The 123,499-nt window shown below is 52.0% G+C and overlaps 5 protein-coding genes across 7 annotated transcripts; 3 read left to right on the forward strand and 2 right to left on the reverse strand.

Annotated features, from left to right (window-relative positions):
- The first annotated feature begins 6,141 nt into the window (after positions 1-6,141).
- Positions 6,142-20,030, forward strand: St6galnac6 (ST6 N-acetylgalactosaminide alpha-2,6-sialyltransferase 6). Of its 2 annotated transcripts, none has more exons than XM_059260070.1 (7): positions 6,142-6,268; positions 7,175-7,229; positions 8,418-8,508; positions 11,281-11,460; positions 13,596-14,002; positions 17,866-17,973; positions 18,601-20,030. In XM_059260070.1, exons 2-7 carry the CDS (start codon positions 7,204-7,206, stop codon positions 18,917-18,919), a joined length of 1,131 nt encoding a protein of 376 aa, XP_059116053.1. In that variant the 5' UTR covers positions 6,142-6,268; positions 7,175-7,203; the 3' UTR covers positions 18,920-20,030. The 2 variants fall into 2 exon arrangements, with proteins under 2 accessions (XP_059116053.1, XP_059116054.1); XM_059260071.1 differs by having other exon boundaries at positions 18,597-18,904.
- A 784-nt stretch (positions 20,031-20,814) lies between these two features.
- Ak1 (adenylate kinase 1) lies at positions 20,815-33,523 on the forward strand. 2 transcript variants are annotated; one of them, XM_059260074.1, is made up of 7 exons: positions 20,815-20,971; positions 27,439-27,476; positions 28,992-29,027; positions 29,336-29,499; positions 30,309-30,425; positions 32,956-33,147; positions 33,293-33,523. In XM_059260074.1, exons 2-7 carry the CDS (start codon positions 27,470-27,472, stop codon positions 33,359-33,361), a joined length of 585 nt encoding a protein of 194 aa, XP_059116057.1. In that variant the 5' UTR covers positions 20,815-20,971; positions 27,439-27,469; the 3' UTR covers positions 33,362-33,523. The 2 variants fall into 2 exon arrangements, with proteins under 2 accessions (XP_059116057.1, XP_059116056.1); XM_059260073.1 differs by lacking the exons at positions 20,815-20,971; positions 27,439-27,476 and adding an exon at positions 28,418-28,581.
- An 18,141-nt stretch (positions 33,524-51,664) lies between these two features.
- On the forward strand, positions 51,665-89,235 carry Eng (endoglin). The gene is made up of 15 exons (XM_059260075.1): positions 51,665-52,091; positions 63,016-63,167; positions 75,084-75,221; positions 76,632-76,797; positions 77,667-77,835; positions 78,280-78,406; positions 78,891-79,065; positions 79,263-79,405; positions 83,997-84,134; positions 84,354-84,392; positions 84,863-84,979; positions 85,276-85,527; positions 86,624-86,678; positions 87,596-87,697; positions 87,844-89,235. The coding sequence occupies exons 1-15, from the start codon at positions 52,025-52,027 to the stop codon at positions 87,963-87,965; spliced, it is 1,962 nt and encodes a 653-aa protein (XP_059116058.1). The 5' UTR covers positions 51,665-52,024; the 3' UTR covers positions 87,966-89,235.
- A 315-nt stretch (positions 89,236-89,550) lies between these two features.
- On the reverse strand, positions 89,551-101,452 carry Fpgs (folylpolyglutamate synthase). The gene is made up of 15 exons (XM_059260076.1): positions 101,284-101,452; positions 99,835-99,963; positions 99,695-99,748; positions 98,728-98,792; positions 95,192-95,306; positions 94,966-95,043; positions 94,785-94,846; positions 94,592-94,694; positions 94,255-94,332; positions 93,809-93,956; positions 93,635-93,724; positions 92,776-92,926; positions 92,274-92,349; positions 91,570-91,636; positions 89,551-90,065 (listed from the first exon to the last, which is right to left on the reverse strand). The coding sequence occupies exons 1-15, from the start codon at positions 101,419-101,421 to the stop codon at positions 89,656-89,658; spliced, it is 1,764 nt and encodes a 587-aa protein (XP_059116059.1). The 5' UTR covers positions 101,422-101,452; the 3' UTR covers positions 89,551-89,655.
- A 9,332-nt stretch (positions 101,453-110,784) lies between these two features.
- Positions 110,785-116,482, reverse strand: Cdk9 (cyclin dependent kinase 9). The gene is made up of 7 exons (XM_059260077.1): positions 115,946-116,482; positions 115,396-115,477; positions 113,631-113,721; positions 113,207-113,373; positions 112,933-113,104; positions 112,632-112,780; positions 110,785-111,661 (listed from the first exon to the last, which is right to left on the reverse strand). The coding sequence occupies exons 1-7, from the start codon at positions 116,392-116,394 to the stop codon at positions 111,296-111,298; spliced, it is 1,476 nt and encodes a 491-aa protein (XP_059116060.1). The 5' UTR covers positions 116,395-116,482; the 3' UTR covers positions 110,785-111,295.
- Between the last annotated feature and the right edge of the window lie 7,017 nt (positions 116,483-123,499).

Genomic DNA, 123,499 nt, shown 5'->3' on the forward strand with positions numbered 1-123,499 from the left:
TTGGTGGAATAGGGTCTAGTGAAGGCTCTCCCGTGATGACAGTGAGGAGCCCCCTCCTTTGCCGCTGTGGGCCTGGCACCTGCTGGAAGGTGAGTAGGGGACAGGAGCCGGGCAAAGCCTTGAGGCGTTGTGGGGGGTCACTCAGGTTTACAGACTCTCTGAGCTTGTGTGTTCTTATCCCTCCTCTGGTTCCTTTGTCTCTCAGTGAACTCACTGGGGACCCACCAACTTCCATTTAAGCCCAGAAAGAAGTGAGGTGGGTCCCACAGCACCAGGGGTCTTAGAACTCCTTTCTCAGGGACCTCTGGCTGGGGTATGCATTTCTCTACGGTGTCTATTCAGGGGAAGAAAGGAACTCCATGCTTACTGGGAACAGCTGGGCACCTCTGTCCAGCCCCTGTCCACAGGGACCTGGGGACCCCAGCACCACGCTCAGAGCTCTGACTCAGTCTCCAGCCTCCTCCTTAGAGATCGAAAGTTGGAGTCCCCAGGCCTGACTTCAGTGAAGCTGAGCACCAATCTGTCTGTGGGTCTGAGATGGTGAGGAAAAGACTCCAGAAAAAGCATAAGAGCACAAAGAAGTTTGCTAAAGGAAGGATTAAGTGTTGCTTAGTGATAGGGTGTTTGCTAGGTACACCTGGGTTCCAGCCCCAACCGTGTGTCGGGGGACCAATTGGTAAACTGCAGGAAGTAGGGGTACCCGTTTGTCACATATATGCCTTCCCTGGGGAGAAAGGACTGAAACTGAGTGAACTCTCTAGGAATGAGGCAGGACTGGTCCCATCCATGAGCCTCTGTTGTGGCTGGGCCAGTTCAGTTCCCCCAGGCTTGGAGTCTGTGTGTCTAACAGCTCAGCGGGCATTAAATAGGCAGGCCTAGATGATCGTCAGCCTCCATGTTCCCCAAGCTGGAACCTGTCACTCCCATGTTCCGGTCTTCTGGAAAGTGGACTTCCAGCCGCTCCCCTGTAACAGGTTCCTTTAGGATTTGGTGAGGGGTGCTTGGAAAGGGCTTAATGCAGAGACTAGCACCCCAACAGGATCTATGTCTTTCTTACAACCCCCCTTTTGTTTCTTTCCTTCCTTTTTCCGAGACGGTTTCCCTGGTAGCCCTCGCTGTCCTGGAACTAGCTCTGTAGACAAGGTTAGCCTCAAATTCAGATCTGTCTGCCTCCTGCCTCCCGAGTGCTGGCATTAAAGGTGTACACCAACTCTTAACCGCATTATTAGTACCACAAAGGGGGCTGTTACTGTTCTTGGGGTCCAGGAAGGGAAGCCAGCCCTCCTAGAACGAGTCCAGAAATCTGACGGGCCTGAGTCCACTCTGCTTTGGTCTGGATCTGGGCTTAAGCATCTCTTCATTTTCAGGGTCCCTAGCAGGGCCTGGGGTAGAGAAGGGCTGTAGTGGGGACAGGAGACTCCCATGACTGGCACAGCCTCCACCCCACTGGCTGTCCTTGCTGGAGAGCCCTCTGGTCTCTGAGTGCCTAGCAGTCAAGTTCATCAGACTGTTCACCCGCCCTTCCTTTCTTTCTCCTCAACCACGCCCACCGTGGTTTCCATTCTGTCCTGCAGGGTGGGGTCAGGAGGCCTGCTGTGCAGGAAGCACTGAAGGTGGGTCCTGGAGAACAGGACTCTGTCCTGCGTCCACTCTGGTTGGGCCGTCTGCTTCCCCACCATGGCTGGAGTCTGGAGTTTATCACACACACGTTTGTTTTTCCTCAATGTTTAATCTATTTTGTGTGTTTTGCCTGCATACACATCTGTGTACCATGTACATGCCTGGTGCCATCAGATGCTGGAAGAGGGCACCCGATCTCCTGAACTGGAGTTACAAACGATTGTGAACCACCATGTGGGGGCTGGGAATCTAACCCAGGTTCTCTGGAAGATCAGCCAGTGCCCTTAACTACTGAGCCGTCTCTCCAACCCCATCACACCTGTTTTAATAATAATAATAAAAATAAAACTGTTATTAACTTCCCAAAGTAGATTTGGCATAGCAGCACATGCTTGCAATCCCAATACTTTGAAAGGGGGCAAGAAGATCAGAAATTCAAGGTCATCTTTGGTCACAAAGCACCCCCCCTCCACCGTAGTAAGACTTTCAAACCAATCAACAAATCACAACTTACTAAATTAATGAAATGCAAACAACTTAGAAGTTTATAAAGTTAAAAGTTATGGCAGCACTCCTACGAACCTCTAGAGCAGAGGTTCTGAACCTGTGGGTCCAGACCCCTTTGGGAGTCTTTCATAGGGGTCACCTAAATCCACCGGAAAACAGATATTTACCTTATGATTCATAAAGGTAGCAAGTTACAGTTATGAAGTAGCAGTGAAAATAATTTTATGGTTGGGTGTTCACCACATGAGAAACTGTACTAAAGGGTTGCAGCCTTAGGAAGGTTGAGAACCACTGAGCTAGGGAGTTACCGCTTCAGTTCCATGTGGACTCTATTCCACACCTTTTATGTGCATTTACTAACATGGTGATTGTATTAAAGGGGGGGTAACAGAAAGAGTAGGAGAAAAGAAAGGGGGGGTTGGGGAGAGCCCACTTGGTAAAGTACTGTGTAGAGCAAGCCTGGGACTTGAGCTTAGCCCTCCGAAATCCCCCCCCCCAAAATCCTGTTCACAACAAGAAAGGGCAAGAGATGGCTGGATCCCTGAGGCTCTCTGGCCAGCCTGAACCCCTGCCTCACCAAGAACAAGGCGGAGTTTCTCTCCGTGTCTTTCCTAGGCACCTAACAAGAAGGCCGAGCAGTGAGGTCAGCCACTGGCTCCACACCGACACCAACGTGAGCACTCCTGAGCACACGCTCACACAAAGCCACAGGTGCAACTCAGTTTTTAAAATTTTAAAGTCCTGGGGCTGGAGAGAGAGAGAGCTCATCAGTTAGGAACACTGGCTGCCCTTGCAGAGGGCTGGCTTCCTTTCCCAACCACCCGATGGCTCACAACCATCTCTAACTCAGGGTCCAGGGGATCCAGTGTCCTCTTCTGACCTCCATGGCACCAAAACACAAGAGATGCACAGACATACATGCAGGCAAAACACCCCTATATATAAAATAAAAATTAAAAACAAAATTTTTAATTATAAATTTTAATTTATTGTATGTGTGTGTACCTGCTTGTCTGCATGTAAATCAAGTGTGTGCTGGTGCCCTCATAGGCCAGGAGAGGGCACCAGCACCCTTGGGGTTTCCTGCCTTAGCCTCCCCAGTAGCGGAGCCGACCAGCCTGTGCCACCACAATCATCCTGAAATAAACCCGAGGTCAGACTCCCGACGTTTGAACCAACATTGGTTCCAGAGTCATGCTGAAACTTCTACCCTGAGAAGGACCATGGTGGTCTCAGAGACCAGGCATTCCAGACATGTTATCATAATGATCAAAGAGTATCTCGTTTCTATCTTTTTATCTTCTTTTGCACCTTCTTTCTTTTTCTTACATTTTATTATTTATTTATTTATTTGGGGGGGGGGAGGTGTGAGAACCCTACAGTGCGCATGTGGAGGTCAGAACAACTTGTGAGAGTGGATTCTCTCCTACCACGTGGGTCCCAGGGACTAAACTCAGGTCATCAGGCTTGGTGGCAATCGCTATTACCTGCTGAGCCATCTCACCAGCCCTGAACCTTTTCTTTTAAAATTGTGATATTCTGATTTTGTGATAGGCTGAGCTGTCTACGTTATATTAGTAAATTAGAACGCACATGGACTCTATGAGCCTCTTGAACTCAATACCCATGCTTACTGTAATGTGCACACCTCCTCAGGGCTCTTAAAACTTTAATCAGCGGTTCGGGCACAGGCTATCTCCTGCCCTTGGCAATGCTGTTTAGGTTTCTTTTGTTTGTGTCCTGGTCACTGTTCTACTGCTGTGCAGAGACACCGTGACCACGGCAACTCTTTTAAAAGAAAGCATTGAATTGGGGGTCTGCTTACAGTTGCAGAGCTTTAGTCCATTTTCATCACGGCTGGGAGCACGGCGTGGTGCTGGAGCAGTAGCTGGGAGCTACAGCCCGATTCACAGATGGGGGCAGGGGTGGAAACGGGGATGAAGAAAACCGATCTTTCCCTTCATCCGGTTTTGTTTTCTGAAACAGCCTCAGCCGCCCAGCCTGCTCTTGACCTTGATATTTAGCTGAGGACAGTCTCGGCCTACTCCATCTCCTCTGTGAGCCACGTGTGTAGCTTTACTTACCTCCCCACATTTCTTCTTTGTACTCCTTAGGTCTCCAAGACTCACCAGCATGGCTGTAGCTTATTAATTGCCCCTGCTGTGTAATATTCCAGTGTGAATATTCCATAATATTTAAAAAAAAACCCTTGCCAGGCAGTGTGGTGTTGCACATTTTTAATTCCAGCACTTGGGAGACAGAGTAGGTAGATCTGAGTTCAAGGCCAGCCTGGTCGACAGAGTGAGTGAGTTCCAGGACGGCCAGGGCTACATAGAGAAATCCTGTCTCAAAAAACCAAACCAGACCAAACAAAACCTTCTGCTCTCCTGCTGCCAGACATCTGGACTATTGCCACTTCTGTCTTTAAACCATGCTGCTGTGAACATCACGTGGCTGAGTAGGTACGTCTGCAGGGACTTCAGGGTACCCAGGGTGTTAAACGGAAATTTTTACTAAGTTGTTTTCCAAAGGGATTGCATAACATGAAGCTCTTCAAACTTGCTTTCTATACTTAAGTGTCCTGTAAATGTCCCAGGCCCCCTCTCCCAGCACGCACACTGACCCCCGTGTCCCAGACCCTCTCCCGGCACGCACACTGACCCCCGTGTCCCAGACCCTCTCCCGGCACGCACACTGACCCCCCGTGTCCCAGCCCCCTCTCCCGGCACGCACACTGACCCCCGTGTCCCAGCCCCCTCTCCCGGCACGCACACTGACCCCCGTGTCCCAGCCCCCTCTCCCGGCACGCACACTGACCCCCTTGCTTCATCTTACCAGCCTCTTAGAACACTATGAGCAGGCTGTGTCTGTGTTTATTTACCCAGTCTCCTAACAGGCTACTTAGGTTGCTTTGGCGCGTGGGTGTGTACATATGTGCATGTCCGTGTGTGTGTGTGTGTGTGTGTGTGTGTGTGTGTGTGTGTGTGTGTAGGTCAAAGGTGAACTTCCAATGCTGTGCTCTCGCTGACCTGGAAGGGTTAGACAGGGTAAGCTAGTCAGAGGGATCTCCCTGTCTTCCTTCACACGCCCAGAGTAATCCCAGCTGGGGTTACAAACACATGGCCTTGGCAGGCAGTGGTGGCGCACACCTTTTATCCCAGCACTCGGGAGGCAGAAGCAGGCGGATCTCTGTGAGTTCGAGGCCAGCCTGGTCTACAGAGCGAGATCCAGGACAGCCAGGGCTACACAGTGAGATCCTGTCTTGAAAAACCAAAACCAAACCAAACCAACAACAAAAACACATGGCATCATGTCTGGCTTACTTGACTATCTCCTCAGCCCTCAAATTGCCTTTTTTAAAATTTATGTGTATGGGTGCTTTGCCTGCATGTCTGTTTACCGCAAATATGTGCAGTGTCCATGGAGGCCAGAAGAGGGCGTCAGACTTCCGAGGTCCTTCAGAAGGGTACCCAGTATTTTTAACTGCTGAGCCATCTCTCCAGTCCCATGTTGCTTCCTTTTAATCGCATAAAATACAATGACTACATGGGGTAGGAGGAAGAGAGTTGAGCCAAGGTCTCCCTATGTCGCCCTGGAACTCACTATGTCTACCAGGCTGGCCTCAAATTTCCAACAATCTTCTCTCCTACTTTCTTAAGTGTTGGGCTCAGAGGCCTGCACCACTAGGCCCAGCAGAAGCTACATTTTGAGACCTCTCCATTTTCCGTCAGTAAGGAAATAAAGCAATGTATCAGGTTGCCCAGGGGTTACTCCTGGGTCTCAAGGTAGAGGAACCAGAGTTCGAGCCCAGTGATCCCCACCTCCTAATCGGAGGTCTTGGTGTCCATACGGGGCGGGGCGTGGGTGTGAGAAATGGAGAAACGGGCCAGACTCGGGATGGCATGGGAGGCTGATGGAGAGCATCCCTCCTCTCTGGCACCTCCCTGGGGCGGGGCCACCCACAGCCGGAGGCTCCGCCCTCCTGCCTGGCCCGGGCCCGTGAGCGTCGGCGCTAGGACCCCGCGGGCGGGAGCTGCGGCGGGGCCTGGGTGGCCCGGGCAGCGCGGACCCCGGTTCTCGGCTCCCGGCGCCATGTGAGGGGGTTCGGGAGCCGCGGGGGGCCTGGCGCTCCCCGGCGGAGGTGAGCGGGCGCTGCGCGGGGGCGGGCGGCGGGGCGGGGGCTTGTGCCGGCGCCGCGGGGATGGAGAGCCGCCGGGGCAGGGGACCGCGGGGCTCCCCGAGACCCGCTTCCCTTGCTAACCGCACCCCGAGATGTAAAAGCCCGCGGGGTTCGCTGGGCCTGCCGCTTTGGAGACGAGGGGACCCTGCCGCGGCCCCGCACCCCTCTCCTACGGAGCTGGGGTCAGGGTGCCCGAGCCCGGGTTGCAGCAGCCGAAGTGGGGGCGCGGGGCCGAGCCTCCCACGCGGCGCTTGGGGGTACCCTGATGCCGGCCCCCGGAGAAGCCGAGCCCCAGGGCGAGCTCAGGGTGCGGCCCTCACCCGCAGCTCGGCCTCCGCACGTCCAGCCCCGCGGCCGGCGGGGTGCAGGCTCCGGGGCTGCCGCCTCCCCGGCGGCGTGAGCCGCTCCCCACCGGGCCTGTCCACGCCGGGCGCACGCAGGGACTGGGGGGGACCCTCCTGGGAGACCCTGCCAGGCTCCGCCCTGTAAACAAACGTGTCCACAAGGTTCCCTCCGCTTGCTCCGGCGGCCTGCAAGGCGCCTCGGCTCTCCGATCCCTCAGTCTCCTCATCTGTGGAATGGGGAGCAAGAGCACCTACCAGGCCGCGTTGCCAGGAGGATTCTGTAGGCGGGCGATGCTTAGCGTGGCCCCGGGGCTCGTTCCGTAATATAGGGGTAGTCCCTGGCTTGGGGTCAAGGGGAGGAGGATTGTTTGTGGGACAGGCTTGTGCAGGGGCGGGCTCTGAACCCTAAAGGCTAAGGACATCTGATAGAGCACTTTCAAGCCCTGGGCGCCCTTTGTCACATCTGCATGCATCCTTCCAGTCACCCCAGGAGTTACTAGTTCTTATCATTCCCGTTTCACAGATGAGGAAACTGAGGCTCAGAGAGGTCACATGGCTTGCTCGAGGCCCCCCAGCCAGTAAGTGTGGACCCGACATTCGCACTGGCACCTGACATGCTGTCCTGACCATGGCCTTCTCAGAGCAGGACCGTGACGGGGCTGACAAGGGGGACCGTGGTCCTGGCTGAGGGCACTGCTCAGGCAAAGGTGGGAAAGTGGGGCGTGGGCCTGGGACCTGGAGTGCTCCGGGTGTCTGGAGCACGGGGCATGCGCAGGACAGGGTAGTAAGCCCGAGGTCTGCCTGGGAGCTGCGGCCAGACCCGGGAGCGCCTTGAGTGCTGGAGGTGGCGGGGCTGATGGGGACGCTAGGATTCTGCATTCCGGACGCCAGTGCTTGTTCCTAACGGTTTGAGTCCAAGGACAAGCCGCGCCTCCCTTCCGACGAGCCTCAGTTTCCCGGACTGCCCGGTGGGGACAGATGGGAGTCTGGGGTCTCCACGCCTGCAGGTGCAGGGACAGCCCAAGAGAACCCTGGCCTGGGGAGGGCGGAGGGGGCCGCCACGGGGCGGGGCCGGCCCGGCGGTGGGCGGGGCCAGGCCTGGCCAATCGGGAGCGGGGTGAGTGTGTGGCGCTCTAGCCTGAGGTTTTTAGCTATTCCTGGTGTAGGGAGTAAACAGCAGCTAGGTCAGGGGGCGGGGATAGTGACAGGAATCGGGAGGCTCCCGGGAGAGCTCCCCGCCGGGGATCCCCTGCGAGGATCCAGGCCCACCCTTCCTTCTACACCATCCCTTTCTGCCTGTCGGAGGAGGTGGACTGATCCGAAAGCAGACGGCCTGCTTACAGGTGGGGAAATGGAAGTGTAGCCGGGCTCGGCCCAGCGGTGGGGGAGAGGGTTAGGGGTGAGGCACACAGCGGTTCGGGGCAGGCAGGCCTGTGTACGGCCGTGATTGCAGCCGTCCGTCCCTCAGCTGAGACAACACTATACCTCCGAGAATCATGGCTGTGCCCTTGACCCCAAGATCACACTGGCCAATGACTGAACTCTCGTTCAGAGGTCAGTGAGGTGGCCCCTGGGGAGAGTCAAGGACGTCGGAAACTTTTGAACCGTCCCTGCTAAGTATGAGTGGGAACCAGGGCAAAATGGATGCAGCCCTGAGCCTTAAAGTTTGGGGGCATGTAGGAGAGCTGTTGGGTAGAGGTGAGACCTGTGATCCAGCCGCATCCAGGGGAGGGCCTCCGGCCATAACCCTTTCTGGTGGCTTACAGGTGTGACCCCACAGCCTTGCCCCCCGGGCCACCTGCAGGACGCTGGCCCCTACCCCTCAGCAGACGCCGGAGAGAGATGAGTGGCAACAAAGTAAGTCCCCCTCATTTCCTGCCCGCATCTGAGCTGCTGGCAACCTGCTGTGGAGTGGACTCTGTGAAACCCGCCCTGGCCACGGCACGGCCACTCTAACCCACACAGGACGCCTGGGTGCAGGCCCTGGCTTCAGCCACTGAGCCGTTGATCTGGGGGGCTCTTGCCTCTTTCTGGGCCCAATGTCCTATGTCCTAAGCTTGACTTACCTATGGGAAAGCACTGTGTGAAGGTGGATGCTGTGCATGCGGGGAAACCAGGTAGGGAGGTAAGCAGGGGCCTTGGGGGAAGGGCCATGTTCAAAGTCACGGTACCTGAGTTCCCCATCATGTATTTGTTCATATTTCCTGAGGTCCTACTATGTGTTTGACACGCCCCCCCCCCAACACCTTTCCCTGAGCTCCATGGCAGAATGTGAGATTTGAAAGTGGGCCGTGTGGTTGTAGCATTCTGAGTCCAGGGGAAAGATAACAGTCCTCTGACAGGGATGATTTAATATAGAGAATTATCAGTGGCAATGGGGCATGGAGCAACAGGGAATGGGACTCAATCCCAGCACCCAGGAAGCCAAGGCAGGTGGATCTCTGGAGTGATCCCAGGCCAGCCTGGTCTACATAATGAATTCCAGTACAGCCTGGTCTAAATAGAGAGACCTGTCTCAAAAATAAACAAAAAGAAATGTGGGAATCTCTGACTTGTCCTGTTAGACTTAGAAAAAAAAATTTGTTTGTGACAGGGTCTTGTATATCCCAGGCTGGCCTCACTGTGTAGTCTAAGGGACTCCTGATCCTCCTGCCTCCACTTCCGAGCACTGGGACTTCAGGCCTGTACCACCATGCCCAGTTTATGTAGTGCTGGGAATCAGAACCAGGGCTTCAGGCATACTAGCCTAGCACTCTGTCAACTGACCCGCACCCCCAGCTGCCAGACGTGGGCTTTCTGAATTTTGGTGATGCAAGAATGCGAAGTATCCAGTGGGACCTACACTTTGAAACTTGAGGTTTTGTTCCTTTGCTACCTGGTGATACTGGGTGGGGCTGAGACCCGCAGCTTCCAAGGAGCCCCTCTTGCTGAGAGGAGCCGGTGACACACTGCTGAGTGGGCTGATGCCTTTTCTACCTTCTGATATTTCCTACTTGCAGTGGGGTTGATCAGGATGCAACCTGATTGTTAAATCCAGGGCCGGGTGTAAGCCCCAAGGGTTGAGGTGCAGGCCCAGCTGGAGACAGCCCAGCCACAGCCCACTCACCGTCTACTACATGGCCCTGCGAAGGGGAAGCTGCTGGCTTCTGGGTGCTGCTGGTGGTTGAGTGTCCCGGAGGAGCTGAACTTTAAATAAATACTTGTGGTCCCAGTAAGAACCAAAGCGATTTAGGGGTACTGCCTTTATTCTTAACAGTGTCTCTCCAGCGCCCTCTACTGAGAAATCTTAAGATGCTTTGGCAAGGAAAAATACCTCAAAGAGCCCAGCCCGGTTTTCACCAAGCAGGCAAGGAATGAGAAGTGACATGTTCCTTCATATATGTACAGGATTGCTCCCGGGATCCCGAGGAGACAGAAATCCAAGGGTGTGAGCTCAGGCTCTTCATATAGGATGGCTTAGTAATTGCATATAACCCACAAAACACAGTTTATCATCTCTAGATAAGTTATAATGCCTAACCCAATGTGTACAACCAAAACTGCTGGTGTGATGCCACCTGATTGTCATCCCAGCACTTAGGAGGCGGACACAGGAGGGTCAGTAGATCAAAGCCAGCCTTGATTACATAGTGAGGTGGAGGTGGCATGGGCTATGTGAGCCAATTTCTTTTCTTTCTTGTTTTTTTGTTTGTTTGTTTGTTTTTTGTTTATTTGTTTGTTTTTTCCAAGACAGGGTTTCTCTGTGTAGTTTTGGAGCCTGTCCTGGAACTTGCTCTGTAGACCAGGCTGGCCTCGAACTCACAGAGATCCGCCTGCCTATGCCTTCCGAGTGCTGGGATTAAAGGCGTGCACCACCACCACCACCACCACCACCACCACCACCACCACCACCCAGCATGAGCCTATTTCTATACAAACAAACAAAAACCTCACAAAATTAGGGACTGATAACAAGATAGGAAGCCTACATGTGTTCAGTACTGGTACAGTCATTATAGGCTCGACTGTTGATTGTGGTCTGTTGAATCTACAAACCTCAAAGTGTGTGGGGCCAGCTGTATAGACAGCGTATGGAGAGTTACTATCATTGGACCATCTGGATCCCTCTCCCCACCTGTGTCTAGGCTGGGGACCTTGTCACCCACATCCAGTTCAGTCCAGAAACACTTTTTTCCTGTTCTCTGTAGCCCAGGCTAGCATCAAGCGTGCAGCAATCCTCAGGCCTCAGCCTCCAAAGCACTGGGAGTGTGCAACACCGTGTTGGGCTCTCTTCTTGAGCACCTACTGCAGGCCTCACCCAGGGGCCTGGGGAACAAGGCTGACCCAGCCTTAGGGCTCAGAGCTCTAGGTCTAGTTTGGAGGGTTAGCAGTTTGCAAGCGACGTGACTGGACTGGATAGTTCAGAGGCAGAGTAATTGTCTCACATACATGAGGCCCTAGGTTCAATCCCTAGGGCTGGGGCAGGGGCGGGGGAGAGTCTAAGAAGGAACGAGATAGGCAGAATGCCAGGAGAAGGAGGTGGTACCTGAACTCATCTGGTCTGGTATGAGGGGCATGGCGGGCTGCAGGCAGGGGGGTAGCGAGCCTGTTGTGTGTGCCTGAACCCTCCATGGCCTCTTACCTCTCCAGGAGCAGCGGTCAGCAGTGTTTGTGGTCCTCTTGGCTCTCATCACCATCCTCATCCTCTACAGCTCCAACAGTGCCAACGAGGTCTTCCACTACGGCTCCCTGAGGGGCCGCATGCGTCGGCCTGTCAACCTCAAGAAGTGGAGTTTCTCCAACGCCTACTTCCCTATCCTCGGAAACAAAGTAAGAGCAGCTTCTGTGGGGAGTTCCCTGGCTGCCGATATGCCTACCTTCCAACTCTTCTCTCTTCTGTGCCTCCGAGAGGAGATGAGGGTCATCAGTCAAGATCACGGCCCTTTGCTTAGGGCGGGATCTTGGACAGGTGTTTGACATTGGGCCTTAGTTCTCATTAAGGTCCTGCCCTTAGTGTTAAAAAGTCTGTCTTGGGCCAGGCGGTGGTGGCACACGCCTTTAATCCCAGCACTCGGGAGGCAGAGCCAGGCAGATCTCTGAGTTCGAGGCCAGCTTGGTCTATAGAGTGAGATCCAGGAAAGGCGCAAAGCTACACAGAGAAACCCTGTCTTGAAGAACCAAAAAAAAAAAAAGTATGTTTTGGCCCAGTGAAATGGCTCAGCAGGTAAAGATGTTTGCTGCCAAGCCTGATGACCTGAGTTAGATTGATCTCTGGAATCTACATAGTGGAAGAAAAAAAACAAAACAAAACTCCAGCAAGCTGTCCTCTGACCTCCACACACCTGGGAGTGTGTTGTGGGATGCCACCCCCCATACACACACACAACACACATGTGCACACACAAATGTATTTTAATAATTAAAAACATACCTTCTGTTGCTCCTGAGTCAGACTTCTGGTTTTCATGGCTCTCTGGGGACACACCCCGATAAGCTTGGGCGGAGACCCCTGAGGTTCTGGAGAACACAAGAGCAGAAACAGTAAAGGCCGGCTGCCCTTTCTCCGGTACTAGCTGCTCAGTGCTGTTATCTCCCTAGAAGACCTGAGGCGATCACGTAGCCACGCAGCATGGGAGGGCCAGAGATTTGCCCAGCCCCTGCTAAATTGCAGCTAGACAGAAAAGTCAAGTGACGGGGCCTGGTGTTTAGGATTCAGCACTCTCGCCTCTACAGACTTGGTTTGTCAGCCAGTCATGTCATCCTGGGTACCTCTCTCTGCCTTAGGGTGTCTATGCAATTCGTATATTTAGACCGTCTTCCCTTGTTGAATTTTCTTCAGAGCCTTTGTGTGTGGAGGCCCCTTGGCTGTGGACACAGCCTCCCTGGAAAGGACCCATAGTAGGGGTTAAGAGGAATGGGAGAGTAGATGGGGAGAAAGAGGGACCTCGTGAGCGTGGGTGGTTTGAAGGGAAAGGCGTCTGAGCGTGGCTTGTTGATTCTCCCAGCCTGATGGCGAGAGAACTAGCTCGGGGAGTGTGTGTCTGGGTGTTGGCGCTTGTTGGAGGCTATGGCAAATGACCTGGTGCATTGGGAGAAAGCGCTCTTTTTGGGGAGCTGGGCCACACTGTGGCAGCTGAGTTCCAGCCAGTCTCCATCTTCTGTTTCTCAGTGTGCTGCCTGTATTTCTGTCTCAAGTCTCTGTACTTGCTTTTCCTCTGGCCTTGAACATTTTTGCTAAGTGGTGTGACTCTAAAGACTGTTTTTTGTTTGTTTGTTTGTTTGTTTGTTTGTTTTGTTTTCAAGATAGGGTTTCTCTGTTAACAACCTGGCTGTCCTAGAACTTGCTCTGTAGACCAGGCTGGCCTCGAACTCACAGAGATCTGCCTGCCTCTGCCTCCCAAGTGCTGGGATCAGAGGCGTGTGCCACCACCACCTGACTCTAAAGACTGTTCTAAAGAAGCTTCCATTTCTCTGTTTCTGATCACCTCTTTCCGTGTTTTTTCCTCATGTGTATTACGCTGTCTGTCTCCCCAACTCTAAGCATCTTTTTTTTTGGTTTTGGTTTTTTATTAGCATATATTAATTATATAATGGGTTTCTTATGACATCTTCATGCATGTGTATAATGTATTTTGATCATCTTTATTCTCCTGTATTTTCTCTTCTCCCTCTCTCCAACCCCTACCCCAACCCCTACCCCAGCGTTCATAAACCGCGTATAGAGACTCTGGGAGGGGTGGGGCCTCTGGAGTCTGTGCTGCTCCCTAGGATGGCAAACATCTTGAGGGACAGGAACTGGCTCCCCTTTGTTGCTGTGTCCCCAAATGGTTAGGAATATCCACAGAACGCAGAATGAATGTGCTTTGAAAAGTCGAGATGGTCCCCGGCTCCCGCAGGCCTGGCTGCCTAGCGCTGGGGACCCTGCACAGAGCAGCCCTGATTGTGTCCCCCTTCTTGCCCCACAGACGCTGCCCTCCCGGTGCAACCAGTGTGTGATCATCACCAGCTCCAGCCACCTGCTGGGCACCAAACTGGGCCCCGAGATTGAGCGGGCTGAGTGCACCATCCGCATGAACGATGCTCCCACCACGGGCTACTCGGCGGATGTCGGCAACAAAACCACCTTCCGCGTAGTGGCCCATTCCAGTGTGTTCCGTGTGCTGCGGAGGCCCCAGGAATTTGTCAACCGGACCCCTGAAACGGTGTTTATCTTCTGGGGCCCCCCAAACAAGATGCAGAAGCCGCAGGGCAGCCTCCTGCGTGTCATCCAGCGGGCGGGCCTGGCCTTCCCGAACATGGAGGCCTACGCCGTCTCTCCCACCCGCATGCAGCAGTTTGACGACCTCTTCCGGGGTGAGACGGGCAAGGACAGGTATCAGCCAACCTCCCTCCTGCCCGCTGCGGTCATCCCTGGCCTGATACTCCCAGCATGTTGAGGGTGTAGTCACCTCTTGCCACCCTCCTCTGGTCAGGTCCCCCCAGCTCTCCTCCGCTGTTAACGTGGGTCATCTTCAAAATGTTCACCTTGGCCTCACCCACCTGCCCACTCCCACCCCCCACCCCAGCTTCTCCCCAGCATCCTCCACTCCAAGGGAACAGGGGCTCCCAGAATGCTCTGCACTGTTACGTAGGTGTTCCTGGCATCTTTCTAGGTGGTACTCTCCACAGTGTGGCACCTAGAGTCTAGACTGTTCCCGGCATACCTCAGTGTAAGCACACAGGTGCGCCTAGCATGCTCTGTTCTAAGGAAATAGCTTTCCCATCATGCTCTTCTCCGACTAATCTCCCTAGAAACCTAGTCAGTCCCCTCCTGTATAAATACAGTGTGGGCCACATTTAAAATATTATGGTAGCTATGTCAAAAAAGCTAATGATAATGGCTGTGGATGCATTTAACTTCAATGTTATTTAAACCAATGGGTTCAACATACAGCTTCTATGCGTATGTTGGTAGATTTATACCCAATTATTGTTTTTCAAAGATTCATGTGTCTGAGCCTTTGGCCTGCATGTGTCTGAGCACTACTTCATACCTAGTGCCCTCCTAAAAGGGTGTTCTGTCTCCTGGAACTGAAGTTACAGACCGCTGTGAGATACCGTGTGGGTGCTGGGAATTGATCCCAGGTCTTCTGGAAGAGCAGTAAGTGCTCTTAACCACTGAACCATCTTTCCAGCCCCCTTTATACCTAGTTATTTTTAAAGATTTGTGGCTATTGAAAGAGACTCCCACACAGCGGGGGGGGGGGGGAGGGGGGGGCGGCTTCCAGACCACGGATTAGGCACAAACCACACCCAAACACCTGTTTTCACAGAGAGATCCTTTATTAAGCTGGGAAGAAAAGTTAAAGTGGCTGCTTTCTGACTCTGGCCGAACAACAGCAGCAAATGATGTTGCAGGTGTCACTCTTAAAGGGAGAAGAAGGGGAGGTCTCTGTTAGGATGGGCTAGGATGCAGTGGTAGAGGAGATGGGGATGAGGGAGAAGGGGAGGGGGATGAGGGAGAAGGGGAGGGGGGAAGGGAAAGGGGGAGGGAGATTTGCTCCAGAGGGACAGAGGACGCCTCTGGATGGAGAGGAGACAGACATGGCACATGGGCAAATGGCGGTTTATAAAGGTAAAGAAGGAACCCCCGTGTTAGGATGAGGTGTTTAATTTTGATTGGGCAGGTTAATTAGGTGACCAAAGGGGGCTTCTGATTGCTGGACTTCAATACTTTGATAGCTGGACCTTGTTAGTCTCAGGAGGAGGAAGGGGCCCAATAAGGGAACAGGCCTTGGTGGCAGCGTGAGGACTGTAATCTGATGGATTTTACAAGGCAGAGGGAAGGGGGAGAAGCGCAAGGCCTGCCAGGGCCACATGCTCGAGTGGGCCAGTGTCCCTTCAGCTGTTATAAGTGATAGTTTTCAATTTTTATTTTAGGCTCCCAGTTTTCATTGTTAGTGTGTTTTTCCTGTGTGTACGTATGTGTGTTCATGTGTGTGTGTGAGTGTGCATACGTATGTGTGCATATGCATATAGAGGCCAGAGGTTGAGGTCAGATGTTTTCCTGGCTCGCTCTCTACCTTATATACCGAGGCAGAGTCTTTCACTTGAACCCAGTACTCACTGATCTGGCCAGGGCATCCATTGTGTCTCCTTGCTGGGCACTTGAATTACAAGTGGGCCACCACGCCTACCTGGAATTTTGTGGGTGCGTGGACATCATGCCCTGATGTTTGCACAGCGCGTGCTTTACCCTGCGAGCCGCCCCCCAGCCCTGTTGCTAGTGTGTGTGTTTTTAAAAATGGTTAATTTTTAATGTGTTGACTCTTAAACTCACCAGTTGAAGGAGATGTTTGTAGGTTCTTTGGGTCTTTCACCCATTAATAATCATGTTATATGGAGATACTGGTTAGTTTTTTTTCTTCCTTCCCAATCTGTGCCTTTTTTTCTCACCATGTCGCACTAGGATTTTCAACCCAGGCTGGTTTTGCTGTAGTTTTCTTTCTAGGTTGAGTTTGGGGTCACACATTGAAGTGCCCCCTTCTCTTTTGTGGGTGAGGTTGTACAGAACAGATATCATTTGGTAGAGTTTGCCGTGAAACTGTCTGGGTCTGTAGAGCCCCTTTGTAGAAGATGTTTAGTCTTTTTAGTTTTTATTTCTGGGGTGGAACTCGGGGCCCAAAGCATGATAAGCACACATTCTATTATGAAAGCTGCACCCCCGGCCCCGGAATTACTGGGTTCATTTTCTTTAATATAGAGTGTTCAGGCAACCTCCTTTATCGTGGGGAGTTCGTGGGTTTTAAGGAGTTGGCCATTTCATGTCAGGTATCGGATTTATATCTGTAGTATCTCTGGGTTCCCTTAGCATCCGTAAGGAAGTGTGGTCATTTCTTTTATTCCTGTCCTGGGCAGCTTTGTGTCAGCCTTCTTTGTCACACTTGTTACAGGCGTGCTTTTCTTTTAAATGTGCCAAAGAACCACTTCCCACCAAATACGTGGAAAATAGTCTCAACTTCAGGTGTACTTAGGGCTGGAGGGATGGTTCAGGGTTAAGAGTACCTGCACTCTTCCAGGGGACTTGAGTTCGGTTCCCAGCACCCACACCAGGACAGATTGCTCACAGCCACCTGTAACTCCAGTTCCAGGTGATCCGATGCCTTCTGCTGGCCCCCATGAACACTGCCTTCATATGGTATATGCACACAGACATCTTTGAGGCCAGCCTGGTTTACATAGCAAGTTCAGGACAGCCAGGGCTACATAGAGAGAACTCTGTCTCGGGGAAAAAAAACAGACAAACAAACACAAAACTATATATATAATATATATATAATATATTTTAAATCAATATCAAAACACTATGAATGACATAGTCTACATTCTGCTTTTCATGCTACCCAAGGGCTCCAGTGCACATTTGACATACACCTCTCAGACACATATCAAGTGCTTACTAAGCCACACGTAGCTGGTGACATAGTACCTCTCAGGTACATATCAAGTGCTTACTAAGCCACACGTAGCTGGTGACATAGTACCTCTCAGGTACATATCAAGTGCTTACTAAGCCACATGTAGCTGGTGACATAGTACCTCTCAGGTACATATCAAGTGCTTACTAAGCCACACGTAGCTGGTGACATAGTACCTCTCAGGTACATATCAAGTGCTTACTAAGCCACAAGTAGCTGGTGACATAGTACCTCTCAGACACATATCCAGTGCTTACAAAGCCACACGTAGCTGGTGACATAGTACCTCTCAAGTACATATCAAGTGCTTACTAAGCCACACGTACCTGGTGACATAGTACCTCTCAGACACATATCCAGTGCTTACAAAGCCACACGTAGCTGGTGCTGCTGTAGCCCCAGGGAGTGGGCTCTCCTTTATGCCTTGCTCTGTGGTCACCTCGCCATCATCTCAGCATCATCTAGTATCCCCATAGGAGTTTGGTCCCAGAGGACACACAGCTGCTGCTAGCATGCTTTATGGTCGTCATGGTGAATTGCAGTGTGCACTGTTGAATTATTAGCCTCTTGAGTTCATGACCTGTTTTCATTGTGCCCTTTCCCTTCACCAGCCTGAGTGCTCCCACAGTGGGTGGTATACAAGTCTGATGTAGAGGCAGAGCCTGGAGAGACAGTGGGTAGAGCTTCTGGGAGCCTCCGTGGGGGTTGACCATTTCTCCCTGCCTGCTCCCCATCCCTGCCTGCATGACCCTTCACTGAGACTCCTCTCTGCCCCCAGGGAAAAGTCCCACTCCTGGTTGAGCACGGGCTGGTTTACCATGGTGATTGCGGTGGAGTTGTGTGATCATGTGCACGTGTATGGCATGGTCCCTCCTGACTACTGCAGGTGAGCTCCTCTGTCCGGTACACCCCGAGAACCGTACCCGGTAACTGATTACAGGGTGGAGCTGGGAGGTCTGGGGACGCTGCTGAGGGTTCATATGAGGGCCTCTGTGGGATAAATTCATGCTGTTCTGCAGAGGTGGGTTTCTTGGAGCTGCCCCAGGGGCTTCCACTCCAAGCTGGGTTTTGAGTTTGTTTGTTGGTACTGACTATGAGAATTCCATGGAGTGCTAGTCATACGTTACTGAGTGCTGACCATGCACCAAGCGTCATTTCCTCACACAATGCCAGGATACTGTCCCCCCCATTTTATGAGTGCAAATTGAGGCGGGTGTTTAGTGAGGGGACCCAAGGAAGTTCTCAGAAACTATAAGGGGTACCAGACCTCCAAGCCCACAGTTCTTGATCACTGCTGCTCTGTTGGGGAAAGAAAAAAGTTCCATTTTTTTTAAAAAAAGAAGCTTGATGGTTCCATATGCCCACTTTATAGATGGGAAAACTGAGGCTTGAGGAAGGGATTGAGGATTCATTCCACTGAGACTCTAGGAGAGGGGTGGAAGTAGAAAAGACCCCTTACAGGTGCCCATCTTCCCCCACGCCCCTGACTCCCCTGTCTGCTGTGCCCAGCCAGCGGCCCCGCCTGCAGCGCATGCCATACCACTACTATGAGCCCAAGGGGCCCGATGAGTGTGTCACGTACATCCAGAATGAGCACAGCCGTAAGGGCAATCACCACCGTTTCATCACCGAGAAGAGGGTCTTCTCATCCTGGGCCCAGCTCTACGGCATCACCTTCTCCCATCCCTCCTGGACCTAGTCATCCTGTCCTTACAACCTCGGAGAGATACAGGCAGAGTGGCTCTGGGCTCAACCATTTGACCATGGCCATCTTCCAGCCAGTTTGGGCTGGCTGGAGTATTTCCCACTCAATCAAATCAGGGCCTTTATGAGGGTTTTTCCTCCAGCCAATCAGGGCTGGAGTTATCTCTTGGCCAATCAGGGATTTGGAATTCTGTATGGTTTAATCGGGTGTCAGGGGGTCTTTCTTGTCTAGTCAGGGTCTGAGCATCGTCAATCAGGGTATAGGGGTCTTTCTGAGTCAGTCTGAGGCTTAGGTCATGTCCTTTCCTGTAAGGCCTTGCATCAGAGCCCCGGGAATGGGCCCCAAATCCTTCCCTCCTTAGCTGGGACAAAGGTCTGTCCCAAGGATTTGGCCCACAGTTCCAGAATCAGAGATACCATATGGGGTAGGAGCTGCCAGGAAGCCAGGCCAGAGAGTTTGTGGAGTTCTGGAAATGGTAGGAGGCCTGTGTCCAGGTCCTGGCTTCTTCCCGGGTGACCTTGGACAAGCCCTCCTCTCTTTCTGGCATACTGTGATGAGATCACATTCCTGTGTGCAGACAGACTCTCACTCTCCATTGTACTTAAGTGTAAATTCCCCCAGCTGTCATCCCTCACTGGGGACTCAGCTCCCTGGGGATGGGGAGCTTGGGGTACTCTTCCCCACCTCCTGGAAACTTTAGGGTATTTTTGTGTAAATACCCCTGTGGTTGAGGAACTCGGGCAGATGTGGGACAAACACACAGCTGTTTTCTCAGCGGCTGTCAGTCCAGCTGCCATTAGCCTGGCTCCTGTCGGCCAGGCGTCTCTTCCTACCCTGCAGCAGGAGAGCAGTCCCTGCTGCCCGGTCCGAGGAGCCTTTGGGATTGAGAAAGGGTACCCCGCCACACCAGGACAGCCTTTGTTTAGAGATGCTGAGGGTTTGGGGGAGAAGTGTCTCCCTCCGAGTTTGGGATGGGAATAGAGACACAGGAGCTGGGTTACCTAGATTCTGTCCCCTGCTCAAGCACTTTATTAAAGTTGGGGCTGGGTGGGGTGTGTTTAATTCCCCCTCTTCCACAGCCTTCGAGGGAAGGGCTTCCAAAAGGAGGCTGTGGCTTGCGGGGTGGGGGCTGGCCAGCTGTGAGTCCTTGCACACTGAGGTAATGGGGGGCAGCGACAGTCCCAGATCTGGTTTTGTAATGATTTATACAGAAATAAACACACGTAAGCCCCAGCTCAGTGTTCTGTGTCTCGAGTCTGCATTTTTGCATGTGCCCTCCTCTCTCCCAGCTGGGAATATCCTCAGCACCGGCCTGCAGCCTTTAGGTTAGGAGCTTGCATGAAGTTGAAGCCTCAGAGAACAGCTGGAGGAGAAGGACTATAAGGAGAGCAATGGTCTGGGACCAGAAGTCAGCACTGGGACCTGGGGCCTGAGGGCAGGAAAAGGACCTTCCAGGTAGAGTGAGCTTGGCAGGTTGTAAACATGGCTGCCAGCCTCTTAGTGCCAGTGTTGTTTACTCCAGACGGGCAGGAGGTGAAGGGTCCCTGACTCCAGAGGAAATTACAGCCTGTTGGAGCAGATAAGATTCCCTTGGGAGCCAGGCCTGACAAAGGGTGACTGTGTGTGAGACAAGTACAGGGCTGCAGAGGGGCTGAGAAAGAACTGTCCTGGGCTCCGGGCCAGGCAAGACGGTGGGCCGCCAGGGCGGGGAGGCAAGGGAGACACCTAGCATTTGTTCCTTGTCCCGTGTGGTCCATTAATCATCAGATGCCCGAAACCATATTAGGTGGCCTCCGTGAAACAGTGTCAGCCGGGACCTGTAACTCCAGCAACAGTAAAGAGTGGTAAGGCAGGAGGGTCAGGCCAGATGGCCAGCAGCCAGGACCACCCACCTGACGGCGGTGGCAGCAAAGGCTTGGTGTTTGTCTGCCACCCTCAGTGGGGCAGCAGCAGGCCAGGCTAGGTGGCAGGGCCAGTAGCTAAGCAACCACTGTGATGCAACAAGGGGACCAGAGAGGCAGAGACTTCTGACACTGTCATAATAGGGTGTCTTGAGCCCTGTGTGGGCCTGAAACACAGCACACTCCAGCTCCATGTAAAGGCTTCTGCTGAAACGATCCTGTGAAGTGTGCCTGGGTAGAATTTCTCCCATAGAAGTGGCACCTCTGCTCGCCCACAGGTGGGTATGAAGAAAACATCAGATGCTGAATGTGGATCTGGTACTGGGAGGTCAGTTGAGCTGAGGGCTGGAGGTCGCAGGGCCTAGTCCCCCAGCCCCAATTCTCACCTCAGGTGGAACCCGTTGGAAACTTGCTGGTTTCTGAAGCCCACGTCTCCACGGCTCTGAAATCTTCCATGGATCCCCATTCACTCCCTGGCCGGGAGCAAACCTCCCTCATTTGGCGTTTGGGGGGGGGGGGCGCACGGCGGTCTGTGAAGCCATGCTGCCTGTCTCTCCTCTGCCAGAGGCCGTAGCCTCCCTGCCTCGTGATTGCGGCTCACCTAAAGCATCTGCAGAGCCTTTCCCTTCTGTTCTCGGCTTCCTATCCAGATGTTTCCTGCGGATGTTGGTGGTTGTGCTCCACCAGTCCACCTGGGGCGTGCCCACTCCCACCCCCTCTCAGTACTAACCCACACCGATCCAGCTGTGAGCCTCAGTATGGCTGGGCCAGGGTCATCCACCCTCTCCCACTCTCACCCCTATGGGGTTTGTTTTCAAGCCCTGGAATTCTTCCTGTAGTCAAAATATTTCATTTTATTTTTAATTATGTGTCTGTGTGTGGACATGTACATATTGAGTGCAGGTGGTCCAGGAAGGCTGAGTGACGAGCTGCAGTGACAGGCTGTTGTGAGCCATGCACTTGAGTGATTGGAACTTAACGTGGGTCCCCTGGAACAGCGCTGGGCACTCTTAATTGCTGAGCCATCTCCCCAGCCCTCAAAATATGTTTTAGTGTTTTCAACTGCCTTCACTTTTATTGTTTTGTTTAAGACAGGGTTTCTCTGTGCAGCCCTGGCTGTCCTGGGACTCACTCTGTAGACCAGGATGGCCTCGAACTCACAGAGATCCGCCTGCCTCTCGAGTGCTGGGATTGAAAGTGTGCACCACCACTGCCTGACATAGAATTTTCTAGGTATAAAATAACTTAAGTTGGGGGCAAGAAAGATGGCTCAGTGGTTATGAGTGCTTGTTGCTCTTCTAGAAGACCCAGGTTCAATTCCCAGCACCCGTATCAAGTGGCTACAACCTCTTATAACTCTAGCTTCAGGGGATCTGATGTCCTCCTCTGGCCTTTACAGGCACCTGCAAATGTATGATATACACTCATACATACACATAAAAATAAAATCCTAAAGCCAGCATAGTGGCACATGCCTTTAACCCCAGCATTCAGGAGGGAGAGACAAGCCAATGTCTGAATTTGAGGTCAGCCTGGTCTACATAGTGAGTTCCAGGATAGCCAGGGATCTATAGGCACACCTTGTCTCAGAAACAAAACAAACTAAAAACAAAAAATAAAAGGAAAGAGCGGGCGTATGTAGGTGGTGATGAGGCTGCAGGAGAGATGGGTGGGTGGGTGGTTATGAGCACTTGTTTTTACCGAGGACCCAAGTTTGATTCCCAGAACCCACACTGTAGCTCACAGCTGGGGCCGGGGTACAGTAGGTCCTCTTGGAAGGGGACTGGGGTGTGAGTCCCAGCACCCACACGGCGCTTCGTAGCCATCTGTAATTCCAGTTTCAGAGGTTCCAGTTCCTCCTCCTGACCTCTGGGCACCAAGCTACATATATGTGTGCAGGCAAAGTGCTCACATATAAAACGAATCTAATTATACAAAAAAGGTTTGTAATTAAAGCACAGAGCCAGAGAGATGACCCAGCTGGCAATGGTGCATGCTGCCGCCAAGCCTGAATTCAGTCCCTGAAATTCACATGGTGAGAGGAGAGGACCAAATCCTGCAAGTTGTCCTCTGATCTCCACAAGTGTGCCTAGCACATGTGCGTCCGTCCACACGTTCATGTGGCCCCACATACACTGAACGTAAGAGAAAAACAATTATAAAAAGGCTGTGGATATAGCCCAGTTGGGATAGAGCTTACTTCGTGTGCAGGGCCTCCGGCTCCATCCTTGGCACCACAGAAACTGGGCATGGCGCCTTTGTAACCCCGCCACCCAGGAGGCAGCGGAATCAGAAGAGCTATGTGAGATTAGGTTTTAAAGGAAAGGGGGGAGAGGGAGAGAGAGGAAAGGGGAGAGGAAGTGGGGGGATGTATGGAGGAAAAATCTGGGGTCGAGCTCCACTGTAGGTACACAGCAGGAGAGGCACCCTGGGCCAAGGTATGTCCACAGTAGGATCACTCTTAGATTTTTGTGTGCGTGAATGTCGTGCCTGCATGGATATCTGTGCACCATGTGTGTGCTTGGTGCTGTGGGAAGTCAGAATGTGGGAAGTCAGAAGAGGGAGTCAGATCCCCTGGAAATGGAGTACAGTTGTGAGCCACCATGTGGGTGCTGGGAATTGAACTCAGGACCTCTGGAAGAGCAGCCAGTGCTCTTAGCCTCTGAGCCATCCCCCCAGCCCCCACCTAAGTCTTTTAAGAGGGCCTTTCAGACCAGCACAGGACCTCCGGCTTACTGCATCTGCTCCTCAGCCTCCAACTGCAAAAGTAAAGTGTTGCTTGATGCCACAGGTGGCAGAGTTGGGATTAGATCAGGCATCTTGGTACCCAGGCTGCTGCTGTTGCTAAGGCAACACCAAGCCTTCTGTGGCTCCCTAGTACTTACAAGACAATTTCTGATTTCATCCCATCTTGCCATTTGGAGCCAGTGCCCGGTTTACCGGGCCAGTGGTCAAATACATTAGTTCTGAACCTTGACGGTCCTGGGCTTTCTCTCAGCTTTGCCCTGATGGGCTTTGAGTACCTATTACCCTATGCCAGTTGTCCTGAAGGGTGCTCCATAGGCACATGGCTTCCCAGCCCGGAGCCTCAGGTAGCCTCTGGGTACTGCTCTGTGCTTAGGGGTTGCTGGGCACAGCTGAGGTCTGCTGCTGGCATGGTGCTCCACCCAGGTGCTCACAAATGAGAGCTCGCGTGGTTTACAACCCCTCGATCTGGATACACAGAGGTTTCTGAAAGTCCCTGTCTCCAGTGTTCCAGCTTCATGGGGTCAGGGCTGGCTTCTCTACCTAACCACCAGATCTTTGGGACTTAGAGGAGCCCAAAGAGTCTTTTCCAACAAAGATGTCTCAGGGTAGGGGTCTGTGGACTGTGGCCTTTGAACCCCCGAGGTCTATACCCTGGTCCCCCTCCCTCCTTACTTCCCTGGTCCGGCCTCTTTACCACCAACACAGTGAGAGCTTACACACACAACTCATCTGTCTGAGCATCAGTTTCTCCAGCTGTAGACCCTTGTCCATGGGGAGTCATGTGGACAGAGTGGGGGTGGCAGAACGGTGTGCAGGTTCAGTCCCCGGGGGTGCCTGTTGGGGACGCTCACTCTTTGCCAGGCTTCCCATCAGAGTCCCTGCTTCCTCCTCCCCCCTCCTCCTTCCCCCCTCTCCCTCCTCCCCTCTCTCTCCCTGCCATCTCGCCAGAGAGCTGGCTCCCGGCATGCCATGCGTGCGCGCACTGACAGCCTTATAAATAGTCGCCTTTGCAGGCGGCTGAGAAGACGGGCAGGGTACGCACTGGCCCTAGTGCCCACCACACCTCCCCCAGGTCAGTGTGTGACGGCTGCATTGTCCGCCCGTGTGGAAACCCGCCAAGGGGAATGGGGAGGCATCACCTGTGGGACGTGGGGGGAGGTGCTCCGGTCAGGCTACCCTTGGGTTCTGTGTGTCTTGTGTGTTTGTTATTTGTATCCATGGTTATGAACTGTGTATTTGCATGTGTATTCTATCAGCTCTGGGTGCATGTGCCTGTGGCTGTGTGTGTGTGTGTGTGTCTCCTCCCAGACCCCTTTGTCCCAGGCTGGTGTTACTGGGGCTTCAGGTCTGTGCCCTTGGCACATCCCTGCTGAGGCCCTAAGGGAAGGGGGACGGACAGTGGCCTGTTTCCCTGCCCCAGAAGACCTGGGTAAGGGCAGCCTGTGTGCTCCAAGAGCTGTAACGTTGAGTGTTGGGAGGACCTGGGGCCTCTGGACGCTGGAGCCCTGCCAGTACCTCCTGCTCGATCAGGGGCTCTGAAGGAGCCTTGGAGCCTGACTCACAATCTGGTCAGCTGCTTAGCCGCGACACACAGCAGCGGGAAGACTGACCCGAGAGGGGACAGCGGCTGCCCAAGGTCACACAGCTCAGTGATGGAGCTGTGATTAGAGCCCTGATGGATTGCAGTCTGTGAGGCTTCTGTTAGCGTGCATCGCAGACAACCAGGCCTTGAGATGGGAGATGCTTATCCCTTGGAGCCTCTGTCCCCTGAACCACCTGGAAGACCACTCAGTCATATTAGGAGTCACTGGGGCCCTGGCCCAGGGAGCCTTATAAGGCCTGACTGCTTACTCTGTAACCTTACTCTCTCTGGGACCCCTGGCCTCCTGGAAGCCTCCTCACGACCTAAGTTATTTTAGACCAAGGAAGTAGCAGGTGTCTGTGAGGCAGGGGGACTTAGGTTACCAGGAGGGGGTGGGGCAGGTGGAGTGCAGTGGCTTCCTAGGACATCCTGGTGGCTGTCCAGAGCCTGGGACACCCCTCCTCCCCTGGGCAGCTGCCGAGGGGCCAGGCGGCTGCACGCCGCCTCCTGAACACTCGGCAGGCCTGGAGGCTGCAGCTCAGGCCGGGTATCCATGCAGAGTCGCTCAAGGTCCTTGTCTGGTTTGGGGCACCAGGCCTGAGCTTGACCCCAGCCAGAAGCTGGGGCTAGTCTGTCTTTCTCTCCAAGCCTCTCCCCTCCCCAAGTGGCGGGCATGATGGAATGAGGGTCCCAGTCCAGGGCTCATCTCCCGCCAGGCCCAATCAGGGCCAGGAACAAGGCCCATGGTGCAAGAGAATGGTCTGGCACTTTATGCTGGGTGCCTTGCAACCGGAAGTTCAGAGAGAACACCTGTGGGATTGTTGGGGGGAGTCTAGGAAAGGCATCCTGAAGGAGGCGAGGCTTGAGCTGAGGTCTCCAGTAGCATTGGAGGAAGACATCCCAAGGATTGGGTGTAGCACTTCGAAGGCCTGTGGGCAGGTGGGTGGGTGGTGGGGGCAACATTGCAGCAGATGAGAAGGTCAGATTGCCTAGGCCCTGCCAGCGAGGTTGAGAGGTTCAAGTCTGGTTTAGGGAGCCAAGAGGACAATACATGGAAGGCTATAGCAGAAGGGTCACATAGTTGTTGCTTGCTAAGGAAATACATCTGCCCATTGCTTGGTGTGTGTGTGTGTGTGTGTGTGTGTGTGTGTGTGTGTGTGTGTGTGGCTCCGGGGGAGGGCAGGCTATGGTCTAGGTTGGAGAAAGGCTGCAGAAAAGAATGTAGGGATAGGATGTGCAGGGCAGAGATGGGATGGGTTGTGGGGAGCATGCATGCTGACGGAGGACTGACTATAGAGGTGGGATGGGTTGTGGGGAGCATGCATGCTGACGGAGGACTGACTATAGAGGTGGGATGGGTTGTGGGGAGCATGCATGCTGACGTAGGACTGACTATAGAGGTGGGAGGGGGGGGGCTGAAGCCAGGGTGAGAGGAGAGAAGTGTGTACCAGGGACCCAGGGCAGAAGGCTGACAAGAATGGTGTTGGTGGTCTTGAGATGGTGGGACAGGTAGGGAGTGAAGAAATAGTTTCAAAGAGGCTGGAGAGTTTGGGAACTGTGGAGAAAGGGTGGGCGAGCTGGGGACAGTGACACCAGTCCTCCGTGGGGTGAGTGGGAGGGCTTTGGGCGAGGTGGACTTGGCCCGCCTTCAGTTTAAAAACTGGAAAAGGGCTGGAGAGACGGCTCAGCAGCTAAGAGCACTTGCTGCTCTTCCGAAGGACCTGGGTTCTGTTTCTAACACCTACGTGGTAGCTCGCAACCACCTGTAACTCTGGTTCCGAAGAATCCAACACACCTTTGTGGCCTCTTCATGGACTGCGTGCACATGGTCCACTTAGATACATGCAGGCAAACACTCATACACATGAAATTAAAAACAGCAAAACAAACCACAAAGAGCCAGGTGTGGTAAACATTGCTGCAGCTCCAGCGCCGGAGAGGCTGAGGCGAGAGGGCTGCTGTTAGTTTGATGCCAGCCTGCGCTACAGCGAATGACCCCTGTCTTAAACAGAACAAGACAAACTGTAAAGGGATGTGCTCCAGGAGTGTCTCTGGGTCTTGTCCCCAGGCAAGAAAGCAGGACACCCCTGCCAGCATTCCCGTGCCCCGGGGAGCGTTGTCAAGGCACCTGGCCCATGCACTAGGGACTCTAGGTAGACTCCATATTGCTGTTCATACCCCTGTGACCTCTACCCAGGGGCCTCCAACAGACCAAGGCACACACTCACTGGAGGGTGACAGGCAGTAGAAGCCAGCAGGAAGGTGACTTTTCCAAGGTCATTCTGCCTCCTGGACGTTCATCTCCCCTCTTGGCCTCTCTTGCGTGTTGGAGCCTGGCACTTACCTGCCGCCGCTCCTGTGGGTGGGGCTTAGTGGAAGGAGACTCCCTCACCCTGCCTGTGCTGTGTCTTGCAGAGTGCGGATCTAGCTCCCAGACCTCAGCAGGATGGAAGGTATGAGCTCCCCTCCTGGCTTCAGAATGCCTATGTATTAAGGGGTGGGCTCTCACAGGGATTGTCTGGAAGGGTTGGAGGAAGCCCCAGGGTTCCTCCTCTGGCCTGTCACGGTATTCCTGGCTTCTAAACCAAATATGCGAGGCCTCTCAGGCTTCTGGGGCCCCAGAGCTCACCTCTACTAGTATTTATAGCCAAGCCTGCCCTTTTTGGGGGAGGAGGATGCTAGGAGCTATGCAGTGCAGCCATCCCAACGTATCAGCTGCCAAGCTGGAGTGTGGGGGTGGGGCAGGCATATGTGGGACTCAGTGTCCCTGTCTCCTAGTGGGGTGGACTCTCAAGTGTTGAGTCTTCCTGGCTCCTGTGCTCTGGGATGTGGGCAGAGTGCCTGGAGTGGGTGGGCTCTGGCTTCTGGCAGCACCGTTCCCTGGCACTGGGCCTCTGCCTGGGTGGTTCTAGAGAGCGCAGCTACCTCTAAAGCCCCTGGTCACCAGTCTGCCCCTTAGCTGCCTCTCTGAGCCTTAGCCACTCCCCCGACAGTTCCTCAAGCCCCTTGCCCCCAGCAGCCATCAATGCCACCTCCTCCTGGGTCAAGGACAGAGTGAAGCGGCTGCTTCATGCTCAGGCCCCTGCCCAGCTCCATTTCCCTAAGGGGAGGAAACCCAGGAGAAAGACCCGGGTTCTAGTTTGGGTTCAGATGTCCCTTGGGTAAGCCCCTCCCTCTGTAGGCCTCAGTTTCCCTCTCCCCATGGGTGGTGAAGTCCTCTTGCAAAGCATCAGGTATGGGACCCAGAGTGTCACTCCTGCTACTCTGCAGCCCAGCTGCACCCCAGGCCACCAGGGCTGTGGCTTCTGCGGAGGCAGTCTGGGAATTCTGCTTACCTCCTTGTCTGAGTAAGAGTTCCATTTACCCACAGGCCTCCTCCCTGGCAACCATCTCTATGGCAACATATGTTGTGGTTGTCAGCTCCACGTTAGTACTGCTGGGGCGGGCCAGCAACGGGAGGGCCAAGCCAGAGAGCCTAGGGAGGCGACAATATGAACAGGATCTCAGGCTGCTGTTCGTCTGGTGAACCCCGAGAACAGGAAGACAGGAAGGCCAGAGGTGACCAACACCTGGGGTCCAGCCCCCCCAGGAGGTGCCACGGGGTTGCCATCCCAGTCTCTTAACCTCCTGAGTTCTTAGCTGAGTTTTTTTTTTTTTTTTTTTTTTTTTTGGTTTTTCGAGACAGGGTTTCTCTGTGTAGCTTTGCGCCTTTCCTGGAACTCGCTTTGGAGACCAGGCTGGCCTCGAACTCACAGAGATCCGCCTGGCTCTGCCTCCCGAGTGCTGGGATTAAAGGCGTGCGCCACCACCGCCCGGCTTAGCTGAGTTTTTAGCCTTCAGGCTTTGTCTGGGTGGGTCCAGAACACCCTGTGCCCATCCCTGCTCACTCTATGCAAGCCTGGGTTACAGAGGTGTCTGTGTGCTTGTCTAGCCAGTGACTGAGCCCTGCTTCCCTGTTCTCTCCACAGAGAAGCTGAAGAAAGCCAAGATCATCTTTGTAGTGGGTGAGTTGTAGGCAAGCACGTGGTGGGCAGGCAGGGAGGGTCTGAACAGGCGCCTGCAGAAGTCTGGGCCTGGGGCTCTTTTTTTTTGGGGGGGGGAGACAGTCTTTCTACATAATCCTGGCTGTCCTGGAACTCACTCTGTAGACCAGGCTTCCCTCAAATGCAGATTTGCCTGCCTCTGCCCCTCAAGTGCTGGGATTAAAGGCCTGTGGGGCTCTTCTTTGAACTCTGATTTTCTCTCATTGAGGGACCCCTGTCCTTCCCGGGGCTTCATTTTTTGGGGTTTCTGAATGCATGGGTCCTTGCAGGCGGGCCTGGCTCAGGAAAGGGCACCCAGTGTGAGAAGATTGTGGAGAAATACGGCTTCACCCATCTCTCCACCGGGGACCTGCTGCGAGCAGAAGTCAGCTCGGGATCCGAGAGGGGCAAGATGCTGTCATCCATTATGGAGAAGGGGCAGCTGGTGCCACTGGTGAGGGGCTCTGGTGGGGACTGGGGTGGGGGATGGTGGAGGCTGAGCCTGAGGCCCTGGGGGTCAGCCGGCAAAGCCTGTGACACACTGCCAAGGGTGACCAGGGCCCTCTCAATCTCAGAAACCTGTTGTGGTTCCCCTTGGCCCTCGGCCAAAAGTTGCTTCCAGAAATTACTAAGACCCTGCCTCCCACTCTCCATCCCCTAGTGCCTTGGCTCTCTAGCTCAGCCACACTTTTATGGCTGGAATGATCTTCCCTGTCAGCACTCAGGTCTCCCTGACTCCCCAGCCTTGAGCTCAGACCCCTTACTTTATATTGCAGTGGCCCCCTTCTATTATTTTATTAGTTTATTGGGAGGAGTGTGCATGTTCCATAGCACCCATATGGCAGTCAGAGGACAACTTGAAGGAATTGGTTCTCTCCTTCCACCATGTGGGTTCTGGGGATCAGACTCTGGCCATCAGGCTTGGTGGCAAATGTCCTTACCCACTGAGCCATCTTGCTGACCCACTGGTCCCCTTCTTTACCCCTCATGCTTTACCCCTCCATTCTATGTCATGCTTAGAATCATAAGCCAAATGTGTCCCCGCCTGTCCCCTCCCGAAGACCCTGGGCTTGGTGAGGGTGGGAACAGGAAGACCTGCAGGAGCTGTATCCTCAGGCTCAGGACCTTTCCTGCCACCCTGGAGAGAGTGGCTTTCTGGGACTCACATGCTCCAGGGAAGAGGACAGCTTGGGTGGGCCCCGCCTAAGCCAAGGCCCCAGGGGGCGGGAGAGAAGGCTCAGGATCCCCTGTGCTGCACAACAGGAGACGGTACTGGACATGCTCAAGGATGCCATGATGGCCAAAGTGGATTCTTCCAACGGCTTCTTGATTGACGGCTACCCAAGGGAAGTGAAGCAGGGGGAGGAGTTCGAACAGCGGGTAAGAGACCCTTGATTGGTTGCTGCCCAGGGCCTGGGCTGCAGCAGAGAAGGAGGAAGGGGGGTGGAGGCCGAGGCTACAGGGTGAGGGTGGGGAAGGCATGAGGATTTGAGAGGCTTCGTCCTTGTGGGGCTTGCCATCCCATAAACGCACAGTCCAAGGGTCGGTCAGCAGCACTGGCCATGTTGGAAAGGTAAAGCCGCTGTTGGGGGAACAGAAGATGGGGTCAGAGTGACCAGGCATGACATGGAAGAAGGGTGTTCAACACTGGCTGGAACCTTGCTGCCAGGGAGAGGATCCATGTTCTTTTCCCAGCACAGAGAACTGGGAAGTTCTGCTGGGGCAGGCCAGCAACGGGAGGGCCAAGCCGGGGAGCCGAGGGAGGCGACAATATGAGCAGGATCACAGGCTGCTGTTCGTCTGGTGAACCCCAAGAACAGGAAGACAGGAAGGCCAGAGGTGACCAACACCTGGGGTCCAGCACCCCCAGGAGGTGCCATGGGGTTGCCATTCCAGTCTCTTAACCTCCTGAGTTCTGGCTGGGAAGAGTTGGCATCAAGAATGACTGTCCTAAGTTTCCGCAAGCCTCTGTCCATCAGGAAAACAGATCTATAGAGTGACACCTCCCCAAACACACATGTGCACAGACAGACGTTTGTGCACGTGATCCACACCCACACACACGATAGGTAACGTAGGATGCATACACATGCATAAGGCTGGGTGCACTGCACACACATGCACATGTGTGCTCTGGATGTAGCACGCACTACAGGGGTACATGCATGTTAATTCACATGCTGACACATATTTGCATACGTTTATACCACATAAAGCCACACAGGGGACTGTGGGGCTGTAGGTGCTGAGTGCCGGGGGGCGGGGTGCCAAGGGTGCGGTGGAGAGATAACTGGGCATCCTGGTGGGCTGGGGACAGAGCATCTCCAGCCTCACTCCTGCCCACCTCTGTGAGTCCCAGCCAGAGCAGGGGACTGTATGTCACAACCCCTAAGATTCTGAAAGACCTCAAGACAGTGCTTGCCTTGTCCTGAGCCTTAGCTTGCCAATCTGTGAAATGGGAGTTGAGGCCACAGAGCCTGCAGCTACCCTGAGGCATGCTTTGTCTTTCCCCATTTCCCCAGCTGTGTGAGGTCACCTGCAACCCTCAGGGCCACCTCCAGCAAATGAAAGTGCCTGTCAGTCCTATCATAATAGCCCATCAGTGCTCTTTGGAGCTGCCAAGGCTTCACCCAGGGCTTGGTGGCATCCTCTGGGAATCCAAGTAACCGAAGTTCTCAGATCTTGACACTAGGGGGTGCCAGAACTGTATTAAAGGAGGAGGGGTGGGCCTGAAGTGGCTGGTCGTGAGGGCTAAAACGCCCAGAGCTGCTTTGGGGTGGGCAGGGTCCAGGACTCACTCCTCAGCCTAGATGCCCATTTCCAGACTGGGAAACTGAGGCTCCAGCCAGGGATGCACTGCCCAGAGATTTAGGTGTTACCATAGCCCCACTACCTCCATCCACAGTATGGATACAGTCTGCTGTGTTTGGTCCTGTGGACTCAGCAGATGTCGGCACCTGATGGCTGATGGTCGGGGGGTGGCAGCCTTGGTCTGACCTTTGCTATTCACAGTCTTCTGTAAGAGAAGAACCTGGTAAACTGTCCATGGTCAGCAGGTGGCCTATCACTCCTACCTGAAGGTAGCTGATGCTTATCACCCTAAATCCTCAACTACCCAGGAGGCAGACACCAAACTCAGAAGGGCCAGTAGCCGGCCCCAAGGTTACTTGGCTGGACGGAGGCAGGGGAGGAGCTGTGAGTGTCAGTGTGACAGCTGCTTAGGGACCTCTGGGGAGCTGACTCAGCTGGGCTCTGAAGGACAGAGCTCTGAGGCTGTAGAGCAGTCCCCACCCAGGCCGAGGCTACACGAAGAAGGGTGACTTTCCCTCCCTCTGTTCCAGGAAGACCCAGAGTCCTCCTTCCTGCACGAGCCCAGCCTCGCCTGTGCCAGGCTCCCCGCTCCGAGGAATGGTGTGGTCTAGAAAGGGAAGGGTAGCCGTTGTCAGCTCGAGTGCAGGGCCCAGCCTGGGCAGGGGACACTGCAGAGAGGCACTGGTAGCTGAACTGAGGTCTGGGTCTGCCAGGCTTTATTCCTTACACCTCTCCAAGCCATCTTTGTGATGAGTGGCTTATACCAGTGACATCATTCAGATTTCCTTAACAGTCTCCACCCTGTTCCTCTCTGGTTCCTTTGTCAGTCAAGTCTTATCCAGTCCTCAGCTCCCATCTTGGCTGAGGGAAGGGGCCGGGGGCATGACACACAGTTGCTCTCAAGCTGGTAAGGATTTGGGGCTTTCTCTTGGAGGTGCTAGGAAGCTGTGGAAGAGGTTTGAACAGAGGAGTGACGGGGGTCACTGTTTGAAGGCCCTCTGGCTGCCTTGGGGAAGGGCCTGACGTCCTGAATGGGTCTCGTGTAGGGCTGCAGAGGCGGAACCAGGAATGGTCCACTGACGCCATGTCCACCCTACAGATTGGACAGCCCACACTGCTGCTGTATGTGGATGCGGGCGCCGATACCATGACCCGACGACTCCTGAAGCGAGGGGAGACCAGCGGCCGTGTGGATGACAATGAGGAGACCATCAAGAAGAGGCTGGAGACCTATTACCAGGCCACAGAGCCCGTCATCTCCTTCTATGAGAAGCGCGGCATTGTGCGCAAGGTGGGGACCTTATGGTAGGACCTTAGGCCGGCCCTCTCCCTCTGCCTCAGTTTCTCCTTTTCCCCCTGTTCAGCGAGTAGCTATTGCAGTGGGGTTGTGCGGATCCGGCCATGGCATCCTGCTCTCATCGTCCATATCCCCACAGGTCAATGCCGAAGGTGAGGTGGACTCCGTCTTCTCCCAGGTCTGCACCTACCTGGACTCCCTGAAGTAACTGGAGCCCTTGGCCAGCTCCCAGCTTGCCCCACCCTTGACCCCTGACCCCAGGCAGCCTGGCTCAAGCCCAGCGCCTCCACCCTGCCGGGCTGTGCACAGACACAGGAAGCCACTTTATCCTGTTCCATGGACATGCGAGCACTAAAGGGATTGCCAAGGACGTTTGGGCTCACTCCCTCTTCTTTCTTCCTATTGAGGTGATTCATGCCGCCACAGCCAGGCTCCACACTGCCTGCCCGTCCTTGCCTGTGCCTCAGCCCAGCTGTCTGCTGGGATCCTAGGCCCTTCCTGAGCCAAGCCGCGTCAGGCCTAGGGGCTCCTGGGCTCTGAAACTCGGCCCCTTCCTCATAGCCTTGCTGAATGGCTTTGCCTCTAAGCCACCATCTCTCTGGAGTGAGTTTTATATTTTCTTGATTTTTTTTTCCCCTTTAGACAGCATCTCGTGTGTCTCAAGCTGGCCTCACACTACTGTGTAACTGAGGGCAACCTTGATCCTCCTGCCTCCACTTGTCCCGCCCGAGTGCTGAGATTTCAGCTGTGTTCTGCTACCACTCCTGGGTTATGGGGTGCTGGGGGGCAGTCTCGTGGCCTTGTGTACACCATGCCAGCACTACAGATGGAGCTACGTCCCCAGTTGAGCAGGTTTTCTGTGCCTGACTGGGGCTTCGGCTGCAGTGGGCAAAGGGCATGGGCACACCAGCTGGGGCCGTGTGGCTGCCAGGTGGCAGCTGTGTGGCAGCCATACAGCTAGGTGGGAAGTTGAGATGCACAGGGGTGGCCTTCCTGAGGAGGAGACTCAGAGCCCGCCCTGGTATGGCCCTGCCAGGTCTCACCACCCTTTGAGCTGTTTCCATTTCTAAAACTGGTTCTGTTATGTGTCCCAACCCTTAGCCTCAGTGTTAGGACAAGAACATACTGATCTAGGGTTGTGAGCTCGAGCGCCAGGCCTGGAACCTGGAGAGGACACCCAGGGATCCCCAGAACAGCTGGCACCTCTCGTCACATAGGAAGGCTCTGTTGGTGCTCACTTGTCCTTGACCCCTGACCCCATCACTAGTGACTTCCCCTCTAGGCCCAGATAGCCTGTAGCAGAGCCACAAGTGACCCAGGGACACCTGCCCCTGGGGGTGACGGTGCTCGGTCCCTGTTTCCTGCCAGTGGGGCCACCTTCCCTTTGCATGTCTATTTAAAATAAAGGTATTTCCGTTATAAAAGTGAGTGCATTGACGAACTTCAAACAGATGCACGTTAGGAGGAAGAGGGCAGCCATCACCAGGCACAGGCTTCTGCCAGGCCAGGGTTTGGGGGTGAGGTCTCTACACCTGTCCCCCATGTTGACTTTAGGAAAGTGGAAGGGTCACATCACTCTGTAACAACTCGCCCTAGTGCCATGCACACACACACACACACACACACACACACACACACACACACACTCTATGCCATACATATAATTGTACAGACACTCTTACCACACACACACACACACTCTATGCCATACATATAATTGTGCAGACACTCTTACAGGGACTCCCACTCACAACCCTGCTGAATGAACATGGTTGTCGTAAGGTCAGCATAGGAGGGAACAGAAAATGCATGGGAGAGGAGAAAGCTGGAGGAAAAGGTCTGAAAAACCCCCACTGTCTTTATGTGTTAATTATAGCTCGATTAAGTCAGATGGGTCCCAGTTTATGAAAACCTGGCTGATCAAACCAGAAAGCTCTACACCACAATGGTCACTTTGTCCGTTAGAACCTGAGGGGACCTAGTTCCAGGACCCTTGAACATTCCCAGAACTCAGCATATCTAAGTCCCTCATGTAAAATGCTGCAGGAGCTAGACATGGGGCACCAGCCTGTGCTCCTACTTATATTGCGGAGAATATTGCGGAGATAAACAAAATAAAGGATAGCCTTGAGAGGGCCTGGAACCTTTTCCAACGGGCCCCGACTGTCTCTGCCCCAGGGTATTTATAGAGACACCAAGGAGTAGAGCAAAAGACCTCCCCCCCCAGCACAGCCAAGTGCAGACCATCTCAGACACCTGCACTCAGGCCCATTGTCCTAATCATCCTCTATGTGGACCTGCTGGGTAAAGCCACGAGGAACCCGAAAACGGGCTCCCACAGGTCCCCCTTTCTTAATATATAAAAAAAACTATTAATGGCTTACAGCAATCTCCAAAGCTGATACACCTCCCAGTATGGGAGTAGAGGATGATATAGATGGCATTTCTCTTTTGAATTAGGTCCAAGGTGACTACAGCAGTCTTAGCTGCCTCAAGCCCTTTCTAAACCAAAACCTCTTACGGCGACTACAAACTTAAAGAATCCCTTAGCTTCATCATTACCATTAACAGGTTAACATAAATATTGCTATACATAGTCACAATTCTCCCAATCTTACAACTCAAAGCAAACTTAAGGGAACCATTTGAATTAGCATATATGGTGCTATATATAGTTAACAATTTTCTCAGTCTTACAATTTTAACTCTTAATCATTTGAATTTTCTTGCTAACAGAACATAGGAAAAACTTCGATGTATTCACATCAAACTTAAATATTTCCTTAACTCCACGAAACCAGGGTGCATTAATACCAATAGGTTAAACATAATTTCTGCAAACATAATTCAACCTTAATTCACTCATAACTCCTCCTTTTCTTTATAATTTAAACAAAATCTCAAACCTAGTTAGAAAAAACCCAAACTTATACAATTCCTACAAATCCATATTGAAAAGCAATATTCTCAATCTAACCATTAATACTTTGAAAACTTTTAGCAAAACATCCAAAAGCAGTTTTTTTTTTTTTTTGTTTTGTTTTGGTTTTTCGAGACAGGGTTTCTCTGTGTAGCTTTGTGCCTTTCCTGGAACTCGCTCTGTAGACCAGGCTGGCCTCGAAATCACAGAGATCCGCCTGGCTCTGCCTCCTGAGTGCTGGGATTAAAGGTGTGCGCCACCACCGCCCGGCCCAAAAGCAATTTATTTATTTATTTATTTATTTATTTATTTATTTATTTATTTTCAAAAGCAATTTCTTAATAAAACTCTTTACACCTTAAAAGTAGTCTCTTAGTATACCCTATTTGCATTTCTTACTAACAAAACATGACATTAATCCACTCAAACAATTTTTGAAATTAGACTAAGGAATATTAACTCTCCCTTTTCTTTATAATTTTTTAAGCAAAATCTCAAGCCTAGTTAAAAAACCAAAACTTTTCCATTTAAACAGTTCCATTTGTAACACAAAACCAATTCTGTACGTAATTCCATTTTTACATAAACAGTTGCACAAAACAATTTATGAATCACCAGCATACATGCATACACAAAACTGCATCTTGAGTCAAGGTAGAAACAATAAATTTCTTCATTTAAACAGTTCCATTTTTAACCCAATTCCAGAAAACAGTTCCTACGTCATTACTATAAGTAAACTCAAAATTGTCCAATTGCAATGAAATCTCTATTGTTCATTTCATTTCTTAAGTCCCAAAATTCAAATGATAAATTCTGGTACTAGCCTTCCAAATATGAAGAAATCTATAACCAAAATCTTTTTGTAGTTTTATCTCATTTTAAGTTCAAAAAGTTCAAACAAGAAATAAATTCTGGTATCAGGCTTTCACTTCCAAATATGAAGAGTCGTTTTACAACCAAAACTTCTTGCAGTTAACAACTTTTGTTCTCACAGAGACCTTTTTAGGTACAGTAGTTTTCTAAACCGCACCATTTTTGATGTTATCTCAGGTTTTTCTGTTGTGTTGATTTTCCACAAATCTCAGCTGCGGATGCCTTGTGCTGGTTCTGGTGTCCGCCATTCTTAGCTTCTTAGCGGCCTCTGGAGCTTTTGAAACCATTCAGACTGCCTGTTTTGCAGTCTACTAGGACACTACCTTCTGTGTCTCGGGTTCTTTCACCATATACATTAAGCATAGACTCACACTCAATATTTACACTTTCACAAACTCACATATAACATGTGCTTAAGCATAAACTCACACTCAACATGTACACATTTTTACAAACTCACATATAACATTAACATCTACTTATTTATTCTCTTTAAGGAAACTATAGAACTACTTTAGCAAATATATTTCTTATTACTTCTTATATACTTATATTCATTCCATCTTATTTCTTATTTAAACTTACATTTACAACTAGCATCTTACAAGCTTATCACTACATGTCTTAAGACTACCTTAGATACTTCTTGCAAGCTTATATTCTTAAAGGAACTCTATAGATCTATTTTACAAACTTATATAGGGCTACCATTAGCATATATATAATTTAGCAAACACCCAAAGATTTCTTAGCACAGAGCTAACGAGAATAATTTATACAAACTCATCTTATTTTAATCTTTTTCTACTTCTTACTCTTAGTCATCATCTCCATCTCTATTAGATTCTCTTAACTAGACAAGAAGTATGTACATCATTTCTAAAGTTTAGAGTTTATAGTCAGCTTTGCTATAAAACACAGGGATTTAGTGAGTGTTGTCTTTATAGAATTGTGTTACTTGTTGCTAGGGGGCTGTAACATTCTGGGACAAAGCCACACCCCAAAGTTATTAGGGTAAATAAGGCATTTTACCAACGGAGCCCCAACCACGAAGCACCTACTTCCGTGTCCTTTCAATTTTTCATTGGAACTGACACTTAAACTCTTAGACGATTTTCCTCCTTATTTTTTTAAAAGCTGTATTTTAAAGTTTACCATGAACATGACAAAAGTGTTTCAGGGCAATGTCGCCATCTTTAGCGGAGAAACTACCTTTCCCAGAATGCATTTCCCTTATATCAGTCCTTTGTTGCAAGCTAGCTTATGGACTTCATTTCCCATAGTCTTTTTGGGTCTGAAAGTCAACTGGTTCTCTTTTACCAGACTTGCTTACAAATTCTTGCCCGGGAGGTTTGAACAAAGTTTTTTTGCTTTTGCAACGGGAGATTTGAACAAAGTTTTTTGCTTTTGCAACGGGAGATTTGAACAAGCATTTTACATTTTCAGCTATGGCACATTGGGAGATTTCTATTCTCTCCTCAGCTGGCTTTAACAGGTGTCTCTCCTTCATTTGACACTGGCCCCCGAATCAGAACTGCACCTGCTTCCTTAGTGTGCATTGAGGTGGGCAATTTCTGATAGCAACTTTCCTCGGGGCTTGTGTTTGTCTCAGCCAGTCAGTGAAAAACAAAAGCATTTACAACAGAGCTTTTCCATAGCTCCTTCAGAGATTTTCTCCCACTGATTTTATTCTCATTTTGCTTGTTCCTTTCCCCCCAGATGCAGAGCTTCAGATATCTCAGGCTGCTCTGTTCCTCTGCTAGCTGCCTTTGGAGGTAGGGGCTTTCCCCCCCCCAATCTGCCTCAAACTCTTAGCAGCTTTCTCAGATCATGCATTTTCTGGGGAGGAATCTGTCCCCTCTGTTTCTTCAGAGTCTTTCTCCCTGACAGTATCCAGTTTGGTCTCAGTTTATCCCCTCTACCCTAGAAAGTTTCCGACACTACAGTGGCAGCTTTTTTGTTTCTGAAGGTAGGGGCTTTAGTCTGTTTCTGTTTTTCAGAGTCTGAGGTTTGTGTTCATAAATCAAGCTTAGCAAGGGAGGTTTTTGCCATATCTAAGCTCCCATTAGGACAGGTGTTTTGCCTTATCAGGCCTTTCACCTGATGAGTCCCCCAGTCCCCCAGTGGGTTACATTTGCTTGTCTGGGTGCTCAAGGACAGAGCTTATGCCAGAGGCAATCACCCCTTAGGGCTACACTCCCTCATCTCACCGGGAGTCAGTTGAAACAAAGCTTTTCTCAAAGAGGTGCTTTCTCTGACAGAAAAGAAAGCTTTACCCTGGATAGTTCTGTTCTGCCCTGGCTGGGCTCTTTGATTCAGCAGCACAACTGCTTCAGACACAGTTCAGCTTTACTCTTTTCCCAGAAAGGTCCTTCCTCTGATAGGAAAGCTTTTCTCAGATTTCTTTTTGCAGCTGTGGACCTATCAATCTGGGACTTGTAGGAAAGTGGGCAACTGTGCCGTTCCCACCGGCTTCAGTTTTGTTTGTTCATTGGCAATCTTCCCCTGGGTCCTGCACCTTCCTGCCTCAGCTGTGTGCTCCAGGAAGTTTACAACTGCAGGAACCCTAGTATGCCCGAAATGCACTCCAACTCAGAGACACTGGCCAGTTGCTTCTTAGTTTTTGGTTAGAAGTGAGGGTACAATGCTAACAGAGTTTGCATGCTTCAGGGGATCTTTGCATTAGGACGATTAGTACCACCTTTTCATTCTGAAAGGCTCACTCAGAAACAAAACCCTTGATGCCTCAGCTCAGCTGTAACTGAAAAGCTTGGCTTTTTTCCTTTTCTCAGGTAAGGTTTTCCTGCCCTTTGGGGCTCTCTGTAGCTCTTCACCCACACTCTCCCAAGCGTTTCCCTCAGGGTTCTCTAACCCACTGTCTTTTAGTAACTTGAAGAGACAGACCTTAGAAGAGGTTTTTGGGACTCCATCCCTGTCTCCTGCATTGCAGGGAGGATTTTTAAAGCTTGAAAGACAGAACTTAGAGAGGCTTTGCTGTCTTCAGAGGTTTGTTGTTTTCCCTTAGAGCTAATCACAGGTGATCCCCATACTAATATCTTCAGGTGATTCTAATTTGTCCTTCTGAGAGAGTTCTGAAAGGCTTTAGTTTCTAAGTTTTTTAAGAGCTGTTGAGAAAGATTAAAGCTTTTTAGAGAGATTTTTCCCCCCAAATTTTCCAAGAAAAGCTTTTTAGTTTAAGAGAAAGATTTTTCCCCCCAAGAAAGACCAACTTTCCCCAAAACTTCTGAACTTTAAACTTTTTGGCTTTTTACACCCCCATTTTTGCCTTGGAGAAAACAGTTTCTCCTGCTGCTTGTACTTAGCATTTCAGCTGTCCCCAGGTCAAAAGCTTCTATAGGAAACCTTTTCTTCCCCATAAGCTCAAAGAAGAGCTTTTTTACTACCCATAAAGCTCAAAGATTTTTTTCCCCAGTTTGCGTTCATAGCCCCCAAAGTTAGAAAATTGAAGTTTTTCTGTCTAGTTGCCTTATTTTCTACACGATCTTACATTTCTAAGTTTTTCCTGCACTATATTACTACCCTATACTTTATACTTATTTTTCAGATAGAAATTGAGAAAGGGATAGAAGATAGAAAATTTTGACAGAAGAGAATTTTGTGCTGCAGCATAGGACATCCTTCCAGTCCATTTTCCTTTTCTCTCGAGGATAAAACCCTGCCCCTCAATAATATATATATATATTTTTTCCCATAACACTGGCATGCCACTTTTGCCAAAAACTCTGTAATAAAACAATTATTTTCCTTTTTCTATAGTCCCTATTTGTCTTTAGTCCCTTTTTTTCTTTTAGTCCCCCTTTTCTTTAGTCCCTGTTCATGGCGCCTTTCTGTGGGGCGTTTACCCACCAACCCCAAAACTCCCCAGAGTTTTCTTGAGTGCGAGCAGCAGGAAATATTAGATAGAAGGATTTAGATTGTGGAGATAAACAGATAGAAAATAAAGGATAACCTCAAGAGAGCCTGGAACCTTTTCCAACGGCCCAACTGTCTCTGCCTCAGGGTATTTATAGAGACGCCAAGGGGTGGAGCAAAAGACCTCCTTCCAGTACAGCCGAGTGCAGACCATGTCAGACACCTGCACTCAGGCCAGCGGTCCTAATCATCCTCTGTCAGTGGACCTGCTGGGTAAAGCCACGAGGAACCTGAAAACAGGCTCCCACAGAGGGGGTGGGGTTAATTGCTGGCCTGGTAGCTTATATCACAAAGCAGGAGGATTGCCACAAGTTGATGGAGTCCAGCTTGGATTATGATGTAAGAATTGATATACATTTTTTAAAAAAAAAAGCTGGGTATGGCAGCTCACACCTGTAATCCCAGCATTCAGGATGCAGAAACGGGATCATTGAGAACTCAAGCCCGGCAGGTGTACCTAAGCATCTCCAAGTAGCCTAGGCAACAGAGTGAGACTCCTTCTCAAGCTCTACTCCCTGCTATCATAATAAATAAATAAACAAACTAGAAATAGAACCTACATATACTTTCCAGTATACTCTGTGTGGTCTCTAGATCACTCATAATTCATTAGACAGTAAGTATGTGTCATTACACTGTAAGGACAAGAAAGTCATTTCTATATAGATACAGGGGGAAAGTCATTTCTTATTTGTTTTGAGACAAGGTCTGGTTATAGAGCCCTGGCTGGCCTGGAACTCACAATGCAGAACAGGCTGGCCTCGAACTCATAGAAATCTGCCTGCCTCTGCCTCTGGAATGATGGTATTAAAGGCCTGTGCCACCACACCCTGCCCAAAAGTCACTCTTTTAAGGTGAGGCTTGCTGTGTTGTTAGGCTGATCTTGAACTCCCAGGCTCAACCCTCCTTCCTCCACCTCCCAAGCTCTGAGGTCACAGGCAGGTGTCACCGCACACAACTGCCGACATGTTTTACAGGAACTGAGCCACTGAAGAAACTTCTTCCTAAAATCTAACTTGAAGATGACTTGGAGGAACCAGGACGTTTTCTTGAACACCCATAGCCTGTTGTGGCGGCAGCAGGGTCCCCGCTGTCATCCAGCCAGTTCCTCGTGTGGCTTCCCATTTCTCCCTAAACTTCCTCGGAGCTGGCTTGCTGAAGCCAGGGTGTGATGCAGGACCACACATTGCATTTAGCCATCAGTTTTCCGAGGACTGGTGCCAGGGATGGAGGCCCTGCAGGACCTCATGATCACACTAGGCAGGTGCTCTGCCACTGAGCTCCAGCTGGGACAGACCCTCTCCTTTGGGGACAGCTCTGCCCCTGGTTTCGCTCTGGTCTGCTAGGACAGCTGTCCTGCTGGAATTCCTCCTTCCGGGTCCTCCTCTGACTTCTTCCCTCTGCACTACTCTTCCTGCACACCTTCAGCTAGCTGGAAAGATGGAAGTGTTCCAGCTGAGCTGTACGGACAGGGGTCCTTGTAGGTGGGGCTTGTGGAGGTTTACGTCCAGGCAAGAAGGTCTGTAAACCCAGTCCTTGGGAGGCTGAGGCAGGAGGATCGTCATGAGCTCAAGATCAGCCAGGGCTACAACGGTGGCACCCTGTCTAAAAGAAAAGCCTAAACTGGGGCCTGGAGAGATGGCTCAGTGGCTAAGAGCCCATGCTGCTCTTCCAGAGGACCCGGGTTCTGTTCCAGGGACCCACGTGGGAATGGGGATGAGGGCTTGCAACTGCTTTAAACTCTAGTTCCATGGGACACTAAGCCCTCTTCTGGATTCCAGAAGGGTGCACACATTCATACACACACACACACACACACACACACACACACACACACACACACATATAAAAAGTCTTTTTTAAAAAAAAATCAGGTCTAGGGCTGGGGATGTAGCCGGTGGGTAGAATGCTTGAGTGCTTGTCTAGCACGCAGAAAGCTCCGGGTTTGACTTGAGCGCTGTGTAAACTAGACATGGTGCCCACCTGTTACTGTAGCAGAAGGATCAGAAATTTAAGGACATCCTCAGCTACATAGCAAGTTTGAGGCCAGCCTGGGTTACATGAGACCTTGTCTCAAAATAAATAAGTAAAATAAAACACAGCAGGTCCAGTGCAGGGGTGGCCTCCAGGCAGCTGCCCTCAGGTCACGCTGCAATCAGCTCAGGGAAACCAGCAGGAGAAGCAGAGGTCTGAGGAAGGCACTAGCCTGCTGGCGGGGCTCAGGGTCCTCTCTGGAGTCACTGCTAGAATAGCGCGGGTGTGGCAGGTGTGGCAGGCATCCGAAAGTCACCGATGCTGTCATTGTCTTCTGGTCTCTAGGGACGTTCCTGGCAGCTGCTCACTGCGACCTGGGGGACTGTAGGATTAATTGTAAGATTAATGCCCCCATAGAGTCTCAGAGAGGGCATACTCCACGGAAGGCATTGGTGGGGTGGTGGCCTCAGATGCCTCCCCTGGGCTGCACCCCCATGTCTTGGCCTCAGGGCCTCCTGAGTGCCTGGGCCGGAGGCACTGAAGTAGGAGAGGAAGGAAGCGGGAGCAGAGGAGGCCAAGGCTGTCGCCTCCCAGCCCTGAGAGGGGCCTCGAGTAAACAGGAAGGCCTGGCGGCTCCGTGGTGGGGGTGTTCAGAGGGCTGGGGGCCAGGAACCCTTCTGCATATTCGCAGACTGTTCCTTGCTGGGGAAGTAGGCCCAGAGAGGTTGCTGAGCTTCCCCCAGGTCACACAGCAGCAAAACTTAACCTGCCTTTCCAGCATTTGTTACTCTCCCTTGGAGTCAAGTCCCTCTCTCTGGCCTCAGTTTCCCCTCTACAAACTCAGAACACATAGTTCAGAGATTCTGGAGCCCTGCTCAGGGGAGCCCTCAGCCTCCTGAATGGTTCTAGTGAGTTTTTCATATATATGAAAAAATGTCTTCATAAACATATATCTAAGCTGCTTAAATTGTCAGAAGAGTTAAGAAAATTAAAGATTCGGGAAGAATCTACTCTTGATTTTTTTTCTGAAACAGGTTCTTTCTATGTAGCCCATGCTGGCCTGGAACTCAAAATTCTCCTGAGTGCTGGGGTTACAGGCCCACTGAGACTTCAGATCTTGGATCACAGGTTGCCACAGGAAGGTCTATGTGGCTCCAGCTGGACAGAAAGTGACTTTGAAGGAGTTTGTTCTTCTAATGCAGATACTCTGACCCTGGGAGCAGCTGCGTTTGGGGAGAGTTGTGCTCTCTCTGGGAGAGACTGTCCCCAGGCCTCCACACCCACACCCTGGGGTCTCGGTCTGTCACTTAGGAGATCTGGCACTGTGCGAGCAAGGTGACAAGGTCCTTCCTCTGGTGTATCTGGAATGTCTGCTGTTCCCAGCACCCACATCAGGCAGCTCACAACCATCCGGATCCCCAGCTCCAGGAGATCCGATGCCCCTGGCCTCCTTGGGCACTACATGCGTGAGCACACATGAGTACATACCAACATGCAGACACTCACACACACACACCCCTACACATAATTAAAAATAATACAGATTGATCTAGGCGATGGTGGCGCATGTCTTTAATCCCAGCACTCAGGAGGCAGAGGCAGGCGGATCTCTGAGTTTGAGGCCAGCCTGGTCTACAGAATGAGTTCCAGGAAATCTGGATACACAGAGAGAAACCCAGTCTCAAAAAACAGACAAGAAAACTGGTCTTAAAAAAAAGAAAGAGAGAGAGAGAGAAAGAAGAAAGAAAAGAAAGAAACAGCATAGCTCTTGACGTCAGGACACTTCTGCTCTTGATGGGGAAGGACAACACATCAGTGGCCTGAAAACCCATTCATTGTTCGTTGGAGAGAGGCATTTTATTTTATATGTACAGATGTTTCACCTGTGAATATATCTTGTGCACCATGAACATGCCTGGTGCCCAAGGGGGCCAGAAAAGGACATTGGATTCCCAGGAACTTAAGTCACAGATGGTTGTGAGCTGCCATGAAGGGCTGGACTTAGGTCCTCTGGATGAGCAGCCAGTGTTCTTGTAGGCTGAGCCATCAGGAGAGGCCATTTTAAAAGGGATGGTCAGGGCTGGAGAGAGGGCTCAGTGGCTAAGAGCACTGGCTGCTCTTGCAGAGGACCTGAGTTCAATTGGTGGCTCACAACCATTTGTAACTCCAGTTCCAGGAGATCCAATGCCTCTTCACCTTGGACACTGCACATATGTGGTACATAATAGGTGCACCCAGGCACACGCACATATACATAAATTAATGTTAAAAGGAATGGTCGGGGAAGCCTTGCTGACCATGTGCTGTTTGAGAGGAGGCGGGGGAGGGGAGAAAAGCTTGTGGTCCCCAGTGACAAAGGAACATTTTGCTTGGCACATTCGAGAAACAGAGCCAGTGTCGCTGGGGTGGTGTGAACAAGGAGCAGGGAGAAGAACGGGAGGCCAAAGGAAAGGTAAGGGGTGCTCATTGTGTCCTTTGAGAAGTCTCGGCTTTTCAATTCGGAGTGCGAAGGTTGCCAGGTGAAGCAAGGATGAAGCGGCCTCTGAGGTCACAGGAGAAAGGGCTGGGAAGGAAGAAGGAAGCAGAACTCAGTATGGAGATGACCTCGTTGTTCCCGGAGGGAATAGTTGCAGAGGGCTGGGTGACAGCCTGTTTCTGACAGCCCCCGGGTCATGAGGGAGGCCTGCTGGGAGTGACAAGAGAGACTGAGGTGGGGCAGTTTATGAGACCGATAAGAACCCTGCTGGGGTACAGGGACTCAGAGCTGGGGATGGGGGCTCATGTCCACCAGGCATGGAAAGCTCTTTGTCTGCATAGCTCCACTGGGAACAGAATTTTTCCAGTTCTGAACTGGGGAAGTATGCGAAACAGTCCCCAGAGATGCTGAGGAAGTGTAGGTCTGTCAGATTAATGTGGTTTGGGTTTGTTTATTTAAATAAAGCCTCATAGAACCCAGGCTAACCTGGTTGTGTAGTTGAGGATGAACTTGAACTGATCCTCCTGCCTCAGCCTGCTGAGTCCTGGGATTACGAACATATGCTTCCTCAATTAGCACACTGTCCACTGAGTTACACCTCAGATCCAGTTTGGCTTTTTAAAACACTTTGTGAGTATGTGTGTTTGTGAGTGTATGGTGTGTGTTTGTGAGTGTATGTGTGTGTGTGTTTGTGAGTGTATATGTGAGTGTGTGTGTGTTTGTGAGTGTATGTGTGTGTGAGTGTGTGTGTGTGTGTGTTTGGAGTGTATGTGTGTGTGAGTGTGTGTTTGTGAGTGTATGTGTATGTGAGTGTGTGTGTGTGTGTTTGGAGTGTATGTGTGTGTGAGTGTGTGTTTGTGAGTGTATGTGTGTGTGTGTGAGTGTATGGTATGTGTGTGTGAGTGTATGTGTGTGTGTTTGGAGTGTATGTGTGTGTGAGTGTGTGTTTGTGAGTGTATGTGTGTGCGTGTGTTTGTGAGTGTATGGTATGTGTGTGTTTGTGAGTATATGGTATGTGTGAGTGTGTGTGTGTATTTGTGAGTGTACGTTTGTGAGTATGTGAGTGTATTTGTGTGTGAGTGTATGTGTGTGTGAGTGTGCATGTGTGTGTGTGTGTTGTGTAAATGCCGTGTCATTCTTATTTAGATCAGAACAATTTAAAGGAGTTATTCCCTCCATTATGTAGGTTCTGAGGACCAGACTCAAGTCACCAGGCTTGGCTCCAAGTGACTCTACCTGTCCCCTGTGCCTCCTAGTTTGGCTTTCTTTTTTTAAAAAATGCTTTTTCTTTATGTGTATGATGTTTTTGCCTGTGTGTGTATATGTACACCATGTGTATGCCTTTTCCGGAGGCCAGAAAAAGGTGTTAGATCCCTTGATTTGGAGTTAGAGGAATGTGTTAGCCATTGAGAACCAAACCAGCAAGAGCAGCAAGTTCTCTTAACCTCGGAGTCATCTCTGCACTCCCTGGCTTGGCTTTTTGAGACAATATGCAGACTAGGCTGACCTTGAACTCATGGAGGATCACCTGTGTCTTGAGCACTAGCTATGACTGTAGGCCTGTCCCACCATGCCCACCTGAGTGTCTCTACTTGGAACTAGTCCCTAGAAGAGACTTCTACCTCAGCCCTCAGACTAGGAAGAGCCCAGCACGTTGTTTATGGTCAGGACCCGTTGATGGGCACAGAAGTCCAGCAGCTTGTGGAAACAGCACAGGACACATGCTATTCCAGGGCACTGTAGTCACAGGCACAGACAAGCTCACAGAGGTCCGCCCCCTCCTTACCTGAGCCCAAGTCCCCCAGGCGGCTTGTTACTGGGCTAGAACATGATGTCATTGGTCACCAAGGTCTGAGAAATCCTGATTTGGAAGTAAGAGTGAACAGAAAAGGGAAGGGGTGCAAGGGCCAAGCCTGAGAGGCTGAAGAGGAGCCAGTAGGAGACAGATAAGGTGATCTGGAATGTAGGAAGGAAACCAGGACAGAAGGTTCTAGAAACAAGGGAACACCAACAGGCTGAAATTTGCATATTCTCTGCCTCTCTAAGAGAGTCCAGCCCTACACACCCTCTGTCTCTCCGGCCCTGTGTCCTTGTGCATCTGGGCCTTTTGTGTCTTCCATCATAAAGTGAGAATGAGCTGCGGAGCGGCATTTGGCGCTGGGCCTGGTAAGCTGGTGAGTGGAGGAGCTTCTCAACCTTGTCTTGCTCTTTGAATCCCCACGGGCTAGCTGGCTGCCTTCCCACTGGGCAGCTGAAGACACTGGGGCCCTGAAAGTAGAAAAGCCTTGCCGAGGCTCCCTGGCCAGCATGGGGTAGAGTCAGGAACCCAGACTCCTGGCCTAGCACTCCCCTCCCCATGCTGAGCAGATCTGGCCTGCTGTTTGAGATCAACAGCTCCTGGATGCTGGCCGGTGCTGGAGACTCGCAGCCGCCTTGGGGTCCTTAGGGGCCGCCTGACATTCCTTTGGTGGCCAGGGGCCAAGGTAGACGTGCTTCATCCCTTCCTGCTTGCTGCTCAGGCCTTCTGGCCCCGCCAGGAGGAAGATGGAGCCTGCTGTGGGGGCCATGCACAGGGCCTGGGCGGGGGCCATGTGTCTCCTGGAGTATGCACAGGAGGGACCTAAGAACATCTGCATTGGGATCAGGGCAGGAAACAGATGGCTGGCTCCCGAGGGACAGCTTTGAGAGACTGCAGTGAGGGGTAATGGATACAGGTGGGGGCAGGAAATTCTCACCCTGTGCAGATGACTGCTTGGCCTGATGGGTGAGGAGAGGGACCCAGTGCCTGGGCATTGTAGGATGGACCTTGCCAAGGTCATGATCTTCAGGGGAGAGAGACCTCTGATGTGGGGGTCAGCCTTTGGGGGACAAAGCCAAAGGATGTACCCTTCTCTCTTGCCCTTGTCTGTCCTTCGGGAGCCAGGGAGTAGGAAGGTGGATATGTCCCCAGAGGGAGAGAGCGTGCTGGAAGCAAACCAGTTTGCTCAATCTGTGCACGGTGCTGGGATCACTGAGCTGCTGGAGACAGAAGAGCCAGCTCACGACTGGTCTATGTACTAGAGATCAGAAGCAAGTCTTTTGCCTCTGTGCCTCAGTTTCCCCATTCTACACTCCTCAGTCCCACCTTGGCTTCCAGGGCACCTCAGGGTTTCAATAAATTTATCTTGCTGTGCACAGTGCTGAACACTCAGGAGTCTAAGGCAGGGGGATTGCAAATTGAAAGCCAGCTTGCTCCATCCTTACAGAAAAAGAAAAGTATCTTAAGGAACAAAGTCCCACTGGGCAGTGGTGGTGCACGCCTTTAATCCCAACACTCTGGAGGCAGAGGCGGGTGGACCTCTGAGTTCGAGGCCAGCCTGGGCTACAGAGTGAGTTAGTCCCAGGACAGCCAGAGCTACACAGAGAAACCCTGTCTTGGGGGAAAAAAAAGAAAAAAGAAAAGGAAAGAAAGAAACCAAGTCCCTTGGCTCTGTGAAGGGACAAAGCAGCTGAGGCCATCAAAGTCCCTGCCCTCCTGGGACTTTGAGTGATGTGCACTGGGCATTGAGGTACCACCCAGACTTTGAGTTGGCAGGGACCCCTCTGTGCTCAAAGCTTCCAGACATGGTAGCTCCACACCCTTCATTCCCCAAGGTCTCTGGTCAGGCCCCCTAAAGCCTATGGGTAGGCTTCCTTTCCCTGGTTCTTGTCTTTTTGCATTTTTAAATTACATTTCATTTCTTTACTTATTGTGTTTTTATATGTGTGTGTATGTGGACATACATGTGGAGGTCAGAGGACAGTTTTGGGGAGTCAGTTCCTTCCTTTCTTCATGTAGGCCCCAGGAATCAAACTCGGGTTGTCAGGCTTAGTGGCAAGCACTTCGAGTCCCTGAGCCATCTTGCAGGCCCCTCTGCCTTTTTCTTTCCTTTCCGGTGTCTTGAGACAGGGTCTTGCTAGAGCAGCCTAGACCTTGTTGTGTAGATTAGGCTGCCCTCAAACTTGTGGTCATCCTCCTGCCTGTGGAGAGCTGGGATTATAGGTGACCCCCATTAGCTGCCGCTCCACGGATCCCCCTCTGTGCCAGCCTGGAGCCTCCCTGTTTTCTGGAGAAGACCCTGGGTCTTTTTTATGATCTAAACGGAGATGGCTGTGCAGTACAGATGGCTGGGGAAGGGCCTTTAAAAGGGTCCTTGAGAGCCAGGCATGGTGGTGGCCACATCTTTAATCCCTGCACTCGGGAGGTAGAGGCAGGTAGATCTTTATGAGTTGAGGCCAGCCCGGTCTCCAAAGCTAGTTCTAGGACAGCCAGGCTACACAGTGAGACCCTGTTTCAAAACTGAAAAACAAAACAAGACTACGGAACCGAGCCCAGGCTAAGGTAGGGAAGTAGGAAGTGACTGGAGCACCCTGAGACTGCAGGGCGTGTGGAGAGGTTAAGAAGCCTGGAGGGGCAGGCCAGCTGTCTCTGAAGGGCCTGGGACACAAAGCCTTGATCTGGGGGTCCAGAGGGTCCCCTGGCTGTCATCTCACCCTGTGAGTCTTTGTACCGGCTGCCCCCTCAGGCTACCCAGCTCAGATGTTGCAGCCGGCATGGAGCCGGGTAGAGGGCAGGAAGTCTCAAGGTGCCCACTTTGCGCTCCTTAGCAAGCTGGTCTCCACCTGTGTAAAACAAAGCCCAAAGGAGACGACTTCTTGTCAATGGTGACAATTTGGTACTGATAAGGTGAACGCCCAGGGTGGGCCCTGGTGTGGAGTTTAGTCCCGGGGCTGGGCTGACTGTCTCCAAAACAGATTCTGTGAGGGCATGTAGAGAACAGCTCACAGCCACCCTGCCACCACCCCACCTGCCACCACCCCCATTCTGCCTTCCGGAGTCCCGGTGGTGTCTATCTGCTATCTCCACGGCTGAAGGGAAGGGCAGAGTCTGTCACCCCCAAGACGCCTGGTGAGCTAGGTCTCGCATGCTTGCCTGGTGAGAGAAGACTGACCTTCCTCCAGCCTGCCTCCAGGACCCACTCCCACTCTCCCTGCTTCACATCAGCCCCTGCAGAGACCAACTGCCTGCCTGGCCTGGTCACTGAGGCATGGAACACTGGAGGGCACCTGGGGGCCAGACCTGAGACCCCAGGCTACATTCCAGAGGTCGCATCTCCAGCTTCTCCCTCCTCGAGACAAGTGACTCCCACTGGCCACAGGGAGAAAGTCCCTGTGTTCGGCCCCCGGAGATGGGCTTCTTAACCTCTCTATACCTTTGCTATTGGCCCAGGATGACCCAGGTTCTCCCTACGTCGTCGGTGCCTTAGGCACCTGGTCCTTCTTGGCCTCCGCTGGCTGCCAGAGTCTGTACTCCCTAGGTCCCCGACACCTCTCCAGGTAGTTCAGGCTTTTGTCTCTCAGTTTTCCTGGGCTTGACTCTAAATACCACCTAGGAACATGGTAGCAACACATTTTTGTGTTTACTATTTGCAAAATGAGCACGGGGCATTCTGGGATTGTCACCTTAGCTGAGGGAGCATGGATTGGCAAGCAGCTTCTGTGGGACCTGGCCCAGGGCTCAGAGTACAGCTCTGGTCCTCAGAAAGTCTCCCAAGAGCCTGGGGCAGAGGACACAGCTGTATCACAAACAGGGAACTGAGATTAAGGACTCAGCCCCAGGTCTTAGCTGGATATAAGCAAACCAGATCCAAACCCAAGGCCATCTGACTTCAGAAATGCCGTGAAAGTCTCTGCCTGTCTCTCCTTCAAGACAGGCCTCACTATGTATAGCCCAGGCTTCCCCCCAACTCACAGCCCTCCTGTCTTGGCCTCCATGGGGCAGAGACTAGAGGTGTGTGCCACCGAAGTCAACTGTATGTCCTGTGCCTTTGGAACTGTGTGGGCCCTGAGGGTCTCTGTGACCCTCTCCGGGCCCAGCGAGTACAGTCTCAGCTGCCCTATGCTAACCTGGGAATATGTCTTCCTCATGTTGGGCCTTAATTTCCCTGTCTGTAACACAGAGGCACAGTCAAGAGTAATTAATGCTTCTGGACTGATGCTGGCACGGGCCAGCTAGAATCCCAGGCACCGTCTATCTTGGTCCATCACGACTTTCCTCATCTGTAGAAGGAACCTGAGTTACTGGGGTTTCATCCAGAACTTGACCCCTGTCAGGTTCCCACATGTACGCTCACCAGCTAGCCTTGGCAAGTGTAGATGGAGGGTGAGGTGCATGGAGGGAGGTCTGCCGACTGGGCCCTCCCATCACCCTGCCTCCCCCATCCCAGGGCCCCCCACCCAGCGACAAAGCCAGTGGCACTTCCTCTACCCGCCTGGCAGGCAGCCTGGCCCGGCCCCTTCTCTAAGGAAGCGCATTTCCTGCCTCTCTGGGCCGGGCTGGATGAGCTGAGCTCCCTGCCGAGGACGGTCAGACCCCTACCTCCATCTGCGTTCTGTCCCCAGGCCAGGACCGCTGCCGGCTGCTGTTCAAAAGAGCCCAGTGTCTCTTTCCCACCATCCAGTCAGCTAGAGACCCCTGCCCTGCTGTGAGTCTCGAGCTCACTTCTCCTGACTTCTCAGCCGCCACCTCAGAAGGCTGGAGCAGGGACGTGGTCGCTCCGGCCGCCTGCTCCCTTCGGGTCCCCGTGCGAACCCACGCCGGCCCCGGCGCCCACCCGCAGCCCTGCCTCTGGACACCGGATAAGGCCCAGCGCAGAGACTCCCAGGTGGACAGCATGGACCGTGGCATGCTCCCTCTGGCCATTACCCTGCTGCTGGCCATCTACAGCTTCGTGCCCACAAGTAAGTGTCCAGCGACCATGGTTGGGGTCACAGCCCAGACCAGGCCCTGGGTGTTCCAGGTCTTAATCCTGTGTCCTGAGCTCGTAGCTAGTAAAGCCACCTCCAGGGTGGTGGAAGGCAGGAAAGGGATCACCGGCTATTTCAACTCAGTGGGACTGAAAGATTTCACGGGACACCAGACTTAAGCGTTAAAAGTCTGGCGGGATAAGCTGTTCACTTTAGCCCTGGCACCTGCTGGTTCAGCGATCAAGAAGGCCAGGAGCCAGGATGCTGTACATCGCTGGGAGTACTCCTTCCCTTCTCTGAGCTTCCCATTTGAGGAAGTTCAGGAGGGTCACAGGAGAAAGTCAGCCTCTGGATCCAGCTTTGACCTTTTTAATTCCTGGTGTCATCTTGGGGGATGACTTCGAGACCTCTGAGCCGGGGGTGGGGGGTGGGGTGGGTGCTGTAGTAAAGGCTTATGGTGACATCATTTGTCCAAAGAGTTACCAACTACAAGTCTTCCCACTTTTCCCGGGCTTTGCCCAACTCTCAGAACCCCACTGAACCCACAAGGGCCACATGCTCTGCCCTGCCTCTGTTCCCCATCTCAAGAAGGACACAGGCTCATTTAGGGGTTCTGTGGGTCTTCTCAGTCAGGCTGACAATTAAAAGTGACCTCAGGAGGGGTGGTGAGGACCCCAGACCCCAGTCTCACTCACGGTCGGTCTCAGTGGGGCCTGCTCCTCGGTCACCCCTATCTGTAGACAGCTACCTGCCCACCTGCAGATTCAGGGGCTTGTCCAAGGATTGGAGTGGGCTGCCAGGAGGCCGGAGTATGGGGAGGAGATGGGGCCACCCCTGAATCTTAAAGTCTGTAAGTGATGAGAAATCTGTCACCACCTCGTTGGTCAACCGGAAATTGAGTCTAGAGACACTGAGTGACTTTGCAGGGATTTGACTCTATGCCTGTGGCCCCCGGAATCCTTACTCTGACCACATGTGACCCTGCAAGATGGCTGCCACGATCACCCCATTTCCCAGAAGAGAAAATGGAGGCTCTGACCCTCCAAGTCCACCTACTATAACAGAGCCTGACCCCAGCCTGGGTCAGGACTCCAGGTGCTCTTCCTCTGGCTTTGGGAGACATGCAAGACTTTTAGGGTCTGACTTGTAGTGTGGAAGGTGAGGTGTCAGAGTCTAGGTAACCTTCCAGACTTTAGGTAGGCCGATGACAGTGGTACGAATATTCCCTCAGGGCTGATTTCAATCCACTAACCCTCAGTTCTTCTTTGGAAACTAGAATTCAGTGGCACACAGCAATCGCCTCTCTCTCCTACAGACCCGAGGCATAGATACTCTCAAGGATCCAAGAGCAGCAGTTCTCAACCTGTGGGTCTCGAGCCCATAGGGGTCGCATATCAGATACCCTGTCTGTCTGATATTTACATTATGATTCATAACAGTAGTAAAAGTACAGTTATGAAGTAGCAATGAAATAACTTTATGGTTGGAGGTCACCACAGCATGAAGAGTTGTATTAAAGTGTCAGCATTAGGGAGGTTGGGAACTACTGGACTGTGGATGGTGTAAAGTGAGTAAAATAATTAGGAAGTAGTGAGTTCTGATAGTTATTTCCTGGGTGTGTAGCTCAGAGGTAGAGCTCTTGCCTGCCATATGGAAGGTCCTGAGTTTAAAAAAAAATTACACACATTTACGTTCATACACACACACACACACACACACACACACACACCTTATTTTTATTTTGTTTCTTGAGAAAAGGTCTCACTACGTAGCCCTGGCTGTCTAGCACACAGAACTCAGTGGATGGGGGTGGCAGCCATTTGTATACATCCCCTCAGGATGGAGGGGCAAAATTGGACCCAGTCTTCTGGGGCACAACTCAGTAGAATTTTCTAAAGTTATAACTTGTGTATAACTTTTTACTCTCACACCTCAATTTCCAAAGTCAGCCTAAGCTGGGTGTGGTGACACACAGTTGTAATCTCAGCACTTGGAAGGCTGAGGCTGTAGTATCCACATGAGTTCCTGGCCAGCTTAGATACATAGTGAGTTCAAGGCCAGCCCGGACTACATAGTAATATTCGGTCTTAAAAGAAAAAGTTGGGGCTGGAGAGATGGCTCGGTGGTTAAAAGCACTGGCTGCTCTTCCAGAGGACCTGGGTTCAATTCCCAGCACCCACATGGAAGCCCACAACTATCTGTCACTCCAATTCCAGGGCATCTGACACCTTCACACCAATGCACACAAAATAAAGTTAAATAAATAATTTTTTTAAAAAGTCAACCCTAGAGAGTTACTTGTCGCCTCTGTAAGGACGTGTGGCCCATGAGTACCTGTAATAAACCCCAACAACCAGATTCCACCCAAATGTCCCTCAATAGGGGTCTCATTGAAGAAGTCAGGATGTCACAGAATGCTGTCCAGCAGCAACCACAAAACCAGTGGATCCATTTGCTATGACACAGATGTATAGAACATACAGTTAGGACCCTAAACAGCAATCCATTTCTACTAATAAAACAGTGACGCTGAGGTTTGCACAGAGAAAATTCTGGAAGGATGTGCACTCAGTGTGACTGTTTTCCAGTGTGGGATTTTCTCGAGAGGGCTAAGATGAATTCTTCTTCCTGGATTTACTTGTTTCGTTATTTTTTGTGTATAATTGTTTTACCTGCGTGTACAGCTGTGTGCCCAGGGAGGTACAGACAGTTGTAAGCCTCCAGGTCGGTGCCAGGAATGCTTCCTCTAGAAGAGCAACAAGTGCTCTTAACCACTGAGCCACCTCTCCAGCCCTGGAATCCCTTTAAAGAACATGCATGTGGATGGAGATTCTTAAAGAGCAGCTTGAAAAAACAAAACGAAACAAAACAAAACAAAAAAGGGGCCGCTTAACCATGTGTTTGCTCCTCAAAGAAAACAGATGAGTGAGGGGTGCTGGGATATAGCTCTGCGGCAGAGCCGTGCTTACCAGGCAGCCTAAGGCTCTGCAAAGAAGAGAAGAAAGGAGAAGGGGAGAGAGGGGAGGGGGAGAGAGGGGAGGGGGAGAGAGGGGAGAGGGACTCACGGTGGGCACACCTGTATTACCAGCACTCGGGAGGCAGAGGCAGGATCAGAAATCTGAGCTCACATCAAGCTGAAGGCTGGACTAAATGAGGACCTGTCTCAAGAGAACAAAGAGAGAGAGAGAGAGAGGAAGGGAATGGAGTGGGGAAGAGAGAGAGAGTGGGGAAATAATCTTTAAAAATCTTAGGTCAATGGGCTGACAAAACTACTCAGCGGATAAAGGCTTGCTGCCAAGGCTGACAACCTGAGTTTGATCCCCAGAGTCCACATGGTGGAGAGAGCTATGTGCTGTCCTCTGACCTTTACATGCTATGGTGGACGGACAACACACACACACACACACTCACACACACTCACACACACTCACACACACACACACACTCACACACTCACACACACACACACTCACACACACTGATTAAGGCTGGAATGTCACTCAGTGGCAGAGCATTTTTCTAGAATATTTCAGGTTCAATCCTCAGTACTGAAAACAAAAACAAAAACAAAAACAAAAACAAAAACCACTCCCAGGCCTATTAGCAGCTATAAAGCCTTCTGGGCTTTGCAAGGTAATTTTGATCCTTCAGATGAACATGTGAGAGTCTTGTGGACCCTTCTTATGTGCCATATTATTTTCATGTCATTTGCAGTTCTGGAATATTCTGTCCCACGCCTGCGCCATCGTTTGAACAGTGAGCCCCTTGTTGAATATTCAAGTGGTGTCTCGTTTTGTTCCAGTCTGGGGCAGCTACCTTTCTCTGTATTTTGGTTAATTTCACTTGGAAGCTTCTGGCACTTGTGGCCTGAGCCTCGTCTAAGGTTGAGTGGGTGTCTCTAGACTGTAGGTGGTCGTTCGCCTGAGGCTGGAGCAGAGTGTGACCTGGAGCCTGCTGCTGACCACCTGGGTGGGGATCTGGGACGCTGCAGTAGGGGCTGGTGACACAGGGCAGAGACACAACTACCCATGACTTTGAAGCCACATTCCAGAACCTCTCAGAAGGAAAGGGGGATGGGCAAGAACTGCATTAGCCAGGACAGTGGCTCCCTGGGACCTATGGAGACATGGCCACTAAGATTCTCCCTCCACACCCAGTTTACTCACATCACAACCACCTGAAACTCCAGTTCCAGGGAATCCTGTGCTGGCATCCATAGCCACATGAACACATGCATGTAGTGTACATAAACTCATGTAAGCACACACACATACACATAAATAATAAATCTTAAATGTTAAAAGAAAAAAAAGAAGATTCTCTCTCACCTCAGTCAGAGAGACAGAGGGACAGAGGACTTGCTCCGTGTCACATGTGGGCCAGAGCTGGGGCCTTGGAGGACAGGCCTGCTCCATGCGCTCCAGGGCCTCAGGCAGATCTGGGTGAGAGGGAGGGGATCTCCTATCTTGTGTCCTTGGTGTGTCAGGCCCGTGTACAGATGAGGATGTCCAAGTTCTCAGTAAGTGACAGGTCCTAATTTCTACCCCAGGCTGTCCTCCTGACTCAGCCTCCTCTCTGCACTCTGGTGACTAGATGTGGGAGACTTGGAAAGATGGGTGCCTAGTTTGGGGCTCCACCTCTGCCTCCAGATCAGGCTTTGGGGCAGCAGTCCTGCAGGTTGAGGGGTCCTCATCCCGGAGTAAATGCACTTCACTCCACCGGTGCATAAATGGGGTGCTGAGTGTGTCAGTTGACATTTATTGGGAGCGTGCTGTGTACCAGCACTGCACTGCTCGAGGCATGTTGCTCATACCCTCAGATTTAGCTCCGGTCACCCCTTTGTTAGCGATGAGAAGACTGGGGTCTAGGAGATAAGAGCAAGGAACACAGGCTAGAGCGCATAGCCTGGACCCCAAACCTTGGAACAGTTCTTTCTATGAGCTACCTCAAGGGAGCGACAAGCATCTTCCTGTAGCTTGATCCCCTCATTTCAGGGACTTGGCCCTTTGTCCTGGCCCTGCGATGGCCTTCCCTCTTAGATATGACCCTGGGACCCTGCCTCTGCTGACAGTGTCCCGCCTTCTTGCATTTATCCCAGAGAGAACCTCAGGGCGTCTCTCAAACCCCAGAGGGAAACTGAGTCCCAGAACAGTAGAAGGGAAGCAGCAAGTTAGGGATAAACCTTAAAACTTCTGCACAAATGTGTGTTCTGGCCCACCCGAGCCCAGAGGAATGCAGGGACATGGTGAACCAGGCTGTCCGTGTTCTGTCCTCTGGGAGTGCAGACGGTTAGAAGTTAACAGTTGAAGCAAGAGAAGCAGGAATCCAGCATAAGCTCCAGACACACAGTGAGTCCTAGGCCAGCCTGAGCTGTAGGAAACCCCCGTCTCAAAAAACTACCACCCCAGTACCAGAGAGATGGCTCCGGGGCTAAGAGATCTCAGGACATGGCTTGGGTTCCCAGAACCGATGTCACAGAGCTCACAAGTGCCTTTTTCTCCAGCTCTAGGGGACCCAGTGGCCTCTTCTGGCTTCTGCAGGCACCTGTACACACACACACACACACACACACACACACACACACACACACACACACAATTAAACGAATCCTAAAAAGAGAAAACCAGAGGTTGGAGAGATGTCTCAGCAGTTAAGAACACTTGTTTTTCAGGGGACCCAGGTTCTATTCCCAGCACCCACGTGGTGCCTCACAACCGTCTGTAAATCCAGTTCTAGGGCATCTAACTCCTTCTGACCTCTGAGAGCAGCAGGCACAGACCTGGTACACACACATACACATAAAACATTCATACAGATAAAAATAAATACATCTCAGGGCTGGAGAGATGGCTCAGGGATTGAGAGCTCTGGCTGTTCTTCTGGAGGACCTGGGTTTAATTCCCAGCACCCACACGGCAGTTCACAATTGCCTGTAACTCTATCTCCAGGGGATCCAACACTCTCACACAGATATACATGCAGGCAAAATACCAACGCACATAAATTAAAAATAAATAAATCATTTTTTAAAAAAGAAAGAATATAAAAAATACATCTTAAAAAAACATCAACAACCCAGGCCAGCCATGGTGACACACACCTTAATCCCATCACTCAGGAGGCAGAGACCGCAGGGGACATCTCTGTGAGACTGAGGCCAGCCTGAGTTACAGAATGAGACCCTGTCTTAAAATTTAAAAAACAAGGCTCAGAGATTGCTCAGCTAGTGAAATATTTGCTATGCAAGCATTGAGGGCCTGAGTTCAATGCCCAGAACTCATACCATAGTAATAATAAACAACAACCAGGTGTGGTTCTGGGCGCGTGCAGTCCCAGTACTAATGAGGAGTCAGGAGGAGCCCGGGGCCTCACCGGCTAGTCAGCTGAGTCGGCTCAGAGAGCTCCCGTCTAGTGAAAGACCGTGTCTCAGAAAAGGAGAGTGTGGTGCTGAGGAACAACCGCGGTTTAACTGGCTTCACACACATACACACACAAGCACACTTGCAAACCTCACATGTACACCTCACACACTTACATACATAAATTAGAAACAAAACAGCCCAAACTTGTCAAAACAGACAGACAACCGCAACAAAGTCCACACCTGAGCACTTGTGACTCTGGGACATCAGGTCCCGATGAACCTAAGAAAGGAGGTCCTTCCTTCTCTCTCTCCTCCCTTTCTCTCTTTCTCTCTTTCTTTCTCTCTCTCTCTCTTTCTTTCTTTCTTTCTTTCTTTCTTTCTTTCTGTTTGTTTTTCAAGACGGGGTTTCTCTGTGTAGCCCTGGCTGTCCTGGTTCTCGCTCTGTAGACCAGGCTGGCCTCGAACTCACAGAGATCCACCTGGCTCTGCCTCCCGAGTGCTGGGATTAAAGGTGTGCGCCACCACTGCCTGACTAGGAGGCACCTGTTTCAGGAAGAGGCTAACAATAGTTTTGAAAGCTGAATACAAATTGGTCAGGTAGTCAATAAAAGATGGCCACTGGGGGCTAGACAGATGGCTTAGCAGTTACCAGCACTTGCTATTCTTGTAGAGGACCCAGATTTGGTTCCCTGTAGCCACATGGTAGCATACCATAACTCCAGTTCCAGGGGATCTGATGCCCTTTTCTGGCATCTCTGGGCACCGCATGCATACGGTGCACACTTATGTACATAAAACTAAAACAAATAAATCTTAAAGATGGGCACTGGTCTGAGGAAGGGCAAAGACAAGAGGCAAGGTGCTTTTTGGAGAGAACATTTACCTCAGTGACTGGGAAGACAGGGCCACCAAAGCACTTCCTGGGCAACCTCCATTCATCAGCAGGTGGCTTAGCACAGTGAGTGTGACAGCCTGGGAATGTGCACCAACTCTGAGGGTGGCATAGGGTTCACACCGCCCCATTGTACAGATCATAATGCCGAGGCATGAAACGGAGCCTGGAAGGTGGTGTGATTAGGGTGGGAACCTTTACCATTTGTCAACCTCTTTGTTGACCCCACTTTGGGCTGCAGTGTGTGAATTTGACCCTGTGGCTGTTGGGAAATGATGGGAAAGACATACAAGGGGAGTTGTGTCTTGCCGATGGCTTGGCTGGATGGGGACAGCTGGATGGGGACATCTATGAGGCTGTCATTGGACTCCGAAAGGAGTAGAGGGTGGCCGGGTGGGTGATGAGGTGACTGAAGAAGACTTTTGTTAGAAAGCACCTTCCTCGGTGTCACAGATATTCATAGCACCTGTGGGTACCCAGTACTTGACGCATCAGAACTGACCGTCTCCCATAGACACACAAAGAACACGCTGGGTGCTAGAACTTTAAAGCTGGGCCCCGCCGCCGCCGCCGCCGCTGAGTCTCCTAGAGAAATTCTTCAGCCTCCCTAACTACCTGTGAAATGGGCATTAGAACCACCTGGCTACCTCTAAGGTCTGCTGTAAGGACCCAAGGAATTTAATCACACAAAGCCCCCGACAAAGGCATGAAGAAGCTTCTGTGATGGGTATTGCAGTTGCAAATGAGGAAACAGAGGAAATGTAGGTCTCTGCAAGCTCAGGATGAGGCAGAGAGGTGACCAGGCCCTCTGGCTCCAGAGCGACTTATTTGATGGCCTCGGAGAGCTATTAGGGGTGAATGGGGGCTGCTGTGTGAGGCTCTGTGCTTGGAGGTGAGGAAGGGAAGTGTGAGGATGCTCCAGACTCTCACTCAGGAGGTCAGGGTCACCCAGTTCACCAAGGGTGACTCCTGGGCCCCCAGCGGCGCCTCCTCCAACAGTTCCCGGGAGGCCCCGGCATTTCCCTTGGTACCAGGGGATTGTTTTCAGCTGGCCTGGGCCCGCCTTGGGCTGCTGGAGACAGGCTCGGGCGTCACAGTCCCTCCTGTCTCCCCATTCTCGTCTGTGGGGTGGGGGCAACCAGTATTCGAAAAGGCCCCAAAATAAATGGGCCTCTTATCTGATCTCCCAGGCTGGCCTGTTATCTGATCATTACATAATGGCCAGGCCTGTGGCCTCTCCTGCTGGCGCTGGCTGACGGCATGGAGGAGGCGGCCCCAGGCAGCCCGGCAGTGCCAGAGGAACTGGGGTTCCTGGAAGTCTGGGGAGGGGGGCGGGAAAGTCCAGAGATCTGTAGGCCAGATCCTGGGTCATGTGGGGAGAGGAGTCAGAGACCCAGAGGCCAGGCATCTGTATGTATGACCTTGACCTAAGTATCCTGTCCTTCAGGGTGCCGTCTCCCATCTAGGTAGGGGCCGCCAAGCAGCCTATGCTTAAGAATGGGCTGGAGTGGGGGTGGATCAGAAGGGAAGTTGACGATGGGAGAGGGTACCAACCCTTGAGTCTAGTGGGGTGAGGGAAACCTCCGTGACTGCCCTGCCCTCCTACTTCACCCCAGCCCTTAAAGAGTCAACATCCACAGCAAATGCAGGCAAGAAAACCACAGAGAGACCCACCGTATGCCCTGCCTACAACGTGTTCCAGCAACCTTCAGGGCTGTGTGGCCTCCTCTCTCATTGCCGCTGGACAGACCAGGACACTAAAGCCCCAAGGGCTGAAATCATTCCCCAAAGCCATAGCTAGTCAGAGGTGGATGTTGGGCCGGGCTCCCAGGAACTTGCTTTGAACAAAAACAACATCTTCCAAGCACACTGGTGTCCCTAGTGTATTGCAGATAGGACTAGAGCAATAGCTGATAAGGTCTGGGCTCCTCCAGCAGACACCTGTACCTGTCCCAATTCTCTCCCCAAGATGGAGATGAGGGACAGTGTTGACAGGATGTGGGGCAGCCATCTAATCACCTTCTCCGACCCCGGTGGCTTTGGGCCCAACAAGCTAGCCACAAAGGTGGAAAAGGCCGGTCGGGCCACCGGCGCCTGGGGTTCGGGAAGAGCCAGCCTGCCCCCATCCCCAGCACTGGCGTCAGCTGGACGTGAAGCCTGGCTCTCCGCGCCCATCTTTGATCTCCAAGAAAACAGGAAGTGAGCACGACAAGATGGAGACACAAACTTCCAAACAGTCTCCCCTCCTCTGCCCCTCCTCCGCAGCCCCCCTTCCCCTCAGCACATTCCTTAGGACGAGGTGTAGGGGCCTCATTTCCTCTTCCTCCTCTGCTGGGTCAGGGCGAAATTCCATGGCTCTCCCTTGGGACCCGTGTTTCCGGGCCGCCCTGCTGCAGGCTGTGAGGCCTGCGCCATCACGGCCTTCCAACCTGGGCTGCTCCCGGTGAGGCAGGAAATTCCCTCCACAGAAGCAGTCTCTCAGGGACCGACACCTTGAGGTCAGAAGAGGGGAAGCAGGCTCCCTACCTTCTCCCCCATCTTCCTTTGCATTGAACTGACCTTAAGGTGTCCACCCTGGGTCCTGCCGCCGGGGGCCACCTAACAGCAAATAAAAATAGCGGAGAGCTGGGCATTGAGGAGGCAGAGACAGTTGACCTCTGTGAGTGTGAAGCCAGCCTAGTCTGCATAGTGAGTTCTAGGCCAGCCAGAACTAAACAGTGAGACCTCATCTCAAAAAAAAAAAAAAAAAAAAAAAAGATTATAAAATAAACATATGTCACTTCCCCTGTAAAAAGTTACATTTGATTTTAAATTTAAATTTCAGATAAACAATGAATGTTTTTGTAGTATAAGTATATAATTATATATTAAAAATTATACCTTGAAAAATAATTCATGTTTATCTGAAATTCAGACTTAATTAGTATCCTGATTTTTATCTTCCAACTTTATACCTAGTAACACTATGACCCTGGTAGAGACTTTCTCTGGCTGAGCCTCAGTTTCTCCGTCTGTGGTATGTATGGAATGATATCTACCGTGTGGGGTAGCTATGAAGATGCCGTGGCAGCTTGATTCCTGACCTCATACCAAGTATGTAGGAAATGTTCAAAAAGTGAATGTGATGCCAGGCAGTGGTGGCGCGCACCTTTAATCCCAGCATTTGAGAGGCAGAGACAAGCGGGTCTCTGTGAGTTGGAGGCTAGCCTGGTCTACAAAGCGAGTTCCAGGACAGCCAGAACTATTACACAGAGAAACTTGTCTTGAAAAACAAAAACAACAACAAAAGAAACCCAAACAAACAAAAAGCGAATGTAATAGTATCCAGGCGTGATTGTGCACACCTGTAATCCAGCATTTGGGAAGTGGAGGCAGGACAATCAGGAGGTCAAGACCATCCCTGGCTAAATTTTATGTAAATTTAAAGCCAGACTGGGCTACATCAAACTCTGTCTCCAAATAATAATAATAATAATAATAATAATAATAATAATAACAATAATTTTTTTAAAAGAATAAGAATGTACTTGGCATTTTTCCTCCTAGTGCTGGGAACTGAACCCAGGGCCTTGCCAATGCTCGGCAAACATCCTACCACCGATCTACATTCCCACCCCATCACCTTCTTCTCCGACCCACTTTCCCGCTGTGTTTTCCCGCAGGTCTTGCAGAAAGGGTCTATTGTAATCTACAGCCTGTGGACCCCGCAAGGGGTGAGGTGACATACATCACCAGCCAGGTCTCTGAGGGCTGCACAGCTCGGGTTGCCAATGCCACACATGAAGTCCACGTTCTCTTCCTGACTTTTCCCAGGGTGAGTACCCCAGCACGTCAGTGGGAACCCACAGGAAGCAGAGGCATCGGTGTGAAGGATACCTTCCCTCCGCTGGTGCTGGGGCGGTGGTTGGGACTTCACTGGGGCCTCAGCATGAGGCTGATGGGACATCTCCTGGGAGGGCCCGTAGGGAGTGGCCTTCTGGGAGCAGGGATGAAAGCGTGGCAAGGTCCTGCTGGAGGGCCAGTGAAGTGGCTCACCAGGTGAGGGTGCTTGCCACCAAGTGTGATGACCTGAGTTCAATTCTCTGAACCTACACAATAGAAGTAAAGAACAGACTCCCTCGAGTTTTTCTCTGACTTCTCCTGCGCATGCGTGCACACACACACACACACACACACACACACACACACACACCATAAATAAATGTTAAAAAACCAAGTTTTAAGAAAGGACCCAGGTAGAAAAGAGCTAGGTAAGCGAGTCAGTGTGAACCAGGGGGCTTGTGCCCAAACACCTCTAGGGACATGGCTCTTGTAGCTTTTCAGAGGACATGACTCCACTCTAACCTGGACTTTGGAGAAAGAGTTGAATTCCAGACTCCCTCACATCAAACATCTGTGACCCCACCAAGCATCCTCTGAGATCCCAAACCAGCAAAGCCAGCTCCAGCTGTGCAGATGTGTAACCCATTTGTCAAATGCTTACTACGTGCTTGGTGCCGGGCTCTCGCCTACAGTCTGCTAGGAGCTAGCATTTTTGTTTGGTTGGTTGGTTGTTGGGTTTTTGCATTAGGGTTCATGTAGCCCAGGCTGGCCTCAAACTTGCTATATAGCTAAGGATGTCTCTGAACTGATCTTCCTGCCTCCACCTCCAAAGCGCTGGGACTATAGACACATGTCAGCACATCTGAGACTCAGGGCCTCATGTCTGCCCGGCAAACACCCTACCAAACCCTCTACATCCCTAGCCACCATATATATATACATATAGTGTGGTGTATGTGTGTGGTATATGGGGGGGGGGATGTGTGTGTGTGTGTATGTGGTGTATGTGTGTGGGATGTGTGTGGTGTTGTGTGTGTGTATGTGTGTGTGGTGTGTATGTGTATGTGGTGTGTGTGTGTGTGTGTGTGTGTGTGTGTGTGGTGTGTATGTGTATGTGGTGTATGTGTGTGGGATGTATGTGTGTATGTATGTGTGTGGTGTGTATGTGCATGTGGTGTATGTGTGTGGGATGTGTGTGGTGTTGTGTGTATGTATGTATGTGTGGTGTGTATGTGTATGTGGTGTATGTGTGTGGGATGTATGTGTGTGTGTGTGTGTAGTGTATCTTCTCAAGGGCTCATCATAGTCTATTACTAGTCTCAGTTTTTGGAGGAGGAAACTGAATCTGGCCTTGAGAACTAAAACATGAACCTAAAGACAGAGTTTACACCAGAATCCTAGGGCCCTCAGAAGCAGCTACCGGTGTCATCGGCCTGTCTGGGATGCAGCCCACACCCAGCTGAGGGGACTAAGGCCGCGAGAATGAATTAGGAGCATGGGGTAAATTTGTGAGCAGCCTGCCCCTGGAACTGTTGAGTTGACTAGCGTTTGTGCAGTGATAAGAAGGTGCCCAGACCACCAATATCGGGGGGGCCCTGCCTGCCACAAGGACTGTGGGCTTTGATAACCCCAAGGCACAGATAGCGCCACATACATTTTATGTGGCTTCCATAAGCATTTTAATTGTTTTCAAGTTTGGTAATGATATAGAAAAATAAGGAGCTTCCTGCAGGTTCGTTTTGTTTGTTCTGAGGTTTGGGCCTTGCACCTCTTCTGGGTGATTGGGGTCCCCTGACAGCAGGGCCAGGCAGAGAGACCCCAGCCAAATAGCCAGATCTCCGGGACGTGCATGCTCTAGCCAGGACTCAGGAGGCACAGGCCACAGGCCAGGGTACCTCAGCTGCTAAAGGCTTAGGCAGGGAGGGCTTCCTGGAGGAAGTGGCAACACAGACTAGCCAGGACCTCCCCAAGTGGGGTAGGCAGTGGGCACAGCAGGGGAGAGGGTGCCTGCAGAGGGGAGGAGCTGCCTGCTCAGATTCTGCATGTGATTGGCAGGACCTTGCAGTCCACCTAGGAACAAGGAGCTTGGTCTTTATCTATGAGCAATGACATCTATTGAAAGGTTTTTAAGGTTGTGGTGGGGTGCCACAGTAACTCATGACACAGTCCAAGGATTCTAGAGTTTGTGGCAACAGAGTCTCCCTGTAGCCCTCTGCCCCTTCCAGAGAACTCAGTCCGTAGATCATGTGACTTCTGACCCAGCAGGCCAGGCTTCCAGCACTAGAACTCCAAAGGATATGCATTTAATGGATGGTGGAGAGAGCCAGGGTCCAGCCCTGCATCTGTCATCGGCCTGCACCTCCAACAGTGCATGGGATGCAGAAGATGCTCCCCTCGTATTTTCCTTGGGTTCAGAGGCTTGCTCAAGAATGAAACTGTAGTATCTAGTGCCGGGCTTGGCCTATTCCGAATAATTAATATGTTCCATAAATGAATGCGTGTTCATGTTGTGAATGCATTCAAGTGTGACCATGATACAGAGCTTAGGAACACAGCTTCTAGTCCCACATTGTAGCACGTGACAGAAATCCCAAATTATTCAGGAAGCTGAGGCAGGAGGATGGCTTGAAAAACTGCAAGTTTCAGGTCATCCTGGGCAACATAGTGAGAGTTTGTTCAGAAAACAAGCAGAGAAGAAAGAACAGATTCTGGAGCCAGTCACTCCTCACTTGAACTTTGGCTAACTTCATGGCGGCATCGCTTTGTTGGCAACCTGTCCGAACCCTTTCCTTCCCACGGGAAACACGGAGACGATGGTAATCATTCCTACCTCGCAGGTTACTGAGACTCCAGTGGGTAACGCAGGCAAAGCACAGAACCTGCCCAGAGTCAAAGCTCCAGAGCTGGCAGCTCTAAGTTTTGTTGTTGGTGTTATTGCTCCCCTCTCTCTCTCTCTCTCTCTCTCTCTCTCTCTCTCTCTCTCTCTCTCTCTTTTCCAGACAGGGTTTCTCTGTGTAATTTTGGTGCCTGTCCTAGATCTCGCTCTGTAGACCAGGCTGGCCTCTGCCTCCCGAGTGCTGGGATTAAAGGCGTGGGCCACCACCGCCTGGCTATTATTACTTTTTTCTGGGCTCCATTTCTCACCTGTAAATACCTGGGTGTGACCCGGTTTCCAATATCTTCCAATCATTTTTGAACCTCACATGAGTTTGAACCCTCTGGAGAAGAAGAGGCCGAGCCCGCAGAGCCATTCAGTCTTGGTGCTGTGACCACCGAGAAGCCGGGGACTTGCCTGGGACTTTCTAAGAACAAGGTCCACACAACAGTCCCTCGCCACCAACTCTGCCCAGGCGCTTGCTATGTGCCCAGCCTGTGGTCAATGATACAGACAGAAAACAAAACTGAGCCCCTCACAGGCTGAGGATTCCTGTAATTGATGATGGAATTAGAAGCGTTGTGGGAGGATGAGAAGTGACAGGAAGATGGCCACTGTGTGAAAGAAAGAAAGGGATCTGGGGGCTAGACCTGGGCTCAGTTGTTACAGTGCTTGTCTGTCACGTGTGAGGCTTTGATCCCCAGCGTCTCACAAACAAGGGCAGGAGTACCTCACTCCAGAGGCCGACGCAGGAGGGTGAGAAGTTCAAGGGCAGGACAGGTGTAGGTTCAGCGGTTCAGAGCACTTGCTGCTCTTTCAGAAAACCCAAGTTCAGTTCCCAGCACCCACATCAGGCAGTTTACACCTGCCTGTAACTGCAGCTCCAGAGGATCCCACACCCTCTCCTGGCCTCCATACAGACACATACACATAATTAAAAATAATTGTCTTTAAGGTCATCCTAGCCTATAGAGAGAGTTTGAGGCCAGCCTGAGCTACATGAAGACATTGTCTCAAAAAAAAAAAAAAAAAAAAGTAAGAAAGAAAGAAAGAAAAAGGAAAGACAGAACTATGTCCAGCTAGAAAGCGGAGCTGAGCGCATGAGACGGAGAACAGGGCACATGCAAAGGCCTAAAGGCCACAGGCCTGAGCTGACAGGCCTGGGGGGTGGGGGTACCGCCTCTGCTGACCTTTGGCCTCCTTTGTCAGTCCCTGGCATGGAGAGATGGCTTTCCCGTCCATCCCCACACGGCCTCAGAACCCTCATGTTTCCTGTGCGTGGGCTGCAGATGAGTAATTGCAGCCAAGAACCCCAGGGAAGTGGCAACTGGGGTGTGTGTCTCTGTCTCTGTCTGTCTGTCCGTCTGGTGTGGCTCTCTCTGTGTCTGCGTGCGTGCGTGTGTGTGTGTGTGTGTGTGTGTGTGTGTGTGTGTGTGTGTGTGTGTGTAGGAAGTCTGTAGACAGACCCGGGGCTGCTGAGCAGGGGTTATCTCACTGGGTCCCCAAAGGACAGGCCGGAGCCTGGATTCCGGGAGGGACCTAAGGTCACATCCTGACCTTCAAGACAGGAACAGGCCTGGTGTCTCAGCGATTCCCATCAGGCTGACTGCGCTGCTCTGCTGTCCCAGACCTGGACAGCCAGAGTGGTTGGCTGCTGACTCGCTCCCCTCCTGGGTAAACTCAGGGAGCCCCTTCCTAAAGATTGGAGCCAGCCAGGCTCTGACTCATGCCTAGGCTGAGGGAGCAGACAAGCTGCTGAGGCAGAAAGCCAGCCAGCGGGAACCTCCAGAAGTCTTCCTCTGACTGTCATGGGAGGTGTGAGGGGCTATGGAAGGCAGGGTGGCCCGCAATGAGCAGCCTCGCCGTCACCCCGTCCAGTGGCAACCCTGCTCCACCGTGGGAAACCTGCAGCGCTGAGCAATGTACCTGGAGTCCCTCTCTTGAACTGCAGATCCTGCCCAGTGTACCCAGGACCCCTGAGCCTCCTGCTCAGTTGTCTCTGAGCCTGTTCTGTAGGCTGCAGGGGAGTGACTCTCGTTACAGCCTCCAAAAAAGGAGCTTGCTGGCCTGATGTGAGTTCTTCTGTACCTGAAGAATGGCAGAGTCAGCTCTGGGGGAGGTACAAGACAGAGTGGGGCGTCTGGGTGGGGCTTCCCGCATCTGGACACATGAGCACCCCTGTTCTTCTGCCTGAGCAGGGCCCTGGGTCTGAGCTGCCTTTGTGTCCCTTGTCCTGGGCCTCGCAGATGATGAGCAGGTTAGGGACAGCCAGAGCTACAGGGTGAGAGCCTGTCTTGAAACAAACAAAAACAAAACCACCACTAACAAAACTGTAGTGTCCTTTCTTACCTCCTCCAGCTGTCTTGGTCGGAGGTGTTTTTCATCAGGTGTCAGGACTGGCTTCCGTCTGCTTGGCTGTTTATTTTCTGGGCTTCAATGTGAAACTTTGGGCATCTTTGCTGGTTAAGTGTGCTTCTTGAGACAGCATATAGCTAGTTCTTGTTTTTCATCCAGCCCATTAGCCTGTGCTGTCAACTTGGGGTGGTTCTTGTGCCCTCCAAGTGCCAGGATTACAGGCGTGTGCCACTGTACCTAGCTCAAACACAATTTCTTTAAAAATATTTTCAGAGAGCCGGGCGGTGGTGGCGCACGCCTTTAATCCCAGCACTTGGGAGGCAGAGCCAGGCGGATCTCTGTGAGTTCGAGGCCAGCCTGGGCTTCCAAGTGAGTTCCAGGAAAGGTGCAAAGCTACACAGAGAAACCCTGTCTCGAAAAACCAAAAAAAAAAAAAATTTTTTTTCAGAGCTGGGAGTGGTGGCCCATGCCTTTGATGCCAGCACTCAGGAGGCAGAAGGCAGGTGGATCTCTGTGAGTTTGAGGCCAGTTTGGTCTACAGAGTGAGTTTCAGGACAGCCAGAGCTACACAGAGAAACCCTGTATAGAAAAACAACAACAAAAAAAATTCAGACCAGATGTGGTGGCGCACGCCTTCAGTCCCAGCACTTGGGAGGCAGAAGCAGGCAGATGTCCCTGAATTTGAGGCCAGCCAGAGCTACACAGTGACACTCTGTCTCAAATCAAAACAAAAAGCTGGGCAAGGTTTAGTCCCAGTACTGGAGAGGCAGAGGCAGGTGGACCGTTGAGTTCAAGGCCAGCCTGGCCAGTCAAGACTACATAGAGAGACCCTGTCTCAAAAAAAAAAAAAAAAAAAGAAAAATCAGAGTAGGGCTGGAGAGATGGCTCAGCTTTCAAGAGCACCTCCTGCTCTTGTAGAGGATGCCAGTTTGGTTCCCAGCATCCATGTTAGGTAGCTCACAGGCACACATGACTCCAGCTCCAGGGGATCTGACTCCTTCTTCTGGCACACACACACACACACACACACACACGTTGAAAATATTTCTTTCAGGAGGCAGGCATGATAGCACATACCTATAACCCCAGTACTCAATGCTAAGTTCAAGGCAATTTGGGCCAAGCATAGTATCACATTCCTGTTTCCCAATTCCTCGGGTAACTGAGGCAGGAGAATCACTTGAGTTCAGGGTAAGGCCCTAACTCTTAAAATAAAAATGGAGAATCCCATCTGGGGTAATAGAATCTACTGATGCATCCGGGGGTAGGGGGTGAGTCCATTGAGCTGGGTACCACACAGCCCGCTTTGAGGCCCAGTCACGCCGCATCCTTACAAGTACATGAGCGGGTACATTGTCTAGCTCATCCTCCAGACCAGGAAACTGAGGCCCAAAGAGGAAGAGTGACTGTCCAGAGCCACAGAGCCCACGTTTGAAGTCAGGTTTATCTGGCTCTGAACTCTTTACCCTGCCAGCCACTCTTCCTGTGTGTACTGTCTGAGTCGGCTCAGGCAGACCCGGGGCCTCCTCTGGGCCGGCCCTGGGAGGGTGGGGGCTACAGGCAGACCCAAGGCTCCACTCCTAGAAGAATTGCTGGAAACGGCCTTCTAAAAGTGTCTACTAGTACTCAGGGCCTCTTCACCGAAATCCCCCTTTCCCGACACCAACCACTGGGCTAACAATGGCATCTGAGGGACGCCTGGTACAAAAATAGCAGTTGGTCTCCCACCCGCCCACTCAGGGAGAGAATGGGGTAGGCTCAGGCTGGCAGGCCTGGGGGCAAGGAGCTGGCACATATGTCATCCTGGCTGGGCCTCAAGATGCCCAGGAGCGGAGCCCATCCTGGAAATGGGCAGCCCAAGCTGCGGGCTGGCAGGCCCCTTTCTTTACCTCTCAGGGGATGAAATCGGGAAGTCAGCATGCGTGCAAATGGCCACCACTGTGAGTCAGGGTGGAGGGGAAGGGACCTGTTTACTGTGGAAACCCTGGCTGAGTTTTTCTGGTAACTATAGTCATCAGCTAGGTCTGGGAGCACGGAGCCCCTGGGAGCACGGAGCCCCTGGGAGCTCTGCTTTTCAGCCTTCCCATGTTCCCACGGTGCTCACTGTGACCCTGGCTGGTGACTGCCCTGTTTTGGGGCTCGGTTTCTCTTAGCCACCCCACCCCAGCCCTCTGTAGGAAAGGTCCTGGGGACAGCAGAGTGGCAGGTTTGCTTTATGAATTCTGGATGAATTGCTGAGATTTGTCACAAGCATCCCAAAGTCCCAGCCTCTTGACCTCTGGTCCCCCGAAGCATGCCCGTGCCCTGACCTCTGCTTCCTTTTCTTTACTTCCTTTATCCAGAGCCCCTCCTGACCTTGGCTTCCAGCCCTTTCCTGCTCCCATTTCACAGATGAGAAAAGGGAGGCACTGAGGGCTATCATCAAGCAGCTGCAGGGTTGATGCCCAGGGCACTTTCCAGCTGCTGCGGCCCTCAGGCATCTCCCAGGGATGGCATAGTATGCACATGTCTCTCGGGATAGTCTGCCATACTATTGGTCCATCTGTTTGCTGTGTGTGTATCTTGAAATCTCCCCTCCAGAGGAGCGTGGATGGGGCTGGATGGGGTATAGAAGACGACAGAAAAGGACACTCTTGGGTTGCTGCTGGGTGGTCAAGGCCTGTGGGCTCCACTCACACACAGGCTGATGTGCCTGAGGCCGTTGACTCCACAGTCTCTCTGAGTGCCTTCTGTCCTGGATCCTCCGCTTCCACATCTGTAGGCTGGGAGGATCCCGGTGCCCGCTTTGGGCAGCTGCATATGCTGTGTGTTCAGCACAGAGTGTAGCATGAATTCAGCTGGACCGTGGCACATTACAGGCATGCAGTTTTACTGAGATGAAACCCACTGATTCAAAGTGTGTGGTCTAGCTGAAATGACAAGGTGCAGGTTCAGTGAGAGCCCCTGTCTCAAAAGAAAACATAGACACATAATTGTGTAACTACCCTGCGTTGTTTGAGCTAATGATATATAGTAGTCAGGGCGAGTAGGCAGGGACCAACACCAGGGTGGGTCATGTGCTTCCCTCTAGTAAATGTCCTTTGTTCTTTCTTTCTTTTCACACACACACACACACACACACACACACACACACACACACACACACACATATGGGAGGCAGAGGCGGGTAGATCTCTGTGAATTCAAGGCCAGCCTAGTCTACTGTCCATACCAGCCAGGATTACATTATTGTTTGAATCTTAGATGGTCTTTTAATAAAAAAACCCAGAGCCAGATATCAGGGTGAAAGCTGAAAGATCGGAGAAGCAGAGCAGCCAGCCAGTAGTTCTTACCTCTATGAAATCCTCAGTCTAAAGAGAGGGAGTTCCTGATTCCTCACGCCTTGTGTACCTTTCTCTGCCCTGCCATCACTTCCTGGGATTAACGGCATGTGTGCTTCCCAGTACTGGGATTAAAGGCGTGTGCCACCACTGCCTGGCTCTGTTTCTAATCCAGTGGCTGGCTCTGTCCTCTGATCATCAGGCAAGCTTATTAGGTTACACAATATATCACCACACTACATAGTGAGACCCTATCTCAAAAAAAAAAATAGTGTATGTATTATGTATGTCTCTGTATGTGGGTATGGGCACAGGAGTGCAGGTACCCATGGAGGCCTGAGGTATCAGATCCCCTGGAGTTGGGTGGATTACAGTCAGTTATAAGCTGCCTGATGTGGGTATTCAGGACCAAACTCAGGTTCTCAGGAAAAGCCATAAAAACTCTCAATTGCTGAGCCATTCCTCCAGCCCCTCCAGCATTTTATTTTAGTGTTTGAAGTATAATGTGTAGAAAGATAGATAGATAGATAGACAGACAGAGTGTCCTTGGCTGTCCTGGAACTCACTATGTAGACCAGGCTGGCTTTGAAGTCACAGAGACCTGCCTGCCTCTGCCTCCTGAGTGCTGGGATCAAAGGTGTGTGCCACTACACCCAGCTTGAAGTGCATAATTTTTTTTTAAAGATTAGTAAAACCAGGTACTTATAGAGTCGAGTTTTTGTTTGTTTTTTGGTTTTTTGAGACAGGGTTTCTCTGTGTAACAGTCCTGGCTGTCCTGGAACTTGCTCTGTAGACCAGGCTGGCCTCGAACTCACTGAGATCTGTGTGCCTCTGCTTCCTGAGTGCTGGGATTAGAGTCGTGCACCACCACTGCCCAGTTACAGTCAAATGTTAAACCCATTAGTAAACGTTAATATGGACTGGGGACACAGCTAAATGGCAGCATGTGCAGGCTGGGCTTGCTTCCTCAGACTGCAGGTTGTTTCTTATTATTATTATTACTCACGTGCTTGAAATGTGTCCTTTTTCTACTATAAACTACTATGAGAATACTTATGTAAGAATACTAACCTAGAGGCTCTCAGGAGGGCTCAGTGGATAAAGGCATTTGCCACCAAGCTTGATGACCTGAGTTTGAGCCCTAAGTCTCTAAGTTTGACCTCTACATGTGCGCGCGCGCGCGCGCGCACGCGCACGCGCACACACACACACACACACACACACACACACACACACACAAATAAAGTAAATAAATCAATCTAATTAAAGAGGAAGAGCTAACCTCGTGCTGGGAAACAGCTCAAGCCACACAAGCCTGAGCGCCTAGGTTTGGATCACGAGCACCTACCCAAAAGCCAGATGTGGCTGTGTTCCCTGTAACCCCAGTGCTGGGGAGTAGGGACAGCTGAGTCTCCAGGACTTGCTGGCCAACCAGTCTAACCAAAATTGCAAGTGCCAAGAGAGATCCTGCCTGAAAAACTAAAATGGAAAATGGGAGAGAAATATACCTCAAATTGAACTCTGGCCTCTACATGTGCACACACGGGCAAGTGAGTCCGTGCATGTGCACATACACCACACACACTAATAAGAAGGAAAGAAGGGGCCTGGAAAGATGGCTCAGTAGTTAGTGCACTGGCTGCTCTTCCAGAGGACCGAGGTTCAATACCCCATCATGACTGCCTGTAACTCCAGTTCCAAGGGATCTGACGCCCTCTTCTGGCCTCCACAGGCACTGCATGCACATGATGGACAGACATACAAATAGGCAAAACACACATCCACATAAAATAAAATGATAATGACTTTTTTTAAAGAATTAAAATAAGAATAATAACCTAAAGAGAACACATGACAAAAGCCACTCGTCACACATTGAAAATAAAGTGATGTTATTTGCTCTTTCCTCCTGTTGTTTTAAGGAGTGAGCTTGAACACGAGTGATTAACAGGGCCATTTACTGAGTAGCGGAAATATCTCTGAGCGGATTTTTCCAGGGGCTGAAACGCTTGTCTCTGGCTTTGTGACATCAGTCGGGAAACAACAGGGAGATGATTAGAAGCCAGACCCTGAAACTTTCCACTAATGTCTTGTAAACCAGTGCTCTCCTCTCTCATGGAGGAGGAGACTTTGGAGTCAGCTGTGGGGCTGCTCGCTGGCACAGGAACTACCAGAGACCGTGTCTGGGAGGATTTCCATTGTCTTTGTTCTCCCAGACACCATGCAGCTTCTAAGGCACTGAGCTGGGCCCTCCTCTCCTGTTCCTCTCCTGCCACCCCAACCCACGGGCTCAGAAGACACTCAGAAGAGTTTTGATCTGGCCATCTTTTCTTTCTTGACAGAGAGGGGTGACATTCCCAGCCTTCCATGTAATCATGAGCAAGCGACCTCACCTGTGACTGTTTCCTAATTTGTGAGAATTTTAATGGTACCTACTTCTTAGGTTGTTTACGTGGGCTCGTGTAGGTGGAACCAGGGCCTGTGCGTGTGGTCTGTCACTGAGCCCCATCTGCAGCTCTAGAACCATTGGGAATGCCTCAAAGTGAGCTGGCATCAGAGCGGCCTCCTGGGGATAACCAGAGAAGAGAGGAGTCACTGCTCCCGTGCATAGGACATTCTTTAGATGCTCATAGGCCTGGTCTACAGCAGGTGCTCAACAGAAATCATCCTGAGTGATGTGATGGCATGTGCCTGAAATTCCAGCACTTGGGACACTGAGATAGGGAGGAAGAATAAAGAGTTCGAGGCCAGCCTGAGCACAAAGCAGTAACCTGTCAGGAGAAGCAGGTGGAGGAGGAAAGGAAGGGCTGGTCTTGCAGTTCTGACTGTTGGATGAAGCTAAGAATCGTCTTAATTAGTTTTTCCTCTTCTTGGGCTGGTTGGGAGCAATCTCTCTCATTCACTCAGTTTTTGAACTTACTCATTTGTTGTTGTTGTTTAATTTGTACGTATTCACTTATTGTGTCTGTGTGCTTGTGCGTGCTTGTGTGTGCTTGTGTGTGCTTGTGCGTGCTTGTGTGTGTTTGTGCGTGCTTGTGCGTGCTTGTGCCGCCGCACTGGTGTAGAGGTCAGTGGATGGCTTGCAGGAGTCCGGTCTGTCCCTCCACCATGTGGGTTCTGGGGATTGAACTCAGGGTGTCAGGCTTGGTGGCCACGCTCACTGAACCATCCCAACAGTCCCTCATATGTTGTCTAGGCATGTGAGAGGCCAGGTGCACACAGGTACCCGCCGGGTCAAGCCAAGCAGGGCCCATGGAATGACTGTCAACCATAAGTGAATCATCCCCACACACCCCCCACACCCCACACCCCCACACCCCGCAAACCTGACTGATATGTGTCCCTGACTCTTCCCCAGGTGTCACAGCTGGAGCTGACTCTTCAGGCATCCAAACAAAATGGCACTGGGACCCGAGAGGTGTTCCTGGTCCTTGTTTCTAACGAAACTGTCTTGGTGAAGCTCCAGGCCCCGGAAATCCCATTGCACCTGGCCTACGTGAGTGTGTGACCCCTAACCCCAGGCCAGTTGTGGGAAACCCCTGCCTGATGTCCCTTTCTGTGAGCCAGAGGCTGATGTCCGGGGGGCCATGATTCAAAATGGCTGTACCTTGAGTTCCACAGCCCTGACGTAGAACACTCAGGGATAATGGGACCTGGATCAGGAGTCTGGACCAGGAGGTGGATGGATGCAGAATTCGGGACAGCATAAAGGAAGGGTGGGGGTAGCGACAGGACCAGAAGGTAGGCCCAGAGGAGGTGGAGGTGGGGAGTAGAAGTAAAGACCCTCTCACAGATGGACACATAGACCATCGTGGTAAAAGCACCATGGAAAATGCCTTCCCAGTCCAACCGCAAAGGCCCGGCTTCCCTTCCCAGAATGCCCTTCCCCTTAGCACTGAGTAGGGGGATCAAGTCAGTCACTGAACGACACTTGAAACACTAAGGAGCTCTGGCTGGAGGGTTGCTGCTGCGGCCCATGTCACTAAGGTTGCCTCTTTTTACTTGAACACTCACAGCGAGAGATCACCACCCACAGGCCAGAAGCCTGTCTTGTGTCAGGCGCCGTAAGCCAGGAGACTGACAAAGGCCATGCTCTTTAGTCACTAAAGTAACCCTGTTTTACTGAGGTTAACGCCTGCAGAGCAGGCAGTGTGCTCCACTGCACCCTCACGGTCAGACAGTTTTCCTTAACACCTAGCCTGAAGCCCTTCTGGGGCTGTGGTTACTTCAGCCCCAAGGAACTTGTAGTCAATGGCCCTGCTTCCTCTAACCCTTCTCTCCTCGGGTCACCTCCTCCAGGAAGTCTTCATTCCCTTTCTTAGCCCACCAGAGCCCAGAGGAGCCTAAGGAGCAGTGAGGCTTTGGACCCACAGATTCCCTGTTCCCAGACAGCCAGTGCACTGGTCTTGGCTCTTGGTTCTTTTTAAACTTTATTGTATGTGTCTGGGTGTTTCGTGTGCATGTGTGTCTGTGCACCACATGTGTGCCTTGTGCCTGCGGAGGCCAGAAGGGTGCTGGATTCCCTAGGACTGTAGTTACAGATGGTTGTGAGCCACCATGTGGGTGCTGGGAATTGAACCTGGGTCCTGTGGAAGAGCAGTCGAGGGCTACAGAGTAGCTACGCGATGACATTCTGTAAGGCTTGCATGAGTGCCTCCTGGTGAGGGTAAGGCTGGGACAGACGGATGAACGAATGTGTGCCTCTGTGTAGCACTCAGTGCAGAAGAGAGATGGGACAGACACCGCTATTCTAGAAGAGGTACTGGGGGCCTCTGGGCTAACTGATGACTTTGAGCCTCGACATTCTTGGTTCTGGCCTCTTTTCTGCCAACTGACTGAGCTGACTCCCCAAACTGGTTTCTGACCTGCGTGGTCAGAGGTGACTCAGCACTCTGTGTCTCCACAGGACCCCAACAAGACCATCTTTCCAGATGAGCCAAAAGTCAGCATCACACCATTGCCGTTCCTTACCCCCAGGAAGCAGATCCTTGACTGGGCAGCCAAAAGGAGCGCCATCACCTCGGTGGCCGCACTGGATAACCCCCAAAGCATTGTCCTCCGGCTGGGCCAAGGTCAGCCTCCTTACTTGCCTCTGGGTTCAAGTTCAGTTGCAGAAACTGAGCAAACTCTGGACTGGGGTACTCCCAGCCCATGGTGGCACGTGATTTGCTCAAAGCCACACATGGCTGGATGATGCCCTTTGCAGCCAGTGACTGCTTCTTCATCAAGTATCAGATGAGAAAAGCTAGATTTTTTTCTTCACCTTGAAAATCCCAGCACAAGGGGCTAGAGATGTGGCTCAGTTGGTAGAGTGTTTGCCTGGCATTAAGCCCTGGATTCCATCTCCAACGATACACAGACAGATCACGGTGGCACAGACCTCGAATCCCAGCACTAGGGGGGTGGAGTCAGGAGAATAAGGTATTCAAGGTCATCCTCTGCAACATAGCAATCTCAAGGCTAGCCTGGGCTACATGAGACCGTGTCTTTAAGGGAGGAGTGCTGGGGAGAGGGCTCAGAGTGTAACGATTGCCACACAAGCATGAGCACCGATGTGTAAAGCTGTCTTGGTGATACACACACATAACCCCAAAGCTGGGGAGGCAGAGACAGGGGGATCCCAGGGGCTTGCTGGCCAGTCAGTCTAGCTGACTCAGGGAGCTCCAGGTTCAGCGAGAGACTGGGACTCAAAAGAATAATATGGAGAACAATTAAGGAAGGCATCTGGCATGTGCTGATGTGCGGGGTGGGGGTGAGGGGACCACACCCTTGACGTGTGCCACGGGTTTCACTCGCTATGTTGATCCTGTGTTGACAACGAGAAAACCAAGACTGGGCACTCAGCAGGTAGGTCCTCTGTCCCCGACCTGTGAAGCTCTGTCCTGAATGTCCCCACCAGCTGAAGGCGGGGTGCGGCCCTCTGATATGCTCGTCTCCACAGCCTCAAGCGCACCACCCTACTGCTTGACAGAAGCTCATCATGACATGGGCCTCACACTCGAATGGCAACCTCAGGGCTCCCAAGTCCAAGGCTGCAGCTTGGGAGGTGAGAGCAGTCACCGCCACAAGGAGGCGTATATCCTGAGGATCCTGCCAGGTTCCGTGGCCAGGTAAGGGTGCTGGCCTCCTGGGGCAGGGCCCTCCCCATTCAATCAGCTCCTAACCTCCTGGTGTAGCAGTGGTTTCCTATTGTTGTGAGGAAACACTGTGACCAAGGCAATGTGCAGAGAGTTTATTTGGGCTTAGGGTTCTAAAGGGTCAGAGTTCACGACGGCAGAATGGAGGTCACAGGCAGCGGACAGATGAAAGCGCACATCTGGAACCACAAACATGAGGCAGAGAGCTCACACAAAGCCCACCCCTAGTGTCCTATGTTCTCCAGCAAGGCCCACCTCCTACGCCTTCCCAAACAGTATCACCAACTGCGGACCAAGCATTCAAATACCAGAGACTTTTACATGACATCTCATTCGAACCGGAACACCAGGTCTGTCCCCACACTCAAGCCTACACTCTGTCTGCACTGACCCAAGTCCTTTCTGTACCTGCTGCAGGCCCCAGACAGTGACCGTGAATGTGGAGCTGAGTTGTGCATCTGGGGATCCCGACGCCATTCTCATCCTGCAGGGTCCTCCGTATGTGTCCTGGTTCATCAATGCCAACCACAACATGCAGTTCTGGGTGAGCCTTGCACCTCACTCTCAGCCTAAGACCTTGTGCACCGTGGTCATTCCCTCTCAACTTTCTATTTTTCTTTTTTGGTTTTTCAAGACAGGGTTTCTCTGGGTAGCCTTGGCTGTCCTGGGACTCTGTAGACCAGGTTAGGACTCAAACTCACAGAGATCCAATTATCTCTGCCTCCCAAGTGCTGGGATTAAAGGCGTGCGCCACCACCGCCTGGCCCACCCCACCTTTTCTACCTTGTCCACTACCTGTTTTCCTTCCATTGTTAACTTAGAGACCACTTCCTCCAGGAAGCTTTCCTGAGGGGCCAGAGAGCCCCTTAGCCTAGCCTGCTGGGTCAAGGAAGACTCCTGGAGAGACAACTCTGAGCTGGGTTGGAGGACAAAGGGAAAATGGGGAAGGAGGCGGGAGGGTGGCCAGGCAGGGGGAAGGGAAGGAGTCACCACAGCTGATGGCCCCTGCTGTCCTTTTCTGCCTTCAGACCACGGGTGAATACTCCATCAAGATCTTTCCAGAAAAGAACATCAAAGGCTTCGTGCTCCCAGACACACCCCAAGGCCTGATAGGGGAAGCCCACAAGCTCAACGCCAGCATCATAGCCTCCTTTGCAGAGCTCTCCTTGGCCAGTGAAGTCTCCCTGAGGGCCTCCAGCTGTGGTGAGCCCCAGCCCTGTGACCCCGCCCTCCTCTCTGTGGCTCCCCTGGGGTCACTTGCCGTACTGTTCTTTGAGCTTGGGCCAGCTTCTCTGAGCCTCACTGGCCTCATCTGCCACAATGGGTAGTCAGCCATCCAAGAACTCAGCCCCTAGTGAGCACTCAGTGATCACCCACTCCACCCACCTCTGGCCCCACAGGTAGTGTGCCACAGACCACACCTGCACCAGTTCTGACCACACCTCCCAAGGACAGTTGCAACCCTGGGCTACTCATGTCCCTGATCCAACCAAAGTGTGGCAATGACGTCATGACTCTGACACTCAGTAAAAAACATGTGCAGGTAAGTGAATCCCTGCCCCTTCTTCTTGGGGTGACACGGACTTCTGTGGGCCTAGCCCAGGCAGTAGGACAAATCACATCCCTCGGCAAGTCTCAGTTTTCTCATTTGTGAAATGCAGTTTGAGCCTAGCACAGAGCCATGCACGTGTATTCCCAGAACCCAGGAGACTGAGCCAGGAGGATGGTGAATTCCAGACCAGACTAGGCTACATAGAAGGTCCATAAAGGAAAACAGGGGTTCAAGGACATCCTCAGCTACAGAGGGAATTTGATGATAGCCCCACTCTCAAAACACCAGTAATAATAACGGTAATATTAGGTAGTCATTAATAATCTTAATGCTGGCAGAGCCAAGTGGTTACAGAAAGTTTTACCATGTGATCTTTGCCTGATTGATAAATACAAAAGCAACGTGTGGGGCTGGGGAGATGTTCAGTGAGAAAGTGTTTGCTGGGCAAGCATGAGAAGCTGGGTTTGGATCCCCAGAACCTGTATCAAAAACAGCCCTCAGCACTGAGGGCGGAGAAACGAGGGTCCCAGAGACTCTGACCAGCCAGGCTAGCCAATCAGTGGGGTCCAGGGTTAATAGGAGACCCTCCCTGTCTTGCCAGGCACGGTAGCGCATGATTTTAATCCCAGCACTTGGGAGGCAGAGGCAAGCAGACTTCTGTGAATTCAAGGCCAGCCTGGTCTACATGGCGAGTTCCAGGCCAGCCAAGGCTACATAGTGAGACTCTGTTGACGGGGTGGGGGTGGTGTATCCTGTCTCAAAAACTAAGATGGATGAATCCAATGAGATGGCGCGGTGAATAAAACTTGCCACACAAGCCTAACCTGAGCTCAATCCCTGGAACCCACATAAAGGTGGAAAGAAAGGACCAATTCCACCAAGTTGGATGTCACACACTCAATAATAATAATTTAATTTAAAAAATATAAGTGAAGCGTAACAGTGGAAGATGCCTGATGCCTGATTTCAAATCCTGGCCTCCACACATGTGCACCTGTGTACAGGTGTACATACACACACACACACACACACACACACACACACACACACACAGATTATGACTTTCACTATGTATTCCTGATTGGCCTGGAACTCACTCTGTAGACCAGGCTGGCCTCAAACTCACAGATACCCACCTGCCTGTCTTCTGGGTGCTGGGATTCAATGTCTGTGCCATCAGTGCTGGAATAGAATGGAGAAAATCTTCATTTTCCCTCCTGATGACAACAGCTGCCAACATTGGGCTGTCCTTCCTTCCGTCTGTCCTTCCTTCCTTCCTTCTTTCTGTCCTTCCTTCCGTCCTTCCTCTCTCTCTCTCTCTCTCTCTCTCTCTCTCTCTCTCTCTCTCTCTCTCTCTCTTTCTTTTCTTTGGTATTTTTTGTTGTTGTTTTCCCTAGACAGGGTTTCATATAGCCCAGGCTAGCCTTGAGCTCTCTACCTACCTGAGGGTGACCTTGAACTTCTGATCCTCCTGCCTGCACCTTGTCCTGTGGGTTGCTTAGAAGCCTTTTCTCTGTTTCTTGCACGGGGTAACCAGAACAGGTGGACTCTACACTATGATTCTGATCTTTTTACAACTTTGAACGCCGTCCTTAATGCCACAGTATCAGCTATGCTAGTGGCCTGCTGTCCCGGATTCCTCTCCAGGTGCTCAGCAGTAGGCTGCATCCACTTCTGCTCTGTTGTTAACATGCTCAGGGTGTCCCAGTGAGTAAAGCTGTGTGCAGATAGTTTTTCGGGGAGGTTTCCGGAATACAATTAAATCTTCAGAGCGTTTTGTTGTTGTTGTTGTTGTTGTTTAAGATTTTTATTTATTTTATTATGAGTGCCCTATCTGCCTGTACCTTTATGCCAGAAGAGGGCATCAGAGCCCACTAGAGATGGTTGTCACCACATGGTTGCTGGGAATTGAACTCAGAACCTCTGGAAGAGCAACCAGTGCTTTTAACCACTGAGCCATCTCTCCAAGGCCCTCTTCTTCGGAGTGCTTTAGTAGAGAGTTTTGACCACTTCTCTCTACTTCCACACTGACATCAAGAACAAGGAAAGCCCTCTGCCTGTGTGGGAGGGGAATGTGGGTGTTCAGTTATTGTTCTAATTAAGATTCTTCCTTAGCAAGTTAAGGCCTGGCTTCTTGTGAATAATAAGAACCCAACTGTTTCTGGGGCTTGGTGTGTCTCGATTTCTGTATGATTTTTAAAATTTTATTTTTATTTACTTTTGAGGCATAGTCTTGTGTAGCCCAGGTTGTGTAGCTGAAACTTTTCCAGTGTCCCACCTGGCCCCGCACAGTCCAGACAAATCTCTCTCACCCGCAGTCCTGTAGCTGCTTATAAAATAGTCATTCAGAGGCTTAATATTATTTACAACTGCTTGGCCATTAGCTCAGGCTTATTACTGACTAGCTCTTACACTTAAATTACCCCATAATTCTTGTCTATGTTTAGCCACATGGCTTGGTACCTTTTCTCAGTTCTGCCTTGTCATCTTGCTTCCTCTGTGTCTGGCTGGTGACTCCTGACTCAGCCTTCCTCTTCCCAGAATTCTCCTCATCTGCTCACCCCGCCTATACTTCCTGCCTGGCTACTGGCCAATCAGCCTTTTATTAAACCAGTGTACAAGGGTGTTATCCCACACAAGGTTGGCCTTGAGCTTGTTGTGTAGCCTGTAGCTGAGGATGACCTTGAATTTGTGGTCCTCCTGACCTCACTCCAGTGTGCTAGGATTATATGCATGTGACACTGTGCCCAGTCATTCTCCCTTTTGGTTTAGTTTTCTGCATTTTGGTTCCAGTTTCTCCCCACCTCCACCTACCTCCAGCGCTGAGGATGGAACCCATCTGGGGCCATGAAATGGTCTCAAGCCTGTGTTCTACTGCTGAGCTGTGTCCCCAGCCCCAGACAATGGGTTTAACATATTTTTGTTTTTGGAGTCAGCATTTGACTTTGAATCCGTGTTGGTGTGGAACTTGATATGTGGACCAGACTGGCTTTGAACTCAGCAGAGATCTGCCTGCCTCTATCTTCTAAGGATTAAGATTAAAGACTCACAGACAGGGTTGAGGATTTAGCTTAGGGGTAGAGTGCTTGCCTAGCAAGCACAAGGTCCTAGGTTGGTCTTAAGCTACCAGGGTTGGGGGGCAGGGATGGATAACATAAAAGATGCCACCCCCAAAAATCCAAGGTAATGGGCACACACAACCTTTGCTGAGTAGTGGTGGCGAATGCCCTTAATCCCAGCACTCAGGATGCAGAGGCAGTTGAATCTTTGTGAGTTTGAAGCCAGCCCGGTCTACAGGGCAAGATCCAAGACAGTCAAGACTATACAAAGAAACTCTATCTCAAAAACAAAACAACAAAAAAAAACCCAACCAAAGAAACAAACAAAACCCACAACAACAATAGCAAAAAGATTAAAGACATACACAATCATGCTCCAGCTTCTTTTAATTTTTTTTAAACAAAAATTTCAGGTATAAAATGTATATGGGTGTTTTGCCTACATGCAAGTTTGTGCACCACATGTGTGCAATGCCCATGGAGGCCAGAAGAGGACACTGGATCCCCTGGAACCAGAGTTACAGATAGTTATGAACTGCCATGTATGTGCCAGGCACTGAACCCAGGTTCTATATGAGTAGCTAGTGCTCTTAACCACTGAGCTTTTCAGCCCCTTCTTTTAACTTTGAACATTAAAAAAAAAAAAATTAAATTAAGATGGAGCTGGAGAGATGGCTCAGAAATTAAAAGCATTTGCTGTTCTTTCAAAAGACCTGGATTTGATTCTCAGCACCATACAGTGGCTCACAATTATCTGTAACTCCAGTTCCACAGGGTCTAATGTCCTCTGCTGGCCTCTGAATGCATATATGTGGTGTATAGACATACATTCAGGCAAACACACACACACACACACACACACACACACACACACACACACACATCCTGGGTTCAATTCTCAGAAATGCAAAAACTAAAGAGGACCTTCTAGCTGCCCATCCTCCACGGTCAGTTTTTTCCTGGCCTTTCTTAAGTCTCAGAGCTTTGATAAATCATCCATGTCCCCTCAAAGACATTTAAATAAGGATTTGTTTTAGTTCTTTTTAAAAAAAAAATTTATTTTTATTTTATGTGCATTGGTGTTTTCCCTGTAAGTATGTTTGTGTGAGGGTGTCAGATCTTGGAGTTACAGACAGTTGTGAGCTTCTGTGTGGTTGCTGGGAATTGAACCCGGGTCCATTCTGAAAAGGAGCCAGTGCTCTTAACTGCTGAGCCATCTCTGTAGCCCATGTTTTGCTTCTTTTTAAATTATGTGTAGGGTGGGTATCTGCATGGGGGTGCATGTGTCCATGGAGGTCAGAAGGAATCATCCATCAGAGCTGGAGTTACAGACAGTTGTGAGCATTCTGACCTGGGCTGGGTGCTGGGAACTGAACCCAGGTCCTCTGCAAGAACAGCCAGTGCTCTTAAGCCCTGAGCCAGCTCTCCAGCCCCAGTGGGCAGATCTCAGAGTGTTTCGGAAGTGGCAGTGAGGACTGAGGAAGTGCAGGGCCTCCTAACGGCGCCCTTCTCCCCTGAGCCAGACTCTACAGTGCACCATCACGGCCCTGACTTTCTGGGACCCCCGCTGCCAGGCCGAGGACAGTGATGACCACCTCGTCTTGAGCAGCACCTACTCCAGCTGTGGCATGAAAGTGACAGCGCATGTGGTCAGCAATGAGGTGAGGCCTTCCTGGGACCAGCAGTGTGCATGCCTTCTCAGGTACCCCACTGGTCCTCAGGGCTGAGAATGTCTGGGGGAGCAGGGAGGAGCCGTCAGGAGGAGCCAAAGTTTGGACCTTGCTTAGCTCAGCCTTCCAGTCCCCAACACGGGTGTGGGAGGCGGGACTTCCTCTGGGGCCTCTCTGGCTCTGACCAGCTTCTTGCCTCTGTCTTTACAGGTGATAGTCAGTTTCCCGTCAGGCTCGCCACCACTTCGGGTGAGATGGACATCCCTACCATGCTCTTGGACTGGCTAGGGTGTACGGCTCGGGCTGGGGCCCCTTTCTGGCCTAGCAGGGAGCAGGCCTCAGGAAACTCGGTGCTGGATCCTAACAAGCCCTGTGTTTCCAGTGTGCCTCGGCCTCCCCTTCTGTACAATGGCTGTGGTGCTGCTGAGGGTTACACTTTCAGCTTCTTAAATCCAGGAGTGTGGCACACAGTGGCTCTGTGGCCTTGGGCAAACCATTTAACCCCCCTTGGGCTCAAAGGTCATTAGCTGTAAATTGTGGCATGGGAAGAGATTTCTCCCCACAGGGGTCTTAGAAGCAGCCACTGAGATGTGTGGACTTTTTTCCCCATTAGCCCAGTGAGTTCTTGATAAATATGAGTTAATTTTAAAAGTGAGGATAAGGTCAGGCGATTCCTGCTGCCACCCCTTCCAAACTGTCCCCCTCACGTCCTCCTGTAGAAAAAGGTGCAGTGCGTCGACATGGTCAGCTTCTCCTTCCAGCTGGGCCTCTACCTCAGCCCGCACTTCCTCCAGGAATCCAGCACCATCGAGCTGGGCCAGCAAGGCTTCGTTCAGGTATGGGGCACCCCACTCGGCTCCTAGAGTCTGTGTGCTTTTTTTCCCAACACTGTCAGAGGAAAGATGAAATTTCACCTTCCAGAGGACGGTGAGGGCCAGCCTGGGTGTGTGGAAGGGACAGACAGAAAGGGAATTGCAAATAGGAATGTCACACTGCCCTTCCTCTTTGCTCTATGGGGCCCCTGCTTGTCTTCTACAGAGGATGGGACTCCCCTTCCAGCTCATTTCAAGAAAAGTCAGTGAAGGGACAAGGACATCTGCACGTGTCACATCCCCCTTACTTCTCTGTGCAGGTGAGCATGTCCCCATCGACCTCTGAGGTCACGGTCCAGCTAGATAGCTGCCATCTGGATTTGGGGCCTGAAGGGGACATGGTGGAACTCATCCAGAGCCGAGCAGCCAAGGGCAGCTGTGTGAGCTTGCTGTCTCCGAGCCCTGACGGTGACCCACGCTTCAGCTTCCTCCTCCGTGTCTACATGGTGCCCACACCCACAGCAGGCACCCTCAGCTGCAATGTAGCCCTGCAGCCCAGCACCTCGTCCCAGGTGAGTGGCCATGGCCCAGGTCTAGTTTCAAGGTGGCTTATGGGTCTGGGGTGATAGTGAAGGGAGATTGAGACAGCTGGCGGCCAGCAGAGTGAGAGCCAGGCATGGGGCTTCACTGCTACCTACAGCCTTAAGAATCTGCGGCATTAGAACATACATATAACTGCAACTATCCATCCATTCACCCTCTGCATATTTAACCATCCGTCCGTCATGCATCCACCAGGAGCTGGACCATTCATCTACATACCCACCCACGTACTCAACCATCCATTCACCCTTCCAACTACCCACACACCCATTCATCCACCTACCCACTCACCCACCCACCTCTCCACCCATCCATCAACCCACCCACACATTCATCCACCAATCTACCAATCCACCTACCTACCTACCCATCCCTCCACCCCCCACCCGTGCATCCCTCCCCTCCATCAGCCACCCACCTACCCTTCTATCTACTCATCCACCAACTCTATTCAGCCATCATTCTCAGTACTTCCCACCTAGTCACTCACTTCCAGCATCCCACCCCACACATGCGGTGATCACTAGCATGGCTGATCTCAATGAACCAGAGAGCTTAGGGAAGACTAACAGAAAAGCTTGCCTTTCTACTTTGCTGGTATCAGCATGTTACTGCCCAGTGAGTCTCCATTCTCAGGCCCTCAGTCCTGACACACTCACAAGAACATTCCAGGTATCTGCACACAGAGTTCCAGGACTCAAAGACCTCCAGAAGCTGGGGCCACCAGAGGACCACACTTTCCAGGCCCCGAGCCTCCAGCCTGTGAAACGGGCATCTGGGATGGCCTGGCTTGGGGCTCACAGCTTGCATGGGGTAACAGATGCAGAGCTCCTACTAAACACACGGGCATCAGAGGCCTCCATTCACAGTAGCCACAGACTATCCCGCTCTCACACGGCACATGCCACCCTAGGACTTGTCCACAGGCTCCCAGCTAGAAAGTGGCAGACTAGGACTCAGCCAAGGCTTGGGAATGGTGGCAAGTCAGAGCTGTGGAGCCAGGGAGAACCACACGCTGCCAGCTGAAGGCTGGACCACTTATCCATCACTCCCCTCCCTCCTCAGGAAGTCTACAAGACCGTCTCCATGCGCCTGAACATCGTTAGCCCTGACCTGTCTGGTAAGTAGGGAACAGTGGACAGTGAGGGATGGAGTCCAGAGACTAGTGGGAAGATGGGACAGGGCAGGACCCTTGAGAGGAGAGGAGGGTGTCTTAGGCCCAGCAGCCAGAGGAGCTCACAGTAAGATGCATCTTAATAGAGGAAGGCTGTTGAGTGCCATGGGACAGCTCTCCCGACCTCAGGCCCCTCCCACACCTCATCTCTGTCCCCTTAATCACTGGTACACCTTGCTGGAGGACTCGACCTCTTGGATGGAACTTGAGGCACCTTAGGTGTGGTATAGGCCTTATGTTCCTTGACATCCCAAGGGTGGAGGAAGCCCCTTCAGCCTGGTACCCTCTGGTCTCTTTCATTTGTTCCCCTGGGCCCAGGCACCACCAAGCAAGGGAGTACCTGTTGCTAAGGGCAGATGCATGCCATGTAGGCTAGGATGGCTTGTGCTCACCCCGAGCCAGGATCGAGAATGCAGGGTTCCTAAGCTCCCTGCATAGACGGGAAGCCAGAGACCAAGGGCCCAGGGCCTTGTAGAGGACAGGCATGTGGCAGGAGTGAGGCCTGAAGCAGCCCTAGTCTTAAAAGATGCTCTGGCCCATTGGAAGCCGCATAAGACTCAGATTTGAGCAGGGGCTCATCTAAGGTTACATGTCATAGCACCTATTAGACCAACCATAGACATTTTTTTGCTAGCCTTCAGAGACAGAAGGGTGGCCCAAAAGGCCCGGCTGGCTGGGCCCTCAGTTCAGTACTGTACTGAGTCCACATGCTAGATGAAGTTCAGAGAACTCAGGAGTCACTGGCTGGACTGAACACTAGCATAGTCCCTGTGACCCAGGCCAGCATGACAGGGTAGGGACAGGCCCGAGGCCGGAGTACAGCAGCAGTACTAACTACCGTTGGCCCTTCTTTGGTCACACAGGCAAAGGCCTCATCCTGCCCTATGTACTGGGCATCACCTTTGGTGCCTTCCTCATTGGGGCCCTGCTCACAGCGGCACTCTGGTACATCTATTCGCACACACGTGAGTACCCCAAGCCCCCGACCCACCCCTACAGTGAGCACTCGGAGCCCCCCCCACACCACCCTGGGGCATGCTCAACGAAGCCTCTGGGGAAGTGGGGAGCCCTGGCTGGGGCCCTGACCTCCACCCCTGCCCACGCCCCTCAGGTGCCCCCAGCAAGCGGGAGCCCGTGGTGGCGGTGGCTGCCCCGGCCTCCGAGAGCAGCAGTACCAACCACAGCATCGGGAGCACCCAGAGCACCCCCTGCTCCACCAGCAGCATGGCCTAGTGCCCAGCCTGGAGCCCCGGGGCCCCCCCAGCCAGCCCTGGCCCCACAGCAGAGACCAAGCGGCCATAAGCTGGGAACCACCGGCCATGAACCAGTGCCCGGAGCCCAACACCTCCCCTCAGCAGAGGATGGAGCATGTCCCCTGCACCCACCCCTCACACCTCCCTCGCAGAGGCTTGTTGCCAGTGGAGACTCCAGCCTGGAACACCCCGGGGTCTCCTCACCCCACTTCGCAGAACTGTCCAAACCGGGGGCTCTGGGATATGGCTGCCCGGAACTACAGGGAGACGCAGCATTGCCCTGTACATCCACACCGCTGTAGAGACTGAAGTAGCTGCCCTCCAGCTGGATCCTGTGCTGGTGAACTGGGCAGGGTGGGCAGTAACAACTCCGGACATGCCAGCCCAGAGCCGCCTGCATCTGGCCCCAGTGGCCCTCCTCACCTGAACTGGCACAACTGTGGTGGGGTTAACAGAAGCTGAGGGGTGCTCAGCTCAGGGAGGGGCATCTCAGAAGATGGCAAGAACAGAAGGGTGGGGGAACCCAGCCCCTCCCAGAAGTGCCCCAGAGACCTCCTCCCATCCACTGGGCGGGAAGCAGGAGTGGTCAGGCTGCCAGTCCTGGGCCAAGCCCTGTAAATTTGCCAATAAATTAGACATGGAACCAGTGCCCTTTTGGGTTGTACTGGGAAAAGGGGAAGGGCCCTTATGACACAGAACAGGACGGCACACCCCTTGGGCTGGCCTGGTAGCAGATGGCCAGAGCACATGTTCAGAGGAAGCCAGTCCCCTCTGCTGCTCACTCATTGGTGGCCCAACCCTAAGCCCTGTCTGCAGTCTCTGGGGTTTGGGACACAGCTCCCCCACCCCAAAGCTCTGAGTTCTAATCCTGAACATGTCTCTTCTCCCAATGGGCCTGTGAACAGCTCCATGGCTCCTGGAAGCCAGCCACTCTCCCTCATCTGTAAGATGGGCATACAGACTGAACACAGGGTGGGCGAGGAGGTTTCAAAGCAGTCTTGGTGTGTGGCAGACGACATCGGTCCAGTCTTTTTGTGACACAGGCCACCTTATGCTCTGAGGAGAGCATGCTAGAAGATGCTCCTAGGCCATACTCCAGGGCTGTCTTTACCTCTCCAGTTCCTATACTCCAATAGCTCCAACCCCAAAACCCCCAAAAGTCTGATGAGGGAGCTGGGAGGTAGAGGTTAAGAGTCAATCAAAAGTTTGTCATTTATTTACAAAAAATAAAAAAATGAAAGGGTTTAAAAGCTTCAATTAGTTCTAGCAATTCACAGTCCCCAAATGCCCAGGCAAAGGCCCTCTCTCTTCCCAGAAGGCACCAGGAGGGAAGAGGATGTCTCTGGCCTAGCCTCAGGCAGGTCTATAGGCTGGTCAGGCAGCTTGCACATAAGCTGGGCCTGAGCCAGGAGGCAGCAGGGTGGGCAGGGAGCCGGGCTGGACTGAAAGCCTACAGCAATGGTAGGGGCTCTGGGAAGGCCCCTGCTGTCTATGCCAGAGGAAGGAGAGGCCACGGTGCAGTGCTTCTCACATCCCTACACTCTACCAAGAGCCCAGGACCCTGGGCCAGTCTCAAAAAGAATCTGCAAGCAGAAATCGAAAGGCACTGAGTATCCGTCTGTGGAGAAGCGGGCAGGTGTGGAAGTTCATGGCTGATCCCGCGGCCTCGGCTACTGGGACAGGGAAGGCTCCAGCAGCTTTAGGACTCCCCCCACCAAGTGCAGGCTCCCCGTAACCAGTACGTGGACTGCAGCAGCCTCTCGGAGAATGCTTGCCCCACTGCTGGCTGTGGGGTGGCTGAGGACGCTCCTTGGAGGGCTCGGGGGTTGAAAGATGGGATCCCGGCCTTGGCTGATCCACTGTAGGGCGTGGGAGATGCAGCTAAAAACTAGGGAGTTCGTGCTAGCAGAGTGAGGTGGGTGCTGGGCCAGCAGCAGGGAGCCCGGCCCGCCAGGCTCTGCGCTGGGGCCACTCCAGAGGTCAGGGCTGGCTTGTTTCTCGGCCAGGCAGCTCCAGTGTTGCTGGTGTTGGAGGCAGCGGAGCAGCACCTGGTCCAGAGTCACTGTGAAGTTCTGCTGGTCTGTAGGGTCCAGGACAAGGCATGTCAGTGGAGGGGAGAGGGAAAGGGGCCGGCCCACAGTGAGCACTTGCTTAGCACCTGGCTCTTTCTAAACAGCGCTTCGCCAGACTCTGCTGGCTGCCCGCACGGTGGACTGTGACCAGTGCCAAGTGCTCGCTAGCATGAGAACCAGAGCCTGGTAGTCCAGCTCCACAACTCCATGCTCATCTTTACAAAGTGTCCAGCTGGGGTCCCTCACCAGGTGGGCATAAGTACTTCCCAGGAAGCTGGTTAAAAATACACATCTCAGAGCCCTCCATACATGGTCCAATGTGAGACCTGGACATCTATCTGCATGCTCACACCCCTTTAAAGTGTTTTTAGATACAATTGCAGGACAGTACAAAAAGCATTTTAGGAGCCAGTGAGATGGCTTAGTGTGAAGACTTGCCTGGCAACCCACATCTGATCCCGACAGCCCATGACCCACATGGCGGAAGGAGAGAACAGATTCCCAAGCTGTCCTCTGACCTCCACTCATGTGCCCCAACCCCAACTAAATAAGTGAATAAGTGTAATTAAAAATAACTTTTGCCGGGCAGTGGTGGTGCACGCCTTTAATCCCAGCACTCGGGAGGCAGAGGCAGGCAGATCTCTGTGAGTTCGAGGCCAGCCTGGGCTACCAAGTGAGTTCCAGGAAAGGTGCAAAACTACACAGAGAAACCCTGTCTCGAAAAACCAAAAAAAAAAAAAAAAAAAAAACCAAAAAAAAAAAAAACAACTTTTAAATGCATCTTACATTGCAACCAGGTCCTTGCATTCTTCCACACATGCCCAGACCTGTATCTTCACCAGGCAGTAGTAACTGCCCATCCTTCGTGCAACGCACACTGATATTTTCCATTCTCTTGTATTCGGTAACTTCTAGTTGAGACTCACCAAGTTGACTTCAGTAGCCATTAGTGGGCTGCAACCTGCCCTTCAAAAAATGCTAGACCTGAAGCCGGGCGGTGGTGGCGCACGCCTTTAATCCCAGCACTCGGGAGGCAGAGCCAGGCGCATCTCTGTGAGTTCGAGGCCAGCCTGGGCTACAGAGTGAGTTCCAGGAAAGGCGCAAAGCTACACAGAGAAACCCTGTCTCGAAAAACCAAACAAAATGCTAGACCTGATAATCCCTTTACTGTGTTGCAGCTACATGGCACAAATTTTAAAATGTACTAAATGGTGTTTCCATAATAAAATCTACACCCTGGGGCTGGAGAGATGGTTCAGTTGTTAAGAGCCCTGGCTGCTCTTGCAGAGAACCCGGGTTCAGTTCCCAGTATCCACCCACATGGTGGCTCACAACCATCTGTAACTCCAGTCCCAGGGGATCTAATGACCTCTCCTGGCTTCCCCAGGAGCCAGGCACTCAGACACACACATACAATAAAAATGAATCTTTTTAGAAATGCTATCGTCTAGCGTGGTTTGGAAGCTCCCATTCCTCCCTGAGCAGTCTGCCTCGGGCCCTGTCCCCTCTCACCTGCGTCCTCTGTGGATGACACCTCTGTCAGGTTGGGGCAGAAGACAGCATAGTCAAACTGGCAGGGCTGGGAGGCCAAGGGAGACGCGGTGTCAGGGCTCTGAAAGGGTGTCCCCCCCCCCACCTGACTTCCAAACAGCCCTCCAGGCCCACCCACTGGAGACGCTGCCCATCCCTGAACTAGTGTCCTCCTGGCTTACAGCTTGCACAGCCCTATTGTCCTAAGTACTGGCACGCGTGTACTGGACTGGAGATTTGGGGGGTACCTACTTAAGGTGGTTTAGCTAGAGAACAGGCCCCAACCCCAGGCTGGGCTAGTTTCTGTCTGTGAACCACTTCAGCCACCTGCTCTGAAATGGGAAATGATCCTAGGAGCCATTTTTGGTCCTGACAGCTTAGAAGAGACTCAGTTTCCCCAAGCAAAGATGCCACAGACAGCCAGGCATGGTGGTGCACACCTTTAAACCCAGCACTTGGGAGACAGAGGCAGGTGAATCTCTATGAGTTCGAGACCAACCTGGTCTACAGGGGACAGCCAGAACTACACAGAGAAACCCTGTCTTGAAAACCCAAACCAAAAAAAAAAAAAAGACACCACAGGGAACGGCTCCATTTCCCAGCTGAGGACATCCCGGCCTGCAGCGCCCACATGGGCGGAGCGGGAGCTGCAGGCCGCCCGCCCACTCTCCAGGTAGGTCCCTCACCTGCAGCAGCTTCAGCAGAGCGGCAGAGTCCCTGTCACCAGTGGAGTTGAAGAGCAAGACATGTACTTCAGGCCCACTGTGCCAGGAAGAAAGGGTGGGGTGTGCCTCCTGCCTCCCTCCCAGCCCATTCCAGCCCTTTCCTCGAACTGGCCCACCCTCACGCCTGGCATTAGGCCCCTGGAACTGGAGTTACAGATGGTTGTGAGCCACCATGTGGATGGATACTGGGAACTGAACCCGGGTTCTCTGCAAGAGCAGCCAGGGCTCTTAACAACTGAACCATCTCTCCAGCCCCAGGGTGTAGATTTTATTATAGAAACACCATTTAGTACATTTTAAAATTTGTGACATGTAGCCAAAGCACTGTAAAAGAATTATCAGTATGACATTTTTTACAGGGCAGGTTACAACCACTGATGGCTACAGAAGTCGGCCCCCATGGGGTCATTACCCAGGACCTGGAACCCCGCCCCCGCATGCCCAGCCCAGAAAGAGAGCTCACCCATTGGGGCGTTTACTGCGCTGTAATGACTGGCAATACCAGCGCACACAGGCCTGCACGCTGCTGGTGGTGTGTGCCCCGTCCAGGTACCAGGTGAGAGGTCCCCGCCGCAGCACCTGTGTCCGACCAGGCCACTCCGTGTCCCGAAGCCCTGGCAAAGGCAAGTGAGACAGGACTCTGGGATCCACAAGGCCTGCAGCCTTCTGGCCCTGCAGGTGGATCCACCAAGAGCCTGTTACTGATGTTAGCCCCTGGGTTCCCAGAGGGGCTGCCTTGCTATGGAATCTTCCAGGCAACCCTGAGAAGGGGCTGTATCATACAATCATACATGATTCCCATGTGACGGCCACCAGAGTTTTGAGCTCATACACAAGTGAGGGCTGGGGTTAGAGTGTGACCTCAGATCTGCTCCAGGGCTGTCCCTGACTGCGACCCTGGCACACTGGAACTGTTCTAAAGGGTTTAACAGTGTGAGCACCTACTGTAGGGAAAGGCGGTTCTAGAGGGATGGGAGGAGAGGGGCCGCACAGCCTAAGGACAGACAGCAGCTACTAGAGTCTTCCAGGCTCTAGGCTCAGCATCTGAGTGAGGTCACGTCATGAACCATCAAAACAGCTCTTGGCGGTGGGTGCTATCCTTATCTCTTTGGGCAGATAGGGAAACTGAGGCTCCAAAGATCTGTGAACTCTAGGGCCGAGAGCAATGTTCACCCTCAGGAGCGATCTAGAATTGCCCCAACCCCCAAACAGAAAACCAAAAGATGCATCTCGAAGGTCACAAAGATGCAGCAGGGGGCTAAATACATCTTAGGGGAACAAGAGGTGTGGTGGTCTTGGCTGGGCAGGAAGCTCCAACTCACCATGTCTCATGTGAGAGGTGGGATGGAACACAGGGGCCAGAGGCAGCTGCCCCCGTGTGCCTGGCCTGGACACCTTCAGCTCCCGGACATCTGCGGGGCAGAAGTCTGTGTTCAGACCCCTCCAAGGCAGGCTCCATGCACCGCCCACCTGCCCGCCCACACTGGCCGACCTACCCTGGTGGTCCTGCTGCTCCAGCCAACTATGGGCCAGCTGCAAGGCTAAGGCTGCATTGGACCGCTGGTGCTCTCCCTCCAGGCCCAGGGTCAGCGGCAGCCCACCCTCTTCCAGGACTTCTAACGGTGGACACAGGTACAGAGGACACTATGGGCAAGGAGGGCCAACAGCTAGTCAGTAGACCCACCACGACTTCACTGTGTCACAAACCCTGTGAGCACCCCAACCATCAGGGCCTACCAAGACTGCTCCCAGAAACACAAGTGTTCTGGAGCATAAACAGCACCCCCTCCAACACACACACACACACACACTCACACACACACACACACACACACACACACACACACACACTGCACATGAGGAACCCAAAGCCTAACAGGAGACAGTATCCGCCAGGTCAGCACGCACCTCCACCCTGCCACCAGACCACCCACTCACTCACTGAGGTCTGCTGGGCTCGATCCCTCAGCACGGCCAGGGGACCTTCTGGCTGTAGCACAGTAAAGGCAGGAACATCAGGCTGCAAACAGACCACAAGTAACAAGGGCTGACGGGTCCTCCGTCTGCGGCCAGTGGCCCCACAGACCTGGGACTGGGTCTAACTTCAACCGAGGCCATACAGGGCTTCAAGTCACATGGGGAGAGCAGTGGGAAGCCAGACTGTGCAGATGGCTAGGACTTGGTCCTGAGTCGGAACACTAACGGTTCTGCCCAGCCATTCTCTCCTGAGTGTTAAAGGATAGACCCTGGGCTCCCATGAACCTCTCCTGCCATGTTACCTTAAAGATGCCCCCTTTCTGCCAGGCTATTTTCTCCACCGTGTCTCCTAGCAGGCTGGTGTGGTCAATACCAAGAGAGGACACTCCACACACCACTGGCTTTCTGAAAGAGACAAGAAGGTCCTGATCCCCTAATACTGAGCCACCAGGCACAGGCTTCTGGCTGGCCACCCACCTCCCAGAGCTACCTCACCTGATGATGTTGGTGGAGTCATAAGCCCCGCCAATGCCCACTTCTATCACAGCCAGGTCCACCTGCAGAAGACCAGACAGCATGGCAGGAGGAATACCCAGATACCACATGGGAGCAGGAAGCTCCCTTCACTATATTCCGGTCCCCAAGGACTCATACAGGGTCTAAGAAAGACACACACCTTCTCTTGGAGGAAGACATGGAAGGCCATGAGTGTGAGGAAGCGGAAGTAGGCAGGCATAGAAATGTGGCTGTCATCCTGCAAAAGGAACAAGTCAGAGGCCACAGTCCCACAGCCCCCTCTCTGGGGAGATGGGCCCGGCCCACACAGTCCTCCACAGTCCCACAATCCCACAGCCCCCCAACTCTGAGGAGATGGGCCCGTCGCAGCCCTCCAGCCCCAGCACCTTGAACTCCTCCAGCTGGTGATAGAGGCGCCAGAAGTGTTTGGTAAAAAGTTCCGGACTGATGGGCTTCCCATTGATGCGAATCCGTTCACGCACCTGCACCAGGTGGGGAGAGCTGCCGAGAGACCTGGGGTCATCGGGACTCCTGCCCCAGCCTCAGGGCCTTCCTCGCCCTAGTCAGACTTCTTTCAGAAACACGCAGCTGTGTCCCTCCCCTGTTCGCGAGGCTCTATGAAGTCAAGAGCTCCTAACTAGGGCCTCCCAGCCCTACAGAGGCCCAGCATCTCAGAACTACTTCAGTCTCTAGCCCCAGACTTCCGCCACCCTTCCTCTACGTCAGAGAGTTCATCCCACTTACGGTACCACTCTCAACTAAGACACACCCCTCCAGAAAGGAGGGAGCTGGCCTTGTCCCCAGAACGGTCTAGCATCTTCTCTGGGCCCCCAAAGCCCCATGCTTCCCCATCACACAGATCAGTGACTCTGCTAACATGTGGCTACAACATCCACCTGCCTTTCAGTCTCAAAGTAATAAATCCAGAGGGAGGAACCATCAGAGCCATTCCCCTGCCCCATCCACATGCTGGGCTAGAAGGCCTCATGGGCCCAAGTCAGTGGCTAGAGGTTTTATAAATTATTACTGGTGCCAGAGGTAAGGGCACTTGCTGCCAAGCTTGATATCTGAGCTCCATGCCAAGAACTCACATGGCAAAGGAGAGACTCCTCCTAAAAGTTGCCCTCCGACCTCTACTCATGCTCCATGAGGCATATGCACACATACAAGCACATATACAGTAAGAAGATGAATAAAGGTAATACAGCCGGCCGGTGGTGGCACATGCCTTTAATCCCAGCACTCGGGAGGCAGAGCCAGACAGATCTGTGAGTTCGAAGCCAGCCTGGTCTACAGAGTGAGATCCAGGACAGGCACCAAAACTAAACAGAGAAACCCTGTCTTGAAAAAAAACAAAAACAAACAAACAAAAAAAGGTAATACAAAAGTAATTAAATTTTCTCAAGCTTTTAAAAAAAGTATTATTCTTTTTCTTTAGGTTTTTTTTTTTTTTCTTTTTTAAGGTAGGGTCTCATATAGCCAAGGCTGGTCCCCAACTAGCTGAGGATGACCCTAAATTCCTGATCCTCCTGCGTCTATCTCCCAAGTGACGCATTTCACAGGCATGTGTCACCACACTCAGTTCCCAAAAGACTATTCTAGAAGACAGAAAGTTGCCTTATATAGTCATAAATTGCTTCACAACCTTTGGCCAGTGACAGACATATACTGTCCTTTACGATTATATCACCTATCGATGCAGCAGCCACTTAATGTTAGTGTGCCACGATCACAAGTCTCCTAAAGACACATTCCTCCAGTCTTGGTAAGTGACATGTGTCTGCTGGTGACTCCTCAAAGACCCTCCCACACCAAGTCATCTCCATGTCTTTCCTTCCTTCCTTCCTTCCTTCCTTCCCTTTTTCTGAGAACTCTGAGATCCACCTGCCTCTGCTGGGATTAAAGGCGAGCGCCACCACACCCAGCCAGCTTCCGTTTCTTTATTTTGAACAAACACCAGTTTAGGGGAAGCATGTTGACCTGAAGTGGCTGTAGCCAACTGGTCTCAGCTGCGTCTGGAGGTGGCCTGACGGAGCTGACAGAGTAGAAGAAAGCAAAAGTTGGATATGCTCCTCCTTCAAGGAACAAACCCCAAGGAGCACAATCAGACTCATTCCTCCAAAATGTCATTCATTTAAGGAGACAGGCCAAGACACTCAGGAAGCATAGGACACAGGTTCTACCTCCAGATCTGGATGTCTGTGTGCCACCACAAGGGGGCGCTGCCTCCAGAGGAAAGCTGCAGCTAAGGCTGGCAGAACTCTACTGCCCCCCTGTGGACACTTAGCAAGGGCCATAAACAGCCCTTACCTGTGTCTTCCTGCTCCTTACTGCAAAGACATCTTAACCGACAAACATTTTTGTACTACTTACAGACTGTATCTGGAGAGCCTGGGAGAGGGCTCAGTCAGTAAAGTGCTTGCCATGAGGATCTGAGTTCAGATCCCAGAATTCCCACACTCCCCCCCAAAAAAGCTGACATAGCCTCACTGCTGGGGAAGCAGAGATTAGAGGATCCTTGGGGCTCCTCCAGCTGATTCCAGGAGCTCCAGGCTCAGGTTCAGTGAGAGACCCAGCCTCGAAACACACACACACACACACACACACACACACACGCGTGTGCGCGCACACACACACTAAAATAAATAGTATGCTTGTGCACCCATACATACACATAAATCATATTGGAAGCTGGGTGAAAAGTGGCACACGCCTTTAATCTCAGCACTCAAGAGACAGAGGCAGGTGGGTCTCTGTGAGTTTGAGGCCAGCCTAATAATCTATATAGAGAGTTCCAAGACAGCCAGCCAAAGCTACACAGGGAGACCCCCCCACAACCCCGCCCTGCCTCAAAACAAAAATTAAAAAATAGGGCTGGAGAGATGGCTCAGCGGTTAAGAGCACTGCCTGTTCTTCCAGAGGTCCTGAGTTCAATTCCCAGCAACCACATGGTGGCTCACAACCACCCGTAATGAAATCTGGTGCCCTCTTCTGGCCAGCAGGTGTATATGCAGACAGAACACTGTATACATAATAAATAAAAATTAAAAAATAAATTAAAAAATAAAAAAGCAAGCAAAAACAAGCTGGGTGTGGTGGCTCACGCCTGTAAATCCAGCAGGACTGAGGTAGGAAGGACCTCAGGAGCTCTAAGCCAGCCTGGGGCACAGAGTGAGTTCCAGGTTAGCCTAGGCTAGAGTTAACACCCTGCCTCAAAAAACCGAAATAGGGACTGGAGTGATAGTTCAGCAGTTAAAGGCACTGGCTGCTCTTGCAGAAGACCTGGGTTCGATTCCCAGCACCCACATGTGGCTCAGAACCCTCTGTAACTCCTGTTCTACCAGGCACACATGTGAAGCCCATACCCGTAGGCAAAATACCTATACACATAAAATAAAAATACTAATTAAAAAACTAAAAAAGCAAAAGCAGTCAGATGGTGGTGGTGCACGCCTTTAATCCCAGCACTCGGGAGGCAGAGGCAAGCGGATCTCTGTGAGTTCGAGGCCAGCCTGGTCTACAGAGCGAGATCCAGGACAGGCACCAAAACTATACAGAGAAGCCCTGTCTCGAAAAAAAAAAAAAAAAAAAAAAAAAAAAACAAGAAAAAAAAAAAAGAAAAAGAAAAGAAAAAATTACATTTGGAATTTAAATTAATAAAAGAGCATCTGACTCTTCCAGCCAGGTACTTAGGTCATCCCTTAAGATACCATCACTGTCCTTCCATTCCCTTTACTGATGGCTGCTATTAGTGGGCCAATACAGGCATGTGGATTTAATGTTTGCTGCATGGATAACTACTGGCAGAGAGACAGACAGGCTGGCCTTGGCTCTGGTACCACAGCCCTCACAGAGCTAAGAGGCAGATACCACCCCCACCCTACCCCCCGCCCAAGAGACACATCCTCCCAGAGTACAGTACCTAAAGAAGCCTGTCTTCAGGCCGTAATTCCGCAGGATGCGTTCAGTGAAGGCACAGGTGGAGCCCTAGAGAGCGTTGGTGGGGTGAAGTGATGGTTAATACTGATTGGAAACTTGGCAGCACCTACAGCCACCCGGGAGACATGTTTCTGGGCAGGTCTGTGAAGGAGCTTCTAGACAGGGATGCCGGAGGCAAGCCGAACGCCAGCATCCATTACTTCCTGACCAAGGACCCAACTGGATCTCATGCCATGATGGACCATATCCCCCAGGACTTACCGTCAAATAAACTTTTTTTTTTTTTAGATTTATTTATTTATTATGTATACAGAAGAGGGTGCTAGATCTCATTACAGATGGTTGTGAGCCACCATGTGCTTGCTGGGAATTGAACTCAGGAACTCTGGAAGAGCAGTCAGTGCTCTTAACCGCTGAGCCATCTCTCCAGCCCCAAATAAACTTCTTCCCTTACATGTTGGACAGTTTCATGTCACTTTCACATAAGCTAGATATCTGGGAGGGGACCTCAATTGAGAAAACACCTTTGTAAGATCGGGCTGTAGGCAAACCTATGGGGCGTTTTCTTAATTAGTGATTGATGTGAGAGGGCCCAGGCCATGGTGGGTAGTGCCACCTCTGGGCTGGTGGTCCTGGATGCTCTAGAAAGCAGGCTGAGCAAGCCATGAAGAACAAGCCAGTGAGCAGCACCTCTCCATGGCCCTGCATCAGCTCCTGCCTCCAGGTTCCTGCCCTGACTGCTTTGGATGATGAACTATTATTATATGGATCTGTGGGTGAAATAAACTCTTTCCTCCCCAGGTTGCTTCTGGTCACGATGTTTCATCACAGCAATAGTAGCCCTAACAAGACACCCTAAGTTGCTATTTGGTAGCAGCACGTAGAAAAGCAGCTAATAAATGTGGACAGGCCCCAGCCCACGTGGACTCCTCTTGGGTTACTTTTCTTACCTTTCCTTTGGTCCCAGTGACATGGATAATGTTTAGGCAGTTTAGGTCCTCCACCTACAACAGACAGAAAGATCCCTATCTCAGCCACAGGGCTCCCCAGCAGATGGGGTAGAGGTGTTTCACAGGATCTACTGCCTTACCTGCAGCCCACTCCGTGACAGGTACACCTCCATGGCTTCCAGCTGCGCCTGAGGGTCACTCCGTTGACGCTTTACCTGCTCCAGGTAGCTGGCATTGGTCTGCAGGGTGTTGAGCATGCGCACAGCATCCTGGCAACCATAGTCCTGGTTCAGTGAGGGTCCTTAAGGACAGAGGTGCTCAGCCCACCAGTGACAAAGCCAGGGCAATAGGCCGTTATACCAGTCCTGCTACCTTGGTCTACACTTACTTGGTGAGGAGAGAACCCTGGCATACTTCCAGTTCTGGCAAAGATGGGAGCCCCACCTGGGGAGTGCCAGGTAAAGCTGGCAAGATTAACAGGCCTTCATTTCCTGAGCTGCCTTCCCAAGCCTCTATGCCCTCAGCCTTGACCCTCATACCCCCTGGGCCTTTGTCTTTATTCATTCATTCGACCACTACACTGGGCACCCATTGGGCTGGGACAAGGTCCACAGGCATCTAGGGACTTGGAATTCTGGAATTCCTTAAGGCTCTGGAGTTCCACATTCTAACCCCAAGACAAGATGATGAAAGCAATTAGATCTTGAAGAGGAGGAACAGAGGGAAGGAAGATGTGCCCAGGCCATCCAGCCAGAACCCACAGGTGGGCACAGCCTCAGGAGAGGTGGTACAGCCTCAGGAGGGGGCGGATGGGGGTGGGGCCAGAAAATAAATGGAGAGAACTAAATCAGAGGTATTTGAGGATTTAAATCCGGTCGTGTGTGTGTGTGTGTGTGTGTGTGTGTGTGTGTGTGTGAGTGTGTGTGTGTGTGTGTGTACTATATCTACATTCTGAGAAGTCCGTGCTCAGGTAGTCCCCTCAGGCATCAGACCCACGTCACCTGCCCCCTTAGCCTCAAGGCTTGGCTAGAAGCCTCACTGCCCTCAAACCAGTGCCACCTGCCTGGCTAACATCAAGTTCTGGTCACTGACAACTGAACCCTGGCACAGCAATCTACAGACATTTTCTGTTTTCCAGATTCTTGGTCTCTTTATCGCCTCTTTTCCTGCCTGTCTGCCAGCCAATTCTGCACACCTGGATTGCCAGCCTTCGAGTCCTGGAGACCCCAGCTCCTCCCGGACTTTTCCACTCTGGACTCCAGACTCCTCCCTTCCCCCTCATCCCGCACTGCCAGTGCAGACTCTGGGGTCACTGCAACTTCTGAAACTCAATTCAGACGCTGGGCGACCTGGTGTAATCACCAGCGCCCCTTCCCTCTGCAACGCACACCCTAGGAATTCTCAGATCCGGCCACCTGACCCCAACTTTCTGGTTCCCGGTCACCTCCCCTGGACTCCGGGATGTCACCGCCTCCCTAACCCCGCAACTTCAGGATCCGCTGCCCCAGCAGCTGGCGGAGCGCGGAACGCGGCTCCGGTCTAGCCCACGTGTCAGTGCGCGACCATTTGTCCCACCGCGGGTCAGAAACCTGATACTCCATGCCGGGCTCCTGCGGCGCGGGCCACGCGCTCAACCACCGCCGCGCCGCGCCCTCGGCCGTTGCACCACGCGCAGAAACAGCTGCCAGGGACAGAGCCGAGCGCAGGTGGCTCCGCGCCCACGACATAGTCCTGATGCCACTGCCGGCTAGGCCTGGGCTGGTGCCGCCCCGCTTCGCCCCGCCCCACCCCGCCCTGACGCGCCTCTGAGATCCACCAATCAGAGTCTCGCAAGACCCCCCGGACCAATGAGAATCGGCGCCCTATCGCGGCCATCTTTGTGAGGGGCAGTTCGCGGGCCACTGCGCGGCTTTCGCCGTGCTTCTAAGGGCGCACTGCCGGGAAGGGTGGGGTGGGGTGCGTAGAAGGGGACCTTAAAGGGACTGCGCACCTCCAAAGTTCTGAGCCGCAGGTCTTAAGGACTTTGCCACATATCCCAAAATAGCCACCCCGAGCCAGCAGCCCTCAGTCCCTGCTCCAGGCCAGCTGGGATAGAATTACAGAGCTGGCAGACGCCGGTGGTCATCAATTCCCAGCACCGAAATGTCCCGGCTCAGGCGCAGTGGGGAGGTGGCCTTTGCGGTCAAGAATCTGACGCCTCTCCCGAGGCCCCTAACGCACTCTGAGAAACCTAGGAAGACTTCCTAGAGGAATGGCACCCTTACGGAGGCCTGCGGGGTGCAGGAGAATTTCCGGGCTAGAAAGGGTACAGTGATTCAAAGCCTCTATTTGGTTGGACCGAGTTGCTCCCTGGATGCTCCGTTCTGCAGGGCCTTGGAGCCTGTATAGAATGTGCATTAGGGCTAGAGTGGTTAAGAGCACTGGCTGCTCTTCCATAGTTCCAAGGTTGAGTCACGGTTCAAGTCTCAGGACCCACACTGCGGCTCACAGTTGGGGACACGCCTACTTCTGGCCTCCAAAAGCACCAGACACGCAGGCACACAATGTAGTTCACAGACTTGCAAACATACAAAAAAAAAAAAAAAAAAAAAAAAAAAAATGGGGCTAAAATTAAAATGGCTTTAGGGAGAGGAGAATGATCGGATTAGCACTTTGTAAACTCCCTGGCAATGGACAGTTGATTTGAGAGCAATGGAGGGGAGGGGGGATACACAGTAATCTCACCTAATTGTGGGTGAAGAGGCCCCTCCATTTGTGGAAGACACTGGAGAAAAGACGGCCCTTGGATCGACGATGGGTTTTCAATATCTCCCGCTTTCTATCATTGGGCTTAAATATTTATCAGGGATTGCCTCTTGTTAAATAAACAAGAGATGTTTGGGGAGGAGTCTGGACTTCGGCTCTCTGAACATGCTGCTGGACTCAAACACACAGAGATCTGCTTGTGTTGGCCTCCTGGGTGCTGGGATCAAGGTGGTCAAGTGTGTATTTCAGCAAACAGCTTCGCTCATTTTGGGCCCACTTTTCCTCTCTGTTTTTCTGTGGGGTTCAGTCTATAACCCAGGTGGACTTGAGACACCATAGCAGGGCCAGGATAGTCTCAAATTCTCTTATGCAACAAAAGATGACTGAACTCAGTCCTCCTGCCTCCACTTTCCAAGTGCTGAGATTACAGTGCTGGATGACAGGCCTGTAGAGCCACACCTGGTTTTACATCCTGCTGGGATCTAATCTAGCACCTCGTGCAAGCTGGACAAGCCACCTGCCACTGCCCAGTCCTCCGAGGACTTGGTTTGTTGTTTTGAGACAGGTCTGGTGTAACTCAGGCCTTCCTCAAACTTCCCGTGTAGCCCAGGATGATCTGAAACTCTGGTCTTGCTTCCTCCACCGCCCAGGTGCTGGGATTACAGGATTTTGCCACTTCGCCTGGCTTTGTCCACAGGCGTATTTCAGTGAGCAGCCTCATCCATTCTTAGCCTACTTCTCAGTCTCTCTGTTTTTTCTATGGGGTCTCAGTCTGTAACCCAGGAGGACTTGAACTCAAGATCCTTCTTCTATCTGCTGACTGGTCTGACAGCCCTTGTGAGCCAGTTTTATTTTTTTTTATCTTCTCTCTGCCAATCACAAAAGCACTTTGTGCCTCTAGAAGTGTGATTAAGAGGCAGAGCTTCAGCTAGGTGGTGTTGGCACGCGCCTTTAGTCCTAGCACTCGGGAGGCAGAGGCAGGCTGGTCTCTGAGTTCAAGGACAGCCTGTTCTACAGATGTTCCAAGACGGCCAGCGATACACTATAAAAATATAATATTAAAGTAAAAGCATTTGTGTACTTAGCTCTGTCCTGGGGTGGGGATGGTATTTTTTTTTAACTGTCAGATCTGTAAGAAGTGACACTGGAGTTGTACAGCAGCCCAAGGAAAGGCTGCTTGCTATCTTCTGTGGAGCGAGGAAGAAAGCCCTGCTCGTCTACGTTCCTGCCTTAGCGAATTTCCTTTCCTCTCGTTGTTTTCCTTGTTTGGTCGACTGGGTTTTTGTTTGTTTGTTTGCTTTGTTTTGTTGTTTGTTTATGATAGGTTCTCACTAGATAGCCTACAGTGGCCTGAAACTCCCTCTGTAGCCCAGGCTTGCCTCTAACTCTAATTCTCCTGCCTCAGCTTCCCAAGTGCTGGAAATGCATCCAAGGTTCAAGGAATACAGTTATATGCCACTATGCTCAACCTAATTTCCTTTATCTTTTAGTTTCCTTTTTATTTTGTGTGGGTGCTTTGCCTGTATTTGTGTCTGTGCGGCACCTTTGTATAGTGCCAGCAGAGGGCAGAAAGGGGCAGGGGGTGGGCAGGTCCCCTGGAACTGGAACTACAGGCGGTTGGTTGTGAGCTGTCATGTGGGTGCTGGGAATTGAACCCAGGTCCTCTGGAAGAGCAGGCTGTGCTCTTGACTGCTGAGCCGTTTCTCCAGCCCAAGTTCCTTTCTCTTCTTTGCCATGTCAAAGCTATAGCGGGGCTGGGATCTGGCTAAGCACTAGAGCGTTTGCTCTGTAGACAGCAGCTCTAACTGGAAACAGAAATGCCGACATGGAGGACGAGACACTGGCAATTCCGTGGGTCTACACTGGTATTATTCCACTTGTAGCAGGGAATTGTAAGTGGTATGCCTGGGCCTTGAGCATGTCACCTCTACCCTAGACCTGAGTATATTCTGCTGTCCCCAAGGGCAGGTTTCATGACTTTCCATGTGTTTATTTTATTATTTTGGGATAGGTCTCATATATCCCACACAGGGCAGAAATAAGGAAGGTAAATGATGCCATTACATCATTGCAAAATACAGGAAGCAGCCTAAACACAGCCCACCGGAGATTAGCCAAGGGTGCAGTCGTGTTTCCACACCTGGAGTACTCCACAGCTTAGCAAAGAAAATCGGCCACAGGGACATCTACATCCAACACAGCCCAGAAGGAGATCCTGGGCAGAAAGGCTTGTGGATGGGCTAGCACGATGGCTCAGTGGCTGAGGCACTTGCCCCTCCATGTATTAAAACTGCCTTGAACTCCTGATCCGCCTCTTCCACCTGGAAAGTGCTGGGTTTACAGGCATGCATCACTATCATATTCAGTTTATACATGCTGGAGGTCATGCCCAAGGCCTTATGCACACCAGGGAAGCACACCGCCAACTGAGTTTTAGCCCCAGCCTTCAATTCCATTCACAGACCGTGATCAACCCTGTACAAGCAGACTCCATACCATACAGCTTCCATGTACTTTTCCTTCCTGGTGCTAGGGTTGGCACACACATGTGCGTGCCATAGCATGTCTGTGGAGGTCAGAGGACACCTGCAAGAGTTGGTTCCCTCCTTCCACCAGGTGGGACCTGGGAACCAAACACAGGTTGTTAGGCTTGGGGGCAAGCGCCTCAGCCACTGAGCCATCGTGCTAGCCCATCCACAAGCCTTTCTGCCCAGGATCTCCTTCTGGGCTGTGTGTAGGCTGCTTCCTGTATTTTGCAATGATGTAGTGGCATCATTTACCTTCCTTATTTCTGCCCTGTGTGAGCAGAACCTAAGACTAAGAAGTGAATGACTAGGTCAAGGGTGATTTGCAGTACGCATGCTCATACATATTGCTTTGTTGTGCCCAACAGAGGAGGCAGAGGAAGTTTCCTCACTCCAGTGGCTCCTTCTATCTTCATATCCCCTATGCTTGGCATCAGCCGCCTCAGAACCTTGTTTGAACCTGAGACTGTCCTCATTCTATGGGGGGAGAAATTGAGGATCAGAGAGATAAGAGAGCACACCCAGACTTGCTCGATAACATCTACCCTTGCTCCTCCCACCACCTGTCTGCTCCTCCAGTTCTCCCGTAGTTCCTGGGCTTGCTGTGGGCCTCTAGAACGTTGCCTCCTCACCCCCGTCTCTGATTAGTTTCCTCCACAGCAAGCTGAGGTCTGAGGGAAGAGGTCTATCAGACCCTTCCTCACCTGGGTCTCTATACCTGGAATACTACAAAGAACCAGGACATTCAAACTTATCAGCAGGTTTGCACGGAAGCCTAGCATTCAGAAGTGGGGTGCATCTCTGTACCCCCGGCATAGACAAGGATCCTCCATGTTCCAACATCTACACCAATGACCTACAGAGACCCCCGTCCTTAAAGAGTTCTCGATCCTTGGCAGGCCTTAACTATGGCTACTTACAGGAACCTGAGTGAAGATGAGCTCCAGGAGCACGGGCAGCTAGCTCACCAATGTCTGCAGTGCTGAAGAAACTGTCTCTCTCCCTCAGCAACCGTCACCTGAAAATGGGCTTCCTTTGGCCCTGCAATCATGCCTTCTAGAATGACTGGAGGAGGCAACTGGCATTCTCTCAGGACCCCTTGTGCGCTTCCATCTCACAGAGCAGGTGACATGGATAAATATGCCACATGCCCTCCTGAAGACCTTTCTTCTCTGGGCTTCCTGCCACCTGCTTGTCTTCCTGTCTGTCCTAAGGGTGCACTTTGCTGGTCTCACTCTCTCTGTTCTTTGTGATCTCAGGCCTCTCTGCCACACTGGCATCCTATGTCCCAAGTCTGTGATAACTTCACCATGCCACAGACTTAACTGTCCATCAGCCTCCTGGGCTCTTGCCCACAATAGCCACAGTATCTTTTTTTTTTATTTTTCTTTTACTTTTTACCCCACTCCCCCTAGCCACAGTATCTCATGGCAGCTACCTCTGGAATTGCCGAAGCCTGCTCAAGTTGGCCCAGGCCAACCCAACTGAAAAGCATCTATCCACCTGTGGAGCCACTCGGAGCCACAGCCAGGTCTCACTCTGGGTCCTTATGCCAAGCTCCACCGTCCCCAGGCCCCCCTCCATAGTTCATCGTTTCCCTCCCAGGTCTGTCTTGCTGTCTGCCCTCTGCCCCCTAAGTTCTCGTTCTTAGGGTAGTTCAGGCCTGTGGGGTCCACATCCCTTATGACAAACTCCAAGCTCTGCTTCTTCCTGACTTGGACCATCACCCAGGCCAGTTTGCTAATGCTCACACTTAGTGATCACTGAGCACCAACGGTTTAATCCTGTTAGCAGCCTGGACTATGATCATTCTCACTGCATAGAGTAAACTGAGGCACAGGATGTGGTGATAGACTGTGTACCCTAATAAAATTTGCCTGAAGATCAGAGAACAGAACAAGCCACTAGATTAAACATAGAGGCCAGGCAATAGTGCCACACACCTTTAATCCTAGCACTTGGGAGGCAGAGATCTGTCTGGATCTCTGTGAGTTCAAAGCCACCCTGGACTACATGAGATTGACTCAGTCTAGAAGAGAAACAGAGCCAGGCAGTGGTGACACACACCTTTAATCCCAGTACTTGGGAATCACACACCTTTAATCCCAGCACTTGAGATCTCATGCCTTTGCTTAGGAAGCACACATGCCTTTAATCCCAGCACTAAGAAGGAAGTGATCTGGCTGGGTGGAGAAAGGTATATAAAGTGTGAGGAGACAGGAACTAAAGCTTTTCGGCTGAAGCTTTTCAACTAAACATTTTTCGGCTGGACTCCTTTTGGCTGAGGACTCAGAGACATTCAGTCAGAGGATTTGTGGAGTTGGTGAGGTAAGATGTGGCAGTGGCTTGTTCCTTTGTCTCTCTGATCTTGCAGCGTTTACCCCAATATCTGGCTCCAGGTTTGTTATTAAAAGACCATTTAGCAATTCGTGTTACAACAGGAGGCTACTCAACCAGCCTGGGTCACATACAGAATGAGGACGGACCGTGGGGTCTTTATATTGGTCTGTCCCTCTGGCCTGGATCATTCAAGTCTGCATGACTGATCTCCACTGTTTCAGGACATTGGCTCCTGTTACCTGCCAACCTTTTGTCCCTTTGGGACTTTGAAGCATGTGGTTGTATTACCATTTCCAAAGAAATACTTCTCTGGGCCAGGGGAGATGATTCAGTGGGTTCAGTGCCTGCATTTGAGACAACTGACCCCACAGCACCTGGGAGGCGAAGGCAGGTTGATCTCTGAGAGTTCGAGGCTAGCCTGGTCTACAGAGAGTTCCAGAGGGGTTGGGGAAAGGAAGGCATCATCCCTGAATCCCTGGCCTGCACCTTGTTTGTTTATTGATCCTTTGTGGATTTTACATCATACTTTCTGATCTCCCTGTCCCCTCCAATCCTGCCCTCAGCTCTTGCAACCTCCGTCTGCCAAAAAAACAAACAAAACAGAAACAAAAACAAAACAAAAAAGACAGAAGACTCTTGTTCTGGAAGCCTCTTGAGTCAGTTTATCCTTTACTGGCCTGCACTTTGATTTTGAGACAGGGTTTCTCTGTGTAGCTCTGGCTGTCCTGGAACTCGATCTGTAGACCAGGCTGGCCTCGAACTCACAGAGATCCTCCTGCCTCTGCCTCTCGAGTGCTGGGATTAAAGGCGTGCGCCACCACCGCCTGGCTGCAAGTTCTTTCTAGACATGGTGCGGCTCTGGGATGAGTGCACTTGTGTCTTGCCTCATGTAACCCTCACGATTGTTTCTGAGGAAGGTTGTGTTCTGAGCCCCATTTCCCGGGGAAGACAGGGACTTAGTCATTTACAGGCTCCATCCCGGGCCCTACCTGACTCCTGCCCCACCTGCTCCATGTTGTTAGGTCAGGTCACTGCAATCACCTGCTCAGTGGGGATCAGGCCTTAGCTGGGCGTCTCACCTGCCTCCTGTATAACACAGGTGACACTAGTCTGCTCCTGAGACCCCCGAGACCCCAGTGTCGCCTAGTAATAAATACACTGGGCAGGGCTTCTGAGGGTCCCTGTAAAGTGGAGCTGTGCAGTGAGCAGGGTTCCTTACATCATCTGCTCATGAGAGTGTCTGGTGACAGGGCCTTCCCTGGGGGCTGCAGTGGTTACCATCCTGGAGCCTGGAGGCCTATTTACCCACAAGAAAGTAACACAAGCAACACAAGGTTCCTGGGATCTCCTACCTGAAAGGAAGCGGTCTTAGATTCGCAAGCACTCCCTGGTGGACCTTTCCAAGCCATGGTTGCTTCCCTCCAGGACTTCTCAGCCCCAGGCCAGGACCTGAGCAGGTATCTGGCACTCTTCATTACCTGCTCCCCTAGTGGGTGGGACACTAGTGACTCACAAGTTGAGGTGCCTCTGGTCAAGCCAGCTCTACCCATCTGTAGTCGGACTGCAGGCCCTGCTTGGGAGGCTCCCAAGGCCTCTCTTACCCTCTCCACCAGGGGTGGTTTTACCCTATAGGTTCCCGCCTCCATCCTGAGCACAGCCCAGTAACCTTCTCGGGCGTCATCCTAGCTGGCCTGTCTACTCCAGGGCTAGCTGGACTCCCCTTGTGGGTTAAATAACAACTAGATGGAGGTTAAAGGTGAGCGGCAGGAGGGGGTAGGTGGAAGGAGGGGAATATGGTAATGGCCAAGCCCTCGGGGCGGCCTTCCTGCCCAGGGGAGACTGGCTCTGCCTGGCTTCTTCCAGCTGTCCTCCTCACACCTACCCTTGTAGTTGGACCCATTTGGTTCTTGTCCTCCCTAGCAGATGAGTGGAGCCAGAGAAGGGAATGCAGGTACGCCATGGGGGGATGAGGTGACCTTGACCTCATCTATTAGAAGAGAGGCCTTGTTTTACCAGCTCAGCCGAAAAACAAACCAACCAAAAAACAACCAACCAACCAAAAACCACCCAGGAGACACGAAGCAGCCCCTAGACTGCAGGGGACTTCAACAGAATGAGTCCAGGGTTTCCTAGTGTTTCCAGACTGTGTGAGACACACTCAGTCTTCTGTGTGTCAGATCAGCACAGCTGACACTGTCTAGGAGCTGGGAACAAGACCCGTGCCTCCCTCCACAGATGGGGACAATACGCATGTCACATCAGGGTATCAGGGTTGGACAATGAAGCAGGCTCTCCCTGCGGTGACATCGGTGACATCGGAGGAGAAAGGGATAAGGAAGGGTCAGCTTGGCTAGCTGCTTCCGGGACTTTACAGAAACTTGAAGTTCGTGTGTGCGTGGGTTGTGTCCATCACATGGCACATGTGAAGGTCAGACAACCTGGGGGCTCCGTGACTCAGTTCTTCTACTGCGAGGGTTGCCGGGATGGAAGTCAGGTCAGGAGGCTTGGCCAGGGGTCTTCACTGAGCCATGTCAGCAACCCAGTGGAATTTAAGGCCTGCTTCCTGCTTTATCACACGGTAAAAACATTAACTAAAGGAGCAAACACAGACACGTGGAAGGACAGAGCCACACGCTTGCACAAGTTCGGAAGGCTGTGGCCAGCCTCACCAGCCTGAGGCTTTTGCTTCCACACCAAACCGACTCTCAGCTGCTCTGTACTTCCTTTCCTCAGTCTACATTTTGAGGGCATGGTATGTGTAGTGGATGCGTGTGTGCACACTTATGCTTGTGGGTGTGTACAATGTTCACGTGTGTGCTAGTGTGTGGAAACCAGAGGTTGACAGTGTCATCCTCAACTGCTTTTGTTTTGAGACAGGGTCTCTCACTGAACCTGGGAATTCCTGACTCAGCCTGACTGGCCAACAAGCCACAGAAACCCTACCTTCACCTCAGTGCTTGGGTGACTGGCAAGAACCGTGTTCTGTGCAGGTGCTGGGGGTCGAACTCAGGCCCTCCCGCTTGTACAGCAAGCACTTTACTGACTGAGGCACCTCCCCAGTCCTTCCTTTTCTGAGTCTGAACCTACTGGAGCATGGGTTCCAGGGGATAGGGGTAGGCCTTGCTGTGTTCCCATTCACACAACAGCCCTGCAGCTGCCGCTCCCCACTCCTGCAATTTCAAGTCTGCAGTGTCTTGCACATGGGTCAAGTCTGAGGGCTTATGAGCCAAAGCGGCCTTGGACCAGCTGCTCACCACCACTGCAGCTCACAGGACACTTGCCAACACCAAGCCCAGTACAGTGGGGCACTGTGGATTTGCCTTCTGAGGGTGAGAAGTGCTGTGGAAGGTACCCAGGAGGGGAACAAGACAACCACTTACAGTGTTGGGTGGTAAAGAATCAAGACAGACAGCGTCCTGGCCGACTAAATCCTAGGACAAGAGCTGAGAATTAAATGCAGAAAATATAGCCACTTACTGGAAAAAAAAATAACTTTTAATTTTAACCAACAAAACTGCATCCAGGAATGTCTCTGAACTGAAGAAACACGATAAAATTATCCCTTTGAAGAAACCAAGAGTTCTCACCAGCCCCATGCTCCTGAGGTCTACGCCAAAAGTAGCCCATTTCTGAGGTGCCTGTCCCTCAAATTTCTCATCCCCAGGCAGGGCTGGGAATGGTGAGGGGGCTGTACCCTCCTCCCATCGTGCAGGGAGTTCTTAGAACGTCACAGTGGGTGAGTTTCTCCCACCTTACTTCCTGTCCAAGCTGAGACCCTCCAGAGAGGGGCAGGCAGGCTGGCCCTGGCACCCTCCAGGTCTCGCAGCCAACGTTCCACTCCAGTCCACTCAGGTAGCTGTTCCCAGCGCCCAGGATGGGGAGAAAATTTACTAGGAGAAAAATCTCAAACGTCCCATCATGTCACATGTCCCAGTCACACAGCAGAGGAGCAATCCTCCACCACCACCTACGAAGAGCCCTAGCGCCTGCCTCAGAAGACGCGCTCAAATTCTGTCTGGTTGGTAGTAGCTGGATTTCGGCTCTGGTTGGTGGATTGCTGAGTGATCTGGCTGCCCTTCCGCCGTGGCGGTGCTAGGTACTCAAACATTGACGTCAGGTGGGTAGACAGCATGCCCTTGAGGTCCGAGGGCATGGGGTCTGACCAGAAGAAGTCGTGGTTGAGTGCGTCGTCACTGTCAATCCGCTGTGCAGGGTCGAGCACCAGCAGCTTGTCAATGAGGTCCAGAGCATAGGGGTCACGGACATAGGCCTTCAGCCGGTCCTTCACCTTCCGCTTCTGGCCCTTGACCAGTTCCAGCTTTTCAAAGAGCTCATACTTCTCCACATTCGGCCATACCTGAGAGGTGCCAAGGAGAAGACAGGGTTGGAGGGAAGAATGCTCATCTAAGCCGCCGGGCTTTGGATTTGCTAAAACCACCTCTCCCTCATGCTCCCTGACCCCCTACCCCAAAGAACCAGATGTCTTCAAGATGAAAGCAGTGGTCAATCCAGATGTGGCATACTCCCTAGTGTCCGGGCATTTTATACAAGTCACCTGGGATAAATGTGCCAGCCCCTGCTCAAGGACATTCCTGCTCACCAAAAAAGCTTTAAATTGCCCCCAAAATCTCATGTGTTGTAAGGCTTGGTCCCGAGCTGGTGGTTCTATTGGTTTTTTTTTTTTTTTTTTTTTTTTTTTTTCAAGACACGGTTTCTCTGTGTAACTTTGTGCCTGTCCTGGATCTCGCTTTGTAGACCAGGCTGGCCTCGAACTCACAGAGATCCGCCTGGCTCTGCCTCCCGAGTGCTGGGATTAAAGGTGTGCACCACCACCGGCAAGCCTGGTGGTTCTATTGGAAGGTGGTGCAAACTTCAGGGAGGTGGAAGCCAAATGGGAAAATGTATCCCATGAGGCATTTTGAATATCGTTTGGTGGTAAGCCAGTGTGCCACCCCACTGGCCCCTGCTCTTCTGCGTCCTCACTGCCATGACCACACCTCTGCTCTCCTGTGAACTCTCTGCCAGGATATTTAGCAGCATCTCAGCACCAAAGCAAAGGCTAAGCAAGCATGGGCTGAAGCTTCTGAACAAAAGCCAACCTTTCCACTTTTGTTCCCAGGCACTGAGACAGCAACAGAAAGCTAATACAACACTCCCATAAAACCAACAGGCTCAGGAGTGAGATAGCGTCCGTAAGGCCCTGAACAGCAGGCCCACGTCCTCCATCAACCAGCCTCTTCTCCATGAAGGATTGACTTCACTCTTGACTACTGGCCAGAGGGACCTGGATCTCTGCACCCCTAAGACCATTCAGTTTGGCTACGTACCTCTGGGGTTATGGAGCCACAGAGCTGGCTGATGAGGGCAAGCTGGTGCTGCTCCGTGTTGCCCTGCATGATAGGGCTGCGAGTCCACATCTCTGCCATGATGCATCCAGCACCCCACAGGTCAATGGGCGGGCCGTAGTCCCGCTCTCCTGAGAAGAGTGTACCAGGAGGGCCTTTAAGCCCCAGGGCCTCCTGAGACTCGATGTCCCAGGGCTGATGGATCAAGAGGCCTCGGCAATGGAGGCTGCGGCCAGGTAGATACCCGGCCCCTGCCACCCTCTGCCCGCTCGGGAGTCCTCACCGAGCAACAGCTCCGGCGGCCGGTACCACAATGTCACCACTCGGTTGGTATAGCGGTTGGGCTGGCTGTTCTTAGCTAGGCTGAATGCACGAGCCAGCCCAAAATCTGCCAGCTTCAGGACCCCATCCCGGGTGATGAGCACATTGGCAGCCTTCATATCCCTGTGCAGGATCTTCAGGGAGACAGGAGAGCTCAGTCAGGTTTCACAGGGTCCTTTAGTCCCAGCCACACAGCCGTAAAGGACAGCGGCAGCCCCAGTACCTCCAGCCCCTACCTTGTTCCTGTGGATGTAGTAGAGTCCATTCAACAGCATCTGCATCACCCTCTTGATCTCAGACAGTGTGAACTTGACTAAGACGTTGCTCAGCAGCCCAGCAAGGTCATGCTCACAGAAGTCAAACACCAGATAGATACTGCCCTTGCAACGGTTATAGGGGGAAGCTGACACAGAATGAGTGGAGGGAAAAAAATGTCAAAGATCTTCACCCATTTCATTCTTCCACAGTCAACTCCCAACCCTCCAACCCACAGACACCATGAGTGGTCACGAAAGCACCAACTCCAATGAAAAGAAGATCAGAGGAACCTGTGTGGTAAATCTGAGCCAGGAGGAGGCAATTTAAGCACATCTACCTCAGGGGTGGAAACAAAGCCTTAGTTGGTAAACCTCATTAGTTCACAAGAGCAAAGCAACACACCTTTGGTTCGACAAATCTCAATTAGGTTGACTACATTCTCATGTTTTAGGAGCTGTAGAATCTTGATTTCCCGCAAGGCTGTGATGGGGAACTAGGGAGGAGAAAGAAAGGAAGTAGTCAGTGTGCAGTAGACCAAGGAACTGGCCAAGGGTGAGGTCTACACTAAGGAACAGAGGTTGAAAGGCAGGTAAGAGTATGGTTTCTGTGTGATGGTTCCTGTCTGTAATCCAATCTCATTACCCAGGAGTCACAGACCGTAGAACTGCCCCAAGTTCCAGACGGGCTGGGTTAAGATCCTGCCTCAAGCCGGGCAGTGGTGGTGGTGCACACCTTTAATCCCAGCACTCGGGAGGCAGAGCCAGGCGGATCTCTGTGAGTTCAAGGCCAGCCTGGGCTACAGAGAGAGTTCCAGGAAAGGCGCAAAGCTACAGAGAGAAACCCTGTCTCGAAAAACCAAAAAGATCCTGCCTCAAGAGGCAGGGAGAGAAAAGTTGTATACATAGATCTGCAGTCAGCCTTTGCAAAGTATAAGTACAATAATATGAACATCTCAAAGAGCTGCTAGATTTTTTTTTGGTTTTTCGAGACAGGGTTTCTCTGTGTAGCTTTGCGCCTTTCCTGGAACTCACTTGGTAGCCCAGGCTGGCCTCGAACTCACCGAGATCCGCCTGGCTCTGCCTCCCGAGTGCTGGGATTAAAGGCGTGTGCCACCACCGCCCGGCCTGAGCTGCTAGATTTTACCATCTAAATCAGGCTGGCCTTCAACTTGTTTGTGAACCATCCTTATCCTTCAGCCTGAGTACTGGGATTATAATCATAAACCTCTACAGGCTAGGAATTTATTTCAGAGAACCCAAACAGGGATAAAGTCTCTACCACCAACACTAGTGGGTAAAGATTCCTGGAACTAGAGATAGTTGAATGGTTAAGAACACCGGCTATGGCCAGGCCTAATGGCCCATGCCTTTAATCTCAGCAGATACAGTTGGATCTGTGAGTTCAAGGCCAGTTTGGTCCACACAGTGAGTTCAAGGACAGCCGGGGCTATTCGGGAGAGATCCTGCAACAAACCAACACAATTTACATATAAAGACCCCGTTTCAAAAACAAAGAAACAGACACACAGACAAAAAACACTGGCTAGAGGACCAAGGTTGAATTCTCAGCACCCACATGATGGCTCACAACTTTTTTTTTTTTTTTAGTTTTTCGAGACAGGGTTTCTCCGTGTAGCTTTGCGCCTTTCCTTGAACTCACTCTGTAGACCAGGCTGGCCTCGAACTCACAAAGATCCACATGCCTCTGCCTCCCGAGTGCTGGGATTAAAGGCGTGCGCCACCACTGCCCGCTGGCTCACAACTTGTTAACTCAAGTCCCAAAGGTCCCAACACAGCTTTCTGGCCTCCTCAGGCATGAGGTAAACATGTGGTACAGAGATATGCATGAAAACAAAACACTCATACACATAAAATAAAGTAAAAAAGTTTTTTCTTTACCAAGAAAGTGGTTGGGGAGGGGCAACACACTTTTAAAACATAGCCTTGAACTTAATCGCCTTTTAAAACAACATGCACTGCATGCAAAGTACAGGCTCCCTTACTTGGCCCCCGCTAAACTTTGCCACTAAAATTTGGAAAGCCAAATTCCTTGTTATGAGGAAAATCTCAAAATACTAGGTATAAACAGAATCTCAGCACAAAACCCTTTGAAGCAGGAGTGTGAAACCGACACAGTTTGGAAGGCCCGCCCTGTGGATCATACTCACCCCCTCCTTCTCATTCTCCATCAACACTTTCTTCAGAGCCACCTTCTGGCCCGTCTGACGGTGCTTGGCTTTAAACACTTCCCTGCAGGCACAGAAAAGACCCAAGAGAATCCATCCATCAGGCATTTCCGCGGGGCCCGCCCCTCCCCCACGCGGAGAGGGGCCGCTGGAGACCAGACACAAGGCGGGGCGCGGCCTGCAACTCCCGGACGCGGCTACTCTCTCGGCACTTCGTGTTTTCCGTCCCCCTCCCGGCCTCTGCGCTCTGCCCTCGGCCCCTGCTCCGTCCCCGGGACTGTCTCCCCAAGATTCCGCTCACATTCTGAGCGCCTCCCGGGAACCCCACCCCACCCCCATCCCGGGCCTCAGGCTCCTCCCCGCTAGTCAGCTCGGTTAGGCCGGGGCCGTCCGCGGCGCGGCCTAGCGGGACCAGGCAGCAGCCGGGTTAATAGAAGCTTCCGGACCACCTCGGTCCGGACTCCGGACATCCCGACGTTTGTGCTGGAAAGTACAGGTCCTGGGCTCCCCGCCCCACGCGACCTACTCTTACCCGAATGTGCCTTGGCCGATCTTGGCAAGTTTCTCGTATTTGGTGACCTCATCGCAAAACGGGCACTCCACTGAGTCGTACTGCTTGGCCATGGCCGCCTCCAGCGCGCCGCCGCCGCCGCCGCCGCCGCCGCCGCCCCCAGCCGCAGCTCCCGCCGCTCCCGGTCCCGCCACACTCCAGGCCCCTCCGCGGCCGCGCCACTTCCGCCTCCAAGGCCACTTCCGGCCTCGAGGTGCCGATCCCGCCTCTTCCGGTCTCCGCCCGCCGCCAGGCCCCCTGGGACTTGTAGTTCCCGAGAGGCCAGGGGGAGCCGGAGCTGCAGAGGAGCCTCCGCCGCCGCCACTACCCCCGCCTCCGCCGCCGCCGCCAGTGCTGTTGGCGGCTCCGATCGGGGGCGCAGGGAGCCGTGGCGCTGGGGCTGGGGCTCGCGGCGGTGCGTCCCGCTGCATTGGCCCGGGCCGCGCTGCTGCCGAAGCTGCTGCCGCTCTGGCTCCCGATCCGGGGCCAGCCGCAGTGCCCTGCTCCTCCTCCTCCGACGGCGCCGCCTCCGCTGGGCTGCGCGGGGCGGCGGGTGGGGGGAGGAAGGCCTGGGGAGGGGTGGGGGCGGGGGCTCCCTGGTCAAGCCCGGCCCGGGGCAGCCGGGCAAGGGGGCGAGACGAGAAGAGCCGATGAAGAGGCGGCCCGAAAGCCCGGGACGGGGCGCGTTATAAAGGGGGAGGTGCCCGTCCTGGCCTCCCCTCCCCCTCTGCCCGCCCCCTCCCTCCTCCTCCCACCCTCCGCGGCCGCACCTGCCGCCGCCGCCGCCTCCCGCCCACCCGCTCCCAGTCCAGCGTCCGCCGTCGGCGCGTCACGGCCAGCAGCCCCTCCTCTGCCTTTGGAGGTGGGGCCCTGCACTAGACACCTGCCTGCGGCGCCCTGCCTCGTGCCTCAGTTTACCCCCCCCCTCCAATGCCAGCTGCCACCGAATGCAGCTTCTTCCGGGGCTGAGAATGTGCTCCCGGTGAGGCGAAGGCGGGAAGTGCCGAGGGAGCGGCCTGAGCCCCTAGGAAGAGAGAACTGCCCCCGCTGCCACCTCCGTCGTCTCAGCCACCCGCCGTTGACATGGCAACTGACGGCCGCCAGGGGGCGCGGCGACACTGGAGGCGGAGAGCGAGCAACGCTCAGGCCTAAACCCTGGATCATGTGTTATCAGGGAGGCAGGGATGAGACCCGAGATCCTCCTTCACCGAGCTGCTCCAGAACTTGTCTGTCCTGGGTCAGTCATCGCAAAAATAGTTAACATTGATCCAGTGCTCCTGTGTGCTTTAGAAATGCTGGGCGTTCCGGTTGAATCCTGAACCAGTCCTGTACCAATCCTGTGACCAAGGTTCACTAACCCATTTTACAGAAGAAATTGCAACGCAACTCAGCTCGGAGGTTGTCTGTTCAAGGTGGCATCGTGGCAAGGCTGGCTTTAGCTATGAAGAGGTTTCTCATGCTTCATTTTTACAGTGAGTTTGAGGCCCGGTGTCCTTACGTAGGCAATACCCACTGCTCACCCTAAGACCCTTCCAGTCATACCCTCCTCCACCATCATCTTCCTGTTTCCAGGAGCCTCCAGATGCAAGCCAGCGAAGCCGTGTTTTCTATCTTCCCAGTCTGTCCCCTTCTTTCCATCAGCTCCTCTCCCAAAGATGGACCCCGAGTCCTGCTTCCCCCAGCCTAGCTTCTCCACCTGTCCCACTCCAGTCTATTCCAGATCATTCTGAAGTCTGTTATGTCTCCCACAGTCTTGAAATTCTGAGTGTGACACTGAGGATCCTTCCAGCCTTTACCTCTTGGGCCGTGGTCCTGAAAGCTGCCTGCCGTTTACCCATTTCCCAAGCCCTCTTGCCTTCAGAGCTGCGATCCCTCCCCAGGGTTGGTTGCAGGGAGCCTTCCTGTTTGCTCATTTTTTGTTTGATTGAGACCAGGGTCATGTTATACAGTCCTGGCTGGTCTGGTGCACTGCTCTCCAGTTGTATCCCGCATTGTCTAGGCTTGAAGCATCTTGGAAAGCGGAATGGTTTTGGTGACCCTGGTGTCCAGGAGTACCTGCTGTGAGGCGGGTCCTGCCAAGGAGGCCTTTCAAGGCACTCCATAGGGCCAGCCGGGGCTTCCCGAAATCAAGCTGCATGTCAGGGAATGACCTGGAGCCCACCCTCATGGATCCACTGCTTATCTGAAGTAGGAAGTAGGGAGGGGAAAAAAATCAGGGACAAGGGGGAGTCATTTCAATAATTACAATTATAGAAAGTAAGTGGCTAAGCCCTATACAGCCCTGTATAGGAGGTTGTTTCTGTTGTCAGTCTTATGCAGAGGGCATTACTCTTACCTCCACTGTGCAAAATTAAGGACCTTGACGTGCAGAGGTGAGATTGTTGGACCATGGTCACACAGCTAGCCAGTGGCCACACTGGTTTTGAAACAGGTAAGTTTGGAATAAACTCCAGTTACTTAGGTCAAGGTCCCTCCCACCCTGGGTTCAGAGTGAAACCAGGGCAAAACTCGGGTACATTATCACTTGCCTTGGTGATCATGGGGGATGTGGTAGGTAACAGTGCATCGATGGGTGGGGGGGTGGGGGCTGTCATGGGCTTTGTGTGGGTGTTACTATCAGATTTTTAGACTATAGGCTGGTGCCTGTTTCTCATGAGCCCTCCCTAAGTCACATCCTGTGGGCAGAGAGCGGATTTAGCAGAGTTTCCTGTGATGTTGTCACCTTTACCCCCAACAAGAGCCTTGACATCTTCCAGTCACTTCCCCTCAGAAGCGAGGGCCCTCAGCCCTCCACAGAAGCAAGAATGGTCAGTGGCTTTGGAAGGCTGCCCCGGTCTGGAGCCTCAGTCCTTCACAGCTGGTAAATCCAGGAGGGCAGTGGAGAGAAATTAGCCATTTTGAATCCGCTTGGCTTCTGCTTTGTTGGCTTCGAATATTGCCTGCTTTCTGTGGATTGCCAAAACCACCAAAGCCCAGCACGTGACCCAACCTCAGTAACGGCCTGCTGACTGACCTGGCTGATGACACCCCAGGAGAGTCTCTTCTATGGCCATTTAACAGCTAAGGAAGCCAGGCCTGGTGGACTGGAATCCCAGCTACTAAAGAAATTGAAACAGGAAGGTTGAAAGTTCAGGGCTTGTCTGGGCTAAAGAGCAAGTTCAAGGCCAGTTTAGAATCTCAGTGAGACCTTGTCTAAAAAATGAAAAAACAAAGCCAGGCATAGTGGCACACGCCTTTAATCCCAGCACTCGGGAGGCAGAGGCAGGTGGAGTTCGAGGCCAGCCTGGTCTACAGAGTGAGTTCCAGGATAGCCAGGAATACACAGAGAAACCCTGTCTCAAAAAATAAAAAATAAGCCAGGTGGTGGCAGCACATACATTTAATCCCAGAATTTGGGAGGTAGAAGCAGGTGGATCTTTGTGAGTTTGAGGCCAATGTGGTCTACAACGCAAGTTCCAAGATAGTTGGGACTATTACACAGATAAACCTTGTCTCAAAAAACCAATAAATAATTTTTTTTTAAAAAAAAGCCTGTAGTAAAGTGCTTTTCTAGGGTGGCCTTGAACTCACAAAGCTCCACCTGCCTCTGCCTCCAGAGTGCTGGGATTAAAGGCATGCTGCCCTAGCTGAACTCCATCCAGCCTTTGACTTTACCAGGTGTAACAGTTTAAATAAGAATGGCCTCCGTACATTTGAATGCTTAATCATCAGAGTGGAACTGTTTCAAAGGATTAGAAAGACTAGAAGGTGTGGCCTTAATGGAGTAGACATGGTCTTGTTAGAGGAAGTGTGTTACCTTTTTTTTAGTTTTTCGAGACAGGGTTTCTCTGTGTAGCTTTGCGCCTTTCCTGGAACTCACTTGGTAGCCCAGGCTGGCCTCGAACTCACAGAGATCCTCCGGCCTCTGCCTCCCGAGTGCTGGGATTAAAGGCGTGAGCCACCACCGCCCGGCGGCTTTGAGGTTTGAAAGGTCCAGACCCTGTTTCTTTTTCTGTCTGCTGTCTACAAAACGTAACTCTCGGCTACTGCTCTACTGCCATGTATGGTGCCATGGTCCTGCTGTGCTCCCTGCCGTGATGGTAACAGACTAAGCCTCTGGAAGTGTAAGCAAGCCCATTGTTAAATGCTTTCTTTCCTAAGAGTTGCTTTGGCCATGGCATCTCTTCACAGCAACAGAACACTGTCTAAAATACCTGCACCGTTTTCCTCTCCCAAGCTTGGATGTGGCTAGGGTCTGTTGGAGGCGAAGTGAAAGCAGGCTCATGAGGTGGGAGCTGTAAGCGGGTATATTCACTCACTGAGGGATGCAGAACAGAGAACAGTGTGTGATACCCAGGGCCCCATCCAACCATGGAAGTTCTCTCCCACTGGTTTCGCTGCCTCTGCTTGGCCTTGTGTTGACCCACATCCTCTCCCTAAGTGTCACCGTAGTCCTAGGAGGCTGCTATGATTGGATCCAGGTGATGAAGGAGAAACAGGCTCAGTAGCCAGGCTCGAGGCTCGGCCACACAACCAAAGAGCTGTGGGGCTGGGATTCAAACCCGGGTCTCTGCTACACTGCCTTTTGTTTTGTTGATTCTGCGTTTTTGTTTCGTTTCGATTTTTTTGAGACAGTCTCTCTGTGTTGCTCTGGCAGTCCTGGAACTCACTCTGTAGACCAGGCTGGGCTTAAACTCACATAAATCCTCCTGCCTCTGCCTCCTGAGTGCTAGGATTAAAGGCGTGTAGCACCACCGCTGGCTTTTTTTTTTCCCCTCTCTTTTTCTTTCTTTTTGGTTTTACAGTGCCTTTAATATCAGGTGGCTACTCACCAGATTGTGATGAGTATGCATCTACAGTATAGCCCCAGAGCAGGGCTAGTATGGACTAGGAAGACCCATTCCTTTTCCAAGAAGCAGTTTTTGGAGGGCTGAGAGGTGGAGGGAGTGAGGGGCAGCATTAGCTCAATCCTGCACAGGAGGGACTGGTGGGGATCAAAAGACTAAGGGACTAGAGGGGGTGTGGCCTGGCAGTTCAGGTCAAGCCTAGTCCTCCTGGAGAAGGGTCAGGACTCCACCAGAGGGCTGCCTGGGTGGGACCCCCAGCACAGGCTGTGGAGGGACTGCAGGACAGCCACGAGCCAGCAGGTCTCCCTGACCACACTTCCAACGGCCACTTAAAGCAGCACAAAGGGGCTCTGAGCACAGCTTCCTCACCACACTGAGCCCATTCATTCTCCCAGGGACACCAGCAGCTACCCTGGCGCCTGGGCCAACGGCACGCCTGGCCCTGACAAGGCTGGCCCTGACAGGGCGCTGTGCCATGGCAACAGACACTCTAAAATCCAGTTTCCCAGGTCTCCTACCATGTGCCTACCTACCCACCGCGGTTGGCTGGCCCGGCCTGGCCCACTGAGCTCCTTGCTCAGTGTGACCACTCTTAGGCCACAGAGCCAGGGCTTGCTGAGGGCCACGGTGTGCTGGCTAGAGACTTCTCCCATGAAGTAGGGGTTGCTGTTATTCCCATTTCATCGGAAAGGAAACCAAGGCCCAGAAAAGCACAGTACACAGAAGTTGGAGAGCTGGTCTGGCCAGAAAGCCAGCACTGGTCTGGTCAGCTGACGTCACAGCCTGGGTCATTAGTCCAAATCATATCTTAACTGTCTCTTAGGCAAGCAGCCAGGGGGCTACACTTTGCCTTCCACTGGGAGGACTCAGCTCTTTCCAAGCTTTAGGCCCCCTTCCTATCTCCTGAAGGTAACCTGGAGAGGGAAGGGGCGCCACCCCAGGAGTCTGCTCTGGAATCGTGAGTCCCAGTAAGCTTTTTTTTTTTTTTTTTTTTTTTTTTTTTTTTTTGGCTTTTCGAGACAGGGTTTCTCTGTAGCTTTGGAGCCTGTCCTGGAACTCACTCTGTAGACCAGGCTGGTCTCGAACTCACAGAGATCTGCCTGCCTCTGCCTCCCAAGTGCTGGGATTAAAGGCGTGCGCCACCGCCCGGCTCCCAGTAAGCTTTTATAAGTGCCTCGGTTGTGGTGTTTGTCACAGCAACAGAAAAGTAACCGTGCTGGGCGGTGGTGGCGCACACCTTTAATCCCAGCACTCGGGAGGCAGAACCAGGCAGATCTCTGTGAGTTCAAGGCCAGCCTGGTCTACAGAGTGAGATCCAGGACAGCCAGGACTGTTGCACAGAGAAACCCTGTCTCGAAAAACAAAAAGCAAACAAACAGAAAAGTAACTGAGATAATGGTCTAGAAATTTCCTCCTTGGCCATTGAGCAGTGGTCCTTGCAGGCCTCCGTCCATAAGCAGGACCCTGTAGCTGTAACCTTGTAGGGCCGGGTCTTTTTCTCTCTCAGGACCATGGAGTCCTCTTCACTCCATCAAGAGAGCCAGTGTGACCTCTGACTTCTCTTCCTCCCACTGACAGGAGCTTGAGGAGCTGCAGGCCTGGAAGGCCGGCGACTTCCAGCCCCAAGTGAGTTGACTTTGGGGACAAGACTTTGATGGAGGATCCAGGGTGAGACCCATCTGTCCTGGACTGAATCTCACACAGCTTTAGGGCCAGGCAGGCTGGTTGCTCACATGTAACAGGCAGAAACAGAGCTCCAGGTCAGCCTGGGCTGTGTCAGATTTATATCTCAAAACAACAACAAAAATGTCCACTCTGGGCTGCTGGGATGTGGCTCCGTGATGGAGAACTTGTCTAGCATGGGAAAGACCTGGAGTTCCATCCCAAGCACAGAAGAAGCTAAAAGAAAGTGATGGAAGCCAGGAGGATGGCTGCATATCAGGCACTGTCCCTGCTGTCACACAGGTAGAGAGGTGATGTCACTCAGAACTGGATTAGTCACCTTGTGACTCTTCAGTCCCAACACATGCTATTGCCCTCTACAGCTGTACATGGTGATTTCATTTCCTACACACACACTCATACTCTCATATACACACTCGTACACACTTATACACATACACTCATATACACACATACACTCATACACACACTCATACACACACTCATACATTCATATACACACTCATACACACACACTCATACACAATACACACACTTATACACACACTCATACACACACTCATACACACATACACACTCATACATTCATATACACACATACACACTCATACACTCATATACACACTATACACACACTCATACACACATTCATATACACACAGTTATGCACACACTTGTGTTTGCAGGGCACCAGCCTGTGTACTATTGGAAGGACAAGGACAAGGCACCCAGTCTGTGCCACCAACTCTCTCTGTGACCTGTGGAAAACCCCTTGGCTTTGTGTGCCTCAGTTTCCCTATCTCTGTTCAAAGGGTGTGGAAGACCTGTCCTCACATATCTCTGCTAGCTTGGACAGGACAATCACGCCTGAGCAGGTACTGACTTCATGCTTGGCTCTGTCTGGTGTCCTGGTCACCGTGACGCTGGCACACCCTGCTCACCAAGAGAAAACTGACTCCAGCAGGTGCATCATCTCGCCCGTGATTGACAGTGACAAAGCAGCCAATCGAAAGTTGAGTTTGGGCCT

Source organism: Peromyscus eremicus, chromosome 4 (assembly GCF_949786415.1).
Source record: "Peromyscus eremicus chromosome 4, PerEre_H2_v1, whole genome shotgun sequence".
Lineage (NCBI taxonomy): Eukaryota > Metazoa > Chordata > Mammalia > Rodentia > Cricetidae > Peromyscus > Peromyscus eremicus.

What these genes read in the sequence shown, in the direction of transcription:
- St6galnac6 (XM_059260070.1), top strand. Translation starts at nt 7,204, where the DNA reads ATGGCTTGCTCGAGGCCCCCCAGCCA. An exon ending in GGTGAGACGGGCAAGGACAG is followed by an intron (nt 14,003 to 17,865) that starts GTATCAGCCAAC and finishes CTCTGCCCCCAG; the next exon opens with GGAAAAGTCCCACTCCTGGT. An exon ending in GTCCCTCCTGACTACTGCAG is followed by an intron (nt 17,974 to 18,600) that starts GTGAGCTCCTCT and finishes GTGCCCAGCCAG; the next exon opens with CGGCCCCGCCTGCAGCGCAT.
- Ak1 (XM_059260073.1), top strand. Translation starts at nt 28,515, where the DNA reads ATGAACAGGATCTCAGGCTGCTGTTCGTCTGGTGAACCCCGAGAACAG. An exon ending in GGAAGACAGGAAGGCCAGAG is followed by an intron (nt 28,582 to 28,991) that starts GTGACCAACACC and finishes TTCTCTCCACAG; the next exon opens with AGAAGCTGAAGAAAGCCAAG. An exon ending in AGGGGCAGCTGGTGCCACTG is followed by an intron (nt 29,500 to 30,308) that starts GTGAGGGGCTCT and finishes GCTGCACAACAG; the next exon opens with GAGACGGTACTGGACATGCT.
- Eng (XM_059260075.1), top strand. Translation starts at nt 52,025, where the DNA reads ATGGACCGTGGCATGCTCCCTCTGGCCATTACCCTGCTGCTGGCCATC. An exon ending in TGTCCTCCGGCTGGGCCAAG is followed by an intron (nt 76,798 to 77,666) that starts GTCAGCCTCCTT and finishes TCGTCTCCACAG; the next exon opens with CCTCAAGCGCACCACCCTAC. An exon ending in CTGCCAGGTTCCGTGGCCAG is followed by an intron (nt 77,836 to 78,279) that starts GTAAGGGTGCTG and finishes TACCTGCTGCAG; the next exon opens with GCCCCAGACAGTGACCGTGA.
- Fpgs (XM_059260076.1), bottom strand. Translation starts at nt 101,421, where the DNA reads ATGTCGTGGGCGCGGAGCCACCTGCGCTCGGCTCTGTCCCTGGCAGCT. An exon ending in ATCGAGCCCAGCAGACCTCA is followed by an intron (nt 93,957 to 94,254) that starts GTGAGTGAGTGG and finishes CCTTGCCCATAG; the next exon opens with TGTCCTCTGTACCTGTGTCC. An exon ending in CACCTCTCACATGAGACATG is followed by an intron (nt 92,927 to 93,634) that starts GTGAGTTGGAGC and finishes TGCCTTTGCCAG; the next exon opens with GGCTTCGGGACACGGAGTGG.
- Cdk9 (XM_059260077.1), bottom strand. Translation starts at nt 116,394, where the DNA reads ATGCAGCGGGACGCACCGCCGCGAGCCCCAGCCCCAGCGCCACGGCTC. An exon ending in TGGAGAATGAGAAGGAGGGG is followed by an intron (nt 113,722 to 115,395) that starts GTGAGTATGATC and finishes TCTCCTCCCTAG; the next exon opens with TTCCCCATCACAGCCTTGCG. An exon ending in GTGGCTCCATAACCCCAGAG is followed by an intron (nt 111,662 to 112,631) that starts GTACGTAGCCAA and finishes GGCACCTCTCAG; the next exon opens with GTATGGCCGAATGTGGAGAA.